The sequence below is a fragment of the Catharus ustulatus genome, chromosome 3 (assembly GCF_009819885.2).
Source record: "Catharus ustulatus isolate bCatUst1 chromosome 3, bCatUst1.pri.v2, whole genome shotgun sequence".
NCBI lineage: Eukaryota > Metazoa > Chordata > Aves > Passeriformes > Turdidae > Catharus > Catharus ustulatus.
This window is the reverse complement of record NC_046223.1, coordinates 81,136,262-81,271,034: the sequence shown is the minus strand read 5'-3', so window position 1 is coordinate 81,271,034 and position 134,773 is coordinate 81,136,262. Positions and strand designations below refer to the sequence as shown.

General features: G+C 41.8%; 4 protein-coding genes across 5 annotated transcripts; 1 reads left to right on the top strand and 3 right to left on the bottom strand.

Moving 5' to 3' along the window:
* Nucleotides 1-1,232: 1,232 nt before the first annotated feature.
* Nucleotides 1,233-19,009, top strand: PM20D2 (peptidase M20 domain containing 2). 2 transcript variants are annotated; one of them, XR_004417389.2, is made up of 7 exons: nt 1,233-1,761; nt 1,837-1,985; nt 5,297-5,439; nt 8,433-8,587; nt 10,932-11,067; nt 13,497-13,632; nt 16,022-16,105. XR_004417389.2 is itself a non-coding variant. In XM_033055043.2 (7 exons), exons 1-7 carry the CDS (start codon nt 1,330-1,332, stop codon nt 17,115-17,117), a joined length of 1,326 nt encoding a protein of 441 aa, XP_032910934.1. In that variant the 5' UTR covers nt 1,238-1,329; the 3' UTR covers nt 17,118-19,009. The 2 variants fall into 2 exon arrangements, 1 of the variants encoding a protein (XP_032910934.1); XM_033055043.2 differs by lacking the exon at nt 13,497-13,632 and adding an exon at nt 16,915-19,009 and having other exon boundaries at nt 1,238-1,761; nt 16,022-16,129.
* Nucleotides 19,010-20,113: 1,104 nt separating this feature from the next.
* LOC116994491 (gamma-aminobutyric acid receptor subunit rho-1) lies at nt 20,114-50,998 on the bottom strand. The gene is made up of 11 exons (XM_033056236.2): nt 50,805-50,998; nt 50,275-50,410; nt 37,425-37,478; nt 35,626-35,732; nt 34,210-34,277; nt 32,257-32,480; nt 28,813-28,895; nt 27,501-27,641; nt 26,913-27,065; nt 24,102-24,298; nt 20,114-23,268 (listed from the first exon to the last, which is right to left on the bottom strand). Exons 2-11 carry the CDS (start codon nt 50,394-50,396, stop codon nt 22,978-22,980), a joined length of 1,440 nt encoding a protein of 479 aa, XP_032912127.1. The 5' UTR covers nt 50,397-50,410; nt 50,805-50,998; the 3' UTR covers nt 20,114-22,977.
* Nucleotides 50,999-69,944: 18,946 nt separating this feature from the next.
* LOC116994676 (gamma-aminobutyric acid receptor subunit rho-2) lies at nt 69,945-103,289 on the bottom strand. The gene is made up of 9 exons (XM_033056563.1): nt 102,782-103,289; nt 94,571-94,677; nt 87,288-87,355; nt 83,130-83,353; nt 79,741-79,823; nt 78,363-78,503; nt 77,998-78,150; nt 77,188-77,384; nt 69,945-73,663 (listed from the first exon to the last, which is right to left on the bottom strand). The coding sequence occupies exons 1-9, from the start codon at nt 102,967-102,969 to the stop codon at nt 73,355-73,357; spliced, it is 1,470 nt and encodes a 489-aa protein (XP_032912454.1). The 5' UTR covers nt 102,970-103,289; the 3' UTR covers nt 69,945-73,354.
* A 1,606-nt stretch (nt 103,290-104,895) lies between these two features.
* LOC116994561 (ubiquitin-conjugating enzyme E2 J1-like) lies at nt 104,896-132,848 on the bottom strand. The gene is made up of 8 exons (XM_033056369.2): nt 132,680-132,848; nt 123,625-123,698; nt 121,827-121,958; nt 121,183-121,267; nt 119,701-119,806; nt 117,798-117,927; nt 114,188-114,319; nt 104,896-106,116 (listed from the first exon to the last, which is right to left on the bottom strand). Exons 1-8 carry the CDS (start codon nt 132,708-132,710, stop codon nt 105,844-105,846), a joined length of 963 nt encoding a protein of 320 aa, XP_032912260.1. The 5' UTR covers nt 132,711-132,848; the 3' UTR covers nt 104,896-105,843.
* Nucleotides 132,849-134,773: the final 1,925 nt, after the last annotated feature.

Sequence of the window (134,773 nt, the reverse complement as noted above, 5' to 3'; positions counted from 1 at the left end):
ACACTCAGAGTCAGGTATTTGGTTTATTAAAGTTCTGCTCAGAAAAGCGGTGCTGGGTGGCAAATCCACTATTAAAACTCTTCACTGCTTACACATATTAGCAAAGGCCTGATTGTTCCTTGGCTACAAGTTCTCCTATTAATGTTCTATTTTTCACTGGTTGAGCGAGTCCCTCTCTTCTTGTGCTAATTAGTCCATGTACTCAGTCTTTGCCTTGTTTTGAGTAAGGGGGCCATGAGTTGGTGGTTACTGTCCCCCTCTGCCAGAATGACATTTCACCCAGTTGGAGCTGATTTCAGCACAGTTGCTGAATTGGCTTTGTTAGTTTCCTGCTTATTGTGGGAGTTCTGCCAAATGTCCTTGTAGCCTGTAAATTCTGCATTCTTTTTACCCGCTATCAGTGGGACATTATTCTTCCTAAGCTTTTTTACCATCACCCTCTCCCCAGCAGGAGGTCTGAGATCACTGAAGCACACCAAGCCCTTAAGTTTAACAAGGCAATTCTTCCAACACGCAATTTATCTTTCCAATAAAAGATATTATCTTTTGCTGGTTTTGGCTGGTGTGGAGTTACATTTTCTTCACAGTGGCTGGTACGGGGCTGTGTTTTGGATTTGTGCTGAACACAGGGCTGATGATATAGAGATGTTTCTGTCACTGCTGAGCAGGGCTCACACAGAGCCAAGGCCTTTCCTGATTTTTGTTCTGCCAGGCTGGTGGGGAGGCTGGGAGGAGACACAGCAGGGACAGGTGACCCAAAGTGACCTAAGGGACATTCCAGACCATGGAACATGATGCTCAGTTTATAAGGCAGTGGAAGGAGGAGGAAGGGGAGGACGTTTGCAGTGATGGTGTTTGTCTGCCCCAATCACCGCCAGCTGTGGGGCCCTGCTGTCCTGGGGATGGCTGAACACCCGCCTGCCCATGGGAAGCAGGGAATTCATCCCTTGCTTTGCTTTGTGTCCGGCTTCTGCTTTCCCTACGGAACTGCCTTTATCTCAGCTCGCGAGTTCTCTACCTTACAGTAGGCTGTGCTTTTCCACACTTGTAAAACTCTTGATTTCCCCTTCTCCCCACGATCCCGGAGAGATCCCAGCGGGCCCGCGACACTCCGCTGGCCGGCCGGGGGCGCCGCGCTAGGCACGCTGGGGCGGGGAGTTCCGGCTGGGCGCCGCCTGTAGGCCAGGCCGTGATTACGAACTACATTTCCCAGCGTTCCCCGCGACGTGACAGAGGCAATAAAAGGGGACGGCGGGGCAGGTGTCGCGCCGGAGGGCAGGTGCGGGCGGCAGGTTCGGATCCGCTGGGTATCGACTCTCCCGAGGCCTCATGAAGCCGCAGGAGCCGCCGGAGAGCGGCCCTGCCGCCGCACTGGAGGCGCTGAAGCAGCGGGCGTGCGAGAGCGTGGATCTGAACGCTGCGCGTCTGGGCGCGCTGAGCCGCGACATCTGGAGCCGTCCCGAGCTGGCGTACGCGGAGCACCAGGCGCACGACGCCCTGACCCGCTTCTTCTCCGGCGGGGACCTGCCCGGCGCCGCCTGGGCCGTGCAGCCGCGCTACAAGCTGGGCACAGCCTTCCGCGCCGACTGGGGCACGGCGGCCCCGCAGGACCCGCTCCGCCTCGCCTTCCTCTGCGAGTACGACGCGCTGCCCGGGCTCGGTCACGCCTGCGGCCACAACCTCATCGCCGAGGTGGGAGCCGCCGCCGCGCTGGCGCTGAAGGCCGCCCTGGAGAGCCTGGCGGAGCCCGTGGCCGTGCAGGTGGGAGCCCTCCGGGGGAGCGGTGCTGAGCGCTCCCTGACAGCCCCTGACTCTCTCTGTGCGTTTGTGCTGCAGATCACGGTGCTGGGGACGCCCGCGGAGGAGCAAGGAGGAGGCAAAATAGACCTGATCAAGGCTGGGGCGTTCGATGGCCTGGATGTGGTTTTCATGGCGCACCCCTCGCAAGAAAACGCTGCTTACCTGCCCGACGTGGCCGAGCATGAGTGAGTGGGTGGGTTCAGGTGGAAAGAGATGGTTTGTTATTAGCCTTTTGTCCCCTTCCTGAGAAGGGAACCTGCTTTAGCAGTGGCTGAACCTGGAGCCTCGCCCTTCAGGTAAAGGTGTTTGCACTCAGCTAAGGAGCCGGGTTAGTGTTAGGGAACGGCACTGTGAGCCCTTCTTCCATAGGGCTGTGTTCAGCCTAGTGCTCAAATCCCTGGCTGATCTGAGATAATCTTCCACGTATCCCAAAAATCCATTTTTTGTTCTGATGTTTCTAGGCGTTTCTTTTAAACATTCATGTGATTATGCCATCTGTTGAAGTAGAATTTAAAGATGCAACTGCAGAGTTGTAGTTCTGTGCTTTCCTGGATGCCAGTCATGTGGTCGTCTATGCATTTTAATCCATTTGGAAGATGTTTAGGTTTTACCTTCCTCCTTTTGAAAAGAACTGGCCAGCTAAGCCTGACTGAAGTTTGGATCTGTAGTAACTTCCACACTAAATTTAGTCATGGCCGTGTTGTGTGTGTTAACTCTCACATCAACTTTTTGGTTTTGATCCAAAGTAGTACCTGGCTTTCCTTCACGTTTGCCCCCAGTATAAGGATGGACAGTACCCGTACACACCTGCCTTCTTTTTATCAGCTATATAAGTCTTTGAAAATTGCACCTTGTCTTCTTGTGATTAGCCCTTATGTTCAGAGGAAGCACTGGCTCACTTGTGTTTCGAGTCATTTGACTTGTCTTAAAGTACAGCTTGCTGGATGTGCATCCCCAGAATTGTACACAGTACATGAGGTGCAATTGCCTTAGATCTTACTCAGCTGCCGCAGGGACCATAGTGTTTCCTTACAGTTTTGGAGACAGCTGGCCTGTTTGGGACTGCTTCAGTCATTTTCAAGGAATTAACTTTTAGGCAAATGCTTGATCTTTACATGCTTTTTATAAAATATTTTGGAGCTTCATTCTTTTCTTGCTCTGCCAGGCCATGCTGTTCTTCCTATGGCGTTATAAATGTCTGTTTCCACAGTGTTCCAGCAGGTTTTGTTCCTACATTTTAAGTCACATTCTATTGTGTTATGTGATTCCTGATCCCAGGGTCTTACCTTGCAGAGACCCCACTAGTAAACTCCGTCCAGTGCAACAGTTTTATCAAGGATTGCTTTTGACTGTCTCAGACTAAATTTTGAATTATTTAAATAACTAATTTTCCAATCCTTGACGTTCTGGGAACAGTTTTCAGCTTGGCTGTGCTATTGTCCAGCTCTGGTATGCTTGATTTTACTGACCACTTTGCTTTTACCAAGGCTGTTTTCAGCGGATAATTTGCTTCTGTTACTGCCAAGTTTCATGGTAAGCCAGACAGAGTTGGTAGGATGCCAATCCTAGATAGCCTTTAAACCTTTGAACGTGGAGGAGGGATGGAGTTGAAATGCTGAGTGAAACAACTTATTACCTCCAAAAGTTTGAAATACTGAGTTTGTCATGTTTTATGTAATTAGGAGGTTTCAAAGGTAGGAAGACAGTTTTTCCAATTCGTAATTGATCTTTGGTTGTTTGCAGGGAATTTAAGGATTGGTGATCACTAAGTTGCTAGTATTGCTGTGTCTGCTGCACATATAACTGCAATTCTGAAAGCTGTGTTGTGCCTGAAGTAAGATTAACGTTTTGGGATAACTGGTGAATACATGCCAAAGTTTGCTGATTCTTATTCACTCACCCTTCACTTAATCAGCTTATTTATTGTTGGTCAAATAGGATCCACATTCTTCTGCTGGTATTCTTAAACTGGCTTAGGGTGTTATTATTCTGCAAAATCTGTTGGGTTTTTCTGAGCGCCTGTGACATGTTTGTAGCAAAAGTAGTACAAGCAAAGGAATGCTGAAAGAACATTTTTTTTAATAAGAAACACATGTTTCTTGTGGAAAATAATACTGCAGCATGACTTTTTGCTGTACTTCAACTTCTTTCTATTTTTTTGAGAATGTCCAGGAATCTTTGTGAGTTGATTTGAGGCGTTTGTAAGGGTCGGTTGCAGTCTAATACTTGGGATATTAATTGACAAGTTTTTGACATTTCTTAATGATAATAAATTTTGAATAAAACTCATAGTCTAGAGAATGGGTTCTATGATTGCCTTGGAAGGTTAGTGGGGATAGAAAAAGGCGTGCTTAATTTGGATTGCAGCAGTAGTAAGAGATGTTTCCTGTTGCAACAGTACACTGCATTGTTTCCCTCTTTGCCATCCAGAATTCAAGTGCTGGCGTTAACTTGCAGCTGTGGCATGCTTCTGAGCACAAGGGGTCACTTCAGGATAGCTGGTTAAGTTGGCATTTGTGCAAGACAGAGGGACGTTTGGTCATGGCTGGATAGGAGACAGGTGGTGTGTCTTGGGGTGGGAGGAGTGCTTAAGATTGAGTTTTTTCTGTAAAGGAGTGGGTATGGAGTACAAACAGATTAAGTTTTGTGTATTTTATAAATAGTCAGACCTTATATGTAGATGTTAGTATTTAAGATTTTCCTCTTGTGTAAAGAGTTCTCTCATATAGTCTGAAATACTAAGTTATTTTACAAACCTAATATTAATGGCCCTCAGATGAAGCAAAGCATGAATTTTTACTGGACATGTTAAGGTGCAATATTTTATGACTTCTGTGAAGTTGGAGGATAGCCTTAGCATTAGATTTCCTCCTTGTTGCAAGCCTTTCTACCACGTTCTTTGAAGGGTGCAAGGAGAGAACATCCTTGCTGTAGCATAATAATTTGTACTTTACAGTAGGCTGTGCTTTTCCATACTTGTAAAACTTGACTTTTGTTATTTAGACACGGGTTATATGTGATCTTGTGTGCTTTTGCTATCTTACATACTGTACACATTTTATTTGACAAGAATTAGGACACTGAACTTCTAATTTTGCATCAGAGAGAAATATTTGTTATCCTCTGAGAAGAGTGTTAGTAACTTTAAGTCTCAGAAAAGTCAGGCAGTATAAAAAAAGCGGTGGAGAAATTTAATTAATGTGTGAAACATGTACTCTTCAGGAAAAGGCTATATAATGGTATGTTACCAGTAACTCTCTTGCCTGACTGGCTCTCGGTATCATTCCATTCTATTGGTTTTCTAGAAATCTTTCAGTGTTTATCGCTCTCAAAGATAGTTTAACTGTGCAATAGTCTAATGCCAGGTAAATTATTTGGTGTTATGCTGCAGAAAATTTCAATAACATGTATTTGTGGGAACAAAAGGACCTTTTTCATTTCAAAGATTTTTTTTCAGTGAATGAGAAACAAATAAGCAATGCCTTTTATTTCCTAGTGTGACTGTGAAATACTATGGAAAAGCTTCTCATGCTGCTGCTTATCCTTGGGAAGGAGTTAATGCATTAGATGCTGCTGTTCTTGCGTACAACAATCTGTCTGTTTTAAGACAGCAAATGAAACCGACCTGGAGAGTTCATGGTGAGATCTTCATTAAACCTAATGTCCAGCAAGTAAGAGTTTAGGCTGTTGAAGTACTAACATAGAATATCACACATTCCTAAGTGTTGCACTAAAGCACTAAATTAGTATAGTCACTTAAAATATTATGAAATAGCACCATTTCATTTCAATGGTGTGTCTGCAATCTTTAAAATCATGTCAGTTGAGAACTTGGAGAACTAACTGCTCAAAATAGGGTGAGAAGTGAGATTTGAAAGGGGACATTGATGCCCCAATAAAGGCTAGACCAGTTTTAAGTCTTGAAGTTGCAGTTCAGAAAAAGAGAAAAAAGTGCAAAGTTTATTTTGGTACATGGCCTTGAATTCAATATATGTGGATTTGCAAAGGTGTAAGTTTAATACTTCACTTTTTCGAAGCATTTACTTACTGCATCACTTTTTTAGTAGATATTCTATTAATTAGATGACATTTATTGGAAGGGTCTAGTGGTCCGGGATGAAATTTATTTGGTGAAGTACAAAAAACAAGTGATGGCAAAAGATTATTTTCCTGGTTAGTAGCCCAATCAACTAGATGTTCACTGGATTGTAATATTTAATATCTAGTAGGTTTTAGATTAGAAAGGCCATTTTGCAGTAAGAAGTTAACCATTAAGCTTGAATTGTCCTCCTTCAACATCATGCATTTCTACCTGTAAAGTGATAAAGGTTCAAAGGGTGGGGTGAAGCTGCCCTTTGGCTATAAACCCAGGGTTCCTTATTGCAATTAACACAACTTTTTCCAGGTTGAAGTTAAGAAACTTTGCCAATTCTACAGGACTTTTGAATGTAGAGCTGTTTATTTGGAATATTTGTTATGAGCTAAAAATCCTTTCAGAAGTTTCGAGCTGATCATTAAGTGTCTTGGCTGCTTATGCTGTATATAATACAAACATGCATTTCTCTCCAGGATATCTGGATGGAGTCCTAATAATTTTGACTCTAGATAAAGCTGTTTGCAGTTTTGCTGTGCAGCATGCCCAAATGAATTTCAGCTAGCAGGCACAGCCCCTCTGTTCTATTTCTGTGTAGAAAACAAGGCACATAATTAAGAGTTTTGGTGTCTGCAACCCATGTGTTGCAGGTTTAAGGCTGAAGATGCCTAAGTCTTCTGTTGAGTCTAAGCCTAAATCCCTAAATACTGCTTTTTTTGTCGTTTCTAAAGGCAATATGGGTAATGTTAGTGTAAAATATAAGTAGCTAAACGAACCTTCTAAAGGTAATGCTTCCTGAACAGCAACAAAACTGAAATTACTGTTTTGATAAAACTGCTGTCATAAACCTGTTTCTTCAAAGTGGAAATATTTCAATTACTTCTGGAAAAGGGCAAGTAGCCAGAGTGAGATTGAATTTTAGGAATGCTTTCTTTACAACTTTGTGTAGGCTTTCAGTATAATCAGAATTAAGTGATCCTAAAAATAATAGTGTTAACCCACTAATAAAAGCTGAAATAATTTCCATTGCTTGAAGTCTAGAATTCCTAACCAATGTTTCATGTACTGAAATACTGTTGTCTTGAGTTCATCTGAGATTTTAGTGTTATCTTTCTTCCCAGCTTATGAATGGTGTATATGTTGCCCCCTTAAAAACAGAAATGTAGGGGTTTTTTTTTCTGACAAGAAGTTGGATTAAACAGGTTGTAAAAAAATCTTTCCATCCAGAAAGGCAAATTGGGTGCTACTAGTAGTGTGCAGGCAGCCTGCCTATAATTCAGGTCTACTGTGCAGTCCATACTGCAGTTATATTGAAATATAACTGTAAACCTACTTGGGCTCTATCCAGTTCCATTTACAATTGTGCTGGACAAGACAAGTGAAAGCTGTTTACTCATTAAGCTGCTTGTTCTGAGAAAGCTTGTTATGGGTATGTGTCGTGCAAATTTGCGTGAATACTTGCTGCTTCCTTTCCTGTGATGTCTGTCCCTCTCATCTGAACTGTGTGTGTTGTTATGGACAAATACTGATACTGGATTAATTCAACACTGTTTTTTATTATGACTATTTGAGAATAGAGGTGAAATTCATAATCTTAATGGGTTTTCTGCACTAAAGATATGGTTTTTTGCCTGTTGCAACAAATTAGTGCTGTCTCTTCAGGCCTGAGACTGAGACACACATCAGTAACTTCTACAATATTTCCATTTAAGGTAGAAGTTTCTCAGATTCTACAGAAAACAAATCTAATTCCACATACAAGAAATTGGGGGTAGAAGGCCAGGGAAACACCTTGTTGGAAGCAGCTAGCTGTTAGTGCAATGACATCTAATGTGGAACTGGGACCTACAATGTGTTCTAACCAAAATATCTAAATATTAGTGTCTTTTATGGTAATGCCTTTGATGCCATAATGGTAAAAGATGTAGTTAGTCACACATTTCCTCGAGGGAGCACTTTCAACTCAAACTGCACTTGTGACTAAAAAGCTAAATGTATTATAGATTCCAGTATTTCTGAAAAATTAATATGAGCAATCTAAATGAACTTTCTGTGCACTGCAATACACGTTATTCCAGTATTGCTGAGAAATGCAGCTTACTCATTTTTTCTTCAAGCTCACAAAGTAAGTTGGAAACATTATAATTGAGGAAACATTTAAAAGTTGGAAACCAAGTTGGCCCTTACAGTAATTTTTTTTCTTGTTGGCAGACAGATTGCTTTATGACTCCAATGCATTGAATTTTAGGGGATTAGTTAGAAATGCTAGCTTGGCTTGACTCTGGAATGTAAAACAGATGTCTAACCAAAGAATGCTGTGAAATTATGCTGAAGGACATGTACATGTTCCACATAATCTGACATGATGAAGAAACTTTGTCCACATACTGCATTTTTTTACATTCTTTGTATTTCATGCTCAGATGATGTTTTGTTGTTTTTGTTTATATATTTATAGTTCTTGACCCAGGAACTTCATGACAGGGCTGAAGATCAAGCAATTGCGTGTAACACTGACAACACTTTTCCCTTTCTGCAGGTGTAATAAAAAATGGTGGTGTGAAACCTAACATCATTCCTTCTTACACTGAACTAGAATTTTACTTGCGTGCTCCTTCAAGGAAGGAGCTTTCTGTTCTGACAGAGAAGGTTGAAAACTGCTTCAAATCTGCAGCAGTGGCCACAGGATGTAAGGTAAGAATATATTCATTGTCATGTGTTTCTGTTATGCAGAACAGGAAATCGAAGTTTACTTTGTCTGCATAGTGTTTAGCCAAAGTCGATCTAAATTATTGTTACACTTTCTGCTGTTCTGTTGCTTTGTGTCCTGAAAGAAAGCTTTGGTTTATAAATAGCATGCCACAGAATCCTAGAAGAATCTGTGTTGGGAGAGACCTCTGGAGGTCATCTGGTCTAATTCTCTGTTCAGAACAGGACCATTTAGAGCAGGTTGCTGAGTGCCATGTGGACTTTTGAGTATTTCCAAGGATGAAATTACCGCCTCTCAGCAAGTGCTCTACCCATTTCATGGTGTGCAAGGGTTTTCCTAGTGTTGCTACTGCAATGACTTGAGCACTGGAACAGGTTTCCTGCAGATATTGCAGTTTCCATATTTGGAGATATTCAAAAGATGCCTCAATGTGGTTCTGGGCGACCAGCTCTAGGTGACTGTGACTGGACAAGATGACCTCCGTAGGTACTTTCTCACATCAACCCTCTGTGATTCTGTTGTATCCAATGGGAACTTCCTTTGTTACTTCTTGTTGCATCACTTTGATATCTGAGAAGTCTGGTTCTGCTTTCTCTGTAGCCTTCCCATCTGGTAACTCTAGACAGCAGTGAGATACCCCACTAACCTTCTGCTCTGTGAAGGCTCAGCAGATCAAGTTCTTTCAGCCTGTCCCTGTACATCGTGTTCTCCACCTAATCATCTTGGTGGCCTTCCCCTGGCCTAGCTCCAGTCTTGATTTGATGAGAAACCAAACAAACACAGCACCAGATGTGGTCTCACAGGGGTTGTCTACATCAGTAACAAAACCATGGAAACACTAATGGCACCAGTCTCAGTTGCAGATGAGCGCTACAAGTAACAGGCAGCAATGTGGTATTATGTGCCACTGATTATAAAACACTTGGAGCTTACATGTCTTGTGTCATCTGAGCTGGACATGTTGTCATGCAAAGCTAGGCTTGGTCATGCACTATCTGCCCTTAAATGAGTTCCATCTTGTGTGCTGGATGTTCACAATCGCCTTGTGATTCATGAACCTGGACATGAGTCCTAGGAGGATTTATTTGCTCTGTAATCCATCTGGGAATTTGTGATAGGATGGTCTGAGGAAGTGTGTAGTTTTCAAGGACCTCCTCTTGACTCTTCAAGAGAATGTGACCTTTAGCTCTTGTTCAGTGAGCTGGAACATCCCTCTGTTTCAGTGACACTTAAAAAATGATAGCCCCCAGACTGCATTTCTGCTTCTCTTACTCTGCATCCTTGGATGCATCCTGCCTGCTCCAATGTACATTCAATTTCTTTAAGTGCCCTGTAATTTATTTTTGTTTTGCTGTGGGTGATGCTTCTATCCTACAGATAGTGCTGCTAGGCTCAGAGACCTGGGAGGCTTGATGGCAAACCTCACCTGTAGAAACAAGCAAAACAGGTATTGGGTCTTCTGTCTGTTTTTTTCCCTGTACTGGTCATTAGGTCCATTGCCCCGTTAAACAGCAGGCTCATGTAGCAACTGAGTGATTTTTCAATTAGCATTCTCATTTCTTTTGCTTTTAGTAAATGGAAGTGTGTCTAATCTGGCTGGTTCAAGCAATAAGAATACTTTTTTTGTGTTGCTAAGATAGATGGTTCTGCTTGCTCTGTTAATTACAAGCTTATGACTAATTCAACTGTAAAAAGAATGTATGTGATTATCAAAACAAATAGGTATGGGGTATGTGAATGTTAGCAAGTCACATTAATAGTCTGTTTGAAGCATTAGATGTTGTTTTCCCACAGTGTCCCCTTCACTGTATCTAGAAAAGAGTTTCAGAAAGTGCACTTTATGCAGAATGAAGATCTCTTGAAATTCACCATTGATAGGTTTTTTCCATTTGTTTTCAAATTTCTTACATGTGTGAAGCCATTTCATGAATGGGACTCTAGTTATTGGAAGCATTTAAAAAAAAAAAGTTAACATACAGTTTAATAAAAACATGTGTTTAATTCTGTGAAGTTTAGTACTACCTGCAGGTGAAATCATTAGACACTGTTACAGGATATATTTGTTTCCTATTTTTGGAGAAAATTTTGAAATCCTTACTTTTGGAATTTGGCTGTCTAGTGCAAACTGAACAGAGCACTAACTGTGTTTTGATTGAGGGCAATATTTGGCAGAATGTTGTATTTTTGAAAGAAACTTAGTACTTATGTCTGTTTTGCCTTGGGCTTGAAGTCTGGGTATGTAGGGGCGTTTTTGGCCTTCAGATTGTTTACGTTGAACTGGCACTTACACTGGAGAAAAACTTACAATAATTTGGGGTTTTTGTCTAGGTGGAAATAAAAGGTGGTGAAAATGATTACTACAACGTGCTTCCAAATAAGAGCCTGCAGAAAATTTACAAGGAGAATGGAAAGAAGCTTGGAATAGATTTTATAGCAGAAGATGCTATCTTGAATGGTTTGTCAGGTAACTCCACCTGCATTTTTCATTGCGACTTAAGCTTAGGTTGATCAGCCTTGAAGTGTATGAAATAAAACAGAGCTAAGTTAAACACAATTTGGTCAAAAGAAAGAGCCAAATTGCAAAGCTGAAGCTCTGTAGAAGGTTTATATCTCTGGTCTATGTTTCTGTGTTTGTTGTAGAAGCTAAGAACAGGTAAGAAAAGCAGCAAACACCTGATAATAGTCCTGAAAGTATTTCAAGTAATAAACAGTTTCGTTGGGGAAAGGATGGAAAACTAAGAGCAGTGTTTCTGAGAACGTGAGGATGTGTAATGAATTGTGTCTCAGTCTGTGGCTTTAAAATACAGAATCCTGGTTTGCTATAAATGGGATGAGACTTTGTTTTTGGGAGCCTTATTCAATGATATTTTCCAAGCTTGCATATAAACAGATCTACTAGAATCTAATTATTTTAGAGGGCGTTTTTGGGGAGATTTATAAATGGAACTCTAAGTATCTCACTAACTTTAATTTAATCTTTTCATTAATAGGTAATTACATGCCTCTGATTTTAGTTCATGAGTTCAACAGATAAGTTTTCCAAAGGGTGCTCTTCAAGTAGGTTCACTTTTGGGTCTTGACTGTGTCTAAAACGATTTAACTTTTTTGGTTTCCAAGCTATAACAGAAATGGGATTTCTTGTTATCCTTCACACTTTTCTTTTTTTTTTCAGAATCTTCCTATAGGACCTCTGTTTAAGTCTCAACTTCTGCTCATACTTTTAGCCTTCACTACTCATCTTAGTTGTATTTATGAACATTTTTACTCCATTCACACTAAAGGTTTCGCTCTTAAAAAGCAAACACTGTTCTCAGTAAAAAGTTTTTTTAATTAGTTTGTGATACTTGCTTTCTCTATATTAAATGCAGATTATCTTTGGAGTTTGGACGAATTTGGTGTTTTGGGACAGCTCTCCAAACTTTTTTTGTGGATAGGGTAGATGTATCTAATTATATTCTTAGTATCTGATGGTAATGGGTTTTTTTTTCTCTTTCTTACTTCCCTTCCAAATTAAACACTGGTTCATTGTCTTGTGTTTGTCTTGGTTTGAAAAGACAGATGTCTGCTAAGGAAGGCAGGAGCCTCTCTTGAAATGGAAAATGTAAATCCCCTTGTTCCAAGTTATTATAATTTTGAGATTACAGGGCTCTCAGGCAAAGATACAGGAACAGGAGTAACAGTTCTTTACTAAGAAAATTAAAATAAAAATGCAGTAATTAAAAAAAAAACACTGACAGAGTCAGAATAAAACCTGACACCCACTTGGTCGGGGTGTTGGTTGCAGTCTGATTAAATGGTGGCTGCAGTCTTCTTGGAGTGACAGATTTGGTTTGGTTGAAGCAATGCTCTTGTAGAAGGGTGTCGTTTTCCTCTGAAGGTCCAGTGGTGATGAAGATGGGCCTGGTCTTCCTCTGGGATCCCAGTGGAAAAAGGCTGCTCTAATGTTCCAAATCTCAGATTTTATCTAGGTAGGAAATGTTTGTCTCTTCCTTCTTGTGGCATCTCGGCATGGGATGATGTAATTTTATCATGCAGTGAGACTCAATGGCCCATTTACAGAAGATGCCTCCCTGGAGGAAGGGTGGGTCATGGAAGAGATAAAGAACACTGCTCCGCCTGGTTTTAACAGATGACCCATTAACAAAGGATATCCCCCTAGAGTTATGAAGGATGGGTCATGGAAGAGATAAAGAACTCCTCCACTTGGTTTTAACAAAATGTGATAGAATACATACTTATGGTTACATCTTGCATTGCAACCTAAGACAGTATCTAAAAATATAACTTAAGGTAGATTTCTTTCTTCTTTCTTCAAATACAAATAAGTAATACAAATAAGACTTACTACTTTGCTTGTTCAGCCAAAGAAAGCAACTGAGGAACCTTAAAATGTTTACTGTAGTGCAGCTTTCTGGAGCTCTGCTAGTTGGTTCCTCCAAACCATAGTAGTAAGGATGACCATGAATATTTGTGATCTTGCTTTTGTTCAGAGGTCTTGAGGTAAACTTTTCACAGGCACCCAGCTGCAATAGGGCTTTCATATGTAAGTTATATGATATGCTCAATGTCAACCAATAACTTGTTTAAACCAAAACTCCCTGTATGGCTATCCTCTCCTTGAACTACATGTCAGATGTAAAAATGTGCTTGAGCAATTGCTTTTTTATCTCACACTGCAGTAGGGTTTACTGAATTTTCTTTCCACAGCTTCTCCTCTGAATTTTTGCAGTGGGAATTCAGGAGAGATAACAAAGCACAGTCTCCAGAGCCATAGGAATTGAACTTTGTATGCTACCCTTTTCTGGGGGGGTGGGGTTTGAGTATTTTGCGTCGTCTTTTTCAAGGCCTCTGTTTCTGTTTAGTTTTCATGTGGTTTTTAATGTTTTCTTTTAGGATATCAGTTTCTTCTGTTGAAAGGGAAGGAAGATAGCTCAGTTGCTTCTCCATGTCTGTGCAGCAGAACAGTCGTTAAGAGCTGAGCGTACTCGCTGCCACCTCTGCATGGGTATTAGTGTCGCTCTGCTCCCAGGTATCGCTCTAGGCAGATAAGCCTCACCAAGGCTTCCTTGAGTACCTCAAGTCATAGACTCCAGGTGTGCCCCGTGCAGCTCTGCTCACTGGGCACACAGCCAGGGGGATGTGACATAATGTGAGAACTGAGATAGCTTGGACCAGGTCCTGGGACCTGTTTCTCCTTCTACTGGCTGTAGGGTAGCTTTACTACAGGGTATCCATAACCTCCTAAAGCAACTGGTATAGTTAAACGTGTCTTAGTTGAGGCACCCGTGCCTGTGATAACTTAATCTGATCAAAATGTAGTATTCATGGGGTTCATTGGCTTCCTGTGCACAAAACTGATAAAGAAAATCTATAGAAAGTCTAGTCTATTTGAAAATTCCGCTTTTGAAGCTCGGGACTGTATATAAATGTTTCCTGGAATCTTTTGTGTTTTCCCCTCTGTTCATGGTAATATTGACTCCATTAAATATGCAATGACTTGAAGGTGTTTCAGGATATATTTTTGAGAGGCTGGAACTCCAATATCTCTCTGAAGATAGCACAGGATTATGAATGTTGCATTGACTACTGCAATTACTTATGCTTCCAGAAGGAATTCCAGTCTGTATGTGTCTAGCAAGCATACAGTTTCAGATGTCTATATGGAAACTATGGGAGCACCTGGTGTTCTAAACATACCTCTGTGTTATTGTCATAAAGGGTGTAACATTTTGTCTGACAGCGGGGACAATTTAACTGTCACGTTTTTTTAAAAAGTTGCCTGGACTTTGCCTCTCCATATTACTAGAAAATACCCAATTTCATTCTCTTCTGCTCAGCAAAAATGACATGTCAACTGGTAGTACATTGAATATGGATATAAATTTAGGAGGAATGACATGACTGAGAGCTGTGATGCATGAAATTTTTAATATTTCATTTGCTAAGTGGGAGTAGGGAAAAGGGCAGCCGAGTCTTTGCAGCAGTTTGTGTATTGGGACTTAGGAAGGCAGTCTAGAACCCTTGGTTTAGTCTGGAGTGTGCTGGAGAACTTCTGGTTTATCTGTACAGATTGACCAAAGAATGAATCACTAGTGCAGACTATTGGAAATTAAAATAACTTATTGCGGTGCCAAGAGTTGGATTTTCTTCAAATGCATCCTGAATTTATGGGAAGAGATGTTTTGGAACAAGCTTTGCTGTTTACATTATCTTAAGCAGAGTAAATAGCAAACTCTTGTGTTCATAATGTACGCTCTGTGAACTCACTTTTAATAACTTTAGGCTTCCAAGTAAAATTCTTCAGTCATTTAATTACTAATCTTAAGGCATTAGCAATATCTTCTTTTCATAAAGTATCATGATATAGAGGCTACCTGATGTGTTAAAATTAAATTTTATACACCATCTCTAAAAAACCACGTTCTTGTGTCTCTGGCCCCCAAAAAGTTAATTGAGATCTTAGTGAGTCATCCCTGTTTTTCCCTGCTGCAAAACAATGTTTCCTCTGGTACCTGGATTTCACAATAACTGGTAATGTTGATTTCTTCAGCTTTGAAATGTCATTTAGCAAATAATGAGTGGATTACTTGTTTGGGTAAAAAAAACCAAAAAAACCCCAAAAGGACTTGGGATGTAGTTGTAGAATTTTGTAGATTTACTATGAAGAATCTTCTACTTTGGGATGATATCATTCAGTAGAAAAGGCTGTGAGATAGGTGCTAGATAACATACTGAGAGTGATAGATATGAAAGAATCATCATTAAAATCTGCAAGCATTGCTATCTGATGTTTGTCCACAAAGTCGTGGCATTGTGTCTGGAGTACAGTTCTGATTTTATTTCAAGCGTGCTTGTGCCATTGAGATTTCCATAATTGAGAATAATCAAAACAGGTGGGGGAGAAACAGCTATCTTCGATCTGTTTTTGTTTAAAGAGAAATAGTTTCTACTTTAGTCCCCTAAAGAATGCTGAATATTTGCATATTGGTGACAAGCAGGAATTGCTGGGCCTAGTTCTAAAGGGCTCTAACAGGGAAATAGCTGCAATTCCTGACACTCCCAAGGTTTGCAGCTTTCCTGTTTCTGAATTAGCAGCTTACTATCATGAGATGCTTGATAAAAAGCAGTAAAAGGAATAGAAACATGCTGATAAATCTTCCTTGAGTTCAGTAACTGATCATTGTTCAGAAGAGCACTGCAGAGCAGCACCTGAAGATGGCTAGCTAGGGAAAACACCTTGATGACAGGAGATATTTGTATGGATAATGACTCATTAGAAATGTTTGTATTTTAGTACTTAGGACAAAGGATATTCTATTTTCGATATGGGCTGGAGAGAATGTCTTTCATGCATTTTCTTACAGCATTCAAAACTGCCCAACACTTTTTCATTAAGAAAATCTCTTCACTGCTTCTAGGTTCCACGGACTTTGGAAATGTTACATTTGTGGTCCCTGGAATTCATCCTTATTTTTATATTGGCTCTGATGCATTGAATCATACTGAGCAGTACACAGAAGCTGCAGGTGAGTGGAAGTGAATTGGATTAGGTTATATTTGGAATCCTTAAGCATTATATAGTCTGCTTGCTGACTGCTTACTACAGCAGATCTAGAAATTACAAATATTTCAAATTACCAGAATTAAGGCTTTCTCATGTTTCACTGACATTCAGAGCTACTGTGTAGTAAATATTTAAAAGTGTAGTACTAGATCTGAAATTGGCTGCATGTTAATACCTATAGAACCAGGGTTGCTTTTGTCCAGCATAATGTGGTCTGAGCTGAATAAGGATCCTGAAACAATTAACATTAATAGAGTTGCAGAAAAAGCTGACAAATGTAGAATTTCTTGGTTTGTATTTGAGGTTATATCTACATGGGTAGGATAACCACTCCTCATACTAAAAGCCTGATTTCATAATCTAGACAAAAGAAATTAGAAGGGTTATCCGTAACAGCATATTCAGAAGAATTTCTAAACATGACCCAAAAGATAAATTTTACTTGTGAAACATAGTACTTAGGAAACATAACAGTGCTAGCATTTTCTGAAGAGCATAATGTAAACACTTGCTTTCCTGTTCTCAGTCTTAGTTGTTTATACCAGTAGCAGAAAGTAAAGTACTTTCAAAACAAAAAAAAATGTTTTGAGGCATGGGAAAATAGGTTTTTTTCATGCGAGTAGATTTTTAAGGAAATGGTCTTGCAGCTGAAACTTATGATCTTAGTTTATAAAACATCCCTTATGCAGTAAGCAAGTGGTTTAATATTGGTAATCTAACCTAAAAGTCCTCTTTTTTTTCCTGCAGGGTCACAGACTGCTCAGTTCTATGCCTTGCGCACAGCAAAAGCTTTGGCAATGACAGCACTGGATGTCATTTTCAAGCCAGGTCTGTTAGAAGAAGTCAGGCGAGACTTCAGAGAAGTGAAACTGAAAGAAGAGGAGCAAACAAATCCAGTAGAACCTAAAAAAGAATCTGGTGTTGGTGTAGGAGCATGTGCATCACACTAAACTTGATTAAACTATTCTCAGTAGGATTGACTTAATGGAGATGCTGTATTTAAATCCCAGGAGGCTGGTTAAATACATAGCTGAAGAAATGATTATTTGATTTATTTGGACTTTAGGAGAAGTAAATAGTATTATTGCTTTCAAAAATGTGAAATTTCATCTTGCTGCAATGTTTGTGTTCACTATGGGATAATTTTCCTACAGCGATCTCAAATATGTTCTCTTTAATTTGCAGTGTTGAATAAATTATAGTGTTCAGATCCCTTGTCAGTGATTTTCTGTGTAGTGCTGTGGTAATATTCCTTATAAAGGAGGTATGGCAGTTTTCTGTTCTAAAAATAAGCACTTTTCATTCAGTGATCATATGCTGAATCTGATCTGTGAAGCTTTTACGAAATTTCTGGTCAGTCAGTTTTCTTGGGACAAGACAGAGACTTAAAACATGAGCTGGTTTTACTGAAGAGAAGGGGCTATAATTGGAAATATACCTGGTTTTGATAATAGTAGCTTCTAGCAATGGCAGAAGACTGTATGGGAACACAATCTGTAAATCTTGATTGTCCTGAAATGCATTGATTTTCCTCCTAATTAATTTTGGAGGTGTTGTGGAGAAGTCATGGATCACAAAATTGGAAAGCAACTAAATGTTTATTTGATTAAATTAATACATTTAAACTACTACAGGAAAAATTCTGCTCTGAGGTAATACAGGTGTCCACACAAGGTGTGGCATTTGCTTAACTGATCTGAAGGTGGTGTATAAATTTAGCTAAACCAATCTTTGTCACAAAGCTACAAGTGTGGTGCCATGAAGCAATAAATGGTTGTGTGCAAGGCCCCGTAGTAGGCTCAGAGGAGCTTGCAGTGAGGACTGCTGGTGCAGTAACTGCCTTCTTTAACCTGTGTGTTCCCATATCCTAAGCAGCAGATCCGTTAAGTCTGCCAGTCCTTTCTATATGTGTTGTGTAGTTATTTCATTTAATCCTTATTTTGCTTCCCAGAGACACTAATAAAACTGTAGTTTTATTTAGGTGGTGTTCTGTGTGCCCAAACATTTTAGGATGTCTTTTAATTCACTGGTTGAAGAATCTCATCAGTACGCAGAAGATAAGTCAGTGGACAAATGGAGTGAGAAAGCTGCTTTACTCATTAATGTTTTCCTAAGCACAGGTACTACTGTAAGCTTCAGAAAGGAAGGCAGGCAAGCTGTATTCCTCAGGAAGTCAGAATAACTGACTTCCAGAAGTTTATTTTTTTTTTAACAGTCTCTAAATGGTAAACTCTAAAATTCTGTTCAGCATTTTTAGTTTATTGATTTCTAGATTCACTATAATTTTACATCAGTATACTTGCTTTCATTATCAAATGGTTTTCACAGATGGATGTGTGAAACAGAGGAAGGTGGGACTCAGAGCTATAGATGTGTTTGGGATAGTGAGTTGAATACTAAATCCGACTGAAATTTGTTTTGAGGTTTGTTGAAGGAACTTTGTCCTTAACTTTTAATTTGCAGTCTGCCTTGCCAATTCTTGGACACAGTTGTAATTCATTAAGATCTATTAGGTTAACAGGCTTGTGCATTGATTTCCTTAGCACATGTGACTTTTTATTTCCTCCTGCAAGAACTGCTTAACTCATTGCTTTGCTGTTTTTAAGATGGAGTGTTTGGATCCCATGTAGCACATGCTGTGTTGTGTTTCGTACAAGCTGATAATCATTAAAGCCTTCTCCGTTCTCTTTGTCCAGACTTGGCTGCATCATATCCAAGATCAGTTAATTAAACTCTGAACTAAAAACATGTCTTCATTTTGTTGTAATCATTGCTGAAATTAAAATGGAATTGAAGTACTGATTAAAGATGAGTTGATATTAATAAAGCAATTTAATTGTGATTGAATTTTCTCATCCTTTGCTTATGATTGGGATGATGCCTGATTTTGAGTAGCATGCTTGATTTTTTTTTTTTTTTTTTTCTTCCCTCATAGTTTATGATTATGTAAGATTGAGGGTGTTTTAAATGTTCCATTTTGGTCTGTATTTGTGGGGGCTAATTCTTTTCAAATACAGTATTTAATGTTAGTCTTTATAATCTTACGGCTGTTTTAACTCTTAAAACATGTTGGAATTGATAGAATAAGTAATGTGAGCTGAAGGATCTCTGTTAGGCTAAAGTTGGTCTAGCCTCCAGTTTGAAGTGGGATTATCACCAACGCTAGGTCTGGTGATGTTGGCTTCATTTGCCAACTCCTTGAATCCTCATTTGGCCTCTGTTCTCAGCTCCCCGTGTGAGCTAATTCTGGTTTGTCGCAGAATGTCCTAATGAGGTCCACATGATTGAGGATAGTGTAAAAACACAGTGCTGTTGTTTATGATAGCTCTAGATTTTTGGAGAAACAGAGAATGATTTGGGTTGGAAGGGAGATTAAAAGACCATGTAGTTCTTCATGCCTTCTTACTAGTCCTAGAATCATACAATTTCTTTTCCTACTCCAGCCTGGCCTTGAAAACTCCCAGGGATGGGATATCTGCAGCTTCTCAGTTGCAGACTGAAGTTTGCCTGCTTGCTGCTTCACCCTATCAGTAATTATCATCATCCTTAAAGGTTACCAAAGGTTTCAGCCTTCAAAGCTAGAGCCAAGTTAGATGTGCTCACATGCAGAACCTGTGTCTATCCACAATACACACAGACCTGCCTTCTGTACATAACTTCATTCCAGGCCAGGCTTTGGGTTAATCTCAAAGAAATTGCGGATTGGCACCCAAAGCAAGAAGAACAAGGACTGTAAGGCACACAGGAAAGCTGAGTGTCATCTTCATGCCGCTCTAGAGTTTGCGTGCAGGCTTCTTATCAGAGCCCTGCCTGCGGAACCCTGGGCCTCCCCAGCCCTACCAGCATAACCAGATTTAAGGATGCACTTGGTGTTCATCTGGATCAGGTCCTGAGCTCTGTGTATAAACTCATGGAGTTCATGCTTTTGAAGGTAGAAAACACACGATGCTGTACAAATTTGAAGTTTTATTGTGATTTCGAGTGTTTCTAGAAACAAACAAAAGCAAGCAAACCTCTCATTTATTGCAGAAGTGGAAACGACCAAACTGTTAATGATTGGATATAAAACCTATACAATGAAAGGTTAAAAGCAAAAAAAGTGCATATGTAAATATGTATAATGAGTACAGTTGCTGATAGCAAACACTGACTGTATATGACATATCCTGTAGTAAGAGAATACATGTATATACACATTTATATAAGACTGAAAAGGCACTAGAGTTTCCCAAATAAAACACAAGTAAATTAACTGTAAATCCAAACACTGAGGTTGGGGAATCAGTTTAGGGAGTTGTGCTGGAAGGGAAATTTTGAAAAATCACATGGGAAGTTAGGAACTAGTTTCCCACTGAAAGCCAGGGGGTTCAAAAGTCCAGCTCCCATTTGTATCTTCAAAATCTCCTCTAATGTACTGATCAGATGCCAAATAATGTATGTAGTATAAGATTAATGAGTCTATACAGGACTGTACTGTACTGCAGCAAACTACAGAACATTAAGCTTCTTATGGAGCTGAAGAGCTTACTATAAAATCTGGCACTCATGCTATTCTTAAATTGTAGAAATAAATGGGTACTTGCAATACTGAGAATCTAAATACATTCCTGTGTAAGTTTGCCCAGGAAATCTTGGAGCTATTTGTGAGAGAAGGTGCCATCAGAATAAGGAATAAGGTAGGGTGGGCAAACCTGGAAGTCAGCCTTTTGTCTGCTTACACCAGAGTGACCTTTATATTTTTATTTAACCAAAGTGTTTTCAGGTTTGAAAAAAAAAAGGCATTTTTATAACCTCTTGAAAAAACTTACAGGAGAATAATATGATATGAGGGGGACTTGACAAAACAAAGTTTAATAGTATATGTGCATGTGGAAAAAAAAAAACTGTAGAAATAAGTAGTAGAACTATCTTATGAGTAGGTGTGTTTTTTAATGATTTTTAGCTTTGTGATTTTACTGCCTTACCTATGGACTGTAGGCTGTGTGAGATGAGTTCTTCAGGTCACAATTTTAGCAGTTTTAAGAAATGCTGAGTATATAACATTTATTTATTAGAAAATAAAAACAACAACCAGCAGTGTTCAAACAACTGCAGTGACTGTGTCACACACCTGATGGTAGAGTGACAGAACAGGCAGGCCAGGGCAGATGTCACATAAGAACATTCACTCTCCTTTTGGAGTCACATCTGCTTTGGTCTGATGCTCAGAGCAGCTCCACCTGCAAAACACAAGAGTATCTGCTGTGCAGGCAGTAATGAGTTCTGCAATTGTGTGCAAAAGAGTGTGTGTGTTTAAATTCCTGTGAATGCAAACCCTCACGTAGCTTTGTGAACACAGGTGTGTATCATGTAGCAGCAGAACAACTGAATGATCACAATTCTGAGACACCTTTGGTGCTGCTGGTGTTGTAAAGGCCCCTGATTCCTTTCACTGTTTTTCTGAACTATTTTATCACTTCTGTATTACAGATTCTTCCTTTTCCCCATGAAGGGTATTCAGACTGACTGGCTGCTCTGCAGACACTGTGTTGGAGAGTTGGGACTTAAGCTCCAGCTGTGTCCCCTTGCTCTGCCTTGGAAGGTGCTGAGCCTTCTCTGAGGGCAGGGTGGGTTGCAGGATGCTGGGAGCAATGCTGCATGAAAGCGGATTCTGTTCTGCCTGTGTCTGCAGTGGAGCTGCTGTCTTATGGTGGAAGCAGTTTTCTTACTTCTTTCCAAAGGTTTTGGCATGGTATCTCTTGTACAGTTCTTACTGCTGCTTTGTCAGCTGTTGAGCACCTTTCTATTATGCTTTTACTACAAAGAGATGAACTCAGATTTTCCTGGAAGTGAGTACAAGTACTGCTGGCATTGCAGGCTGCAACAGTTTTTCAGGCTTATACAGGCTGGTAGTGCCCAAATTATATCAGAGGAAAGAGGCTTCTGAAGTGGTTTGGGTTTTTTTTCATAGACAACAGATTGTCTTCACTGCATCATTTTGTAGAGAAACCCATTCCCAGGAAACCCAAGAGCAAAAGTACCAGTGACCCAAATAGGCAGATCCAAGTGTTTCCCAGAGGATTTGGTCAGCATTACAGGAAGTCTGGCTTTGTTCATTCCTTGTTAAATGTACATTGCGACTCATATTTTAAAAACTTAGTCGAGACAGTTTGGAAATATTTCCATGTTTTAAATGCTTTTATGTCAAAGCACAAGTCTGAAAGTACTGCTACATGGACCTGTCAGTGTAGTACTGCTAATGAATCGTGCATTAAGCTGTGAAAGATGTAGCCATCAATAACCTTGCCAAAGTCGTTCCCAGTACTGGATATTTTGTGTTTGTAATTACCAATTACCAATTCTCATCTCACCCTGCAAACATGCAAGTATTTGCATATTCTTGTATTTATTGGTATTGAATGTGGTCAGTCTGCTGAGCTGACAGATCTATGCATGCACTCAGGTACTCAGAGAATTAGGATTTCAGGGGCACAAAATGGAGGATGCACCATATATAAGCAACTGGCAATTATAGTCACTTGTTAAAATAGTTTACAGTGGCCTGTGAGGCACAAGAAGGAACATAGCACATCTTTAAATAAGTATAAAATTTTAGATTGTATAGCCTATATTTTGCTGACATGTGAAACTTCCACAATTATTTATTCCACAGATGAGTTGCCTCTAATAAAAAAAAAATAATTAAATCCTGGAAAAAAAAATCAGTCTTCCTTCCCAATAAAACAAATCTCTATTTTCTTTCTGTTAGCCTATGAGACTGTACTTTCATTTAATGTCACAGCACTCTGTGACTACAGAAGTTAGGAATCTCTATGAAAAAATGGACCAGTATATCAAATTAAATAGAATGTACGCCCCAGGGAATATTATCCTGGAGTACTTGTCGATGGCGTGGGTGTCGATGCGCATGCTGACGTATCTCTGGTTTTTCCTCCTGGCTGAGCCCCTCTCCGAGCCCAGCGCCAGCTGCACCATCATGCGGTCCTGCTTGTCCCCGTCCTCGTGGGACATGAAGTGCCCCATGTCGTTCACGTCCCCGTCGTTGTAGCTGCCGTCCACCATCATGGCCCGGGGCTGAGGTAGGCTGCAGGCACAGGCAGGCTGTGGGCACAGACAAGGGCAGCAAGGTTTGAGCTGTGCCCACACAGTCACATCCCTGTCCAACCTCCGTCCTGCAGAGGTGGGGAAAAGCCTGGGGCATTCAGGCTGCTGGGATGCAAAAGGGAGGACAAAATGGTGGAACTGGGAAGGAGCTTTTTCCATCTCTGCTTCCCTGTCTGCAAGGCACAGGTGCAGTCAAGGAGAGAGCAGGGATGTCTGTGGAAAAGCTCCTTTGGCTTAGGCAGAGGTATCAGGGTGTAAATAAAGGTTGGACCCGCACCTTGCAACTGTGAAAATCAGAGGAAGACAGAGGGAAACTACAAGAAGGAATGTATGAGGCCTGCCTCGTTTAGAGAGATCTTAGGCTGAAATTTCAGTTAAAATTTAATGTAAAAAGGGCAGAATGGGAAAATTGGGACCATTGTATAAGTTTAGACTGTGCATAGACAAAAGTGGGGAATATCTGTCATGTCATCTGAAACCCAAAATGCAGAATCCAACTGATTCTATCCATACATGTTAATCTACAGTATAAAAAATATTTAAAGGTAGAATCCTAGGACCCATCCCATCTACGCAGGCACTGGAGGACTATATCCAGAGGGAGTTAGCCTGCTCAGACTCCAAAGAAAGAGGAGTGAGCTTGGCCATGGGTTGTGTGTGGCAAATCTTTACAACATGCCATGCCTCACTGCTGGTGTGTTTTTGCACGCACTGCATTTTCCCCAGGCAGCTGAGGGCAGCACATTGCAGTTGCAAAGCTTTGAACATTTCCATTTTGCCTCACCTTTTCCCAGGGGCAATAAAATGACATTGGAGATAGAAAACCTCACCCTCTCCCGCAGTTTCCTCTCCTTCCGCTCTTGCACCGTTGTCAGGTAATTCACAGCTGCATATTCCAACACGGAGAGGAAGACAAACACAAAACTGACCCACAGGTAAATGTCCACTGCCTTGATGTAGGAAACGCGAGGCATGGAGGCATTCACCCCAGTGATGATCGTGGACATGGTCAGCACGGTGGTTATCCCTGGGAATACACCAGCAGAAGAGACCATAAGATGCTTTCAAACCAAATCCTTCATCACAAGTACAACAGTTGCTACAATTTCCTGCCATCTGAATTTACCTTGCAATATTTTTTTTTTTCACTTTTGGATAATGAGTTTCACTGCCTGAGGAGGGTCCAGGCAGCCCTGATTTGTAGCTGGGGTTTTCTGGTCTATTTGGTGAGCACAGCTCTAATTCAGGTCTCAGGTGTTGCCAGTCTGGCTCCTCACCACACCATCAGCCTCCCAGCCTATAGCCAGGCAGTGGCACTTTGACCCTGTGCTGGCTGCACTCCATTCCAGGCTCAGGACAGTCCCTGGAGGGTGCTTGTAACCGCACTGAGTATAAGCCGCACTTCCAGGTGTCGGCAACTTTTCATTCTTTGTCCATATATAAGCTGTACCTGATTATAAGCAGCAAGTTACAATACAGAGTGTGATAAAAGGTATCTATTCTATCACCATCTGTTGAGGGTGGGGGCAGTGATCCTTATCTCCATGGGAGATATTCTGTTAATGGGCCATCCATTGAAACCAGACAGGGCATTGTTCTTTATCTTTTCACAACCCATCCTTCCTCCAGAGAGTCATTTTCTGCTAATGGCCATTGAGTCCCACTGTGGGACTGATAAAATTACTTCATCCCCTTGGAAGTTGCTCCAGCCAGGGGGAAGAGCCCAACATTTCTTACCAAGATGAAAACAGAGATTTTGGGACACTAAGGGAGCCCCTTTCTCCACTGGACTCCAGAGGAAAACTGGATTTCTCCACATCACCACTGGACCTCCGGAGGGAAACTGCATCTTCTACAGGAGCACTGCTCCAACTGAATCACATCTGTCACTGCAGGAGGATGCAGCCACCATTTAATGGGACTGCTACCAACACCCTGCCTGACGGGGTGTCAGGTTGTACTCTGACTTTGTCAGGGTTTGGAGTTTGTTTCTTTGTAGTACTGTGTTTCTATTTTAATTTCCCTAGAAAAGAACTGTTATTCCTAATTCCCATATTTTTGCCTGAAAGCCCCTTGATTTCAAAATTATAGTAATTTGGAGGGAGGGGGTTTACATTCTCCATTTCAAAGAGAAGCTCCTGCCTTTCTCAGCAGACACCTGTCCTTCAAACTAAACCAGCAACTTTTTGTTCTTTGTCCGTATATAAGCCGCACCTGATTATAAGCCGCACTTTGGGTTCGGACCAAAATTTTAGTCAAAATGGTGCGGCTTATAATAGTGAAATTACATGGATTTGAGCTCAATGATCCTTATGGGTCCCTTCCAACTCAAGATACTCTATGACTCTACAATTCTGTGTATCTCAGCTTCTAGTTCAACTCCTCCACAGCATGGACACAAGCAAAACCGCTGCTTTTACCTGTTTGTCCTGTGTTTTCTGTATGCTAGACTTCTGGGAAGTTCTGCTTCATGAGAAATCACAGAAGTCCCCAGCTGACTCCCGCACCTGGTCTGTGCCTTCACTGGAGCAGAAGCAGGGAATATAGTGCCCCACAAGGCAGTGTTGCCCCACATTACACTCTGGGTGAGCACAATGAGCACCAGCAGGAGCCACTGCATTTCAGTGTTACCCTGGCTGTGAGAAAGCCTCTTCATGGCCCTCTCATTTCAGAGACTAATTATGTCACACTAGTGATTACTTTGGAAGTTGAAATTATGTACATAAGCACAAAGGACTGAATTCACAGGAGTGTCTAGGTGCTAAAAATACTGCTAAGGCAGTGCCTACATCTTCTGCAAAACCATGGTCCATACACTTAGGCTTTTTTAAATGATGTCTTGAGGCAATGGGTGCTGTTTCTAAATTCAGACATGAAAAACTACCCTATTGCCATCGCTGTTTTGTCTCTCTATATTTTCTCCACTGAGGAATATGATTTTAAGAATAAATAAAATCCTGAGGCCATGTTGCCTGGAATAAGAAGAAGCAAGCTACAGTTCACAATCTGCAAAAAAACAAGCACCACTTTGCTGAGGGCAAAGCATCCACTTAAGAAGAAGATTTATGTCCATATCACAGTTCTGTTCCTACAGTGACTCCTGTGACACATGGCCTCATCTCTCAGAAAAATGCTGCAAAAGGGGAAGCTGAATCCCTCACACTGCAGTGCAAACTTATTTAACACATTAAACTGCACAGCGCAGTTCAGCTGAGTTCAGTTACCTCCTACTTCCCTCCCCTAGCAAAACTCAATAAACTGAAATTTTGTCAGGGCTGTTGATACTGATTTTCACCTTCTTGCTCACTGAAGTCTCTGAAGGATACTGACACCTGGGCTGTACACATGCCCTGTCTCTGTTTAGAGCAATAGAAGCAGTGAGGTCTTTGCTCTCAGAATCACCCCAGGTGCATCTTGTGCAAACAGGGAAAGCAACTTGCTTGGCACTGCAGGCATGAGAAGAGCTGGCAGCTTGAGGGGACACACACCCTGTCCCTGGGGCACATGTGTATGGCACAGCTGATTTCTGTGCCTCAAGCTAACATGGAGGCAGTGCATGGCACTGGGGATTTCACCCTGATGGTCAAGGCTGTGGTTGCAGCCTCTGTCTCTTAGCTCTGCTGACCACAACATAGTTTTACCTAGCGGGACTCTGGCAGGAACTGCTCGCCGGTCGATCCAGAAGGACACCCAGGACAACATGACCATGAGAGTGGCAGGGAAGTAGGTTTGGAGCAGGAAGAAGAAGATGTGCCGGCGTAAAGTGAAGTTTATATAGAGGCGATTGTACCACCCTGTGAAACAGAGAGAATGAAAAAGAGAAGTTACACCAACATCAGACTGTTTTCAGATAGGGTGATGCTGCACCAGGGGGAAAGTGCCTAACTTTCTTTTATCAAAACACAGTTAATGGCTGCAGATCATTGCAATTTACAAAGAAACTCGTTGCTGAACCAACTATCAAAGTCAAAGCATCTCTCGGGCTGATATCTTCCAGAAAATATAACCTATGCAATCAGAGAGTTTAATTTAACTTAAGATTTGAAGAGGTATTATCTTTCCAGATTGCACGACCATTAAGATGGCAATGTGTGGCAGGGACAGCCAGCTTGGCAGAGAAGAGTGGCAGATCTGGTGGGACACAGAGAGAACCCCCAGGGGAAAATCCTCCATATGGCCAAGGTCAAGAGAGACAGTTTTCACCCCTTCTTCCCCCAGCTCTTGCCCACCTGTGCTGCTGTAAAAGGCAAGCTTTGTGGTGGTGTGAAACTCCTGAATCAGGAACTGGGACAATGATATCCTCTCATCTGTTTTTAGGGAATCATTCCCATTCTTCCAGTAGAGCATAAGGTCATCTTCAGTGTAGGCATCTAGGGAAGCAGAACAACCTCAGGATAGTGCACTGAGACAGCTGCTACCACCCCCAAACCCCAGGGTGGGCTCACACAGCCCTCCTGGCTCCCTCAGAGCTCCCAGCTGAAAAGCTCAAATTCCCAAATGCCACCACCTAGGTCGTGGGTATGGCTGTGGCAAGGAGCAGACTAGCTCATTGTCACAGCCCTCAGGCCTGATGTCTGGTATGTTTTGTTAACCCTCCTGTTTCTCTAATCATAGTTGCACACACATAATGTGTGTGTCAAGTAACCCACTGCAGCCGAACTTGAAAAATTCTTTCTTGTAAACCTCCTAAAATCAAGAGCAAAGAAAGGGAGCCTGAGCAGAAAGAACCTGCTTGGGGTGATCAGAGGAACAATCCATCAATGGTCTGAGGCATGAAGGAGAAAAAACTCTTGGGTAAACTTTCTGCCTATATGTACACATGAATATTACTTTGTTTTTAGTACTTATGGAAGTAACAGAAATGTTAATCCTTTCAGATGGGTTTAGTAGCAGCTCTTTTCACACAGGGAGAAAAAAATCACATGTAAATGTATTAAAGCAGAATTAAGATTGTAATTTCTTATTGCAAGCTTAAGAAGGAGAAGAAATAACTCAAAAACCCCAGAAGTTTAAAAAGTTGCTATAGGAAATCTAGCCAGTTCATATGTGCACCATACTTGGGACAAAGGGCATAAGTTGGGTTTGTCTGAAATAGGACTGAGAAGCATAAGAGGAAGGCAATAAATGTCACTACCCTGTCGTGGTTTGTACACCGTGGATGACCAGATGGTGCCATGAAGGTCATTTGGCCATTTATCCGCGTGTTTGAGGGCACCTGGGCAAACAGGGGCTCTTGGAGACTGCTGACCTGCAGGCAAGTGGCCCAGGGCCCCAGGGGTGGGGTGGCAATGGGGCAGCCTGGCTGGCATTCAGGGCCACTAGCAAGGCAGTGCTTGCAGCTGGTTTTTAAAAACACTTGTTGCAAACACCATCTAATTATTGTGACAAAATACAGGCAGGGAGATTTTCTTAGTGTTGAAGTCTGATGGCTTTGGTTAGAGCTCCCCTGAATGTAGCAGCAGTTTAATTGTTGGTATAATTAATTATTGGTATAACACAGTTTGGGTGCCCTTGGCTCCCCTAAACCTCCACTTTACTTACAGCTTTCAATCTCCAGGGAACATGTCTGTGTGTCCAGGGGAAAGCGACTAAAATCCATGTTGCACATCGCAGTTACTGTAACTCTAGGAATAATAAAAATCACTCCATTAAAAACTTGTCTCCTTATGTGACTGAAAAATAGCAAAGCTGTGAGTTTGGTCTTTTATTAAACAACTACAGCCAGCACCACGCAACTGAAAATAAATTCCTTCCATTCAGCTAATTCCATTCCACTTTAGTTAAAGCCATTTCTTCCTCTCAGCAAGCTACTGTTTAAAAAGGTGACTAGAAAATTATGCCATTACAAATTGCAATTAGATGATAAAAGTATTGGAGAAGAAAATGAGAACGGGCAAAAAGGACAACCCCCCCAACCCAACCATCAGCAAAAATATCTGAAAAACGTCTGTCCTTTAAACAGATGCTTTGTATAATAAAACAATTTGCATTTATCAAAGCCATCGTAGTACCATGAGGGATGCAGGTAATTTCCTTGCATGCAGTGAATTTCCAGCTGCTCAGTGGGAACCCAGTGATCACACAAGAGAATCAGCCACCAGAGGGCACAGGGCTGGAGCTGTGAGAATGCAACAGCGATCACTGAAATGCTCTGGCCCATCAGTCAAAATCTCTGCCTTGCCATAGTCTGATTATCACATTTTTAATAGCATAATTTGATGTTTGAAGGTAAACAACCATAAATCTTGACTCAACTGATTTGGACTCTAGAGAAGTAAATGAAAATAAAAGTACAAATCATATTGGGGAAAGAATAAGTTATAGAAGGGTTAGTGGTAGAGAGAGGTCTGTCACACAGTGATGAAAACACAATGCAATCCCTTGTGTTAGCAGTCCTTCTGCACGAGTGGGTTCTGTCTGATGTGCTCTCCTGTCTGGATTTAGTGTTTGAGTGAAAGTGCTTGGCTCAAATGCAAGTTTAGGTGCCAGTGAGGTCTATGCTGGTTTCCAAGATGAGAAAAAAATGTCTGGAAAAGAACCCTAAAATGGCAGACACCAAGGAAAAATACAATCTGCAGGCAAAGGCATTCAGCAAGGCAGAGAGCAGTAAGGACCTGTTTGTTCTTACAGGGAGCCTTTGTCCTTCCCCAGCATTCATGAAGCATTGCAACCTGCATTCACTGCTGAATAAAATACTGAAACTCTGCCTATTTTCTGTTGAAGGCATTTGCAAACAGTTTGTACCAGGCAATTGTTTAAGCACAAGGCTGTGGAGGATCTGAGTAGTTTGATGTCCTCCTGTTCCCAGCTTCAGATAACCCTAAATGCTTGCAATGCAGAGGATTGGCAGCTGAGTGAGTGTGTAGGCATGCATGGCATAGCTGAATATAATGTCATATTCTTGTCCTTTTTTATTGTACTCAGGACCTGGCTACATTTTGCAAAGGCCTAAAGAATGCTTAAACCTTGTCTAATCTGCTAGGTGAAGAAAATATTAGATATTGAGAAGTTAGATAATGTTCAGGCTATGAATTCAAATGAACTGTAAGATAAAAATATCACAGAACAAAAGAATTCTTGTCAAACTGATGCCCCCTAGGGAATCAAGAATTTCTTTGCTGACTTTTTTTGTAGAATCATAGAACACCTTGGCAGGCTGAGAAGTTTCCCCTCACCTTATGGCAGGCTCAGCTTCATCTCTGCCACTGCCATTCCCTAAAGGTCTCCACAGCCTTCTCAAACAGTGTATTCTGCAACTTTCTCACTAGTTAAATCTGAGTCTTGTTGATACTGACCTCCTTTCAGTCAGGTTTTCCTTCTTTTTGTCCTTCAGAGTGTATTATCTATCATCTGATGCTTAGTTTATTTACCAGGTATTTTGTTATTTCATTGCTGTGGAGGCGATGTTGACATTCTTGCATGAGAATATAGTACAGAAATTTCCTTTCTAATAGGTTTTTATGGGTCCTTTGGCAATACTTGTTTTCTAACTGGATGGAGCTGCAGTCAAGTAAAACAGAAACACAGATTTTATTTTCTTTTAAAAATTGACAAATTGATTGTCTGGGATAGAGTTAATTTCTTATCACAGTAGCTAGTGTGGGAATACATCTTGGATTTGTCCAGAAAACAGTGTTAATAACACAGGGATATTTTCATCAATGCTGAGCAGGGCTTCCACAGCATCAAAGTCTTTTCTGCTTCTCACCCCACCCCAAAAGGGGGGAGGCTGAGGGTGCACAGGGAGCTGGGGGGTGGACAGCTGATCCCAGCTGACCTAAAGGACATTCCACAGCATGTGGCATCATGCTCAGCATACGAAGTGGGGGGAAGAAGAAGGAAGGGGTGGAAGTTTGGAATAAAGGCATTTATGTTCCCAAGTGATGGTTATGTGTGGTGGAGCCCTGTTTTTCTGGGGGTGCCTGCACACCTGCCTGCCCTTGGGAAGTGGTGAATTAATTTCTTGATTTGCCTTGCCTGTGCATGGGGCTTTTGTTTACCTAATTATCTGCCTTTATCTCAACCCACGAGGTTTTTTTTTTGCTTTTTACTGTTCCAGTTCTCTTCTCCCTCCCACCAGGAGGGAGTGAGCCAGCAGCTACATGGGGCTTAGTTGCCAGCTGGGGTTAAATCTTGACACAAATGCTCCTCACTTAGCATCTCCAAGCATGAAAGTGTTACTTATGACTATCAAATTTTAAAATCCCAGTTTAATAACATTCAGACTTATGTTAATTGTTGAACAATTTGGAAAATAAGGGAGAAAACCAGGGACGGGACCACCCCTCAAGCCAGAGGACAAAGCAATGTTTACCAAAAATGTGTCCTGCAAGGAACTTTTATGGATTTCACATGAAAAGTGAGCAAAAAGCAGGAAGACACAAACCAAGTGTTTGGGTTGCTCTAACCATACATGGGAGTCACCAGGAGCTATATACCCTTGCTCTGAAGCTTGTCACGGCACATGCTGAAGAATGTCCCCTGTGTCTTTTTGCTTATCATAAAGTGGCACTTGGTGTAATTTATACTTCTTCATTATTGCTTTCAAGAATAGAAACTGCACATTTTGCTAAGCCCAGAGACTTTGCTGTGTTGTGAGGTGGATAATTATAGCTTCCCTGGGCTTCCTTTTATTACCAGACACTGCCCTTTTATTTAGAATGTGCCATGCCTCTTCAGCAGTGCCCCATGGGGATTGCAGCCCAAGGCACTGCCACATCTGAGTTCCCAACAGGAACAGGGGCTAGCCATGCCCACAAGGTGAAGGGACAGTGATGGAACCAACAATGCTGGCACAGAAACTGGTTTCTACAACAGGCACTTAAATGTACTCAGACAGGCACTCAAATGCCTGTGGATAGCCAGCACATCCATTCTTTTTTATGCCCTTTTTTTGCATGAAGTCATGCAAAAACACAATAGAGGAATCAATTAAGCCTCTTTCTCTTTCCACTAAAAGCTTGCATTGACTGAATGCAGTTTTACCTGAGGCTATAAAGCACCTTCCCATCTGGCTGGACCCGCAGCATGACATTGTCTGTGGTGGTGTCATGGATGAAGGAACGCTTGGAGTGCACGAAGAACATGTCAGGGACCCAGATCTTCTTCACCAGCCTGCCATCAAAGGTCATGCTCTGGTTGTTGGTGCTGGGGAAGGACAGCCTCTCGTCTTTCCAGTAGTGCCTCAGATAAAGTGTCATGGTGAAGTCCTGCAGCAAACAGTCACAACTTACACTTGGTCAGCACAGGAGTGATTGCTCCTCTCTGGGACAAACCATGAAGTGTAAAGCACCTTCTGCAGCTTGTTTGTTCTTCAGAGAGATTTACTGGGCTCAGACACAACTCACTTCTCAAGCTTAAACTTAGTACAGAGTGAGTAACTCTGTCACTGATGTGTTTTCATTTTTAAAAAACAAGTCATGATCTTGCTAAGCACCCTGGCATTTTTCTATAAGGCTGCACAAGTCAAAAAGTATTGATTCTGAAAATATAAAATCTTCTCCATTATTATTTCGCTAACAGCCAAAATCGACCCTCATATTTATTTTTTTTTTTTAACCCAAGGCTATCTAGTGGTTTTCCCATGTTGATGAGCACTGCAACATGACATACATTAGAGGAGGATCAGGGGCAGTATTCAAAAGCCATGGGAACTAATTCAAAATCATAATGTTTGATGAGAAATAAAAAAGAACGGGTTTGTTGTTTGGGTTTTGTTTGGTTTGGGGGTTGTTTTGGGGGTTTGGGTTTTTTCCTTAACTTCCAAGTCTTCAATGTTAGTTCTTCCACTTTGGTTTCAAGTTCCAAAGCTTTTAAGGGCCCTCTGGCCTGTTTCACAAACTTTCTGCTCAACCAGAAGAGGTGAAAGCTCAGGATACCCATGGCTAGCTGTCAGGGTGCCAAGAGCACTGGGGTCAGTCAGCTGGAGGGGTCCCCAGTTCTGGGGGAAATGCTCACCCCTGGGGTCAGATGACTGCAGATATCCCAGCCCACACAGGGAGCTGAAATAGCTGCAGAGAGAAGAGCCACCAGTGTGTCTGCCAGCCACCAGCTGTGCTGCCACACAGCCCTGCTCCTGGCCCAGGCACAGGAGGAGGTTCAGTGCAGGCTCTTTAACCCTCTGTTAATAGGAACACAGAGAATCTGGGGCTTTCTGTGAAACCTTCACAGCTCTGTGATAATTTTGTTGAAAAGACAAAACATTTTGAAAAATATTCAGTATTGGGGAGTGGTATTTTCTCTTCCAAAGCAAAACCTGAGTTACTGAGAGACTTTGTGAGTTGTAGAATGTTTGGACTGGAAAAGTGCACTTAAAGACCATCTTGTTCCAACCCCTTGACATTGGCAGGCTATCTTCTGCTAAACAAAGATGTTCAAAGCCCTCTCCAGCCTGACCTTGAATGGGATGGGGCATCCACAACTTCTCTGGGCAATCTGTTCCAGTGCCTTAGCATGCTCCAAATAATGAATTTCTTCCTTACACCTGATCAAAACCTATCCTCTTTCAGTTTAAAGCCATTCCCCCTTTTCCTTGGGAGCTCTCTGGCCCCTGGCTGTCTCAAACTTGTCCAAAGTGACACTATGTCTGCAGCACATAAGTGCCTTAAAACAAACTCATTCTATGGTCTCCTCTGAGCTTTTAAGAGTGTTATCACTATTTAAGAAAATATAGAAACCCAAATCCTTTGAGACAGTCTCGGCAATGTTTTATCATTTTGTCCTAGGGAAAAGAAAATGTCAGATTTCTTCCTTCTGCTTCAAGGGCCATGAAATGGTAGCATGAGGTTAATAGAAGTAGTAGTTGGCAGATTCTCATCAAACCTGAATCTGCACCTGGAGGCTGTGGAGTGTTTGTCCTTGGCAGTGTTCAAACCCCATGGACACAAACCCAGGTAGCCTGCAGAGTTTTAGTCTCCAGAGGTCCCATCTGTGACTTACCATGTCCACCTCAGAAATGCTGTCCAGACTTTCAACTTGGACATCCACCCCAACAGGAATTGCAGGGCCTAGGGAAAAAAACCATAAAATTAGGAGTTCACAAAGTACAAACTTAGTGAGACAAAGCAATCATCTGACTTTACAATCTTACAGATAGAAATAGATGCTCAGTCTAAAATAGAAACAACAGTAAACCTATAGAAAGTATAAATTATTGGAATTCACAACAAAAGTCTACTAAAACCAATTAAAGTCAGTAATGAGACTGACCCACTAATAACTTTCTCCTTTTGTTGTGTCATCCTACATGTGTCCCTTCAAAACTTAAAAGCAATTTTAATTGTTTTTAGCTCTAGTGCTTGGGACCAGGACTGGCAAGACAGATTACTGGAAGAGGATCATTCACAGAGAGATCAGTAGCGGCCCAGCTAAGGGAATGTGGGAGATTTTCCCTCACTTTTGCTCCCCTTGTAGGCTAATAGCGCCCATGAGAGCTACTATGTGTATTTGGCTTTCACAAGACTCAGTGCTCAGCTGTGAAAAGAAAGGGTGACACGAGGGGATACACTGCAGAACACAGGCATGTGCCACTGAGCCTGAGCCTCCTGAGGGGAAGAATCTAACTGTGACCCCATGTAATAGGGATTCTGAAATTTTTCCCTTCTCCAGGCTTCAGCTAGTCCCTCGTATACCTCTGGCAATTACAGTCCAGGAGAGCTGTCAAGTAAAATAATGCTCACATTTGTGAACTGCTGCAAAACTGAAATGTTTTTAAATTAATTGAACATGCTGGTATTTGGTATATTGAGCATTTAGCGATAAAATCTTCTTTCATCAGAGTATATAATGGTATCCTGGATTTGAATGACCATCTGTCAGCCAGAAAGGGTAGATAAATTACAACATTCTATAATCCGATGGGCTGAAAGAAAGCATGTTCTCCTTTGTCCATTTCCCTGAAAGCTTAGGTTGCTCTAGAACACAGCCACAAAACTGTGAGCAAGCATTAACAAAGGCAGCTAAAATATTTCCTTTTGGGTTACAAATGAATTAAATGCAGTATGCCATTCAATTATGCACATGTATGACCATACTAAGACAAAAACTTATATTTTCCCAGTCATCCAGGAGCAAACATAAGGTGTATGTGCAGATTTTTATCAGAGGAAAATATCACTGAGCACCAGGAATAAATTTATTGCCAGTTAATCACACTTTCATGCCTTGGACTATGCTTTTTACTCATCCAGAAGGCTATTTCACACAACCTCTCTTCCCGAGAGTGCCATGAGTCGACAACTCAAAAGAAGGAAATTAGACAGAAAAGCCAATCTGCTTCTTCACCACTGGACATGTTACAGTATAAAGAAGTGACAGTGTAAAACAGGAGCAGTGACAAATGTGTGTGTTTCATACCTCCAAAACCTGGTCGCATGCTGAAGTCGTGGTCATCTATTCGCAGCAGCTGCTCTGACTTCGTCAGGGGAGATTTGGTGATGTCAGGGCTTCGTTTTAAGATTGGGCTACCAGGAGGAGAGAAGCAGAGCTGTGAGCCCTGAGCAGTGACTGCGAGAAGTTTGCGCTTGTTTCACTCCTTTTACTCCTGAGAACATCCACCCCTGTGACTGTGGCAGTGGCCAGCAGCATGTCATTAAAAACTGATTCCTACACTGAGCATACAGTTTGGGCACCTGTGATAATTTCAGCACTGGGAAGGCATTTGTTTGGTGGCTTTTTGTCCCTGCAAAATTCTCTCTGCATGCAGCAGTTTGGGGACAGTCATTAAAGCGTGTGGGCTGGAGGAATAGCATGTGTGGATGAGTGGAGAGGGGGAGGCATTCCTGACATTGAGTTATGATGGAGTGTGAGGCCAGGAATTAGGGAAACAATATATCAAATAAGCTACTGGCTCTTGCCCAGGAACAAAATGGAGACAGTCTGGGAACCAGGCCAGGAGGCAGGCCATTCTCTAACTTGGGACAAAACGATTAGCTTCTGCCCCAGATTTCCATCAAGGATAAAAAGCAGCATTAGAGACCCAGGAGCTCTCTGAGCATTAGAGAGCCTGGGAGGGTAATTCCAGAAGCTGTTGGAGTTGCACTGAATGCTGGACAGAGGAGGCTCTGATCCCCTTCCACATCCAAAATACAAACTGCTGCTCAGTGCCCCAGTGCTGTGGCTGGGATGGGGATGGCAGCAGCTCCTTGGGTGCTCCCTCGTGTAGGGGAAGCCTTTGCTGCCCTCAGGGCTAGGTGCACACCAGCCACTTGGGTGGCAGGAGGGCTCAAAAAAAGGAGGAAAGGTTTTGCTGGTTCTTGATTTCAGAAAACACAGCACACTCCGAGAGGCACTCATCTGGATATACACAAGAGAAGTGAGAAAGAGATCAAAGGAAAACAGGTGGACAAAGAAACTGGGTGATGAATATGCTCCTGAGATAATGCTTCTCTTAAATGCTTAGCCATGCTGTACTTCTCAAAAGACTTGTTGAAAGCTGTACAACAAGAAGCCAACACAGCAATCTCCTAACAGAGGCCAGTGGTGGTGTCAGCGACTCCTCTCTCTCAAATCCTTTATCTGCACTTTAAAGTATCTTAGAAAGATGCTTAGGCTAATTTCAATAATTGCTAAGAGGTTTGAGTTGTCTACTTCCATCAGTGAGTTCTAGCCATGAATTATCCCTCAGGCACTTTAAAAGGTGGTCCCTGCTTCTGCATGAGGTTCAGTTCAGCCTCTGAAAGAGCTGGGAGTGTACACTAGGGAAGGTTTGTGCCTGTCCAAGGCAGAGGAACAAAATTAGCAGGCCAGTGGCAAAGCAAACATTCGAGAGCAGGTCTGACTGATGGATGCCTTATCCCTGCCACTGGCTGTGGGAAGGACAAGTGGCATGGTGGAGAGCCCATGGAAGGGGCTCAGCTCTGCAGAAGGGATTCTTGGAGGGAAGGCACCCACTGGCACAGCGCAGGCAGCACAACCTGTGCGTCAGCGCCACACAAAGCCTGAGGGGACATGGCAATGGCCGTGTCACCTGTCACCCCCAGGAGGTGTCAGGCCGTGGGGCTTCCTCTGGGACCTGCTGGATCCCGCTGATGGCACAGCTAATAGCCAAAGACAATGGCACGTCCGAGTGGTGCCCCCTTCCCCTGCCCAGCCCAGCCATGGGCATGTGGCTGACAGCCCTGGGCCAGCAGCAGCCTCCTGCAGGTTTTGCTCACCTGCCTTGCTTGTGCACCTCGCCGTGGGCTTCCCGTCTCTGCCGCTGCGGTCGGCTGCAGGGAAACAAGGCAAAAGGGGGAGCTGAGACAGGTGGACACGGGCTGAGGATGTCAGAGAGAGGCACCAGATCCCTGCAGCTTTACCTTCTGTCACATGCGAGAAATGGTGCTTACCTTTTTTTTTACCCTTTCACCAAAGGCTGGTGCCAGGCTGGGCATGGTAGAGGGTGGGGAGGCAGGGATGCTCGGGCTCACTACGGGGACAGGGCAAAAGGAGGGGAGCCATGCTTTTTGTAAGGTGGGATGCCTCTGTTTTTGGCTGTCTGCCAAAGTACCCAGGCAGGCAGCTCAGGTGCCACCTGCCCAGCTTTGGCTGGCAACACCAGGGGCTTTGGAGACAGGAGCTGCCATGGGGCCCCTGGTGGTGGGGGCACAGCCCTTACACCTACAGACCAGAGTCAGGTATGTTCATGAGAAGAAAATATTTTAAATTATTTCAGGGTGGGGGAGGAAGAAAAAAACTGTGAAAATTGTTTCTGGCTTTGTACCATCTCCCAGCTGGCTGTCAAGAAAGATCTTCTGAGGTCTTTGGCCAATATTTTATTTGATCATTAAAGGCAAGAATATTGCTTTTGGAGATGTAAGTGCTAGCTTGAGCAAAAGTAACATTTTAAACATTTAACAAGTAATCTTTAACTAAAAGTAAAAATATTAGCTTCTCGCTGTAATAAATGCTAACTCCAACTCTACCATTGAGGCTTTTTGCCCATTAGCATACGTTTCAAATCCCTCTGTAGGGATTTACAGCGGCAAAATTCCTTTTGCAGTAATGGTTGTCAGCTCCTGAGCACCATCATCCCTTCAGTGTGCAGTGGAGGAACCCCAGACCTTGCGGGACAGCTCCTTTCTGGGCTGGGAATATTCCAAATGCCAGTAGTAGGGAAGGGAAATTCATCTTGCTGCTGTCATAGAGAAGCAGACAACCAGGCCAGGATTGGACACGTGGGGCTGTAGCATTGACTCAACCTGAAGTGAAGCACTGGATGAGTAGGATTTTTTTCCAGAATCTACTCTGTGCTTCCCAGAGGAATTTTAGGAATAAGGGCACAGGCAGACCAGTGTTTGGGGTGTCTTTGGGCCATGCAGCACTATTGCCATTACAAGAAGCAGCTTCTGTGGCACTACTTGGACCTGGGCATCACACAGCAAAACACTTGCCAATGCAAAATGCAGTTTCTGGATCCTTCTGTCTTGTTCCATACCCTTTCTGATATGTCTCACTGCTGCCTGCTTCTCATCTGCTGGCTGTCAGGAAGTAATTTCTCATGTTTTGGGGATAAGCAGATTCTGGCAACAAGCTGACCGATTTACATGACTTTAAGTGCCCTAGTAAACTCTTGGCTGTTCAGGAATAATGCTGGTATTTGGACAGGGATGAAGCAGGCTATGTTCTTGCAATCTCTAATTTTCATTTCCTTTGTAGGTCTTATCTAATGCTTCATGGTGGCTCTGAAACTATTCTGCCTGTCAAGGGAAACTTCAAGGCATGGCCATCGAAGACGCGTGGCCAATTCATCTGCACTCAGCAACCCTGGGTTCTTCCTTTTGTTTCCTCAAGGTGTTTCTCTCTCTCCTCTAAAATTAACTTTATTTCCCTGTCACAAACAAGCATAAAATGTCCCCCATGCTCCATCCACTGCAGGGTACTGTGTTCATTTGAGCTTTGGTTTGGGTATTTTGCTTCTTTTTGCTAGCCCTGTTCTCCTTGTCACAGTTCTGTGGCAGCAAAACGTTTTTACCTGTTACTTCAATTTGAAGCCCCATTTCTTCCTACTCAATAAATATCTTTTCTGCTCTGGTTCCTGGGGAGTCCTGTGCTGGCTCAGTGATCAATGGCAGCTCCATCATGGGACCCCATTACCCTGCCTGTCTGGGCTATGAATCGATGGAAAGCTGCTGTGGCTTCTGCTGTTTCTGTGTGTTTGCAGTTGACAGCCTCACCCAGGAGATTCAGACACTGTGCACAGATTGCTCAGCACAACTGGCTGTGAGTGTCCCTCCTGCTTCACAGGGGTGACAGGCTCCTTAAAACTAAACAACCATTCCTGAGGTAAAATATATTGAATAACGAACAACCCTTTTTTCTCCCCACACAGTATTTATCTCCTAGCAGTTATAATGCCTAAAGGCATTTCATGTCTGATGAAGCTCACAGAGATGCTTTGTGAAAAAGCAACAGCTGGGGCAGAGTGGCATTTATTCACAGTGCACAGTCTCCCTGTGCGTTGCTAGAGTATCTCTTGGATCCCTGATGGCAGCTGGGGTGATGCAAGCTCTCCAAAGTCATTGTTTTTGCCCCAGACCTGCTTCAAGATATCTTGAGATGCCTCTGCCTCAAAGTCTGAGGCTTGCTGGGGCTGGGAGGCAGTGATGTGGATGAAATGTAGGATAGCTGGGGAAGAAAATCAGCCAACCCAAATTTTGAACACCACTGCTACAGACACAAGGCAAAAAGAATTACTCTTTTTGTATTTTAAAGCATGATATTTCCATGGCTCTTACAGTCACTCCAACACAGAAAAAAGGGTTGCAGGGTTAGGATTAACAGTGTCTGAGTTTCAGAAGAAACAGTCCAACCGTGACATCTGAAGGTCTCAGCAGACATTTCCAAATGCCCAGCTTCATAGGACACGTGCCAGAGCAATGTCAGGTTCACACTTACAATGTGCACCAGAAATCCCACAGTACTCTTCATCTTGGAAATAAGAGCTTTTGGAAGCAACCAAAACAAATGCGCGAGGGGTCATTGCTCATCGTAGCATTTTAATTTGCAATTACTTCTGCAACATACATTTCCCACCTGTATTCTCACAGATCTTTATAGTACCAATATTCCTTTGTCAATCCCATGTCCATCCTGCCAGGACTTCGTTTCCTGTAGGGACTTGTGCTGCCTCCACTGCCCTCTCCTGCCTTGCCCGGATGTAATTTGATGGGAAGACCAAGCAGAACGTGGGTGCTGGCATTCCTCTGCCCTTCCTGGCACAAGGTCTGTGCAGCACAGCAAGTGCTGGATGGGAGGCACAGCACAAGCTGTCCACCCCTGCTCACACAGGGATGGGGGGCCCAGAGCTGAGTGAATGAGAGACTTCCATCACTTCTTTACTTTCCAATCAGAAGTCCTGCTTAGACTGGCGCAACAAACTCCATATCCCCCGTTGCCTTCCATCAGCGGTGAGCAAGTCTGTGGATCAGCCTCACTGCAGAGCAGCATGTGCTGAGCTCATCTCTGACAAAATTAAGCAGGAGAGGGCAGCGGAGGCAGCACAAGTCCCCGCAGGGAAAAAAGTCTTGCAGGATGGACATGGGATTGGAAAAGGTATATTGGTACTATAGAGATCTGTGGGAAGTGTAAAAATCTTATTAAATACCTATTAAATGCCTACATATTTGACTAGGTTTTGCTTCTCCCTGTTTTATGACCAGTTTGTGACTGGGATTTATACCACGTCAGCATCCTGTTAAAGGCGAAAACCAGACAGAGGAATAGTGGATTAGGGAATGGAGGAGAAGTAAATAGAAACTGGGAATTGTATGCACAGAAATACAGGAAGTTTCTGCAGAGAAAAAGGAGGGCAGAGACAAAGGGAGCTGGCATCTGCAACAACCCCTGTGCTTTGGGTGAGACTGAAGGGAAAAGAGGCTGGATGGGCAGAGGTGGGGAGGGAAGGGAAGTATTGTGTAATGACAGAAGATTATCAGAAGGAGCAGGGAGGAGAGGAGACATCAGACTCAAAGAGTGCCTCATCATTTTGTGTGATGGCTCCCGGGGCACAAAGAGCCTGGACAGTCCTTCATGAGTAGTGGTGTCCCCTCACCACAGAGTGGTGCTGGACAGAGATAATGTCCAGCTCCTAGAGACATGTGAGTCTTGCTGGGCTAAAGAACTTCCCAGCTTGTGTCCCAAAGGAAGAAAACAGTGTTTGGAGTGGGGAGTTCACAGAAAGATCCACCTTTGACTTGCAAATGAGTTGGGAAAGCTGTCTCAGTAAGCAGGAGATACTGGTGGATAGGTGGTGCAGCGGGTGAAGACTGAGGAGTGGTCCAGAGCCCAGAGAAGAGCTTTGCAGGGGGAGGAGAAGTAAGGTAGCTAAATGGGAAGAAAATCCATCCAGCACCTGAGGGAGGAAAGACCAAACCTGAAATGGGATGAAGCTGCTTTTACCTGGTGACATGATCCAGACATGACCCACTGTGTAACATTAATTCCCCAGGGATAATGTAGGATAGAAACTCACTAATTTGTACTCATATTGAGAGACTTGCAAAGCCATGAGCTGTAAACAAGACTGACAACTGAGGAAAAATTATCATGAAACGTTTTGGAGTCTTTTTTTGCATCTGTCAAGCCCTTATTTGTTTGTAATTATTTTGGACCATGTGTCTTTATGATTAATACGTTTAAAGACTGTGAAGAAAGGTGATACATTGCCATTATAACATATATTGTTAAATATATTAAAAGAAAGGGGGAAATAGCACTATTCTTGATGTTTACATCATGAAGTTTGAGAAACTGTAGTATTCAGAGCTCTTCAACAATCCTTTTTCTTTTTTTATATAGAAAATTCAAGGAGAAGCCCACTTTAATCCATTATTGCTTGAATACAGGTCAGTCTCAGAATGCAAAATATGCAGGAGACACCCTCTAAAAATTGCACGTCTTTTGCTCTTTGCCTGGACATAAAAACTAACTAAAGAAGAAAAGGGAGCATACATACACACATTGATTACTCACAGAAAAGTCATGCCACCTGAGGTCTTGACACTGTACCTGACATTGCAAAAATGGAAGAGCCCCTGTGTTAAAGGAATTGCATCCAGTGCACAGGTGTTCATTGTGTTTCATGTTAGATATGTTGAAAGGAAGAGTTTGAAGGAAGTAGAAGGTCCATCCTGCCAGCTAGGAGGAGGCAGGCATGGTACCAGGACTCAGCCAACTAAAAAAGAGAAACAGATGAAGGGAAGGGGAGAACTAATGGGGCAATGCAGAACGTGCTGAAAGGCTTCATGTCTGACCCAGTCTCAGAAGAAAAGTTGACTTACAAGCAGACATCAGCACAATGTAGATCAAGGAAGGGCATTTTAAGGAGTATGTAGATAGTTGGAATGTTTAAGTCAACAGAGGCTGATGGCATTTCCCCAGGAGCACTGGGAGTACCAGCTGCCACAGACTGAGCTGTGAGCCATCACCTCCAAGGACTCCTTAGAGATGGGTGATGCCCCTGTGAGAGTGTGAGGGTGAAAACAATACTTGGCTTTAAGAAGGGTACAAAAGAAGGAAGCTGGAGTTTTGAGATCTGAAAATAAAATTGTGACAAACTCAAGTGATCCATTGGTCTGCCCCTCCCCCAGGGAATAATGAGATTATAAAGATCAGTCAACATGAATCTTTGCAATAATTGACGTCAAACCAGTCTGATGTCCTGTCTGACGGTGTAATTGACTGCCTTAGTGTAAGCAGGAGGAAAAGTAGATTTGAGTGAGGTTTTTAATATTTCATTACTAAACAAGGGAAATAGGGTTGAGATAGGTTGAAACTGTGACTTTGAACATGGTTGAGGTACCACAGTTAACGAAGTGCCATTAATCTGTTGCTGAGATACACTAAATAACACTTCACAGACTTCATCCTGGAAATAGCTGGTCAATATTTTCAATAATAAGACAGATGACAGAGCTATAAAACTCAGGCATGAGGGCATGCTTGGAAGAGAAACAGGCATTGGGGATCTAGGGTCACAATTCAAAGCAGCCACAATGTGTTGGAAAAGAGGTCTGATGTCAATATGACAAATTGCAATAAAAAATAATACTAATAACTGCATAGAATATGGAGAAATAATTGTATAAATGATGAATGGGAAATAACTAGCTAAAAAAAAATAGAATTGCAATAGAATAGAACAGAAAAAGCAGAATTTTAACAATTCTGCTGTTGGGGCAGTGTTAAAAAATATTCATATTGGCACAGGAACAGAGACAGATTTAAAGTAAAAGGATTGAACAGTAACAAGTCAAGAGGCTTTTACCCAAATGAAAGCCAAATAAGAAACGGTTGAATCACTTGTCATTGGTGACACAGGACTGGAAGGTGGCAGCTTTCCCCTTCTTTGGAACTCTAAAAAGCCTATTTCACTGGGCTAATTGTCTACAAAGGTAGTAAAAACCACCAAAAGTAGATACCAGATAAATATAGTACGTATTGAAGAAAAGCAAGAGGCAGTTTGACTTTTCTTGAAGGATATTATGCCCTTTGGAATTATGGAAACATTAAGTTTGGAAAAGACCTTTAAAATCATCAAGTCCAACTATCAGTTTGGGGTCATCACCATGTTCACCATTAAACCATGTCCTCAAATATGATATCCACGTTTTTTTTAACATTTCCAGGGGTGGTGACTCCACCACCTCCCTGGGAAGCCTGTTTCAATGCTTCACAACCCTTCCCAGGATAATATTTTTCATAACATCTAATCTAAACCTCTCCTGGTGCGACTTGAGGCCATTTCCTCTTGTCCTGTCACTTGCTACCTAAGAGAAGAGACTGGCACACACCTCACTACAACCTTCTTTCAGGCAGTTGTTGTAAAATAATGGCCTTTTCTAAAAAGTTAGTGACAACCTTGTAGACAAGAGTCATCAAGATGACACTGTACCTCAGATTCCAAAAAAGTGTTTCTTCTCCTAAAGAAATCAGTCAGAAAGAAGCTCCCCACGTGTGAATGGTTAACAAAACAAGAAACAGAGGAATTATGGACAGATTTACAACGAAGAGTTTCTCAGTGTAGTCTCATGACACGTATGATAGGATCACTGCTGTTCAATAGCATTATAAATTATTTTGGATAGAAGAGTAATTACTGAAAACAGTATTTACTGAGGGTATGTAAATGCTCAAGTTAGTTAAAATCAGAACTACGGGTGGAGAATTGCAGCAGAGTCTCATGACTTCAGAAAAATTCAGTGCTAGCAAATTCAGGAAAGCGTACATTGATTTCTACATTCATTTTTAATTTTTTCCATTTTGCTTTCAGAAAATATGCTAGGATGGTGATGGCCTCCAAACCAACTGCTAAGGAAGTGTCACTGTGGTATTTCTTGGTAAACATCAGCCTAATGATGCCCAGTGCTCAAGAGGACAAACAATGGTTCAGCATTATTGGGAACAGAGCAGCAAACCAGACGGAAGGCATTTCAGAGCTGTTGCAACACCAAGGCGTGTCCACATCTCACATATCCAATGTCTGTAGCTAGAAAAAATAGCAGAGTAAGAGAAGCCTTGGAGGTGGAGAAGCCTTCCAAGCAGTCTGAGCAGGGCTCTCAGAGTGGGAAAGAAGTTGGCCAAGTGACACAGTGCAAGCGTATGAATTCAGGAGTAGCTTGGTGGGCAGGAATCTGTCACTCAAGACTTTCACAACGCATAGCAAGAAGAAATTTGAAAGAAAGTGCATAAACATGGTATGTCATCACACTATGAAATTCACTCTGAAATCTCTGAGTGCTTTCACACAAGTGAGTTTGGAAGGTGACTGGGCAATTTCAAGAGGAAAACTATCACCATTTCAGATGTGAACTCAACTCTGCAATGAGAAAATCAATTTATATGCACTCAGGAGGGAAGAAATTATCTTGCAGCATCTTTCAATTGGTTTGGGGTTGTTTTTTATTTGGCTAGGCTGCACACAGCCTGTTATGTCCCCTCACAACAGCTCATAGAATACATTGCAGTAATGGTGAGCCAGAAGAAAACACAAAGCTGCTGATCCTGAGCAAGTTGTAGTGGGTGTATGAGCATAGCTACAGAAGTGCCAGTAGAGACTGTTCTACCACAAATGAAACCAATAAAATTAGGAAGATCTGTGGCACATAGACCAGAAGTAAATTCTAGAAGGGATGAAAAGAGGCTGGTTATAGTGATGAAAGTAGAAAATAGAGTTTTCAAAGCATTATCACTTGCTATGAGAAGCAGAGGGGGACACTTATGGCTGATCCAAGAAAAGGTGCTATGCATGGTTGAAATTTCTTGAAAGAATGACAGGGTGAAAAGGCAAACGAGAGAAATAGCAAAGTGATAACAAAAAATAAGGTAATGTATAACAAGATAAAGAAGAGGAGCACTGTTGGAGGGAAGAAAAGAGTTTGAAGCAAGCCACAAAAGCAACAGGGTAAATCTTGGCAGATCTTGGCAGTGTGACAAGGGCAAGGGATGTGGTTGGGACAAAAAAAAATTAAGCAGGTGAAGCAGAGGGTAGAAAAACAGACAAAAACAAAAATAAAAGAGGAATTGCTTATTGAAGAAGAGGAGAAACCTTGAATGAGGGAAAGAAAAAGAGTGAAGGAGATGAAGACAAAAGGAGGAAAGGGAAAGGCAAGTTCCTAACTGGGGAAATGGAGAGATACAACTTGCACTGGCTTGAAGTCCACACTGGGCTTCTTGCTTTCCTGAGACCCAGCCCTGCTGGAGCAAATGGTGTCCAGACACAACTCCAACTGATCCTGGAAAGCAATGTCTTGGGAGCTGCAGGCTCACTGGATCTAGATCACCACTGATAATATGACAATGCCTTCAACAGGCATTTTACAGCCTTACCATGCACTCCAGAAGTCTGGTCTAAAGACAGCTTGGTTAGCAAGATTTGTTTATGCAGATGGGTTACTATTTGGAGATAAGAATGAGACAAAATTATTACAACATGGTCAGGGAATGGTAGGGACATGCCTAACAACACAAAGTGAGTTTTAGGTAAGATCAAACAAACATGATCTGTAGATCTTTTACAGTGAAGTCTCTTCTGTTACAAGCTGAAAGGTGGTTTAAATGCTGTCCGGGGAGATTTTAGTGTTAAAAGAGGTTTTTTCCCCCAGCAGTTAGCTCGGGCAGAACAACGTGGCTCAGCTCCAGGACAGTTATTTTCCTATCGCTCATCCTCTCTAGTAGATTCTGCAAGTCTAATTAGCAACACAGGCTTTGGCCCTTTTGTTGGCACAATGATGTTGTGACTTTTAGTGAGCCTTTGCATCATTCTAGTGAACCCCCCTGAAGCTTGGTGGCTTTCCAAGAGCCTCAGCAGTTGGGAAAACAGCAGGCAGCTCTCTTGCCAGTGCTCCGGAACTCAACTCCTTCCTGTAGGAGTTTGGCACTCTGAATCCAGCAGGCATAAAAAGCCTTGCAATCCCTGCAGGTTTTGCACACGGCTGACTGCAAACTGTGAACAGGTCTGCAAGGTGAGAAAGCTTTTATTTTTATATTGCTGCCCTTTGAAGTGAAATTCCTTTGAGGTGATTTGTCCTGGAGATTAGCAAAAATAAGTAGTTGAGTCTTTGACTGGCACACAGACATTTTTACAGTGAATTACAATATTTGAGGGCTCTGTAGTAAGTCCCATGCAATAAAGCTATCTACTATGCTGCTTTCACTGTGACTGTCTGCATACTTTAACCCAGACAGATTTGCCATTTTCTTGTCACAGCAGCCTTAGCAGCTTTATTTAAGGAATTCTTTGGGACCTTTTTCAAAATTCCTGTCATGCAAACCCAGTCCTCACAATACTGCAGTGCATGTATGAATTCTTGTGGGCAAAACCTTAACTGTCTTCTCACTCTTCTTCACAGCTCTTGTGTCTAGAATGGGGTACCTGCTGTGACAAAAATTGTGACAGAGAAGGTGTCTGAACCTGCAGCTGCCCCTATACTCCATTCACCATATCTCTAGAATGTGAAGGCTGTGGATGGGAGCTCAGCTGGATCTGGGCAGGTGAAAAGACAAGCCCTGGAGCTGAAATCTGCAGATCCAGCAGTGAGCTTTAATTTGAAAGCAGAGTTCAGAGCAAGTGAACCTCCTTGGAAGAAACAAACACACCATCCAAAGAAACAAGTTAAAAGCCTATGTATTCCTCCATCAGCTGCACCATGAGAATCAGGAGCAGAGCAGGACATGTCTGCCAGGGACAGCAGGATGCTGGCAGCCCTCCCAATGTGGCAGGTCTTTACAGCAGGTGCCTCTGCCATGTGCCAACACCGGTGCCGTGGCTGGCGCTGAGCGCTGGCACTAGGGCAAGAAGATGATCTTGTAGGGATTCTGGGGGCTAGAGAGGCCATGGGTGCAAATCAAGCCATCCTGAGCATTCTGTGATGGTGTGGAGACAGCCTTTTCCACTTCAAAGAGGTTTTCCCATCAATCTCCACTGAGGCTTGTGTCTTTCTTCATAAGGAAAAGGCTACAGTGAAGGGATTTCCATCCTGGTCCTACCAGAAGCCTTATGGAGCAAGAGATAAGAGTGCTCAGAGATGAGTAAAGAGGCCAATTACTATAACTTCTGCATAAAGGCTGTTCAGAGCTGGGTGTTGAAGGGAGGGGGAAATAAAATCAAATCCAAAATGTTCAGGAGCAATGCTCTCTGCAAGTTTTTCTGATGTAATGTAGCCTCCTCCATTGCTCTGTTTTGAATCCAGGATCTAACTGATGGACTTTGATTGAAGTGCTAAGGAATCACACCTACTTCAAAACTGTTTCATATAACCAGCATCTTAATGTATAAGAGACCACCTCAAGAGAGCAAAGAGGGCTGGCTGTGCCTCTGAGATGAGGTGCTCTGCCATACAGATACCTGAAAGTGTTGGGCAGGCATGATTTCCCACTGGGAGATCCTGACTGCAGTCCCAGAAGGTCAGGGGGATTACCTCTGCATGCAGCACCTGTACAGATACTGCTCCTAGTCCTGATGTCAATCCTGAAAAAGCAGTGAAGGAACAGAGGAAAACAAGCAAATGGCTAGGTCAAAGCTTGGGAAACATCCCACACTGAGAAATGTAAGAAGCTTAACCTCCTGAATGTATGTAAAGCAGAGATGAATGGAAGCTTGATCCACCTGCAAATACCTTGATGGAAGGCAGACAAGGTAGCATAAAATATGACCAAATGGATGGAAGCCAGAGTTAAAAATACTTGCAGTCCTGTTCTGAGCCTGACATTGAAGGTTAGGGATTTGGTACAGAAGGGTTTGTTGTTTGTGCTTAGGAGGAAATCCTAAGGTCCTATGGTCATCCTATGGATGGCCATAATCATCTTTTTTACCTTACATGGGTGTCTCACAGGGCAAGGTGTGCAACCCTACAGCCATAAGCCAGTTTTGTTCCTCTCTCCCATCAGTTCTCCTCAACATTATTGTGCCCTACTGATGAAGAGATAGTCCAGAAATGACTTCCCAGGCCAGCTGGGCATTCTGGGAGGGCAGTGGAGCCAATTCTCCAGAGCCACACCATCTCAGGGTTTTCTGATGGGCTTACCCTGGAACAATTGCACCTCTTATGAATAGGTATTTCTTTTCCATTTTCACACATTTTTAATACTTTTCTGCTTTGATTTGTTACATCTATTTGTTATTGTCACTTCATTGCTCTGCATTTAGTGCAGTGTGGAGCTTTCCTTAAAGATGATAAATAAGAAAACGGCTGTGCACACACATTCCTCTCCTCCGGCTGCTTCTCAGCTCACACAGCGGTACCTTGCTTCTCACCACTTTAATATGCCACAGCCAACACAGCACCTCTGCTGTCACTGTCATGAAGCTTCAACAAAAAAAAGGGATTTTGTGCCTGTCTTGCACCCATACAGCCTCTGGTAATGCATGCCCTGGGGGCTGGTCACGAAGAGAACACTGCATCCATTTGGCCAGTTATACCTCCATGGAGGTGGTGTCACTGCTAAAGCCACTTCCTAGGTATAAAATGGTTCATGGATCCCCAGGTACCAACCAGGACACTGCAGTCACTCTGTAAGGAGCCCCTCACCTGCTACAAGGGGTTGTAGGAAAATAAAAAGGCACAGCACTTTCCATCCCTTCCAACTTTTCATTGTTTTTTCTGAAGGCTAATAGGAGTGGTTTGAATTCTCAGGACTGTGGCGTTCCTGCATTTCCATCCCTATTCACTTTAGAGTACTGATGATGAGACTCAGTCTTTACAGAACAGCACTATAGTAAAGCAGAGATAACACAGGTTCAAGCAGAAGTACCGGGCATTTAAACAAAATTAAATGTGTCAGCTGCATTCTTATAGTAAAAAAAAAATTCCTCCAGGTGTAACGTGTTTTGTGCCTGAGCATAAAAATCTTCACACAAACTTCCAAATACTTCCCAAATAGAATATAAATAATCAGAACTCAGTTGTAGCATAAACTCTTCTTCAACTCGAATCCTAAAATGGCTGTCTACAAGATAGTGAGAGCAAAATATCACATAGTCTTTTTGTCAGAGAGATACAAAGAGTAGTCAACATTTAAAATAATTTTAGCATATTAATACACTACAGTGAATGCTCTTTCTGTTTCTTCTGATAACACACCATTGCCTTGCTGAGAGTCTTTATTTTTTCCTTTTAAAAGGTCTAAAAAATAATACATGGTAACAATAAAACAAATTTGGAATGTTTTCATCTGAGATCTCAAGTCCATCTAATCTTCAGTGAACGCAATAATTCTCATGGATCTAAATTTCATTTTCACTTTCACCTAAATAGTCTTACCACATTTTAACTACCATAAATATAAATTCTTCCTTTTTTTCAGCCTTTCAAACTTTGAGGCACTTCAGAAACCTATTTTTTGAACGAAGCAGTGATTTTCACTGTAGAAAATGCATTAAACTTACTCATTGGCAAAAGAAACAACAGAAAATATTTTTGCCGGAGAGATCACAGTCTGCAAATGCAAGCTTATTTTATCATCACCCAAAACATTACATTTATCCAAACTGTAACTACTTGAATGTAAAAAACAAATGAGACTTACCTGCCTTTTTTGTATACCTCATGTATTTCTTTTCCTTGTCGGTGGGTTCTGCATTCAGTGGATAAAATCCATCCCCACAGCAGGAGAAAGATGCTAAAATGCATTTTATGGACAGTCAACATGTTACCTGAAGGTCCTGTATCCAGAAATAGTCCATACAAGAAAAAGAAAAGCTAAATGTAGATCCTGTTTCTCTTTTTAAGACATTATCAGTCTGATCATTATTGGGAGGATGTTTACTCATACAAAAAATCATCCTGCAGTATTTAATCTGGACAGTGGGGAAAGCAATTTCCACTAAACCTATAAATCCTTCTACGTCAGATGGCAGGGATTTTCTAGCAGTGTTGAATTCACGTATTCTCAGAAAACAATTATTTTTAGTCCAAACAGGCTATTTTATTAATTGGTTTAAATTGAAACCTATTCAAATACCTGTGGCACATACATACAGATTTCTGCCTTGTTAAGGGAAGTAGTGCATTTGGTCAAGTAAGTGTCATTGGTAACTCTTTAATCACCAAACTTACCTGTGTAGCCGTAATGTTTCTTACAAGCATTGCAATAAATTGAAAAGCATTAATAAACATGTATCAGTTTACAGAAAAAAATTATTTAGCTCTACAAGCAGCATTTGATCCTGTTTGTTCTTCTGCATTCCTTTATTATCCAGTGGTGCTCTGGCCAGTGTTTTCATGACTTGTGCTCTGCTGGGCACCGTGTGTGGAAAGGATCCAGTGCTCAGAGGAGCAGGGAAGGACAGAATGGGGGAGATGGCTTTGTGCTCTACACAGGGATGTTTGGAGACATCCAGCCAAAATAGAGCAGCAAACACCCACCAGAGCTGCAGGAGAACTTGGGGACCTGATGTGTCAGGTCCCGTGTGGCTGGCAAGATCCTCATCTGCGGTGTAGAAAACAGAACGGCATGGGCAGAAATGGGACTGATTAAGCCAGCCACACTGCCCATCAGCTTGGAGCTCACACCCTCCACAGTTCCATGGTCACTCTCCTTCTCCTCTGTGCCTGCCCCCAAGCCCTCACAGCTCTGGCTCCTACTCATGCCTTCTCCTGTTCCTGCTGACACAACTGCCCCTTTGCTGACCACACTCTTCTTCCTCTGCCTGTCACCCGTGGATTTCTATTTCAGAGCACTTGGTCAGGTCACCCATCTCCTCCTACAAACCCTGGGGAGCAGATCTCTACCTGGCCTAAGCTGCTGTGGCTTTACTGACTTTGCTGAGCATTTACACTGCCTTGGGAATGGCACACTGAATGGCGCTAACATTTCATCCAATCAACAAAGATTCAACTTCACAATCTGTGGGGGTAAAACATTTCCTACACAAACTCACACAGGCTTCTAGAGATGGGCAATCAGCCACCAGCAGTTTGTTGAGATGGCTGATCAGTGCTACTGTTCAAAGAAGTTGTACCCACTTAACTTTGAAAATCACCTCCATTCCATTTACACTGATTCACGTAACCTTCTCAAGGAGAATAAAAATAATAACTGTTATTTTCACCGGTGGGGATATTAGATATACTCTTCTCAGTCTCAATAACCTACATAAATATATTTTTGATTTCTACATATTTAAAAATACTGGTCCCTTTTTTGTGCACCAGAGGAGCAATGGAGATTGACAAAGAGTGGATAGCTACGAATTCACTTAGCTGCCCTAAAACAGCTGGAGGTGCCTTGGTACCCATGAATGGAGGGAAACAATTACCCTCCCACTAACAGAGGGAATTTGCCAAAGGAATAAATCAAGAAGGCCAAAAACTGTGGTCAATTTCCCTTTTTTTTGGGTTGTTGTTCATAGAAAAGTTCAAACATGAGCAATTCATAGGAAAAATCCTGGAACAAATCATCACACAACTTCCAAACTACCATTGCAGAAAATGTCCAGATGAAGAATAGACGTGGAAGAATAAAGATGTGGAAGAATCTTCTTTCCCTGACAGGCCAACAGGCTTCAGAGCTGGGGAGAAGCAGGAGATTTAGATAAGCTTTCAACACCATCTCACACAGCACTTCTCACAGAGAAGCGTGGTCTTGTTGAAATGTCTGTCGGACTGGTGCAAGACATGGCAAGCTTTAGCTCAGTTTATCTTGCTGTACCTACTTGAGAACAGCCACCCATGACTCGCTCCCAGCCTGCAAGGTGTAGCACCTTGTGCAAATGACCTGCAGGGAAGCTGCAAACCACCTGGGTGGTAACCCAAAGGCAGGGCTGGAAAGGGTGGGAACCCCACAGTGTGTCCCCAGGTAGGTAAAGTCACTTCAAACAGAAAAATACTCTGCTCCAAAAGGCCATGAGATACAGAACAAAAAGGTAACTGAGACATTAGTAATGGGAAAATGAGATAAAAATGAGGTTAGATACTAGATTAGATACTAGGAATATTTTCTGATGATAGGGACAGGGAAGCATTGAAGCAGATTCCATGGAGAGAGTTTGCAATTGCTGTCATTAGAAATAATTAAGATAGGTATAGCAGATCTTGTCATAGGACCAAAGGTTAGACTGCATTACTTCCCAAGGTCACCTCCAGCAGTATTTCTTTCTGGTTTTCCCAGAGGAAAAATGATGGAAACTTTCCGTATCAGAATTTTTAAAAATGCAAAAATTCAAACTTCAGGAACAAGAGGACAGATAGCCAGGTGCTTTGTATAGGAAAAATAAAACAGAAAAATTGAATAAAACAACTTTCAAAAAGTTTGTCCTCCAGTTTTGCTCAATATTGGTCTTGAGCAGACGGACAATTAATTTTGCCCGCTTTCTCCATGAGAATGTCTAGGGATTAAAGATATAGCACTATTTTCATCCAGTAGGTAAAACCTTCTGGATACCAAATATGGAAAGAATTAATAATTTGCAGTGAATAGTACTTTTAACAAGTTTGTCTGTTTTCACATTTTGTGGGCTAGCTGTGAGCTGACTGCAGTCTCCTCAAATGACTTTACTGTTTATCTTATTAGCTGTTAGATTTGGCAGGAATATCCTGGAGATACATGTCAAAATATTTGCATTTTGATTTATTATTTGGTTTTATTTGATTATGTAATCCTTTGGCATTTTTTTCTTGTTGACCAATCAAATGAGTGTTCACAAATATAAAACTTAACATAAACTCTGCTTTCCAGGTACCCATCAAGTAAGTAGTTGGATACTACTGAGTTTTCTCTTGCATCTGATGCTCACCAGATCTCAGAGCAAATTTTAAAATGGAAAAGCTACAATACTGTTGACTTTCTTAATTTTAACAGCAGTTCTATGGATAGGAGACAGCCATTTGAATGTGAAATGATTGCATCAAATCCCTCAAAGCCAACCAGCAGCTGATCCAGGAATAGACCAGGAAGTGGGGATGGACTGTAGCCATGAAGTCAACTGAGCATTGTTGAGTTTTGCAGTAGGAAAGGCCAGCTTTTTCCTTTTTATAGCAGAAGCCATCTTGCCTGGAATGCTTTTGTGCTTGAAGCCAGATACCAGGTTTATTTGGGTTAGAGCAGGAGCTGAATGCAATTGATAATCCACAAGAAAAATATAAAAGCATCTCAGACAATTGTAACAAATTATCTCAAACTGGACAGGTAAAAGAAATTGGAGTTCTTGAGTAAGCAACAATGAATAAGATTTGAAGTTGTGTTGGAGGGCAGTCCCCAGCAGCTGCCCTCACTTCTAGCAGCTCAATCTCCCTTCAGGAATTCCACCCCCAGCTGCTGCTCAGCTCAGAGCCCACTCAGCTCCTGCCAGCTGGTGATGCTTCCCTGGCTCGAGGATTTTATCACTTTGATCGCTGTGTTCCTCAGAGGAGTTCAACAAGGTCTTGGGCTTTTACTTAATTACTGAGGCATAGAAATGCAGGTCTCCCAGACTGTTCAGGACTTTAATCCTGGATTTCCTGGGTTTTCATTAACAAAGCATGGTAAGAAATACCACAAAAATAAACTTTTCATTCAATTTGGCATCAACCAAATCATTATAATTTGCTAAATATGCACTTTTTCCATTTGATTCCAGAAGAGTAAACTATTTATCCAGTTCTATTTATAACCTATCCATCTCCAAAAATAAGAACATAGAAGAACAAATTGAGACTTGTATTTTTGCCTTTGAGTCTACAATATACTGAGATACTGAACTTACCAGGAGCAGGAACCCAGTCTGGGGAATAGTTACACAAGCCATCAGACACCACAGGAACCCAGGAATATTTTCAGTGCCTTCAGGGCAAGGCACAATGTAGTGAAAGCATCTGACACAACAATAACTGCAGTCAAATCACAACCCAGCCTTTTCTTGTTTAACTAACTACCCAAAGCTTCAAAAAGTGCAGCAATACACAGCATGCTCCATGGAAACACTCTTGGAGCTATAATCAAGCTTTAGCAGACACACATAAAAGAGCATTTTGATGTTGTAACCTCTGGTGTCTACCTTTAAAAGCTGTTGATGCAAGCATGGGCAGCTGTGTCACTGTATCTCTGCTGTGATTTACATTTGTGGGAGCAGGAGGAGCACAAGAGTTCCTACCTAACAGGTTGGATGTTGCTTGACTTCTGGAAAGTTATTTCCCCTTTGCAGCTCTGTTTCTTTCAGAAATGGTACTCTGTGCTCCAGGACACAATGGTGAGAAAATAGTTTTTTACTTTAGTGTCTTCTATCATAGGTATTGTCAGAGACTTTGAAAATTTGGCTTAATATGAAGTTAGTGGGGTTTCTGCACCTCTTACTTGTGTCTTTTTTAAGAAAAATACTTCAGTTCTTTGGGATATGCACAGGAGATCCATGCTCACCTTGTGTAAGGTGAAATATGTCAGCAGGATCCTTCATGTTTGTTGGATTACAGGACCACATCCAAGGAGGATGTTAGTACAGATGAGGAATAGAATTTGATCAAGCTGGGGATGAGTGGCATTTCCACTGAGTTTCACGATGGTGGTGTCAGCAGAGCTGGTGGCTATCCCTAGCATCCCTAGCTCTCATAGCTCTGCTCTTCATATGACTCGAAATCAAACTCCCCAGGAAGCTGAGAGGATGAGAGAAGTGTGAAGATATGTATCTACACAATGGTTAAGACTAAAGAAGCCCACCCAGAAAGGGTAAGAAGACAGTATTTCCTCTGCAGGCACAAGAGGCAAATATACCCTTTCCCAGGCTGTAGATAGATGTGCTGTGATTGTGGAGAGCAGAGGTTGGGAGCTACTGGCCAGAGAAAATGTCCAAACAGGAGGATTTTGGTTTTCAGTGTTAAAGATCATTTTATGACCTGGCATAGGTATGCACCAGGATGGGAATCACATCACTTTATACTGGCCAAGGTTTTTACCAGAAATAGCCTTTGCACTTTGTTATCACATTTGTTTTCATGCCCCTGCCCCTCTCTGGTGTCTTTTGCACCCCTTGCTTACAACGTCACATCGGAGCAGGTTCACATGTTTCTTGTGGCAAGCCCTGGAACCTCTCAAGCAGTGATGAGGACACTGGTGGACCTCAAGAAATCATAAACACTAATAAATAGTTAGATTTCCATGCAACTCGAATGGCAAGGAGGAGCAAGTGCCATTGAACCCGTGACCCTGAGCCTTCTTATCACAGAATAAAAATCAGACAGAGACAAGGCAGTGCACATGGGCTCTAAGCCGCTATAAATCCCTAAATGGATTGTGCACTGCATGAAAGAAAAGGGAAGTAGGCCAAGCCCACACTGAGCAGAAACCTGAATGGCTACAGCAAGCAATGAGTGAATTGCACCGCTTGGGGACTAACGCAGCTCCTCACTGCCAAATATAACAATGCCCCATCTCCCCAGCGAGGCAGTCTTTAATACCGCTCTCCTTCCATCAGAGCCCTTCCCTCAGGGATGTATTTCTGCACCCAATGTGTCTTTGCTGCCCACATGATGTGTCTCTGTGCCCGTGGAAGCACATTTGAGTTTGCCAAGTGCCTCTCCATGTGCCTGCAGCCTGCCTGGGAGATGATGCTCCTTGCGTGCTGAGCTGTGTCCTTTCGCTCCAGCCCCTCCTGCAATTCCCGCAGCTGCCTTGGCTGGATTAGGCAGCTTTGTGTGTGCTTGGCCTTGGGGCACCTGACCTTTTGCGTGGAGATTCTGCTACTAAAACTGAAGAAAAGATACGGAAAAAAAGAGTAAAAGGTAAATAAGAGATTAAAAGACACTTCTAGAAGTATACTTTGCTGTCAGCAGTTTAATGGGGTTGAATTAAAATATTGAAACTACATATCTGCACCTAGTGGAAAGGATTTTTGTCTGCTACAGGCAGATGTACTATGGAACTCAGACTTGGGATACTATCGATGTCAGGGTTTCCCCTGATGCTCCCCAGTATGTCCTAATCCCCACAGTACACTCATTTACTAGGAGGGACTGCTCCCTTAAAGGGAGTTCTGTTGGAAGACTAGAACTAAAAGATTTGGAAGCATTCAGACTGGATTAAAGTTATACCCTGGCCGTTGTAGACAGGGACTAATTTCACTCCAGCTACTAGATTCTGGTCCTTAGTTCCCCCTATCCAGCCCATGCCATTCTGCTTTTTTTTGCAGTAAGTACACTTCCTACAATACAACCCTAGCTTAAAAACTATTGTTTCCACTAATGCTCTTACAGTTCATCTGCAGCACCCCACGGGGAATTTCACCAGCAATATGCTAAGGGCCTCTGCCTATCAACCAAGAAATTGTTCCAAATGTTTTTCAAAAAACGTCAACAAAATGGAAAAAAAAGAAAGGTGATGAGGCTGAAATTCTTACACACAAACACTGAGATTCCAGCAGGGCCATCTCAAGGCAAAAGCTGACACGGGTATGAGTAACATCTACAGAACTGTCAATAGCGATTCAGTGAAGGCAGCAGTGCTTAATAACAGAGTTGTTCTGCCAATATTCAGAGGGGATTAAAGGAACAACTGGACTAATTACAGCCCTCAGCCTGACAAAATATTGGAAAGGCTGATATGGCACTCAATAAATGAAGAGTTAGTGAGTAATTTGATTAATGTCAATTAGCATGGCTTTAAAGAAAAATAGATCTTTCCAAGTTAATCCTTTTTTGATTAATTTAGAATGTGTTTGCCAGAGGAAATGTAGCTATGTGATGTGCTTCTGTAAGGCATTTAGTGTTGCACCACATGGCATTTTTATTAAGGAACTGCTACAAAACAGTACCAAGATTTACAAAAAGAAAAGTATTAAAATATTTTAAAACCAGATAAACTCCCCCATATTGAATATGACTGTAAATGGCAAATCTTCATCAGGTAATGGAATTATCTCCCCAAAGAGATTGGTTCTTTATCCTATGCTGTTCTTGACAAAAAGCAGGAATAAAGCACAGACTGCTTCCTGAGGCATGCAATAGCATGAAGCAGACCAGAAAAACTGAAGGATCACTGACAAGGAGTAAATGGAAAATCATAGGGGAAGGTCCAGAAACTACTAGTGTCATTTGACCACATCTTACTACAAAACTGTCTTCTTTGTAGATACTAGACTATATCTAACATTCAAGAATGTGGCTCATAATTTTAGGATAAGGAGGAGAAAAATCTGGGCATCAATGGACAGTTAAAAAAAAAAAGCATAGACAAAATTTACTAGCTTTTATGCTTAAAAAAGGAATACTGCAAGAGTATGATGCATGAAGGTTATATTTCCTCTTTATGTTTTGGTGCAAACTGGACAAATCTTGAAAGTGAGTTGTCTTCTATCCATCAAGCTAAAGATTTATTGAAACAGCTTTATTACTTTATTAATTTTGTTACAAGACCCAAGTGCCTGGAAGATCACGAAACATAAATTTGAAATAGATTTTTTTTTTTTTACAATAGCAAGGAAATTTGTTTCACTATGCATGTATTTATTGACTGAAGAGAGTATGATTTTCTGAAGGATTTGGACTAGTTCTTGGACAGGGATGAATCTGGAGAAGTCCAATATTAGGGCTGTGACAAACAGATGATTAGATGATCAAATACTCAGTGAGCCAGGCTGAGAACCATCAGCTATTGGCACCAGATAAGTGATAAATCAGAACAATGCTTTTGCAATTCTAATTTGTTTGGATGTGACAAACTTCACTGAATTTGGCAGTGAATTAACTTCAGAGGGCAGGATGTTATAACAGTTAACTTTTATGTAATGATTGGCCAAAAAGAGTTTCCTAAACAAATAACAAACCATAACAGTTTGCATTTTTAAAAATAAAGACAAAAAAGTCAGACATTCTCCCTCCATAGGCTAATCTGAGGCACACATTGGTTGTCTTTCAGCTCCTTCTTGGAGTCACCCCCAGGATCTCAATTTAGCAAAATATTGATTTGCTCAGTTTGTCTTACTGCTGTTGCCAGTGTCTTTATAGAAATAGTGGGCTGAATACAGCAAAATGCTTTGTGTTTCTTCACCAGATTAGCTCCTGCTTGCTGTCTGCAGATACCATATGGTGTAATAAGGGAAGAGACAAGACTGCAATTAGCAGACCATTAGTCTGATTGCAATATTTAACTGAAATGAAATGCTAATAAGGGGTCTTGTTCTGTAGACATTGACTGCAAGTGTACGGGAATCAACAGATGATTGTGTAGCATAGCAATCACTGCCATTGGCAAGTGCCCAAACTTAGTATGTAAAGATTCTTTAGTGTCAGAGCATCCTGCTCATCCCTCTGAAGAAAAAGGGAGTTCATGGCTTTTAAACTGTCATTTCTCAGACTGCATGGTCAGTAACAACTATTATTTGTCAAGTCTTAGTGGCATAATAGATCTATGTTTGGAATATATCATTTATTAATTTTGGTCTTCATATAATTTAAAATCTTTTATTGGCATCATTTTGATGTTCCTTTTCACAGCACAAATTATCATTGATCTCTTGAGATGTAATTGAAGGTTTCAATAGGTTCTTTTCACATCAAAGTTGTAAAGCAATTTTGGTTCATTGGATGTGAAACTAACAGCCTTGGTTTCTGGTTTCTTGCTATAGCAAGAAATTTATTATTAACTTATTATTAATACAACCACTGCCTGGAGATGATGTATTTATCCCATGCCATGGGTTTAATTTTTCCTTTCGGCTTGCAAGAATATTTGAATTTAGTATTTATTGTTCAGTATGAACTGAGCCTTAAGAGGAAGTCCTGATGTTAGTGTTTCTTTTCTGATGACCGTATGCTAGTGAACAGGTCTGTTTTCCTATACAATGTACCGAAAAGTTTTGGTGGTACTTTCTGGTCTTCAACCTGAGAGTTCCAGTCAGACTGGGCTTCTCAGAACTCGGTCTAATTTTTCATGCCTCCAAACAGGATGTTTCCACAGCGTCCCTAAACATCTTTCTCCTTGTATCTTGCTGCAGCTTATCACTATTGACACTGCTTGCCTTCTGTCAAGAACTGCTGAGAATAGTTCTACACCTTACAGGATCTAGATCAGCCAGGTCAGCCCTCAGCCTGTGCCTGTGCTCAGGGTTATCCTTCCCTAGGTGTGGGACCCTGCATTTACCTTGGGTGAATTTCAGAAGGTTCCTCTCTGCTCATCCCTCCAAACAGCTAAGGTCCTTCCGAAGGGCTGCACAGCCCTTTGGGGTTTGGGCCACTCCTCCAGCTTTGTGCCATCAGTGAACTTGCTGAGGAAGCATCTGCACCTCCATCCAAGCCATTGATGAACAAGCTAACTCAGCAGGGTCAGAGATGCCTTGACCTGCTGTGAAGCAGAAGTTGCATAGGGAAAACAGAGTGTCAGACATTGCAAATGAAAGTGTGCAGTGTTGGGCTTGTAACATATTAGGTGAGCTGTGTTACAGAAAAAGTCAGCCCTTTCACTTTTAAACCTTTTCCACGTCATTTCACTATGGTTTCTTTTTTCCCCCATCCAAACCAGGTCAGTTCCAATTATATGAATCCATGCATGTACCACTGGAACCATCACGTGTGGAAGCCACTGAAAAGAATCACTGAAGTATATGAGCAAGCACAAGGCGCATCGCCAGGGGGACTGAGGCACAAAAGATCTGTCAGACAGGTCTCAGCAGCTCACTGGGGTGGAATAGATAGAACCTTACATGGTTTCATTTTCAGATAAAATAGAGAAAATTGGATGTACATTTTGTTGCAAGCACACTAGCAGATGGCAGACTTTAAAAAGTATTCAATAGACCATAGGAGAGGAAAGCCTTGTCAAAAACACAAACATAATTAATACAGTTTTTGCTATAACCATTTTGGTTTCTCATATAATTGATTTCTGCACATATCTATTCTTCCACAGATTTATCCTCTTTAGCCTCTCATAGCCAGCACATCCCCTTTCTAGTTCAACCTCTTGCTCTCATTCCATGGCACATCCAAACCAGGGTAAGCAGAAGTGAAAAAGCTGCAGCAGTGACAGGGCAGAACAGCCCTGAGCAGCTTCCTGTCCCCAGGATTTGTGTCCACATCAGGACTGCCCCACTTCTGCCACCAGTGCCATTTGCTTGTGTCCCACCTGGGGACAGATCTCGGGGATGAGACAGGATGGAAGTGTGCCTTATGCCCAGCACTGCGCAGACAGATCAAGTCCTGTAATGGCAGAATGGAATGACAGATTTTTCTTTCCATTGGAGTACAGAGATGTGAAGGTTAAGGATAAGAAAGGAGGAATTTTTGCTGTCATTCACTCTATTTTCCCATCTGGAATACCAACTTTGTGTTTTTCCTTTGCCAGAGTCTCAAACACTGCAGTAGGCAGCTGCATTAGGAAGTGACGCTGGCCAAGGCTGGGTCTCTGCCTCTTGGAGCATAGCGGGGGCAGTGGGACTGGCAGGGACATGGGAAGCAGTGGGGACAGGGTGACAGGCAGGCAGGCAGTGGTGAGGCCGTGGTGCTGAGTGCTGGAGGCAGCCACCCAGGCAGCAGCAGTGCAAAGCCAGGCAGCATCGGTGCAGGCAGGCTCCCACCTGCTGGCCACAAGCAGTTCCACAGCTCCTTTTCCGAGCTGCCTGATCCCATCCCAGTGCATGAGGGACTCGCAGGAAAGACCAAACTGTGAAGCCCAGGGGCCAGGGTGGGTCAGCAAGGAGTTCTTTGTCATGAGTTTGGTGTATCAGGGGAGTTTACCCCAGCATGAAAGAGACTATAAACGGATTTGTATTTGTATCTGGAAGGAAATGACACCTTCCCGATAGCCTCTGGGGAAGGCACAGGGTTGGAAAGGATGCTCACTGCCCAGGGTAGAAGAATTATGAAATAAAATATATCTATCCCTCCTTCCTCACTCCCTCTTCCGAAAGCATCACTCTCCAGCTATGGAAAGATGCCTGGCATTAGTAGGTTTGTTTATGGCTTTAGTTTGAATGACAGTTTTTCTTTCCTTCATTGAACTCTCAGGCACCAGAAAATGGGCTCTGATTTCCTAGGCTAAATCCTTCCTACTCCCTCTCTGGCAATAGTAAATTTGTTGTCAGAGGTTTGATACTAATAGCATTTGAATGGTTTATGGTTAAAAGAAAATAATGTTATTACTTTACAGAGAAATCCAGAGCTAATAGAAGGGGAGATAGTGGTTTGAGATGCTCTGGGCAAGGACCCAAAAAGCAGACCATTAGCATGTGTAGTAGCAAGTTTATGGCTTTGCAGAACAGCTTGATGATGTCAGCCCAGAAACAGTCCAGGAAAATCAGAAATCTTCTCCAGAAGTTCAGTCTGTGGTATGTAGGAACACAATGGATGAGATTTGTGCTGAACGTGCAAGGCATAACATGTGTGGGAACACATCATGCCCTTGCCATGATTGTCATCAGTGGTCAGTGCAGGGTGTCCTATGCTACCACCCAGAGCTGAGCTCTGAGAATGCTGCTTCTCCAACACTAAAAAAACCAAACCAAAAAAAAAAACCCAAGCAAAAACCAAAAACAAAAACAAAAAAACCAGAGAAACAATGGAAACAATGTTCCCCTCTACAATTAAATATTTCTTTTCAAGCTTTTTCCTTCTGTTGACCTTCATAATTTCCCCAGCTTCTGAGCAAAGGTTGAGCAAAGAAACTAAATAAACCCCCAAAATTACAGAGCAGACGTATCTAAAGTAGTATGTTTTGAGACAGAAAATGTTGGTAAATTTTCTTTAAGATTTCTTTCTTTTAAAATTGCAAAACTCAAGATTATATTGAGATTTCTTTAAAAAATGGTTGTCTAGTTTTTTGGTCTTTTTATAGTGTTGGAGGTTGTTATTAATCTGTGCATGCTTTTTGCACATGGTTTCTGTAGCTCCTTATGAGAGCTTATCTCTCCGTTTGACATTAAAGACATTGTGCAGGGTGCCAGAGCCAAAAAAGCCATTAACAATCTTCAGACTGGCATCCCTTTAACAGTAACTTCTTTCATAGCCCAGACAAAGTATTAGAAAACATCCAGCATTTTTGGGAGATGATTAAGATGATCTAGAGGGGCCGTTTCATCTCAGATGTCAATAATTGGATGTTTTCATCTCGTTGCTCACTTTGTATTGGTGTCACAAATTTTCTCTTGGCTATAAATGCAGCCTGTGATTTCCATCACAGCGTATGCAGAATTGTCCATGAGTAAAACATAGTTGGATTTTGCTTTGTGATGAGAAGAATAAAGCTGCTCAGGGACTTTACTGGTAAAAAACAGTGTGTGAAAAAGGCTCAGAGAGGGGCTGTTGACCATTTTATCTGCTCACATTAGTGCCCAGCCTGCATTGCTTGCATGGCAACCTGCTGGGAAGACTCTTTTGCATGCCCAGGTACTATCAGTTGACAGACCTTTGGTTGTTAGGGATTGTTAGGGACTTCTGGACATGTATTCCCTGGGCAGCAGCCCCGTGGTGTTTCTCCCCACCCCTCTCATGCACCACAGTGTGCAGTTTAAGCTGCAGAGCAGTTTGGGGGTGCTGCTGGTCAGGCTGTTGCATTGGAAGTACAGTCCCTCAGTGGTGGTGCCCCTGTCCTCCCATCCTCAGGAGCTGGGGAGATGGCCTCTGGGGCAACACCATGAACCCAGACAGGAGAACAGGGCTCTTCCAGATCCCCTTAACACCAGTGTACATAAATAGCAAAAACTCTAAGGAAACCTTTTCTTTTTAAACAGAAATCTGCAGAGTTCAGTCTTGCTCATGTGTATCTCACCCTGGCCACGCTGATCAGCTGCAAATTCAGTCACCTGCTGTGCCTCTTTTGAAGTCTCTGCCTATGACAGTATCTCTGCCATGAGCCTTTCTGCCTGTTTGAAGTCCTTTGCCTGCACAGAACTTACTTTGTTCTCACACTTCTTACAGATTTAATCTGCTTTCCGCAGCTTGGCATCACTGCAGAAACGCAAGGTGAAACGGAAAAGAGATGAAAGAAACCCCAGGATCTGAGAGATCCCATTTTACCTGCTGATCGTCTGTGCTGCTCAGGAGATACAGGTCTCCTTTGCCTTCTCCTTTTCATGTGCCACTAGTTGTGGAGAATCTCCTGCTTTATGTACATTTATTTTGTGTAAGTCAGTGTTCTGTAAAAGATAAGATACTCAAGTAAAATGGCATAATTCTTGCTTTAAGACATTGTAAAATTCTTCAAATCATCAGTAAATTAGTAGGAAGATTCTTATCAGATAATTTATAAACTAGATGTAGCAAAAAAAAATCTAAAAGGTACAAATTACCTTCCTGTATGTGAAGCAGTTTTATTGGATCCGTATCCTTAGGTCACAGGGTAAATGATGGTGATTTTGGTTTTTAACTGGTAATTATTGACACTGTTTATCGGTATTCCAGGAGATTTAGCTTTTCAGTGAGTTCAGCTTATCTCAGACCCCTGCTGGGGTGGGTGCAAGCATCTCTGCAAGTTCCCTCTGCAAGGGTGACACTGGCACAGCCTGGAGAGAAGGTGGCACCTGCAGAATAGCCCAGGAGCCAGCACCTAAGGCCTCATCTCAGGGAATATCTTAAGGGAGGGAGAGGAAAATCAGTGAGTCAATGGAATGCCTTGCTTCCTTGCAAGTGGAATTAAAGGTCCCGGGAGCCTCCTGATGGCTGCGAGGGTGAAAGTCTCTGTGTGTGCATCCAGCTCAGCATCGGCTGCCTGGATCTGGGCAGCTGCACAGTCCCCTGCCAAAACTCCTGCTGCTAAAGCTGCCTTTGACCTCCTGCTTTACACAGCCCATCTCAGAGCCTGGCACAGCTGCATCCCTGCTCCTTGCACCTTCCCAGGGGGACTCTTTTGACACAAACACCCATCAGACAGCCCCAAACCCCGTGGCTGAGTGGCACCACCTGTCCAGTGTGAGAGCCCTGGTGTGCTCTGTTCTGCACCCCTGGGGCACAGGGTCCACACAGTGCCCTTCTCCTGCCTCTCACCACCTCCTCTGCCACATCTGCATCACCAGGCCACGGTGTAACATATTGTACTCTTTAGGAAACAAGCTCAGCACTCCTGGAATTAGAATCTGAGTGACGCTGGTTGAATCATAACCTTTAAAAAATAGCAGGGTTTGGGGTTTTTTGTCTGTTTTTCCCACAGAGGAACAAAGCCGGATTTAAAGGTCTGCTGTGGGTGGATGATTGCAACCCTTGATCCCCAGCCAGAAGCATTACATTACATAAAGAGTTTTTTTCTTCATTAGGAATTAATCTGTGCTAACCAACTGTCAGCTGCTGGTAACAACCCTTTATTAACATGCTGCCCTCCCCGGACTAGGGGCATTTAAATGATTTATTACATTAGATGTAATATGAAAATGCACTTATCCATATCCCAGGCATTCACATGGCCCAGCTTTCTGTCTGTCTGCCCTGTGTGTGCAGGTGCAGGGGAGCGAGGGCAGCTGGGCTGGGCAGAGCCTCAGCCGTCCTCCTGCCTCCCCACTGCAGGGTGTAACCTCAGTTCACCAGCACTCCAGCTGACAAAAGAGACCTGTCTGTAAAAAGTCCTGATTTGGATTATACTGAGGGGCATTATTTGCCTCCATGGCAGGAACCAAAGTTTGCAGCAATGCTGTAGGTATGGAAGAGCCCTTCTATGCATTTATGGAATACATGAGTTCATTGATCGGCTTATTCTGCCTGGTGGGAGTTTTTTAGATGTGAAAAATTAGTCATTTCTGGGCTACCATGTAATCTAACAGAAAAACTGGGGCTGTTGTTCATGAAAGAGTTACCACCTCTGTGCAGTATAATGAAACATTTAACGAAGTGGGTGAAAAATATATGCACGAAAAACCCAACCAAACAAACAAAACAAAAAAACAAAAAAAACCCCACCAAAAAAAACCAAAAAAAAAATACACCAAGCAAGAAAACAATCAAATTCCAATCTCAAATCATGCCATTTCTTCTGCAGAAGGAAACGGTGGATGCAAGCCAGGCTGTATAGCTTGACAGCAATTGGACAAGGGGCAACAGTTTTAAACTGAGAGATGATAGGTTTAGATTAGACATTAGGAAGAAATTCTTTACTGTGAGGGTTGTGAGGCACTGGAGCAGATTGCCCAGAGAGGCTGTGGATGCCCCAACCCTGTAGATGCTCAAAGCCAGTTTGGATGGGACTTTGAGCAACCTGGTCTAGTGGAAGGTGTCCCTGCCCTTGGCAGGGGAGTTGGAATGAGATGGTCTTTAAGGTCCCTTCCAGCCCAAAGAATTCTGTGATTGAAGTAAGGCTGTTGTGAGATTTTTCTGTAAACAAACTGGGGAACTCTGAGGAGGATCTCAGACAAAGTATAGGTCACTTATTCCAGGGAAGTGAAGAGTAGAGAAAACATGAGATATATCTGCCCAAATTTAAGTACATGAACTGCACATAAACTTGGGTTTATGGGTGAGGTGCTTGAGGTGTTGAGGGACTTCCAGGTGGAGGGAGGCAGCTGGGAAGTGACACCAGGGGCATTTAACACCACAGTGCTGAGCCTGGAGGTTCACAAGGAATTAACATTGAGGCATTCTGCTCCATTACAAGCTGAGCCAGAGCCCAGAGACATGCCTTGGAGTGGACATGAAGCTTTGGGACAGCCTTTGTACTGGAAATGGATGTGCCTGTGAGCATTTTCTAGTTTAGGTAGCAACTTAGCAGCATGGGATAGAGTGATTGAGGAATGAAACTCTGGGTCTGAGGTTCATCCTGGGTGGCTGCTCCAGTCCTGGGTGCGCTGGTGTTCCTCTTTGGGCTGCTTCCTGGACCTACACCCACCATCCAGCCAGGCCACGACTTCTCTCACCACTTTGTGTTGTGCATCCACAAAGCCTTGATTAAGACCTGAAGTCTAGGACTTCTGTCTGAGTCTGCTTTCTCCTCTGTGAAATCAAACAAATTTTAATTTTTATTATTTTTACAAGGCTGTTTTACCTCTTCCCAATGAAATTGCTCTAACTAATTGGATTCACATAGTAAGGAAACCTTACAGAGTTTGTATTTGTGAAGCAGCCTCTCTTCTCATGCCAGAGCACCAGCACAAAGGTTTTTTCACTGGAGCTGTTAGTCACTTATTTTCATGGCTTTTGTCACCAGCTGAGACGTGGGAAGAATAATGACATTCTGTAATATTTACGTCAGCTGCCAGAGAACAGAGGAGGAGAAAGCACAAACATTACAGCTGTGATTAAAGAAAAGCTGGAGAACCAAGGAGCAGCTAATGGCTTGGCAAAATACTGCCTTTGGCACAGTCACAAAAATACTTTCATTTGGTGGGAAGGACTTTTTTCCTCTTCCTGCCTCTTTCCCTACTTTTTCTTCTGCTTAAAGGAAGCCATGTCTTGCTAAGCACTGCACAGCTGCACCTGCAGGAGAGTGGGTAAGAGATGGGGACAGCCCTTCTGTGGGAGGCTGAGCACGGGGAAGGGGGAGCTGATGGGCAGCATTGTTCCTGGGCAGCATCACTGCTGGGTACCATCACCACCAGAGAGCTCTAGGCGTTCTTGTACAGGTTAATGGGGTACAGAACCACACACACAGAGCTCCAGAGCCCCAGCCTTACTCTGTGTGAGTGGCAGTGAAGGCTTATGGCAGCTCAGCAAGTGCCGTTTCCATTTAGCAGCTCAATTCAAAATTGAATTGCATTTCCTCTGTCATTTAAGTCACAGGGTGCCCAAGAGCCTGAGACAGATCATTCGACTCCACATAATCAGCAGGACCTCCCATACACTAACCCTTCTCCAAAGAAAGGAGCCCTTCAAAGCAAGAACTCCTCCTCCTCTTCGTCTCCTAGGTCACCTCTGGGATGAAAGGAAGGACTGATGCAGCAGGAATCTGATGGAAAGATCCTGCCAACAGACACCAGACTGAGCACCAACCTCGCCCATGGATGGAACACAGAGGGAGACCCCCCACCTCAGCCTCAGAATAAAAGAAACACTTCTTTCAGCGTTTCAGCCACCCTGGGAGCACACAGAGACCTTTGGGGCAAGGGAACACTGACCCCATAAAGAAAGTATCTCACAGAGGCACAGAACATGGACCAAGCCCTGAGGAAACCTTCCTCCTTTGTCACCTTCCCCAGGGTGGCAGGGGGCTGTGGTTAGGGTGATGACCACCTAGGTGGTTAGTGTCTCCAGGTCTGGCCAAGCAGGAGTTTCCTTTTCTCTTCACAGAGTCTTACAAAGTCCCCCCCCAGTGCCACACCTGAGTGTAAATGATAGGATCTTTCTCCTGTGCAGCTCCTTGGAGAGCATCTTGTGTCCCTGCCCAACAGTGAATAACTCTGCCTTTCCTGTTTTATGGAATGGCAGTTCTCCTGAAACTCTAGATGCAAAATGAGCAGTATTTTTACTTGGAGACTGCCTCAATTACAATCTGCAAAGCATTGAAGGTCTCCTTCCATCTGTACCAATAAAAGTGTGGTCATTATGCACCTTAATAAGAAAGGTTTAAAATTTCATGGTTGAAATTAATTTGGACCCTAATAAAAATCCAGATAAGATGGAAAGAGCCAGGAGGCCAGAGTTTTACAGCTCTAATGTTCTGTCCCGTTTCCCAAAATATATTTGTTCATGTAATTCAAACTGTCATTACAATTAACTTCTCCTTTCATTTCCCACTCTGAATTCCCTCTAAGCTAAACACACAATTTTCTTCTATAAATCTGCATGACAAGTAGAGCAGTAAAATCTTTCCTTCTTTTTTCCACATCATTTATGTGCATTTTGCACGGGTTGAGTTGCCAGGCACTTCTCCTAAGCTAATTTCTATGGTTGCAAGTGCACATATACATGCTCAGAGACCCCTAAAAGACTTGTGGAAGAAGTCCAGTTAGGACAACTGGCCAAAAGGAGTCTTCAGCGTTTTCTCAAAGGGAGGAAATACTAAAAATCAGGTGTCAAATTATCAGCTAAGGGCTTTGCTGCTTGCTCTGAGGAGTGGGCAATGCAGGATGTCCTGATCCTTGGCTGCCTTGCAGAAGGAAGGCTGGGGCACACATTCTGTGCCATGCCCATGATGTAGTCCCCATCTTTTCAGTGCTGCAGGATGAGCCAAGAGGTGGGAGCATGCCTGGGAGCTGTGCATGTCTCTCTGTGTTGGTATGGAGCCTCCTGTGTGGAACCCTGACCAGGGACCAGCTAAAGACACACACGGCCAGAACTGAGCCCAGACCTCTGGCCAGAATGGCTCCACCACTTGCACCCCACCAGCTCTCATGACTGCCCCGTGGTTGGTGGGGATTCCACCCCTCCTGGCAGAGGATAACCACTTCTTGCCGAAATCAAGGAGTGCCACATGGTGATATGTGATTCCCAGGCACCGAGTACCTTGGGAAAGTTGGTTCCCCTCACACTTGCCTCCACAGCAGACCCTGCTCAGCCTGGTGATTGCTCCTGTCCTTCCAGAAGAGCTGGATGCCAAGAGCGGCACCTTTTCCGTGCTTGTGCGCAAATTCCCTTCTCTCTTCATCTGAAATGATAATTCCTCTGACCAGGAAAGTAATGACCCTGATACATTATTTCAAATGTCATTTGTGGAAAGTAATTAATCAGCTTAATGTGAGACTGGATTACATTTTAATTTTAATAGTGCTAAATTCTCACTGTTTTTAAAATAAATTTTCCTACTCTTTACATTTCAGCAGGGCAGTATCTCACTTAGTTAGGCTGTACCTTGCTGTAATCTCTCCACTGTGGAAATTTGACTGACAAAAACCATTATTGAGTAGTTCAGGCATCAGCCTCACCCATGCACATTTATTTTAATTCCATAAGTCTGCATTAGGGATAATAGCTGAGATCTGGCAGCTGGGACCTTGGAGCAGTTTTATCTTCCATTGGGAAGTGTGGAGACAGTGTTTTCAAAGGCACAGAGCAGGAATTAAATGACAAGTTCTCATTTGAAGTCAGAGGGAGATTGAGATACCTGCCACTTGATCTTTTGAAAATGTGCCATTAACTGTAAAGCAATTATTAAACTTTCTTCAGTTGTGGGCTGCAGTTTTCACAAAAGGTCTCCATAGCTTATAACTGTAATTAACAGCTCCCTTTTCCCAAAGAGCTTTGCATACTTCAAAGTACTTGCATGCTTCCACTACATTTCTTCCACCTTTTGAAATGTTTTTTTCTAAACTTGAAATCAATTACAAATGAGGTGTTCATTCAAATACTTTGCCCCTGGGTATCAGCTTATAGGTAACAGATTTCTAAACACAATCAAAATCACATTTTAAAGGTCACATAATGAAATTGACTCTTTTCCACCCTTTCCATCCGTTATTTTATTACCAGGTTTGATTACAGCAATCAGCACAGTGAATTGTACCCACTGCACAAGTTTAGCATCAGCATTGCTTGTAACCTTCTCAACACCTCCTTTTTCAGGGAAAAAAAAGTGAGAGAACCCATATTTTTGCCAATACCTGATTTCTTGGCTCTTGACTGACAATAAGAGCCTTTTTCCTTTCCAACATAGTAAGTTTTCTGGGCATAATAAATGGTAATTTACATACAATATGTTACAATTTCACATATGGACACTATTTAACATAGGCACACATTCCAGTGTGTTCCTTTGTTATACATTATACTTGCATACACATTATACATATGTGCACATATCTATATAGTTATTTTTTATCGAAGACATGATTTGGTTAGAAGTAAAATTATGATGGAGCCAGACCTAGAATGAGCAGAGCTGACATTTTCTCTCTTCACAATTGGACCAGGTTGTCCAGAGAAGGCATTTTCATCAGCGACCTCAATTTGCCTAAATCTCCTGTGCTCTTCTGAAAACCCTCTCCTTCTCGTTCTCTGTCCACAGAAAATGCAATTCTGCTTCACAGAATTGGGTTGTATCCATCAAACAGCATTCAGAGCCCAGCTTCAGGCACTCTTTCTCAAAACACTGGTTTTGGCATCTGGCAACTGGAAGTTACACAATGCTCATGGAGTTTCTTGTAATCCAGGAGAAATCAAAGGTGAAATACATTGTCAATACCACACTTCAATTATTTCTTCTAGCTTCATGCTTAGCCACTCTCCTCTGAATAAACAGAAAAGTATGATTCATAATGCTGACTGAAGGAGAAGTCTTGGCTTTATTTGCACCTATATTTTTAATTTACTGTTTCAATTAATAATGAGCTTAAGTAATGCCTAAGGTAGAGGAGGGATTTTTTTTTTTTGCTTTAGCAGAAAAATACCCTCTTGATGGTTTTATAGGCTGACAAAAGCAGGCAGCAATTTCTATAAATTATGTACACATGCAAATAAAATAACAGTATGGTATCTTCTCCAAAAGATGCCTATTAGACATTAAGATTACTGGGAATAGTACTGCTGGGAATACTACTCTAGTAGTATTCTAGTACAGAGATGATAGGACCTGAAGGACATCTTTGCCATCATGTAACTTCTAAGGGAACAGGAGATGTAATAAAAAGAAATGCCAAAGTAAAGCACTAGGACTTCCTGGGGTTTGTATTATTAATCAAAAGTGCTCACTTTTTGGCTGTTTGTCTACATTTATCCCTGGTTTAATATCACTGTAATGCAGGGGAGTTGTAATAGCACATAAGGCAGGAGAGATACCTGCTTTCCTCCAGCTGGACTGGTTCAGAGGATGCATTTGAAGAACTCACTGGTAACTAGTACAGAATTGGATTCCCCCTGGGTGACCTGCTCAGAAATCACAAGCATGCCCCACACACGAACTGTCTAAGCCTGTTGAGCCCTCGGCACCTTATGAGGTAGGCAAATCCTAGTGCTCCTCACTTTGCAGATGGAGGAGCTGAGGCACTGCGAGGTTAAATGGCATGTGCCATGGGTAATGCCGAAAGACTGGCTAAACAGGGGTGCACAGGAACCAAGTTGCTCACTCCCTGAGCACTCTGGTGGCTTCATGGTATAGTTCTGCTGCCTTTCCCCACCAAAAGTCCCTTTGCTGCAACTGTCCTGCTGCCAGCTGGGACACTGGCTCCTGTTTTACACTCAAAACTGCTAATACTGAAGAATGCACTGTTATGCCCAGGCTTTAACCTCTCAAAAGATGAGTGGTCTATTTCTTTAAAAATTTTTGTGTCTTTCTTGTAGTGATCTCCACCTGTCAGTGTGAGAAGTATCCAGGTTTCAGCTCCATGAGCAATGAATGGTAAATACACTGAGCTGGGGGCTCAGGAGACAAGTGGCAGCCTGGGCAATCCTGCCTCTTCTTGACAGCAATTTCAGGGCTGTGGTTCCTTACTTTTATAACCAGACAGAACTCCATTCATGCCAGTTATTAACATGACTGATTAAAGGGAACATAGTTGTTAATTTTAGCTTCTCTCATAAATTTTGTTTCCACTAAATCAGTGCCATCATCAGCTTGACTTAGGCAGTAATATTTGAGGCACAAGGGAAAACCTGGGTATTGTTAACAGCCAAGAGCTGACATTTCTCTGCTACTTTCTACATCCCCTGAGATTTAGGATGTAAGAATTCCTGCTGTGGTAAGCATAAGATTTAGTGTGCTGACAAATAATTATGGTTACATCACTATTTTTGTTTGCTTTTTCTTTATTCTAACCTTAGTCCTGGCTCTTCACACTTCAAGTTCTGCCCCCACTGCTCAGGTTCAGCTTGGTAAACAAATGTTTTGATGTACATAATCTCCATGACAGCCAAAAAGTCATGGTGTTCTCTTAAAATAAGGAGCACAGAAACCTGAGCATCACCATCTTGTTGCTATCATGTTTCTACATTTGGGCTTTGCTGTCAGTGTTCTTAGCAAAGGAAAGGGAGATATCACGGGATAGGAAAAGAGCTGCCAAGCACATAAGCTTGTTACAATGCTGTGCAGCAGCTTCAAAGGACTTACATCGACCTTAGACCCACAGTATTATTCTTGGCCATTTAATCTCTGACATGCCTCTGTTTCTGCAGAGAGGCTCTGGCAGACACGTATCCCTTTTGATCCCAAATGCCTGAACAGAAGGGCATTGTGTTGATTGGGAGAGGCACATTGGGATGTACAGTTTGTCTGTGGGCTGCACTTTGTAGTTTAGGAAAGAACCCCTCTGACTCAAACATACCACCTGTGCTCTGCAACCAGCCCAGCTGATCCTGGCCAGCCCGCTGTCCTAATGGTACTGATGAAGGTCCTATCCAGACAGAAAGCAGAATTTCTAACCTTAAAGGAGGTGTTCTTCACAAAACAATGGAAAAAGTTATGTTTCTATGCCAAAGAAAAAACAAAAGAATGTTCTCAACAGGAGAAGCACTGTCCAGACCTCCCCACACAAGTTGCATTTATTTAATTCCTTACAGCTCACATGAGCACTGTCTTTGGTTGTCCATTGCACAGCAGGCACCACTAGCGTGGCCAGCCCCAAATAAGCATCCAGCACCTTTTGGGTATATGGTGGACACATATTTTCAAGTATGAGAAATGGCATGTGTCATAAAGCACACAGGAGCAAGGGGGTGGGCTGGAAACCAACCAGCACAGCAAGTCCCTCCATGAGGCCTGCACATGGAATTGCCTCCTGGAGGATGTGTCCTCCCATTTATCCTTCAAAAAAGCAATAAAATTATCAGATTTTAGCTCAGTGTCCAGATTAGACAAAAAAGTACCAACTCTTCTAAGTGTTTCATAGATGTCTTCTGATTCAGTCACTGCTGTGCCAGCATGCCTAGCTAAAGACAGACCAATATATCAAATTAAAAAATATATAGGTGCCTGGGAATATTAATCTTGAATATTTATCAATTGCGTGAGTGTTCTGGATGATGCGCAAGCCCACGTGGCCCTTCAGACCTCTCTTCCTTGATGAATTAGATTCATTGCTCATAGCTAAATGCACAACCATCTTCTCTGGTTTTTCTTCTTCTGGTACCATCTGGTTTCTTGTGTACCCTGCCAGGCTGTTGGCATCAGATTCACTGTAGTTTCCATCCAGCATCATAGTTTTTGAGTGAGGTATTCCACATGAACACGGAAACTAGGGACATAAACAAGAAATATAGCTGAATATTGGAAAAACATGTGAGCAACAGAAATTATGCTTTTGTATTAACAGACAGCTTGTAAACAGTCGAGTTCAAAATTTTGATTGAGACATTACAGGTTTCTCTTTGAACAAAAAGGTCTCTGATTTTTTTTTTTTGCTTGTTTTTAAAAAGGAAGAAATGAGGTTTATCTCCACTGCTTGGACAAGCAGCTTCAGAAAAGATTAGAAAAATGTTGTAGCAGATATATAGTCTAAGCAAAAGGTTTTTCTTAGCTTGCTGTTGTTCAGTCTTGCTGTCTTGAGATTCTTTATTATTCATTCTTTGTGTTTATAAATATTCATGGATAAGATGCAGTTTAATCTGTGGAAATGGCTTATCCAGTACATGTTATGGAAAGAAAAGGGCCAAGTTCTGGTTTTACAGATACCGATGTTTTCTTCCCAAATCTGATTTTAAACCGAGCAGAAGGCCAGTTAAAAGCATAATGTAAAATCCCAGCTCTGTTGAAGATAATAGCAAAACTTGTATTGACTTCATCTGCACCAGCATGTATCCCACAAGGCTAAAATATCCAAGGCATACAAATAGAATTTTGAATAGGGAATGTAGTCTTCAACCACTCAAACCCTTCAGTTTTCTTGTCCCAGCAATATGGATCATGTGTTTGCATGCAATGACCTCCAAAATGTCCTTTCTGCTAGGAGCTCCTGTCTCAGACTTCCCACAGACCAACCTCCTTACCCAATTATGCTCCACCAATGTGGAGTATTTGATGTGTGGGTTTTCCAAGAACTTGTTTTCATATGTTCAGCTAAAACAAATGTATCTATCTGAATACATATATATGTAAAAATGTGTATAGCATCAATATGCAATATTCATTATGCCCTTGGAAAACCCTGCAGTCAAGGTTTTCCTTCAAACTATTTAAGCAACAAACTACATTGCTCATTGAAAACCTTAAAATCAACTTAAGGATTTTTTGGCATAATCAAAAGATTTGGTATCAGCAGGTTATGTCCAGAAAAACATGACAAGTTAATAGTCTGTTTACTTTACTTTTTTTGAGCATTTCATGAGTACAACTGAAAATCAATTGCATTTTAAGACATATTTTATTCTAAGCGGGCACACTTAAAAAACCAACCAACCAACCAAAAAAAAAAAAACAAACAAAAAATACAGGAGAGAATTACACATCAGGCACTTTATCATGGACTGACAGGTTCAGGAGATGGTGGCTGGGTGTGAGGGGCAGCAGTTCCAATAACAAGCTAATTGCTGCAGGACTCAGCAGAGAAAGCGATTCTGCAGATTTACTGTCAGCCCCAGGTCAGACTACAGTTCCCACGGCTTCATGCACGTATGATGACAGCCACCTCTGTGGACAAGAGTGCCTGACGTGCTAGAAACCAGCTCCACAGAACCTAAAATGACACTCATCCTCACTGAGGCACGTACACACAGAGGTGCACTGCATAATTTCACCCTGCAGGACTTCTACCCTGTGTCTACAATAATATTTCAAAGACTGTCAAAGAGCTTCCTTAGACATGGGAATGCAGCTATCATATAAATACTATTAAAGTGTCAGAAAGGCCTCTGGCCTCTCTCAACCCAGCCAGCACTGAAAAGTTCCCAGGTATGGGCTGGGAATAAGCATGGGGCCACAGGCCTTTTGCCACAGGCATTTCACAGCAGCGCCTGTGATCTTGGAGAGAAGGTTTTAGATACTGCATGTCTTTGTTCCTGGCACATTTAATTTCTTAATGTAGACATAACATAGAACTCTCTTCTGGGCAGTCTTGTATGCTCATACTAGAACTTTTGGGGTCTTTCACAGGGGAGCAGCACTGGCTGACAAGGTCTACATTTATTGTGAGAAATTTCTCTTCTGCTTGTTCAAAAGCTTCTTCCTCAAATAATGCTATTTATTGTCTCTGTTCTCATTTCCCCTACTGAAGAACAACATTGTCACACATTGACTGGGTACAATATTTTCCTTTGGGTAGTAAAAAAGCATTTGCTGAATATAGAATTCAATGTACAAAACTCAATAAAGGGCAGATTTATGATATAAATAACAAGCTACACCATCACTGGGGGTGTCAAAACATTCCAGAAAACTTAGCAGAAAATTAACAAATCCTCTTAAGTTCATTTCATCTCCCCAGTACTGTTAAAAATAAAGGAGAAGAGCTTTCAACTAAAAAAAAATAAAATACAGGTTTGTTCTAGGCAAGTCAAACTTAGCATGGATGTCTCTTGTTATTTCCCATGACCTGCCAAGACTCCATATTCTTTGGACATGGGATACCTGGGCAGGGCTGGCTAAAATGCCACAGTCCACTGATCACAGGCAGCAAAAACAGACACATCACTCTGGCACAGAGCATCTCTGCCTTGAGTTACAAAGAGCTGCTGGGTCCCAGGTGGGGACGAGGAGGGGCATAGATAAACTAAGGACCTGTTCAAGCAGCTTTCCAGAATCATAATACTGTTGAGAAGGCCTTGAAGAAAGGTAAAACTTAATCACAGAAGTCTGGTAAATTTATCCAATTGTTTTTTTAAATATATCTAATTATATCTTTCTACAGTATGCCAACTGAGAAAGGTGCTGGGCTGTTTTGGGGCATGTGCTGTTCTTCAAGAATGTCACAGGGAGAAAAGAAAGGGAAAGAGTAGGAATGCAAAACCAAAGGAGTAGTTCATAGAGGGAAATAGCATGCTTAGATTGTATGAAAGATGATGTCTGCATTGGCATTTCCAACAAGCTTATACAAATTTTTCCAAGAGTCAAAGACAGTAGTTACCAGTATTACCAGCAGACAAATGTGGTCAGTTCCTTCTGGGAAGAAAGAAACTGTAAAACATGGTGATGCCCTGGGTCTATGGGGACTGAAAAAATTGGATCCCAAGCCTTAATCACAAAGAAGGGCCTAGAGGTCTGTAGGACTTCAGGGCATCTCTAGTCCTATGTGCTGCTCATAGCAGGGCCAAGATGCTCAGGATGTATCAGATCTTGAAACACTCCAGGGAAGCAGGGTAAGACCTTTCATAACACATTAAGAAGTACAAACATAAACTTGGCTGACTGTTGTTTGTGCTTGGTAATGGGGAGCACCTCCGCTATCACATCCATTAAATCCAGTTTCCAGAGTAAAGTTGCTATAGAGGGAGGAAACTAATTTGCACCAAATAACGCCTTTAGCTTGCTAAATGAGAACTGTGGCAGCTGCAGCAAAGTATCAGTATTATACTTTCCCACCTTGCCATTCCCTCACATTTCCACGTTGCACTCTTTCCCAGTTCAGATCACACTCTCTTCTCTGATGTTCTTATGAAGATCCATAAGATCAAATCCTATTTATCTGTGTTAGCAATTCAGCCTGAGGTGGAGCAGTCTAAACAGACCCAATTACACAAATGGTTGTCAATGTTTTCCCATTAACAGACAGTCAATATAAAGACCAGATAAAAAGAGGAATAAGTGGATAACAAAAGTGTTTCTCACCCTCTCACGCAATTTCCTCTCCTTTCGCTCTTGCACTGTTGTCAGGTAATTCACAGCTGCATATTCCAACACGGAGAGGAAGACAAACACAAAACTGACCCACAGGTAAATGTCCACTGCCTTGATGTAGGAAACACGAGGCATGGAGGCATTCACCCCAGTGATGATCGTGGACATGGTCAGCACGGTGGTTATCCCTGGAAAGAACCAAGAGAAAGAAATGTTATTGACTGATACAGTCCACAAGGTTTTTGTCTCTAGAAAAACAGAAATTATGGTCTACATGATGCTATAAAAGATGTTCAGTATGAAATAAATGTGTGTAAAGTATCACTTCTGCTAATGTAGAATTGTTCCCCTGCCTACATTTTTGTGTTCATGCTGGGTTGAGTTTTGAGGAGCAATGGAGCAGTCCACATTTTGCATTTAACAAACAGCACTTAATTCCCTCCTTAAACTCCAGGGTTTAAACACAAATGCTGTTAAAACGTATTTTTACACACCTTATCCTAAGATCAGGTCTGCTAAGACCAGTAGTGACAAGGACTCCTGTTTCCTAGCTGTACCATTCTGTGTTACAGTTTCATTCTTAAGACCATAGCACTTTCTGTCCTGAGCGACATATAAGTGAGGAAGATTGCTAAATGATGAAGGACTTAAGATAGAGTGCAAATCATATTAATCGTCAGATAAAACTACCATTTGCTTGCACAGTATCTTTAACCATTCAAAGGAACAGTTCCCTTTCCTACCAAAACCTTCCCATTCTAAGCTTTTCACACAGCCATGCCTTGTCGCAGTTGTTCTCACCCAAAGAGACTCTGGCAGGAACTGCTCGCCGGTCTATCCAGAAGGACACCCAGGACAACATGACCATGAGAGTGGCCGGGAAGTAGGTTTGGAGCAGGAAGAAAAAGATGTGTCGCCGTAAAGTGAAATTTATGTAGAGTCGATTGTACCACCCTTTGAGAGAGAAGGAAAGCCAGAACCAGTGAGAACAGCAGGTACAGAGAGACAAGATCTTTCTTTGGTTCTCTTATTTCTAAGACCAGTAAAACAAGAATCTGAGCTTTCAGACTGTGGAGACCGCACCTCAGAGCCCCCAAGAGCCCCCTCAAAAGCAGTTCATGCAGTATTAAGTTTAGCAGTAGTATGGCATCAGAAAAGGTCAATACCTGTGCTACTGTAGAAAGCCAGTCTTGATGTAGTGTGGAACTTTTGTATCAAAAATTGAGACAAAGAAATTTTTTCATCAGTTTTCAGAGATTCATTCCCATTTTTCCAATACAGCATCAGATCTTCATCAGTGTAAGCATCTTAGGGAAAGAAGAAATACAGTGTGATGTGACTTCAGCTTAGAGGTTCAACAAAAGTCAATACATCCAGTCCTTGGCATGAACTAATGCCACAAGTAAATTTGCCAACAGCAAGGTGAGTTCAAAAGATCTTGTCATACAATATGGTGCGACAACAACAAAAATCCAGATTCAAGATTCAAGAAAACAAATCCTCTTTTTACTTCACATTGAAATGACAGTTAGAATGGCATTCTTCTGAACATCACAGACTAAAAATAGATAATAGCTCAGGAAATAATAATGGGTAAAACACCTTAATTTAGAGGAAGGAGGAAGCATGGACACATAAACTATCTCAGAATGATAAAAGCAAAAGGGACAGGTGAGAAGCAAAAGCCTAAAAATATATTAAAAGTGTAAATGAAAAACTTAGAGTTTGTGCACTACGTAAACACATGAACAGGGAATGGGAAGAGGGTTATCAAGATCATCAGGGACAGGAGCACCAGGCTTAGGGACAACAGGCTGAGGGAACACAGCTTGTTCAGCTGGGTCTGTGGTGGGGTCCAGCTGCTGCCCTGCTGACCCTCATGGAGAAGCAGCCTTCTCCCAGGCACTTTGACAAGACAGAGAATAAAAGGACAAGAAGGCAAGGGATGCAAGTCTCAGCAAAGGATTGTTCCCAAGCAGGTAAAAGGAAATATTTTCAGGAGCAGGGCTGTCAAATATTTAAATGTGTTGCAGAGAAAAGTTGTGGAGCCTGAATTACCTTGCTCAAAACCCAACTGGACACAGCCCCAAGTAACTCATCATGAAGAACTCCCTGCTCTCAGCAGGGTACTGGAGCAGCTGACCTCAAGGCCAGTGAAAATTATCCTCTCATTCTGATTCTGGTTTTTGCAGAGGAACATTCAGTTAAATAGCTGTGAGGACCTCAAAATAACCAGATTCTAGTCTTGCCATACACTGGAGAAAGTCTATAAAAAAAATCTTGTTGTTCATGTTACTCTCTCCACTAAAGAAGCTGAGCCCAGATCACAGTGTCTGCAGAATCAGGATTATGTCATAGGATGTTTTCCTTGCAAATTCTGGTCTTGCAGCACAAGGACTAGATACACAATATTGCTGAGTCAATAGGACTCCTAGAAACTCTGATGAACTGTTTTTTCAGGGTCTAAAGCAGTGCTCTGAAATGTGAAATGTTTGTGCAGCCAGCCATACAGCACATCTAGCTAGAAACAGGGATACAACATACAGCTTTCCAGCTCCAGAGAACATGTCTGAGAGTCCAGGGGGAAGTGGCTGAAGTCCATGTTGCACATCGCTGTCACTGTCACCCTAGAAACCAAAAATGAGAAAAGCTGGTTTCTATGAGGAGCAATCAAGAGACAATGTTATCTCAGATAATTATTCTGCATCTTCTAGACCAGAAATATCGCATGATGTTAGCAAAAAATCCACAGGAAAATGCCTAGCAATTCTCCATGTTAAAGCTAGATGGATTATACACAGAAACTCCAAAGAAAAATGTAATTTCAATATCGATCAAGGAACTAAAGCACTACCTTGGATGTTACTCTTATAGTAATGTCAGTACAGATATTTCCACTGTGTTTTATATCCAACTATTTGCCTAGAAGAATACAATGTAAAGTAACTTCACCATTTACATTTGAATAATCCCTTATGTGTCATTTAATTAAGGTTTCCACATTTTCCCCATTGCTCTGTTCCCTCCATAGTCACCCCCAGAATAATCTGAGTCTGAGGAGTATGACCATCCTTATTGCAAGCCACAAAACTAATTCAGTACATATATTACGAAGGCAAAAGCAGTTTCTTATAGCTCTCAATAAACCCTTTTATTCTGAGGGGTGTATTTCTGGGACAGGGGTTGTAAAACGGGTGCAGCTTGTTTTCAGCAAGTGAGATTTGCTTCTGTTAAGTTTTTGTCTTAGCTAAAAAGCTGCAGCAATCACAGCTCCAGTTTTTAAACGAGTCCAGTTGTGCACAACATTACATAAGAAATTTTCCAGTGGGTCAGTGAACTTCCTCTTGCAGACGGATTTGCAGTGGAACTCCTGATTTAGGGGGGCAAATCAGCTGTGACTCATCGTTTCAGAGTCCAGTTTACGTTGGCTGTGACCATTTTCCAGATTTATTGCAGATGTTGATAAAGAACTTTTCCCCTATTCCAGGGATTGTGATCCAAATCCTACCCTGACCTACACAGTCATCACTCCTGAAAGGCACATGCTGTTCATTCTGACTATAAACTAGAGCAAAATTTTGACATTTGAGCAAAGTTTAAGGAATTGTTTCAGGGATATGCTCCAGACAGCACTCTGCAACAATGACCTCCCCTAACTGTGTGCAGCATTTAAGCCCTGTATAACTCAGTCTCATTGAAGTGTGTTATTCTCAAAATTTCCTTGGCATCACCTGAACTGTGGCACAACCTGTGCCACAAGTAACAGTGTGTTAGTCAGGGGCAGAACAGAAACTCAACTCCTCAATATAATATTCCTCAATATCATATTGTTCAGTGTCCAGGGCCCAAAACAGGAATGAAATGTTCTCCAGTCCAGTGTCAATCCCATGCAGACATCTCAAGATATCTGAGGGCATTCCCAGCGCCACTGGATACCCATGCTCTTTCAGCTGGATATTGCTCTGAGTGTTCTAAACTCCATCAGGCCCAAATGCCATGGAGATTTTCTTTCTCCTTGGATTTTACGTATGAATTTATCAATTTAACTCTTGTGCAATCCGCTGTGGTTAACACACAGACTTCTCTCTTGTGGGTAACATTCAAAAGTCACATCACCTCCTCAACAGATCATAGAAATAAACTTAATAGAAAACCTTTCCAAGTTTTTGAAAATCATTTTACCATAGTTGAAGTGAATAAGTTCCAGAAAGATCCTAGAACAGAAATCCTTGTCTACAAAATATTCGAAGGTCACTGTAAACTGAGAGCATGTTTTCTGTCCTGGGGAAATATCCATTTTTTGGGCTCTTGAGCTTTTCTCCTCTGGCAGAATGTTTTTCTCTGCTTCTCTTTTTTCATTCTTCTGAAGGAAATTAAATCTGCTGGGATGCTGATGTGAGCAGCCATAAAGGTGGCCTGGTTAGAAGGGGAAACTGCTGAGCAAAAAGCCTGCCTGATGGAAAATATGGGCAGAGAAAGGGTTCCCAGCCTGGGAACAAGGCGAATCCTTGAGAAGCATGGCTGGCCTCTTTGACATGCAGATAGGGTACCTAGAAGCTGGAGACCTCCTGAAATACCATCAATAACTGACAAAAAAAAAGTGATTTAACAGGCATTTTATTGTCAGAAAAGGCAGGAAATAGTCTTGAAAATCAAAAAGGGTCTGAGAGAACAGAAAACATCATTATCTATTGGCTGTAACAGGTGAAAAATAAAAATTACCAGCATTTATTGCCTGTTCGAAGTGGTGGAATCCCACAGCATCTTAGCTCCCTGGCTATAAGGAGGCCATAGTTTTTATCCAAAATGAAGCCTTCCTCTGAGACCTTTCCCTGCTGCACTTACTTTTCTGTTCCTTAGAAGTGCACGAACTTTCCATCAGCTCTTGGACACCCAGCAAGGACACCTGGCTGACTCCACACCCTATGACTCAGAACCTCTCTGAAGTGAGACTCTGCTGTCTCACTGGTCCACTCTGAGAGCACTTTGGAGGTTGTTTCAGTTTGTGTTCCCATCCTTTGGATGATTTGGATTGCTTGAGGGTGGCATCACTTGATACCAGTATTCTGCACCCACACAAGCAACCTGTCCTAAGTGTACCTGAGGGTATGTTGTGGATGAGTTGCTGCACCAATGTAAAGTAACCTGTAACAGTAAATACTCTGGTTAGTTATTGGCTGTTGCCACATGATTGATGGATGGTAAATTATTGATTGCTGATAGTAATTTGCAATAGTGTAATATGGATATATAGTCACTTTATTAATCAGGGGTATAGTTGCCAGTGGTGATTTTAGCAAGTAGTTTACTTGCTAGTGGTGATTTTTGTGGTATTATTGATAATCTGTAGTAAGGTAGAGAAGTTTAGAGGATTAAGCCTCCATGTCCTTGTGTATTACACACCCACAGGATGGATAACCCTCCAGGTCATGACAGGCATCTCTCAGGATTCTTCCAGCCAACAAATCTACTAGAAAACCAGCATGTCTTTAATACTGCCATTTCAGCTTCAATAAACTTAAACATTTACATCAACAGGAAAGCACTACAACTAAAAAAAAAATTCTAGACAAACAAGAAGGAAAATAGGATAATTATAGAGGTCACCATCTGGTATATCAGCAGCTTCCAGTTTAATCACACACTGACCCTGGGATGAACATTCCCGCTTGACTAAGCCTTCCACTGACTGCAAAGAGTTGAGGGCATGTTTCCCCCAGCAGGAGATTATCCTGTTACTGCCCACAGCATGGTTTCTCAGAGTTCCCTGCAAAGCATTTTGTACTGGACGTTCTGGAATCAGGGCTCTGCCGCAGCAGTGGGGGTAGCAGGATTGGCAGTAGCAATCCTGGTGATCACCAAAGTCAAACCTAGAGCAAAGTTGGCAGCAAAGCCGCAGGGGATGCTCAGGGGGAGCAGGGCTGCTCCGTTACCTCATGCTGTAGAGGACGTGCCCATCAGGGAACACTCGCAGCATGATGTTGTCCGTGGTGGTGTCGTGGATGAAGGACCTCTTGGAATGCACGAAGAAGACATCAGGGACCCAGATCTTCTTCACCAGTCTGCCATCAAAGGTCATGCTCTTGTTGTTGGTGCTGGGAAACGAGAGGCGCTCGTCCTTCCAGTAGTGCCTTAAGTACAGGGTCATAGTGAAATCCTTAAAAAAAGCGAAGAGAACCAAAAAAAGGAAGAGAGGTCTGTCAGTGCTGCACTCTACAACTAGGACACACCAGAAAGAAAACTCACCCACCAGAAAGATGAGATTTCTCCACCCTCAACTCCTGATTCTTTCCTAGGTCAATGCTGTCTGTCAGTAGATTTTCCTGACAAAATAATTTCAGCCAAAACAAGCATAGCTGACTAGTGAATTTATTACAGTACACAGCAAGAGAAGCAATGCCCTGCAGAAATGGTTCTTCAATTCTGGCAAAATTATCTTACAGGACTATGGTGGCAACAGAATGATCAAGAGGAAAAATTGAAAGTTAGCTTTCAGTCTACGCTAAATGGTCAGGGTAAACACTAAACAGTTTATCCCCAAAAGGACTAAATTGTTGCAAACAGCAACCAAGTGAGGGAACTGTGTTTCCTACCATATAAGCATGTAAATAAAGTTCCCTTTTAGGCTTGTTGATGGGGCAGGAGCTTCAGTCACACAAAGGAAAACATCTATTTATTGACCCCAACCTGGCAGCTGCTGCTTTTAGGGCTGAATCTACTCTCACTCTGAGAGATTAAATACACTTATTTTCTTTATATTCCCAATTAAGCAAGCAATTACGGGAGCTGCTGCTGCCAAGCCGGAGCAGGCAGCAACAAAGGCCAGGGTCTCTCCTTAACCACTTTCTCAAACCACAGCCAATCAGTTTGGTGACAGTGACAACCAGTTATCCTGACTCTCTGCTTCAAAGGGCTGCCTCACAACAGCCTTACATTGTCAGTAGATTTCTCATTACTTTGTCAAAGAAAGCTCTAGTGCCAGTCCTCACCTTGCTGCCTGGCTCAGTTCAGAGCTGGCCAGACAGCTACCTCTCTGACCATGGCAGAGACTGGTCAGGGTGACCCTTCTGCTCACCCACCTGCAGGTCCCCACCTCATCAAATTGGTCCCAGCTTCCTTCATTGCTCATCCCAGGGATGCTGCCAGCTCCTGTTCCCTACTGGACACCTTCCCCTCACATCTATAGTCCCAAACACTTCCAGCAACTACTGCCACTAGCAGAGCCTAGGTTACAACCTAGTTAGAAGAGTCAGGCTCAGGGGCCAGACATCAAGCTCATCAGTTTGACTAGAGCTGGGAAAAAGGAAACCGAAGAAGAGGCACAGTTGCCGCTTTCTTAGGGCCAGGGCAAGTTATGGTAGAAGTCAAAAAAGGAGTAAAGAAGAGCCTGGTTATCAGGGTTAGCAGTTGCCTGGTCATGACATGAGATAGAGGGACACGGGGCTCCAGGAGAGGAGAACCATTCTCGTGGTTTAACTCCAGCCAGAAGCTCAGTACAACACAGACACCTGCTCACTCCTCTCTCCCCCCACCTCCAGCCAATGGGATGGGGAGGAGACTCAGAAGAAGTTGGGTTGAGATAAAAACAGTTTAGTAAATGAAATAAATAGTAATAAGGACAGTAATGAAAACGAAGATGAAAAGAGAGAGAGGGGCAAAACTCCAGAAAAACAAGTGATGCACAATACAGTTGCTGACAGATGCCCAGCATATCCTCCAGCAATGATCAGTCCCTCCCAGCCAACTCCCCCCAGTTTATACACTGGACATAATGTCCTGTAGTGTGGAATATCCCTTTGGTCAGTTCAGGTCAGCTGTCCTGGCCATGCTCCCTCCTATCTTCTTGTGCCCCATCTCACTGTCAAAGCATGAGACACTGAAAAGTCCTTGACTCAGGGTAAGCACTGCTGAGCCAAAACACTGTGTTATCAGTATCATTCTCATACTAAATCCAAAAACAGTACTGTACCAGCTACTAAGAAGAAAATTAGCTCTATCCCAGCCAAAACCAGGACAGCCAGGCAGCCTGAGGCTGTGGTTGCAAAATGCCTCTGGGCTGCTCCATCATCAGAGCATGGGGGAACAGGAACCACCAGCCAGGTACCTTCTGCATTGCTTACAGCCACCATAGAGGGGGGAAAGAGACTGTCTGAAGGCACAGCACAGGAAAGAACTCACTGCTTTCCAGGTCACCCCTTTCCCTGTCCTACCAAACAGGAGCTTCTCATCTTTCCCTTTCTCATCTTCTCCCTTTCCCTCTGCAAACAACCAACACAGTGGCCTCTGCAGTGGCCAACTCTCTGCTCTATGCAATGGCCATCACCAAATGCTGCAAACACAAAGTGGCAGCCGACAGCAGCTTCTAAGTATAAAATCCAACTTAAGGAGGCTTTTTCATGGCATGATTCAAAAGAGACAGAGTGCTGACTGTTCCTTTCTGACCAGCACATACACTATTTACAAGCAAGAAAAGGGTTTTTTTTCAGCACTCACTAATAGGAAAGTCCCTTGGAAAACAAGGTTTTACAGCAAACTGGGAGAATGATAGTACTTGCCAGAGGCACAGCTAATGAATCTACACAAATACCTCAATTTTGGTAGCATATTTCATATTTGCTCCATGCTCCAGGCAGCCTCAAGAGCGTGTCCTGCCCCTACACACAACAGCAGCCCATCCACATCAACCAGACAGGCACCAGTTTTAAACCTACAAGCATTAAACAGCCCCTGGCTGCTCTCACTGTCATGCACAGTGGCTGATAGTGCTTCAGTCTGGTCCTTCTTTGGGACACCAGGCACCTGCTCAAGCAGTGATAGGTAAGGACTGCCCAGCCCAGGGTAACTGATTTTCAGGGCCACTTCAGAGCAGTTTGACACAAGCCCTGCCTGCAGTGGGGAGACGAGGAGGGCACCCTGCTGCAGGCACAGCCAGCCCTGGTCCCCTGGCCATGCAGAGAGCTTACTGCCCACTCTCCTCCCTGCAAATACCCATGCTGGGACAGTCTGTTGGAAAAACACACCAACATAACTGAGACTGACCTGGGAGAATGTTCTTCCCCCCAAATATATGTCAGCAACTGCTGTAGAAAGTACTTCTCATGAGCTGGGAAAACAGGAACTACCAACAGCTGAGGGAGAGAACAGACCTCAAAGACCTCTGACAGGCAATGTTTTTGTTGAATCCTGACAGAAAGCACTGTGAGTTATTTACCTGCACTAATTAGGCCTCTTTGCTGCTCTGACATTATCCTAATCTATCAGAGCCCCAGTCTCCTCCTGGCAGCCTTTTCCTGTGCTGACAGCTCCCTCCCACACACCCACTGCATGCATACCCCAAACCCTCTCTTTCAATATCCAGGCAGGCAAGCTGCCTGGTTTTGATCACAGAACATAGAATAGCTTGGGTTGGAAAGGACCTTCAAAGGTCATCTAAACCAACCCCTCCGAAATGGGATGAAGATGTAATCACACCATATTAAAAAACAAAACCTAAAGCTCTTCCTTTGTCTTACATTTTGTCTAGACCACAAAAGGTGCACAAGAACAGGGAGGAAAAGGCAGAAAGAGGAAGGAGCCCAGAAGCTTCCTCTTTTCCTCTATGTTCCCCTTTCCACTTCTCTTTCAAGAGTTTTTATTCCATTTACTACAATTAAAAATAAAAAAAACCACCATGAAACAACCCCAAACCAAACAGTAAAGCATGTGTGAGCACTCATGTGAATTGAATGGTTCCCTAAGGAAGAAAATTCCTGCAGCAAGTATAGCTTATGTGAATTTTACCATATAGCTTCAAACCTTCATATGCAGCTGCTTATTCTTATTTTTAGTTGTGATAGATCTTTCACAGCACTGATTATTCTCCCATTCAAGGTCCCTTTTCCCTTCATGCTTTTAATCTTTCTCTGGAGGTAGAGAGGTAAGACTTTGATCATATGGTTTTATCAAGTCTTTGGTTCTGATTATCAGCCTCTTTGAATTTCAGAGATGCTGCTATTACTTTCATCTGACCAATGATTACAAACCCACAGGTTTTAAGTCAGAAGGTCTTTTTATGACTAGAAATAACTGAGGCTTAGAAGGGGATTACATACCATGTCAACCTCAGAAATACTGTCCAAGCTTTCAACTTGCACATCCACCCCAACAGGAATTGCAGGGCCTGAAAGAGAATGAGATTTAGATATGTAAATAAATGTTCTTTCATATCATCTGCATTTAATTAGCACTTCTAAGGTGACATGCAAACATTTCTGAGCTTATGTTGTACATTTCTGTCAATGGTTCTTTAGCAGGGGGTTGGGGAAAGAGTTAGTGAATAACCATGTAAGGGCCCTTTTGAAAATTTGAATTATCTTCCCCTTGGCATATGCTGCAATGCTGACACTTTGCCAGTTAATCCAGAGCTTGGATGAAACATTTGCCTATATTTTTAAAACTTGAGCCATCCCATCTGAAGTTTTAGGCCTTTATGAACCAATTTAGTCCCAAGGACAGGAGACTGAGATGAAGACATGGCAAGCAGTGAGCTCTTCCTTGGAGGTTTCTCATTTTTCACCAACAAGGCAAGACACATTCATCTCTCAAGAGCTCATCACTGTTTTGATTCATACTCACTGATGATATTGATAGTTTTCCACAGTAGTTTTAAAATTAGCAGCCAGAGAGTTCACAAAGAATAAATAAGCAGAAAACATGAGAGCAGAAATGCTGCTGAGAGAGCAGCACACTTGTGCAAGCTGCTGTCCATCCTGCTCCTGTACCTGCAGCAGCAAGTACAGACCTGCACACATCTTCAGGGCTTTTGAACACAGCCTTATGATTGCCTCTGCTGGAGAAGAAAGAAGCACCAAGTCAGCCTCAGTAGGGAAAGGCTGATCCCCATGCCCACGAGACAAGCTGTGACCAGCCCCAGTGCCGGTTTGCCTGGACTTTGAAAAGCCAGCCTCACCTGATTACAGCGGAGCACACCCACAGTGACACTGTCCCCTTCCCACATCCACAGCTCCAGCCTGTTGTGCCCACAATGTCCACCAGCAGCTGTGCTGGGAACAGGCACCTTGAACAAGCCCTGTGGAGCAGGACAGGTTCCTCAGAACTACCAAATCCAGTTTAAGTGAGCGTTGCCCCCAGCAATGAAGCTCTAACAGGGCTAACCCAGCATTCTGAGATGACTCTCAGATGCTTACAAACACCTACATGTACATTCAGACACACAGCTGTGCACTGCATACTTTGAAAAAATTGCCAGCAACCATTTGCAACTGAGAGTAAGAATTTTTCTATGACATTTCTCTTGCTCGGTAAAACATGCTTTGGTTTGTTGGGGTTTTTTAAAACCTTTTTTATAAAAGGTAGCAAAAAGCGCTCTATCTGTGGTGACAAGAGACACTTTGATGTGCAGAACAATCATCAGAGAAACAGCACAAGCTAAGGGCTGTGTGCCCAACACATGCTGGGTAGTTCCCCACAACTTCCAGACTGCAAGAGAGACTCTCTGTCTACGAATTTAGCCTCAATTCAGGAAATCAACACCCGCGCGAAGTCTATTTACTGCTGTGATTTCTATGCTTCTCTGAACACTAATCACAGATTAAAAAATCCCAAAAAACAACAACAAACAACTAAAAACCAATCCCATAAACATAAGAACACTGCCAAGTGGTATCTGTCTCCCTCTTTCCTATTCCTCCCCTACCTGCCCTTGAAGATAAAATACCATGTTCTTTTCTTTGTTCCTGCATCAAACGCTCAAAACCCAGCAGCTATCTCATTGCAAGGACAAAGCCTAAGGTTCAGTCTGGAGTTGACACAAAGCTTTATTAAATCCAAAATAAAGGGTGTTCCATGTTAAGCTGGATGGTCTGGAAAGCCCTTGAGAGAAAAGGTCCAAGGCTGGATTAGGTGTCTTTTCTCCAGTTAATCACAAATGTGGGAGATGATAAAACAGTGATCGTAATAGAGAGAGGGAGAAATTATTTGAACACTGTACTCAAATGTTTATTGCTTAATACAGAAACGTAAAGATGAGTCTGTAAAAACAATCTATCAGCAGAAATATTTCCCTTTTTTGGGAAAACTCCTAGTACCATCAGCAGGAGTAATCACTGTTTTTCCTTCTCCCTGCTCCTCACTCAGCACCTGGGGCTGAGGCAATGAGAGAGCACACAAATGCAAATGAGAATGCATTGAGACACCAAGACCCTTTGGAGGAGGTTTAGACAAGAAGCTGGAGTGAGCAGGGAAGGCTGAGTGAAGGGCCAGCAGGGACAGTGCAAATGTTGCTGCCTGTGAGATAGAGACAGGAATCAAATGATCACCAAGTCCTGCTCTCAGCAATGAGCATAAGTGATAATGATAATTGCATATTCACTCTGCCCATCACTCTAAAAACTTCAAGTAAGATGCAGTTTTGCAGAGGTGCTTGATGGAAGCAACATTGAAAGTGCGTGCAGCTTCTGAAGCAAAGCAGAAGCCCTGTCTAGAAATGACCTCTTCAAACCACAGAAACAAACCCCGAGTTTCCTTGAAGGTCATGTTGGCTAGAGCACATCCCACTGAATTAAATGGCTGTTGATCACTCAGAGAGAAATGTCAGGAGATCTTGGAACTCACTAGCCCATGGAGTCAATTAGGAACTGCTAACTTTTTAATCCTGTCCCTCTGGAAACTGAACAGTTGAACCACAGAGGCTCAGGGTGTTTTGCCAAATTCCTCATCAAATGCCACTAGGGATGAGCAAAAAGAAAAAAATCCTCTGTATTGAGAGGGAGCAGAGAATGATGAGGGTGTGAACGTGAAAGAACACGAACAGCTCAGATGGTATATGAGAAACTGAACTGGTAGACAGAACAATTAACTTTGATTACAGTATTAGATTGCATGCAAAAAAGCCCTCATCAACCAGTTTTTCTTTGTCATAAACAGTATTTTATCAATAGTCACCTTTTCTTCAGAAAGAGGAAATATAGAAGGATCATCCTGGACAATTATAAGCAACAAAAGACTTGAACACGTTAACACAGGATAGATCTCAAAGCTCAGGCTCTTCTCTAGGATGTTTACCGCTGGACAAGAAGCTAAATGGATCCATGTGAAAGCTGGGGATATGGCAGATAAAAGGGAGCAGTGCTGCTTTGCTCAAAGCCTGCAGTCCAGCAGAGATTTTCAGAGTACAGTTTAGAGTCTCTGAAAAGTATCAGTCAAATTCATGAAATTTTGGGTTGGTTCTGACACAAAGAAGACTTTGTGGCTTGTTTCATATTACAAAAGCTCCAGTTTGAGCATCAGATTGAATGGGATGTCTGGCCTTGGGCTAACCTCACCAGGAACCCAGGAGGTTTCCACAAGTCCTGTGCAGGAAGGACTTCAGAAAGAGCCTAGCGTTAAAGCCTGTTACATCCCAGTGTGTCTCCACACCTAAAAACAACAACCAGTGAGCAGCATGAATGCTTCGAAGTGTGAGTCAGTTCCCAGCTGGAACTGGGCACAAACATCATTTTTATCTCTGAACACTGGAACAGGCTTTGGAAGATCGGGAAGAGCATGCTATCATGAAGATGCCTGGACTCAGTTGTCATTCCAGCTCTGAGACTAAAGCTGTGTGACATCTCTAATTTTTCTCTTTGGCAGTGCTTTCAAAGGCTCGTTGTCTCTCTCTGAGACAGCATCCACCCATCTATCTTTGAAGAAGGGAGGCATATGAAGGCCCTGAGAAAAAAATACATATATGGGAAATGAGTCGGTTTGAGATTTCTTTACTGGCAGGTATCTCATGCACACCCAGAGAGACTGCAAAAGTCTGTAAGAGATCCCATGTCTGCAAGATGCAAATCACCATTCCGTGCATTTTTTTTTCTATGTGTGTGTGTGTATGTATATATACTTTTTAATGAATGTATATCTGATTGGGACCTCTTAGGTGTGGGCAGATCCCAGGCAGCCAGCACCAGGACATGCTCATCACCTGCCTCGTGACTTCAAGGCTTTGTCCCTCTGCATGGACGGCTGCTCATCAGCAGAGAGGCAAATTCTATCTATTCCAGCCCTTGTCACTAGCACTCAGTGAACTCCTCGTGCTTTATTCACCCGCTGTTCATCCATCCTGGCAAAAGCACTGCCCAGAAAGGGCAGCAAGGACCAGCTGACATTAGGCTACTCGGCTATGAGCAAATATAATAAAAGTATAGCATTAGGCTGGTCCTCAATAAAGAAGATACAGCTATTTTAAGTATCAACTAAAGCTGCTTATTCACAGGCTCCCTGTAAAATTCGAGATGTCATAAATGAAATGCTTAAAATGGGTGTTTAAGGAAGGCAGCAGAACAAACATTTACATAATCTTTAAATATTAATAATAGTAAATAATACCTGAACATCTGCTAGCTAGAACAAGGTCACTGTCATGGAGATAACTCCCTAAGGGTCAAAAACCCTGCAGTCTCATTTAGCTTATGGAGGCTCTTTGACCATCAGCAAAGCAAAAAAACTTTGTCATTGCCTCTGTATGCAATTGCCTGTCTCTAATGGGCTGAGGGCAGGCAAGACAGCCGTGCTTATTGGGCTGTTAATAACGCAACTTACACAACATTTGTTTGCTCACTTGCTCTTTGCAAAGATACTTTCTCTTGAAACACCCTTCACCTTTTTCTAGTGCTGTTGGGTTTTTTTTCATTTCACCTTGCATAACCCCAGCCTGCTCTGCCCAGTGGTCACAGCTGTGTTGGTCGGGCTGGTTGTGTTACTGACTGTCCTCTGCAGACCAGCAAGGGTCTGTGGCCACCATAGAGCAACTCATATCCTGTCCCCATTTTAGCTTGAGATGGAGTTGCAGGCTGGCCCACCAAACTTGGGGACCATCAACAGTACTGGATTTTTTTTAGTCTTAATGCCACTCACAATTTACTTACAGTATTATTTTAGTTTTCCAGAAGTGAGGTGCCTTTCCCACCTGCAAGGTAACATGACAGGCCCAATGCAATGCCACAGAGCAGGAACCACAATTAGACCAGAGAGGGTCTTAGGGCAGTGACCAGTTACAGCCACGTGTATCCCACAGGCTCCCCTTCTCCACTTCTGCAGTGCAAGAGCCTTTCTATCCTCCAAGGTCAGACCACATGTTTGACTGACATTGCCACAGCAAGAAGCTGGAAGCATCACGGTGCACAGCAAATCACTGTGACTACCTGATGAATAACATTACAGAAAAAATATGAGGAGCACCTCCTACCAGACTTTTGTTCCCTTCCCTTTTTTCTTTTTTTCCATCGGGCTAAAAACACACTGTGCAATTCTGCAGCTGACCAAGAACCTGTAGCACCCGCTATCTCTGTGTGTCTGAGTCAGGCTTTCCAAGCCTGGAGGCTCAACAAAGCTGTTTCCATGCTTTGCTCCTCATCACAATCAACTTTGCTAATACCACGCCTTTGTCCCAAGAATCTCTGCAAGTTAAGGAGGTTTTAAGCAAAAATTTAATAAAAAACATCATGCTTTTCCTTTATTAAAAAAAAGGAGCCTTCTCAGCAAAGGCTCTTAGGGCATTTCTCAGTTATATAAATGTTATTCCAAATTTTGGTTCTAGAAGAATCTTGATGTCATGATGGGAGGTAGCATGGGAAAAAAGGAAAAAGAGAGATTAAAACGCAGTTCTATTAAGACTAGAAGAGTGAATGATGTGTGTCTGGTGTGACCTGTGCTCAAATGCATTCTTCAAGGACCCTGTGACACTGATGAAAATAGTTAAATTCAGACCTGTTTCCAGAAATACAGTGCAGTGGTGCCACTGGGCACCAAACCATCAGCACAACAGAACAAAACCCCACAGCTACCCCCAAAACAGGCATGATGCCCTGACATATATGCAGCTGGGGGGGGGGGGGGGGGGAGGAAGTTAAAAAATCACTGTGGCTCCTCAGCTGTCTCCCAAGGCAGAGAGGACAAATACCCTCCCAGAGAGGCCCTATCATCCCACCCATCAGATCAGCAGGTCTTTTGTCCCGAGGACAGATCAGCTGCAGAGAGGTCAGATCAGCACCTTCAATCTGTCCTCACCAGGAGCAAGCCCCAAGTATTGAGGTTGGCTTAAAAATAAATTTAAAAATCGTAAAACCTAAGACAGCATGCCCTGAACTTATAGCATGGGAGGGCATACCTGGGATTTAGGGAGGCAGGTGCACTTCAGTGAATTCACACTTTTATAGCTGATTCATAAAGAAGCCCAGTGCCTCCAGGGCCAGCTCCCAAACCTCATCCCTGAGCCTCAGCTGCACCCAGAGCTCAGTGTGCTCCCACCAGCCCCTGGAGATCTGCCTATGCTCCACCCAGAGGGCAACTTAAGGCAAACTCTCCAACCCTAGAAGCAGCAGATGAGGTTTATCACTGATTAGGTAAAAAGTTCCCTCCAGTGTTTAGGCTGGACTATAGCTTGCTGGTAAATAACGTTACAGGGGCAGGAAACACTGGTGATGACAGGTTCAAACTCTGGATTTTGAAAATATATATATATAAATTGTGAGCAGGGGTCAGCACTGTGCTCTCAGAACAGCACACCTGCACTGAGGAGACATCTTTTCAGCCACACTAGGAATGGGCAGGTCTGAGCAGCTCTGTTCTATGGACCAGGTGCAAAGGGCACAACACTCGTGTGTCCCACTGAGAGAGGTAGCACTTCAACCTAGATGGCCAATTGACAAAGGATGCAGCATTAGACATTCAGTGAAAACCACAGAAAACTCTGCCCTTAGCTCTGGAAGGATTTGGTTATTGATGTAATCAGAAGAGGGATTGCCATACTGGTATGCCAGCAGGTTCTGTTCAGGTACCCTCTTATCTCTGCAGCAGTGAGTCTAGAAAGGTCAGACAAGCACATTCCTGTAACTGGGAGTGACCAAAGGCAGAGTGAAGTTGGCTGAGGTCTTCCCTCCCATTCTTTAATTCCCGTATGAGAGTTTGAGACTTTCTGCACAAAAGTATTCCATTTTCTCCTAGTAATGATGGGCTGTGATCCACCCAGTGAGTTCTTCACTTTGCAATTTAGTCACATCAGCTGAAAAGCTTATTGCAACTTCTCAACCACAAATGAATATTAAAACCTGCAGGTTGTTCCTCTTTCAATAGAGTGAAATACTTATTGAGAGGGTCCATCCTGAGGTCTGAGGAATGCCAGCCAAAAACAGAGCCAACAGCAACAGGGAGGAATGTAGGAAATGTACAGAACACAGAGCATGAGGCCTCTCTGAATTGGCACCAAGTCTTGTCCCTTCGCAGATGCATCTGGACAGACGTTTGTTTGCTTGTTTTTTAATTATATCGTTAATTGGATAATTAGATTATTCTCAATTAGATTAGCATGAAATCAAGAGAACCATCTTATTCTCACCTCCGAAGGCTGGCCGCATGGTGAAGTCATGTTCGTTGACTCTGAGAAGCTGCTCTGTCTTTCCTTTCCAAGCCTTGGTCAAGTCACGATTCCTCTTCAAGATATGACTGCAAGAGACAGCAATAGCGTTGTTCTGATGCCTCTGTGCCCAAGTGCGACCACTGCCAGCCCGATTTCAGAGCCACAGGAGCAGCAGCTTTGCAGGCACAACCCCAGGGACTGTGGGGAGACTGCCAGCACCCAAACATAGGCACAGCTCCGCCTTTCCACAGCGTTAACTCAGACCTTTGTGCCCCACAGCAGCCCTGCTTCCTCTGCCCCCTCCAAGGACGTGGTGCTCCCTCTGTCCCAGACACCCCAGCTCCCAGCAGAGCACAGCATCCCACAGGGGAGCTAGATGCAGCAAATGCTGCAGCTGAGGGCAAGCAGCAGTAGAAGCAGCTGGCTGCCCCACGTTACCTGGCCAGGATTTGGCCAGGTACCAAGGCAACACTGTCACGAAAAAGCTCTTTTCAGTGCTGGTCACGCAATGCCATACACTTCTTGGAAACTGCCCCATGAACTTCACCAATTCAGTGCTGGCAGTTTGTGTGGACAGAGGGTCTTCTGGCTTTCAGTAACAACAAAACCACCCATTCCTCCCCACAACAGCAGGAAGAGAGGAGTTCTATCTAAAGAAGCCTTCAGTCCCTCACTTTTCTGAACATTAAGGTAGGAAAAATTCTAACTTTTTATTTGAGATATTGTATGATAACAGTGGAACAAGGATGACAACAAATCCCTGAGAAAAGTGCAGGATAGTCACTGAAATCACATAAGGGGATAACTAACCAGCAGACAAACAAACTGCATGCCCTTCTGGAAGAAAATCCAGATCAGCATCCCTGACTGTTCTCCAATAGTGGGAACGAAGACTTGGACCATCCCTTAAGGCTCCTCAATTCCTTTGATCTGGACATAAGAGCAGCCGACGTTAAAAGTACTGCTGCAATTAGCTGGTTTCCAGTAACTTACTAAAAATAATTATGATAAATAGAAAGAACTTTATACAAAAGGTTCAGATTCCTTTTCCTGTATGGAAGAAATATTACTGAAAATAAAGAACAAAAAAATCTTGGAGGAAAAATAAAGAGACTACTTAGACTTAAAGGCTTGGTCAAGAATTCAGAACTTACAAAACAATCACCCCACTCATAAGTGTGGGTATGGAAAGGGATGTTCTCAGCTTCATAAAAATATGAAGCACGATAGATATGAGCCAAAGGGAGCATAAATCACAAATCAGAAGAAAAGTTTCCCATCAGGGCACTCATTTCAAGAAAGAAATTATGAAGCCTAAAGGATGTTGATAGCTGCTGCTGACATCAATAACCCGTTTCCTTACAATAAGGAGATGAAGGAACAGAATTTAAAAATATTTATATCATGTAGATGTTTTGAAGGAATATAACCCCTTGTACCCCAGGGCACATGCTACATAGGAAAATTTGGATCTCCCTCAGGTTATTTTGGGCTCCTCTTTCACTTGGGATGTCAGAGCTTCTCTGTCTGCCAGTTGTAAGGAAGACCCAGATGGAGCAAGCACCCTCCCGAAAAGGCTGCATCAATGGTTACTTAAAAGCAGGGATGCAAAACCAAGCACAACCATTAATGGGAATAGTTGGAGGCAGAAGTTTAGCTTTTAACTGCTTGCTGCAGGGGGAAGCTTTGTTTTGCTGCAAAGTTAGGGCTGCTGCCAAAGCTCTCCCCTTCACCATCCGCTGCACGGCCTCTGTGCCCAAAAAGCTGGAAGTCCAGAAAAGGATCTTCCCATGTATGCTTGACTTTAATCAGCAGGGAAAAGCCAAAGTACCAGTGGATGTTCAATCAAGTCTCTCTCCTCAAAGAAGGGGGTAAAAAAAGTCTAATTAAAGGTCCAATAAGACATGGGATTACACATTGTACAGTAAATTAGCGTGGAAAACCCTGTCAGTATTATCTTGTAAATCAATTGCTCAGCCTCCCTGAAACGCTACATTTTGATCAATTCTTTAAAAATCATCAAACAGCAAAGAGCACACAGGAGAACTGCTGAAAACCTTCTGTGGCTGCAGAGGCTTCAGAGGGCTGGCTGGGAACACTGTCTTAGGAAGAAAACAGGTTTTCAGGCACATCCTGAGCCAGGAGTTGCATTTAACAACCATCCTTTAATTACCAGTTCGTGCCCAATCCTTCAGGTATTATGATGGCCAATTCAGATTTTACAGAAAGAGCTCTGACAGTTCCTTTTAAATCAAATTAATCCATTTTAAAAGTTTTTGTATTGAGATATTTTTAATGACAGGAAGTCTACATAGCCTTTAAAATTTATTACTACTTTTGTCTATTTAATCCAATTCAAGACCAAGTTGTTTGAGAAAAGAGATTTCTTTATAATAGTGTTTGACATCAGCTGTGCTTTATCTTCTGCCCTGCTCTGGCAGGTACCCATGCCAGCCCCACTGCTGTTTGGCATAGGGAGCACCTCACTACCTGCAGCAAAGGTGACACCAGCTGCCAGTGCTCCTGGGGAGCTGAAGGGTGCTCTGAACACTGCTGCCCGCAGGGTGCCTTTACTGACAATCTGATCACCAGTATCTCATAAATCCTCCCTGATGTACTTATGTCCTGTAGCATTTCTGATTAGAGATTTGTCAGGGTTTCTTCCAGCTTTATGCACGCTTTCTAACTCACCCCTATTCATTTGAATCCACCCTCTCCCTTTATCTTTTTTTTGGCCACTTTTTTAATCTATAATTTTATTGTTGTTTAGATTTCATTCAAGGGGCATGAATTTGATAAATCTGACTTCTGTGAAGAATTGTTTCTGTTTAAAAAGAAGAAAAGGTAACGGATAGCTCATTGAGCTTCTGTAAAGGTTTTACTATTATTACCCTAATTTTTTTTTAATGTCTTTTCCTTTCCAGTCACTTTTATTTAGAATTGTCTCAATTGCATAAAATAGATGCTTTTGCTATTGCCAAATATATAAAAGAAAATTAATTCTTGATGGCATGAGAAATTACAGATAAGAGCTCAGCAGGATTCAAAAAAGAGCAGGTGTCTATGCAGATAATTCAGACCTTTCCAGAGCAAGATACAGAACTTTCTAATTGGAACCTGTCCTCGTGCTGTCAGGCACAAGGCAATGGTCAAGTGGTGAGCCTGAAAGGAAACATGGTCTCCATCCTGCGTGTGGCACAGCTGTTGGCAGACAGAGTCTGGCAGGTTTCTGCACCTTCCCCTGGAGAACTCAGGATGGATTTTGGTTGCAAGATGGGGCCTTGGTTCCAATTACATATTGGGATGCAGAGAAGCATTTCTACAGTTCCAGTGAAAATTTTATCACTCTTCAGTATATTCTTTGAGGGGAAAAAAATCCCAAAATGCATCAGGTGAAGGCATCATTTACTTTGTGTAGCAGCCACAGCAAGCTGGAGGAGATGTACACCGTGTAAATGCAGCAGCAAGGAAGGGACAAGACCTGTTTTTCTAACCACCAAAGCACGTGACTGCTGCAACACAAAGCTCTAGAAGCTGAATTAAAAAGAGAAGGTACAAAAACTGTTTATGACTGTCATAACAAGGAGCTCACTCCTAAATGAGAATTCAAAATTTATTATCACCATTGTGTTACAAGGGTGTCTTTAATCCTAATATGCATGGATCATATGGGATCAGATATGGTTGAGAAATTTCTGACAAACTGGGAACATCGAGATCTTAGATTTTGGTGAAGTTTCTTTCCAATGCCTGTCAGGGCCAATAATTCAAGTGCTTTAGGAGCCCAGCTGGCCAGGAAGGCCTGGCATCTCCACAAGATAGGTCTGTCTTGGGCTGGGTGGCCACACCAGTCTCTATTGCTTCCAGAGCCTCAGGGAAGAGGTACTCTGTTGCCCTACCTCTGGATGTAACATGCTTCACATTTACTCAGTTGTGGGTTTATGTTGGGAGCAGGAAGGAAAGGAAAGTGACTTTCCTTGCCAGATTTCTAGAAAAACTAAATCCAACTCTGGAACTCAAAGGGTGTGCACAGTCACTGCTATCATACACATTCTCTCCCTGCTTTTGTTTCACATTGCTCTTTGGCTGATGCTGCAGTGTTGGGGAAAAAGCTTCAGGAGACATCAAACCCTGCACTAGAGGTTCAGCAGTGCCCTGGACTTGAGCCTCAGGCTAGCCAGAACCTGTAAAAAATAGCTATCTCATTTTAATCACTGAAGCACAAACAAACTCCAAATTTTATTAGAAACCTCCATAGAGCAAAGGGGATCTGTGAGGGCTGGGAGGTACCACAGGTTAGAGGATGTGTCTCCAGTATCCAGTTGAAAAACAGGGAAAAAAACGCAGCTCCACAAGGCAACGGAGGGAAGTGGCTGCTGGCACGAGCAGTTTCAGCAAGGATCACCAGAAGACTTGCTCCAGTGGAATGTTGTTTGGAAAAACAGTTTGTGTGCTGAGCCTTGTGCTACTGTGTCCTAGTGGTTGCCTTCTGCTTCTGGGTCCCAATCTAAGGCTGGCATGTAGCATGCCCTAAAAATGGCATTTCTAATGGGATTCTCCAAAGGACTGACCACTTCCATAAACCTTGGCAGGAAGTCTTTAGCTAAGAAGAGCCCAAAGGCATTTCTATATCAAAGGCAGTTTTTGTGCTGTTGAAGCATGAGGCTTCACACAGCTGGTAGGAGAGAGGAACAGGCAGACTCGGAGTCAGGTGGGCACAGGTCACTGGAAACATGGCATTCACTGGCACAACAGAGATGGCAAATGTCTCCTGAGTTCTCAATTTATGCAGAGCAATAAACATTGCCAGAAGCATTATGAGCAATTTTTATAGAGCAGTAAACATTAAGAAAAACACTAATTTTTAGAGTTTCTTTCTGTCTTTTGGAAATCCTGTCTTTTGGAATTGGTTTACTATTTCTGAGAGGCAGCCACTGCTGAGCTACTGAAGAGTACCCAAAACTGTTTCAAAAACTCAGTGCTGGACATTCCAGCAGCACTTGCTTGGCACTTGGGGTAAAGCCGATGCTCTGAGGAAGATCCAAGCACAGCTACACACACTGTACAGCCATACTATGCTTAGCAAGTCTGACCTGGCATCATGAGCACAAACTGTGTGCACAGCTCTCTGGAAAATCCCAGCTGTCAACACAGCAGCACAGACCATCTGACACACACACCTGCACCCTTCCACATTTACACTTTTTCCAGGCACTTCTTCCTCTGTGTAAATTTATCCTCTGGTGAGCAGGTAAGACTGGAGCAAACATGCCCTGCCCAGCAGTCACCCAGGCAACTCTGACAAAAGTTTTTACTTTGCAATTCATTCATCACTTGAATTCTTCAAACAAAATGAAATGCAAAAGTTTTAACCAACAATGCCGCTACAGTTCTAGAGCCCTTGGTTTCATGCACCATTTATACATCTTGCACATCAGCAAGAACATCCTCAACTTCATAGAAACAAGTATCACTTCAGTTTTTCAGTATAAGTGGCACGGACTGCATACCACGGAAAATGTGAAAAACTACTATTGAAGTATAAAGTCAGGAGGTGCTACTTGGTGAGCATGCACCAACTTCCTACGCAAAGCCTGGGTTCTCCAGAGCATAACCAGAGGCAGTCTTGGGCAACAGTGAGGGCAGCGTTGCACACAAGCAGTTGTTTCTTTATGTTATACCTCAATCTGTAGGAGGATCAATGTGTTATCAGTGAGGAGGGGATGCAGGAGCAAGAGAAAATTAAATGCAAGGCAGTTTCTAATCAAGCAAGGATTATCCATTCAGCATGCTGAGCAGGCACTGCTCATCGAAAAAAATAATGTGTTACAACGTATTAACACAAGCAACCGGGAATAATTAACGATGCACAGGCAACCCTTAAGATGGCAATTCTTAATTTGGCTTCCTAACCTGACTGTCCCCATGTCCCTTTCCCACTTAGGCACAGGCTCAACAACTTCTCCAAGGAATGTGGCAGAGAGCTGTCCCAGAACCTGCAGGAGCAGCCACCCCAAGCACCCAGAGCTCCAGGAACCTCTGTGCAATGTCCAAGTAAAAAATCACAACCCTGAAGGAGTTCTGCACCTGCACAACCCAAGCTATATTCTTGAAGTCTATATAAAACTGAGCTTTAGATCAGGCTGATTTTGTGTCACCTTAGTAGACACAAAATAGCAAACCTACCGACTGTAGATTCCCTAATACTGGAATACATTTTCTTGAATAAGAAAAGTCTACTGTAAAATTTACTCCGTTTCGTACAGTAAGTCAGCAAGAGAAATACTAAGCAAAAAATATGATGAAATTATTTAAAAGATCATTTTTTTAACTTCTCTTACATGATTAGGAAACCAGCCTAGGAATTAGTTTCGGTTTCCTTTTACTAGAATAGTCTCCTATTCATTGTTGTTTTAGGGACAACTGAATTTTTTCAGTGACGCAATTGATAATGACTACAAAATTTAAAATAAATACAATTAAATATTGAAATATAAAATTTGAAATATAATTGAATACAAAAATTAAAATCTTAACAACAGTGTTCCATACACTGCTTTTTGTTGCAACATTGCAGAATTCTCTGTATTCCAAATGTCATTCTCATTTGACAATCCCTAAAACCTGATTTTATAAAATTTTAAATAACTACATTGCATAGGAATTGTATGTGAGAGTGTGTGTGTATATATGTGTCATATAGTTCCTCAGAACCTACCTAGATGGAAAATTCTTCATTTAGATCATTACACCACAGAATACTAAATAGCATTGTTATTCTTTATAGTGTTATTTATAAAAATAATTTTAGCAGTGCTTTGACTTCTACTCTTAAAACTCATGAAAATATCAGCTCTGTAGAAACTGTAAATTATTTTATCTAAGTTCAAATAAAGTACAAAACTTTTAAAGCAGGGAATAGCCCTACTTCAGGGCAAATTGATATTTAAAGAAGGATTTACACTATTTTATTACTTCAAAGCACATGACCTTTACTATGCAGAAAGGTTTGCAAGGAAGTGCTACTGCTCAATCCCGCACATTCCTCAGAATACAGACTACAGAATATTTTCAGAATTCAGTGAAAGATCTCATTCAATAATTGAGATTCTGTGAACATCAGTGGTAAAACTTGAGTTGACTTTAGGATTTCAGGATCAGGCCCTATCGTTTCAGCTTTTTAACATTTACGTCACTAAAAGCATATGCCACTATTCAATAAGTAGTGTAAATCTCACGGCCTATTATGTTTTCTTTGCTTCGAATTACATCATATTTCTTCTTAAAACATTCAAGGAACAACACTTTCCGTAAAATTGTTGAGTGATAAACCAAAAAGTCCACAAAAATATATGAAAATCTGAAAGTTTATAGCCATAGTGAAACCATTTAATAAGATGGATTAACCCAATTTTATTTTTGAGCCCTTCAAACAATGAATAGTCTTGTAAGATATAACTGCCACTGGATGACATAACCACAAAAAAGGATAACATACTTTGGACTGTCTGGCAGGTTTGGAAGATTATCTTTTCTAATGTAAACCTCTGGACAAATCTCAGCAGTGGTAAATCTAATAAACTTTACTAAGACCTTTAACTAATTCTTGTGCTTTCACTGAACTTGAAAATGCCTTTTTTTAAAGCTTCAATGTATTTCTTTAAAAAATATTGTAATTATTACAATCCCAGGCTAACTTCCACGGTTTAATTTGTTATCAGTTACCGCAATGTATGCTAACCAACATCACCATCTCAAATTGTCAGAGCACAATGGGCAATTCCAAGTGATCCTAAGTAACACAGACATTCTGCAAGCAGGTGAATAACCTGCTTCGAAACAGTGCTGAAATATTAAACACCATGCACATTTGAACATCTCTGTTAATTGCAACTCCTCTGAATTCCCTCAGAAATCTACATGTATGGCTAAGAACAATTTTACCACAAACCAGGCTGAAGTAGTCAACTTCTCAGCAAAACCTGCCTCACTCATTGTTAATCAAGGTTAGCAACAGAAGTGTCCAATTACACAAAAAAATGGTTATACCACCAGACACTGTTATAAAAACGTTATCTGTAAAGCTGTTTGCACACGATACACAGAAGACATTGACAGAGTAGGCTTTTATATCCCTGTAGTAATGTATTTGTAGCACTGCAGGAAAAGACATGGTTTAGTAACCCTTACCTTGCCCTCTGCACATCCAGATGGCTCGTCCACCTCCTCCTCCTGTGCTTTCTGCTTTCCACAAGAAGAACTAAGCAGAAGATTAATAAAAGGAGTTTTGCAAAATAAGGCATCTTGCTGGAAATGGGAGCCGGGCAGTCTGCGTTCCAGTGACCTCCTGCAGCACAAGTCCCCCCAGGTTTAAACATTGAATCGAGTCTAATTCTGGCGTGTCGCGTTGGTCGGCTATCAGCGGCAGAAACGCTGCGCTCCCGGCCTGATGCATTCGACAGCCTCTCAGGGGCTTCGCACTCAGCGCTTTTCCCTCATCACCGCTTAATGATTGGCCATTACTCACCAAGTTTGCCTCACTGAACATTTCCACTGGGTCCTAAAGGATACTTCCTAAAGCCATTATATAAAAACCCGCAATTCTGCACGCCGGCTTTTTGCTCAATCCCCTAATCTCAGTGCTATCCTCCTGCCAGACTGTAAAACCAGGCTGTCCCTTTTCATTAGGCTTTCTACGTTTTTTGATCCTCTGTATGGCATCTTTTTCAACTGGTAACTGCCTGTGCTGCGTTTCTGACATGTATCTCATTGTAAAATGTATGTATTTTAATGGATTTAGGGCAGTTGAGGTTTTATTTTCTGTCTGGCTCTTCTTGTTGTTGAAGACAGAATACGAGCTACTTCCTCTGAAAAAGCTGACTTTGGTTTCTGTTAACTTAAAAGGAAAATTAAAACAGTAACTCCCAATCTATACACACAATTACCTTTACATAAACCAAGTTACCATTAATTTTTTTTTTCCAAAAGGCATTTGCATAATCAGGCATTTTAACTTTTATCAAAGAAGATCAAAACTAAAATTAAAAGCAGCTATTTCTTTAATCACAATGAAGAAGCTGTTCCCAAAATCCATTCAAGGCTTATTTCCTCACAGCCTGGTCACAGGGCAATGCTGATTTGGCCTCTCTGTGCAACACTGGGTTGTGCTAACAACAGCCAGGTACTCCTATGCGGGCAGAAGTCTGCTTGGCACAGCAGGGATTCTGCAGGAAAAGAAAAAGCACATTCAGAGCAAAAACTCCAAAGGAGCAAGCAACCCATAACCCAGCAGAATGGTCTTGTGGGTCAGACCTATTTCAGAACTCTCCTCTGTTAGCCCAGGTTTGCAGTTACTTGAACAGAGATCCAAGCACCACACCAACAAAGAAACACAGTGTTTCTATTTTAGAGGCTACAGAATCTGAACAGGTTTTTAGGGTTTTGGTGTGGGCTTTTTTTTTATTTGGGGGGGGGGGAAATTGTGTATGGTTTTTGCTTGTTTTAATTTCTAATGAAACAGACAAATCAGATAAAAGATGCTAATTAATATATTGACATCAAACTGGTCTGCAGCAGAATGGCTAATGTTGACAAATATATACTTTTGTCTGAACTGCTTAGAAAAGTTTTTTTCCCCCACCTTTTTTCCATTATACCTGCAAACAAGATTATCAGCAACAGAGAAATGCTAAAAGACTCAGATTTTGGGGGGTTTCTTCATTTACACATCTCCCTTAGATACAAAATGGGTTTTTCCTTATTTTAGAAGTTGTTATAGCTACTTTAATGATGCAAAACAGTAATATATACTATAGTTGACAAAATTGAAAAAAGCTCTAGGTAGTTTGATAAATACTTGCTGAAAAACAGGTTGAGAATTTCACTTAAGTCAGTGCTATTATGTTTGACAGCAACAAAATGAAAGCTAGCTGAACTTCGTCTTTGAAATAAACATGCTGAACAATAATTTGAACAGCAATACAAGAGGAAAATTGTCCCACTTCCTTCTACTTCAGTATTAAAACAGTTAAAGACAAAACTTCTCAAAACTCAAACAAATGTAGGTCTACTGTTTGTATATGCCTTTTCACAGTATTCTTGAATATTATCAGGGACTTACTATAAGTAGATCTCTGAGTCCAAAATATTTATTTTAGGTTAAAAAAAAAAAAAAAAAGAACAAATTGAAACCCCTCAAAAAAGACCAAGGGAAAAAACCCAACCAACCAACTAACCAAAAGAAACTCCCTTACAAAAACCCAACCAACCAAAAAAACAAACAAGAAACAAAAACTGCCATGTGATACTTGAAACATATCCAAAGACTGGTTTGAATCTTTATTACTAGCAGGATTGTAATAAATACTTCTCTTAAGCATGTTCATATATATCTGAGAATTTAAGTATAATAAGGTTTAAATTTTCTTTAGTAAATAAAACCACATATGAAACATTCAGTTCAACACATTATGTATATTTCTGGTATAATTAAAAGACAACAGCTCTGGGTAAATAATTATATTACATATTTATAACTATTGCAAGAATAGACATGTTTTGCATAATTTTCAAATTTTAAAAACAAGATATACAGTTGAAAGTACTAGAAGAGGACATTCAAATCTTTCAAAAGATTACCCAATCTTTCTTCTGAAAAATAAAAATCGAAATAATGCAAGCAGTTTTGTGGCACCTACTTTCCTCCCACAATCCTTTTCCCACTTCCACACACACAAAGCAGCATCATAACCAATTTGTATGTGCTTTTCCTCAGGAAATGTGTCATGGCAAATAAAAGTGGTTATGAAACTGTATTCCCTCTAAATTAAGAGTTCACCAGACACAAACACATAGTAGTGTTTCATTTTATAATTTCTTCTCCAGAGACAAATCTTATACTAACTTAGATGGGGTACTTATAAGGGTATTCATGCCCCATAAAAATTTAACCAACCATTTTAAAAAAATCATCTTTTTCTAGTTTATAAATTACTCAAATTTAGTCCCATCCCACATGCCTTAACGTTACTATTCCACTGCACTGTTTCTCCAAGTATCTACTGGGCACTCAATTAAAACTCATAGTTTACACATCCAACTTTGCTTTTCTTACATGTATCTGTAGGTACATTAACATTCATAAGGATTTAAGCGTAAATACAAAAAGTAACCTTTGTAAACAGTTCTCATGTCTTAGCCAATACAGAATGTTCAGTGAAGCATTCAAGTCACTGCTGTTAGGACAAACAACCTTATAACTCAAATACATACTCATTAGCCAAACATATTCTGCGAAATATGAGAGCTGCCAGCGCAAAGGTCAGCAGGACAATGAGCACAGTTGAGCCCGTGTGGTTGGTGTTGACTCGCGGTTGCTGTGCCCGGTTGAAGTCGGCTGAAGTTGGGACCCGTCTCTGGCTCTGCTGCTGTGCACGGCGCTGCCGAGGACTCATCGAGGTGGTGGTGCTGGACACAGCTGGACTACGCTCCTGCCCAGCCACTGCACTGCTACTCTGAGTTTCAGGCTAAAAAAGAAACATTGAGGGAGTTGTCAGACAATACAGCACGTAGGATTAGCAAGATAAAAATCTTAAGGACTAAAATGTACCCTTCAGATAACTGTTAATACATGTCTTTAATATTAAAAGATTGTTATAGTTGGTTGTTTTTGTCCACATGCTATCCTAAGTAGAAGCATATTTAAAGCTGAAAATCAGCAGTTCTATAGACAAGACAAGGCTGAAGGAAGTCTGTCAAACTGTATTTGTGTTAGAGATTTCAAATATCTTTGTCTAGGATTTATTTTAACTCTTTGCTGCTCAAGTAATCTTTAATAATTCTCTGGATAGTTACATATCTGAGGATTTTCACCTATACTGAAAGGGAAACAAGATGGGCAAGCCAAAAGAAGAACGGAAAGAAGTCCAAGAACTGTAATTAAGCAATGTTGCAGTGTTTCCTGTGGACAGCTGGGTCCAAAAGTCTATTCTCATCATCATCACCACCACCACAAAAAAAAAAAAAAACCAACCAAAAATCCTAACCACAAACCACCTACCTACCTGATCCCAGCAGGAGTTCCCGAGCACAGCACGTGTGCAGGCACTTACCTATTGCCCTCTACTGGTCAAACTCCGTCTGACATTACAAGTACTAAAAAATAAACTTGAGCAAATGATGTTCTGCTCATGAGAATTTTATGCTGAAGAAAACAAGTTTCAATCTTATGAACTAGAAAATATGACATCTGATCTTCCACCAGATTAATCCTGCTTGCAATATTAAAAAGCTCAAACTTCCAACATTTAATATTAAAAATAGTGATAAAGCATGCTCATTAGAAATAAGCATTTCGACAAGTTTCAGTTTAAAAGTGTTTTTTAAAAAAAGAAGCTCTGAGAAAAAAAATTCAGGTTTTTAAATTTTTAAGCCTTGTTTTCAGTCCTGAGAAAATAAGGTTTTCTGGTATTCCTATTTAAAATAATTTGCAGCTGTTTTCCAGAGTCAGTTTTCTCCCCCCTTTCCTTCTAAAAGATTATCATTATATCAGGTAAAACTAGAACTCTGGACATTTTAGATTTGTTTCCAAAGCCTTTTAATGGACACAATATCTATAACCCTAAGCACCACTTCATCTACTATATCCATAAAAGATAACCTTTCCACATGACCACATAGGGAATGCCCTCAACTGCATATCAGGTTTGACAATCCATGAGACAGTGAACAGCACTTAGTCTTGTGACTCTTCTCTGTGTGGACAAAGAATGCAAAATTTTCACCTAGTCCGTGATTTGTCTCACTCCAGGAAGAGGCCTTCCATTCCTACCTCCTCATTGTTGGCATTTCCCACTGCTTATCACTGGCAAGGAAGTACTGATGCAATTACTTGCCACATTTGACAACTTGCCTGTTTACACAGGCGTCTTGCCTAAGTAAGCGAAGCAGCTTGGGTAGCTTCACAGAAAAATGTTTTTAAAAGATACATTTTATCAGCAGAGACAGCCAAGAACACCACAAGCAGCCTGTCATGATTTCCAGTACACTGCAGAAGACAGTAATTTTGCCTCTCACTTGAAAGCTCCTCATGCCAAGGAAAATAGAGCCTTGGGGAAGCCAAGTCTTTGAAAAATGAAGTTCCTAGATTCATCTACGTTCCCATCATCCAGAAGGTGAGAGGGAGAGAAGTGAGTTCAGGACACAAGAACTACCAATTCAGTAAGTAGTGTTTTCCTCTTCAAACAGTTTTTAAAGATTAAAAAAAAAAGTCTAGAAATAGTCCTAATCCTTCATCTTACTAACAAAACTAACTAGCACTGACTGTCACACAAATCTCAATACTGCAAAACTTAAATTTAAAGATAAACCAGAAAGATCCTGTTCTGAATAGAAGAAGCTGTCGTACACTGATATGAACAGATCTGTGATTCAAGAGAAAGCTCATCGACAACGACAAAGTTTTAAGTTATTTTTCTGAGGAAATTATAGATGGATTGTGACAGCAGCAGACCAATGGCTTCACCCAAAGCTCAGCCAATGCACCACCTTGGGATTCCCAACATACTCAATGGCCAACTATTACCAGACCTGCAGAAGAAAGCTAAGAAAGGAGTGTTCGTGACCCAATGTAAATTTGGATCCAGGTGCTACAGTATCTTAAATAAGATAGGTAGATTTTTTTATTTGTTTGAAGGCTTAATTGCTAAGAAACTCAAAAGTGGCAGATGGGCTGCACTATTTAAAAGAAAAAAAATCACCATCATCTTGTCTTCAACTTAATGGCAACTCCTTAAACTCTTTGTAAGCAAACATTACAAAATTTTTAGACTACCACAACACCTCACATGACACAATTTCCATTGTTTCTGACAAATAATGATTTCGGCCAAACCATATTGGAAATGCAGGTGAGAGTTTAACAAACTAAATATAGAAATTTCAATACAATATAGCTACCTTTAGCATCTGATCTTTACAGACATTTAATACACATGTGTTACATTATTATATACTATTTATATTACTACCTTTCATACTATTTCTGAAGCTTCTGAAACTGTTAGCACTGATAGAATATTTTGCTCCAAGGGCATCTCAACAATTATTTGATGACTACGCTATTTCAGTAAAATATACTTATATTAGAACTAACAAAAACTTATATAGTCTAACAAAATGCAAGTAAGGAAATTTATATCATCACATTCAGTCTACTGAAAAATGGTAGAATTCATTGCATCCTTTATATCCCCAGGTCATTGTTTTAAAAATTTTTATCATAATACTAGAAGGATCAAATAATCATCTTAGAAGGGATATTTTAAAAATATAGGAAACTCAGGAACTCAGAACCATATAAATCCTCTGGGTTACTGAAGCCTCTTTCACTTATATTAATGGTCTGGGGAGAGATGCAGAAATCAGAATAGGTGAAATACTTGTTTGTCTGTACAACTTACAGCTGAAAAAATCCCAAAGTTTGACACAGCATGGCTTAATGGCTAATATAAAAGATGTCCATTTTTTAACAAAACAAAGTTAGGTCAAGTACTCTAAATTGTCAAAGACATTTAAAATGGTTGCTATAGTATTATGAAACTAAGACATAACTTCACAGAGATAAAAGGAAACACTTTTTACCAATATATCATTCAGAACTTATGATTAAAGGTAAGGGCTTTTATAAAGTTCATTCATCAGAGCACAGTCTCATTCTTTGACAGAAACCTCCTTCATCAGCTCAAGAGCAGCTGGCTTCAATTACACCATTTATTTTATCACCCCTCATAATGCTTCATCCAGCTATTATTATCAGCAGGTCACTACTATAGGATATTGTTTAATAACAGGAGTACTGGGGCTTAATGTATTCTCAGATTATCAGAAAACAGCCTAACTACAGTTTTTACCTTGTTTCTTAATAAAACTCACCAAGCATCAACTTAATTCACTAGCTATAAGCCCCAAGGTGGGACATCATTCCACATCAATACATGAAATGTATTGCTACAGATTTGATGGGAGCTCAGATACCCATAATCGACATGGATTTAGTCAGTGCAGCTGCAGCTGGGGGGAAGACATAGAAATGCAGCTGACCAGTCTCTGCTGCTGAGTAAATTGCAGTGCTCTCCAGCCTCCAGTAATGAGTCCCACGGACTGTAATCAGAGCTTTGGTAGGAGACCACTGGACCCGAGTCCAACCAGAGTATTGTAATACATTCCTTCAAGAAGATTGTTTTGCTCAGATGTGGAAGGATCCCATCTTAATACTAAGGGCAATTACTTTTATCTAGCCAACTTTCAGGAGCAGTACCTTGCTTTCACTTTGAATGCTCAAACAAGAATTACTTCGCCCTGAGCAGACATCAACAGCTACTAAAATAATAAAAAAAAAATATAGTCTAGTTAGAGGTGTTCTCTGCCCTGGGTTCAGACTTCTCAGAAGTACTATGCTGCATAACACCTTTTGGTAGCCTATTGTTTTAGTTTTATTAATGCTAAAGACTCTTCTCTGCAGCTCTGTATCCCTTTACACAAGTTGCTGTGGCAGTATTTTCCAGAGCAGCGTTGCTCCTTTCCTTGTTCTCATGCTGTTGCCCTGCAGCTGGCAAACCTCAGTAATTTTGTGACAGGTCCTCTTGAGAAGCAGGTCTCACTGGCATGAGAATAAATCCCCTCCCTCCTTCTCACTTCAAAGATCAGCTGTTTAAAGGTTGGATAAATGTTGTCTAATAATATAGACACATAAATGTGCAACATCTGCACCAGTGTTGCACAATCCAGTCATTACTAACAGGACAGTGAATGGGAACAACCACTGCTGGCCTGGTAAAAAGACAAGAGAAGGTGGGGAGGAAGGGAAGTGACCTGGAAGATATCATGAAGAGAAAGCCCAAAAGTCAAGAGCTCCAAGTGCACCGTTTCCACAGCACAGACAAGAACATACATGCAGCAATTACACAAAGGGCAAGAATCTGTAAGACTGAAGTACTGAGTAATGCAATGACAGGCAAAACATAAACAACAGTTTCAAAGTGAGTTTTAATATCTGAGAAACATACGCTTAATGGAAATGCTGTAAGACTTGGGACCTTCTTTAGTCAGTGAGGCTATAATCCTTTCCCTAAGTGAAAGCTGACAGAAGGGAGAGCTAATTCAGCATTTACAGTAATTTCACGACCATAAGGCGCGCCGGACTATAAGGCGCACCCCCTGGGAGTCAGCAAACTTCGCAACTTTGTAGATCATATACAGCGCACCGGACTATAAGGCGCCCTTTTTTTTTGCCGTGAAGATCAGTGCCACGCACAACAAAGTAATGAATTAGTAACGGAAACCCGCGATTGTGGAGATTACTGGCAGGGGCTCAATTTGGAAACATTTTTCACAGATCGGCGTAAGCTTTCAAAGGCAGCCCCAGGCGCCCTCCCCGTGCAGTGGGCCCTGGCACTCCCGCCCGCCCTGGCACCGGTTTGTACGGCTCGGCGCAGCAGGGGGGCCGCCTCCCCCTTGCGGCTCCGTGCTACTGCGGTGCTGTCCCCCCTCGCAGCTCTGCGGAGCCGCCGTGCCATTCCCTCACTCGGCTTGGTGCTCCTGCCGTGCCGCCTGTCCCTCACTGGGCTCGGCGCCGCCACCATGCCGCCTGTCCCTTGCTCGGCTCAGTGCTCCTGCCATGCCGGTCCCCCTCGCGGTTCCATTGTGCCGCCATTCTGTTCCCCCTTGCGGCTCTGTAGAGCAGCCCTGCTGCCCACCCCTCGCTCAGCTCGGCGGCATGGCTGCCCTGCCGCTCGTCCCTCGCTTGGCTCGGTGCACCGCGGCCTATCAGCTGTGGCCCCGCTGGCCCACGTTGGCCGCAGCCCCGCTGGCCGTGCCTGCCCCTATCAGCTGTGGCCCCGCTGCCCCCAGCACTGTGGCTCCGCCAGCCCCTATTGACTGTGGCCCCACTGGCCACGGCACCGCAGCCCCGCCGACTCCTATTGGGCTGTGGCCCTGCTGGCCACAGCCCTACTGGCCCCTATCGGCTGTGGTCCCTCGGCTCAGGCCGCTGCGCACAACGAAGTAACGAAGTAGTAACGCCTCCCTGCTCATGCTTCTCCCGGTGCCTGGGGTCGTCCGGGCCGACCCCTGCCTTCCTGCCCGCGCTGCTCCCGGTGCCTGGGGCCACCCGGGGCTGTCCCCTGCCTTCCTGCCTGCACTGCTGCCGGTGCCTGGGGCCACCCCCTGCCTTCCTGCCTGCGCTGTTCCCTGTGCCTGGGGCTGCCCGCGGCTGCCTCCCCATTGCTACTCGGCGCTCCTGTGGCGCCGCCCCCCCTCGCGGCTCTCACTTCCGGGGTGGTAAATGTCGCAACTTTGTACATCATATAAGGTGCACCGGACTATAAGGCGCACTTCCGGGTTCGGGGAAAAATTTTAGTCAAAAGGGTGCGCCTTATAGTTGTGAAATTACTGTATTTTTTCCTGACGGAATGAAAGATTCTCTCTTCAGGAATAAGGCCCTGAGTGGAACAAAGAAAAGGTGACTAAATGATGCCATGCCAGAGACCCATTTCAGCGTGCTCTTCACACAAGAATTAAGTTAGCCCTGTCCCAGAAAGGACATTACTGTGCTCACATATATCTTGCCATTAACACATTCCAAAAATCTCTGCCCTTTCACGTAACTTAAAGGTAAAAAAATCATGGAATAGAGAAATGTTGCTGGAAAGAACAAACTTGACCATGAAGTAGTCCCATAGTAAAACATAGCCTACAGATTCCTTCACCTGGAGATGACCTTTTCCTTAGCACCTGTTTACCACTGTGTCTTTAACGAAGACTGGCTACAACCGTTCTAGGAGCAGAACAAAGGTAACACTCCATTTTTTTCTGCATCATTACTTGTAGTATTCACCCCTGTATTGTCAAAAAGATAAAAAGTCCCATGGCTTCAGAGTGAGACATATTAATCAACTATACGAGAAGGAATTACACAAGTTAATACAAGAATCCAGCATTGGCCCTACCTCTCCCCTTTTTACTCTCAAAGAGAGTAAACCCAGCAAATTTTTTACAACAGTTTTTAATTAAAGTACACATTTGCAGAGTAAGCGGCAAATATTTTATCCACAAAGAGAGAAAAATATGTTTTGGTGTTGTCCACATCTAATACAACTTAGTAAGGCAGAATTAGGTCTTTACACAACAAGAACTCGATAAATGGATTTTACACATGTAAGAAACCCAGCTGAGTAGAAAAGATCTGAGGTTTGCATGGGTACTCTTTCATACCTCTAAAGAGATCAAGGCCCAGAGTGCCCTACTTTGAAAGGATTTCTATTACCTTTCACATGAATAAGAATACAAAAATAGCAAGTTCCAATTCTTTAAAATAGTCTTTCCTGTTGCACATTTCTTTCTTCCACTGGGTGGCTATTTTCCACTACTGAATGGTTCCAGATAATTCCTAACACTCAAAATGTGACAGTTCAGAAACAGGTGTTGGTTCAAACTAAAACTAACAATCCTGAATATTATTTCAATTCCCTAAAACAGGAACCACTTACCATTTACAGTTAATCACACATACAAACATTTCTATGTACATTTATATGTTTATATGTTTAAAGGTCTCATTTCCCATGGAACTGATCTTCTGAAAATTAAATTAATCATTAATTACTTAATCAGTATAATTGGTAAAACCAGTTTTCTTAAAAATGTGATTTATTTTAAAAAGTCTCTCTGCTCAACAGAATGCCAGCAATGCCTTGTTGTGTCAGCTCTTTCTACTATATTAGCCAGGATCTGCAATAACAAGAATATAATAAAATGGTTTATTAAATCCTGAACAATCTGAACAATCCTTACTGTGGGGGGAAAAAGTATGCCATTAGCATGTTTATATTTCTACATAGCTTGAAAATACTTTGCCAACACAAAACAGATGTTACTGGACATGTTGTAGGTTTTCTAACCAATCTGCAGCCCCATCTTCTGCAAAAAAAGGCAGCTTAGCTGGGATTTGCCTGCAATTTATCAGTGAATTCAGATTGCATTTGCAACAGTTGTAACAGCAGCTGCCTTGGCCCATTACCAGACCTCAGTCACTTCCGAAACCTTTATGTAAGCCCTACACCTAGCAGTATTAAAACATAAGTGTCATACTTCAAATGGTAAGAATATTTTAGACTTACTTAAGAGGTTATAAAACCCAGGAAGATAGTATTGATGAATATTTAAAAGCTACAGGTTATCACTGAAACATTTTTTGCCTCTGGCTAAGAATTCTGTAGAAAACACCTTTGCTACATTACACAGACAGTAAACTGTAGTGCTTCAGACACCATAATGAACACTTAATGTAATTAAAGGAAACACTGGGAAGAACTACTGCTAAAATAACATCATTTATTGTTTTAAGAGAAGGAAGGGAAAGCAGAAGTTGCTATTTCTAAAAATGAGCCAGCATACTATTTGTCAATAGATTTTATGTAGAAGTATGCAGGAGTTCCAGAATAAATATGTGAACTACATACTTAAATCAGGACTCCAATCAGCTTAAGAGGACCAATTTCATGTTCAGACTGCCCAATTAAGCTCAAAGATGGACCATACCGTTGCACTTGCTGGATCTGGGAATGCTCTAGCTGCACCATCCTGCTGGGGCTCACGTGAAGCAGCAGAGTGGTTCAGTCCTGATGTGTTTGAGGGTCCAGCATCAGATCTCCTAGATGAATTGACCTCTGCCTACAAGAAGCACATATGTACACTTCACAGACCAGATCAAAAGTGCTCCAAAACAATTTGGCTTATTTTGGAACGCATATTTTATTGACGAGAATATGAGGTTTACCAAAATGTAATAATCAGGTGTGTCAGTTGCATTTCAATCACACATCAACAAGTTTAAGAAATTTTCATTCTTTAAAAATAATTTGCAAATGTGCAAATAATGGTTTAAAAAGCATTTTGTTCGTACATAAAAAATATAACGTTCAAAAAAAGCACAGATGTAGAGAGAAAAAACCCAAAATTCTTTAGAAGATCCAGGACATTATGCCAGAATAACATCATTTTTAAAACTTCTGTTTTGCATGTCGTTAAGACAATGCTGACCTACTATTGATACAAGTGAAGCAGCACAGCCTGCTTCCTCACAGCAGTAAGGAGCCTCTTATGACTGCCAATGTAATGTGGCTACACTGGTTTCAGCATCAAAGTTGCCACAGACAGAGTGGGCATACATGTATGACACTACACTGGGTAGCATACGCATACCACTGTCCAGTATTTAAATTTCAGCACAGAGTAAAAGAAAAAAATACAAGTCTTGTAATACTGCTTTCATACACATTTACAAAATGTCCACTGTGCAATATTTTCCATAATTTAGGTTTCATGTTTAGAAAATCTAAGACAAGAGATCACTAGGGACATGTAAAAGAACACAAACCCCAGTATATATGCCAGCAAAAATCTCTTGGGAATGGAAAAGGACGTATCATCATAGTGCTTAACTGAAATACTTTTAAAACTTACATGTCAAAAAAAAAAAAAGAAGCCATGACCAGATCAATTTTTATCAGTAAGCAAGTCACCTCCCAAGTCATGTATCTAGATCCCAATTTATTACAAAGATGACAACTTCAAATCTAGTGACTGTCTTCAAATGCAGATATAAGTAGTGGTGGTAGTAGTAGCAAGAAATACAAACAGTGTATTAGAAAACAACCAGTTATGGTGATAACAAACTGATAAGATCACAGTATAATAGTCTTTCATGATACTATTTAGTGTGAGGAAATAAAGTTCTCTGTTTCTTTATGTGCATTACCTCAAGAGAATCCAAAAAATATGGCACCAAAACAATCTGGAGATGGATTTCACATTTGAAAACTTAGAATCTGACAACACTGCTTTCCCTTTGCACTTTACTACTATGAACTTAGTATTAGACAGGGAAAGTTATAATTCAAATACGGATCATCAACAAAGCAAAAATTATGAAACATTTAGACTGGAATGGACCTCTAGATGTCCCTGGTTCAACTTTCTTTAGAGTCATGTCCAGACTATATTTACTTTAGTTTATGAAAGTACTAAGTCTAGCATCTAGACTGAAAGCAGACTAACATTCAAAGATGACCAACATATTTAAACATCATAATGAAGGTGAGGAGAGAATTAATTTTACTACAAAATATGCCTTGTGATGGTAACATGAAGGTAAACCATATTGTCTTACAGTGATACATATGCTATTAGTAATTTCTTTTTCCTTTTTTTTTTTAAACAAAATTGAATGTCTGCTATGTAACACCTAAAATGCAGAAAACTATTTGGAAGTCAATGTAAAACTGATACAAAATATAATTTACTACTAAAACATACAGGAACAAAGATGGATGTTCACAGAAGGAGTAAAACGGTAATGAGAAGATGTGTTGGGGTTTTTTTTGCCCTCCTGAATTTGATATTCCTCTCAATACCACACAGAGGGCTTTTAAAGAAGTTACCATCATGTTTGAAGCTTGTAAGAAACACAAGAACCCTGGGATCATCTACACATAGTTAGGAAATCTCTTAATTAAGAATGAAGCTAATGCAGAGGTTGCTAGTATGTCTGCTAGTAGAGAGACTCTCTCAAATTATACACTCATCAGCAATCTGATGTTAAATCTTCCCCCATAAATTGACATGAAATGTATCCAAATGATTAAATACTTCTTTATTTTCTGCTAGTAATTCATACTATTAGTTTATTACAAATACATCAATTGAATACCTACGTCTAACAACAAACAGGTAAGAAAGTCAAGCAAAGCAGAGAAGCAGGAAGCTTAAAAAACCCCAATCCCTAAAATTTGATTTGAGAAGGGAAGAAAGATGCAACCAAAGGACAGAAGTGATTCACCTTATAAAAAAAACTCAGTAAAATGGATGGTAAAAGGTTGCAGAAATAATACTTTTGTTCATTTTTTTCCCTGACAAGTGCTTGTTATTAGGAGGTGGTGTTAAGCATACAGACACACAGAAAACATCAGTATTATTTAAAGACTGATATCTCTAAGCCTTTAATTTTAAAAATGAAAAAGGTATGAAATGTAAGTTATGAGTTCTTTCTCAAAAAGAAACTCAAAACCAAACTCTCTAGAATTTATTTGATGAAGTTTAGTAGTTCTTAAGTAAAAATCAATCCTACAATTTTAAACCCTTATATATTGTAAAAAAGCTAGGAAAAGGCAATCCACTTTCTCCAAGTAGCTCAGCTTTAAAACTCTGTCCCTATTTTTCTTATTTTTGTAAAAATATTTGGAGATGTTTTTATCATAAGCCTTATGGCAAAGGAATAGGCATGTCCTGCAAAACTGGCAGGAATGCTCAGAAGACAATCTTCAATTTCATGGCACATACAAAAAAAGTAAAAGTAGCCTTTAGGACACTATTAGAGAAACATGGGTGATAAAAGGGGTCATACTGGCAGCCCTAACCTTAGTGAGGATGTGTTCTGCACTAATGCCACATTGTCATAATGTAGTTCCCTGCCCTCATGCACAGTAGTCTTCCTTAGTGGCTGATTTAAGTGTTTAGTGGAAAACCCAGTGAAAAACAACACTGTGCATGCAAGACATGCAATTCTCTAAGGAATGTATTGGTCTAAACAAACCTTGCTTTCACTGAAACACAAGCTAGAGAACACATTTTTCGGTCACAGCAACTTCCATACCAGAGTTCAACTTTCAGTATCTTCAGATAGTAGCAGAGTAGTTCAAAAGAATTTGCAACCATTTTTCAGTAGTAATATGTTTTATTCCTTCCATAAGCCAAAAGGAAAGAAAAATCACAAAGGTAAAAAATTTAGGTTAGCTTTGCCCAAACTTTCCTCACACTTCTATGATAAGACTAACTCTGGAGAATTTAACCAAGTTATTAGTATCTGAAAATGTGGAAGTAAAAGCAACATAGACAGTTTTTAATACAGTGGTCACCACTAAAATGAAAACAAATCAGTCAACACCTGAGATGCATAACTTATTAACTGGCAAGTTTCAAGAGATCCATTCTTATTCTTCTCTTTCAGACTATACTGAGAAAACAGGCTTCCACATAGTAACTGATGAAGGTTTTCTGAAATGATGCATGTTTCTGTGATTTCCAAGTTTTTCCTCAGTATTTTTTTTCTAATTCTATACAAGAGAGATGGAAGTTTACACAGTGACTTTACCTTGAAGCTAATTTGTCTGGCAAGTTCTTTAGCCTCCTTGTCCGCTTGGCTTGACACACTTCCAGATGTCAGTGGTAAGAGGGCTGTCTTCATAGATGTGCCACACATTTCACAACAGAAGTCTTGTGACCTGCCCACAAAGGACATAGCTCAGAATAGCATGTTTTCAGTGTTCCTATGTGCTTGTTTAAATAAACTATTTGCAGAACAATTCACAGAAAGACAAGTGGTGGCAAGGCCCATGTTGAGAATTATCTTTATTACTAACACAAATTCTCTCATGTCATTTAGGAAAGTATTAACTACTGACTTAAATAACACTATTATTTATACTTTGCTAATAATTTCTTACAATTAAAATACTTACATTTGAACAAATAAAAATTATAAATTATAAAGATTTAACTATTATTACAAGTGTTATATTGGACCCAGGAGCTTCCACCTCCAGTCCAGGAACTTCACCTTTTTGGAGAACATTACCTGCCCACATAATCTTTTTATAGGGCACACTGCAGGCGGCTCTCCAGGCCAGTGAGGAACCACAGAGACGTGACAGCACAATACCAAGACCAACCCACCCACTGACTCACACCTGTTACTGAATGCCACTGAAGAGAACTTGGCTCTACCTTTTTTAAAACTTCCTTTCAGATAATCATACACATAGATATGATCCCCTGAACCTCCTCTTTTCCAGGTTGAACACTCCCAGCTCTATTACTATTTCCATGTATGAAACATGTTCCAGCCTTTCAGTCACCTTTGTGGTACTGCAACGAATTTGCTCCAGGACATCCTTATCTTTCTTGTACTCTGACCTGGTCACAGCTCCACCTGAACCCAGCACTCCTGATGTCTCGGCAGCACTGAGTACTGAAGTAGGATCACTTCCCTTGACCTGCTGGCAATGCTCCTCCTCATGCAACCCAGGACACCATCAGCCTTCTTTGCTACAAGGGCACACCGCTGCCTCATTATCAGCTTAGTGATCACCAGAATCCTCCCTTCCAAGCTCCCTTCTAGTCAGCTGGTGCTATTCCTCTCTCTGACATTCCCCCAGCCCACTGAGGCTCCTCTGGATGGCAGTACAACCTTCTGGTCTATCAGCCACTCCTCCCAGTTTTGTATCACCAGCAGATTTGCTGAGGGTGCACCCTGTCCCATTATCCAGGTCATTAATGACACTGAATAGAACTGGCCCCAGTACTGACACAAGGAATACACCAACAGTGACCAGCCTGCAGCTGGATTTTGTGTTGCTTATCACAATCCTTTGAGCCAGGCAGCTCAGCCAGTTCTTAATCCACCTTACTGTCCCCACCTACCTAGGCTGTACTTCATGATTGAGGATAAGGGAAAGGACACCAAAAGCCTTGCTAAAGTCCCTATAAACAACACACACTGCCTTCCCCTTTGTCCACTAAACTCATAATTTCATCATAGTCACAAACCTAATCTTCAATCAATTTCCTAAAGACCATTTAGAAGAAGTTCCTTTAGAATTTTGAAATAATTTCATTATTACTATTTACTTAAAGACAATTATACTTTAGTATTTTGATTGTTTTCTCCTTCTCTTACTATCAATTCCATCATACCCACTTTCTCTCCATGCTGCAATTTCTACTGTATCACAATGATAATTACATCTCCAAATCTGAATTTCAGACAAACCTCTATGGCCACACAATGATGGAAGGAACAGAGTGCTCTCAAAACATTTCACTTGACTACAAGTTCCAAAGTTTGCACAATGTTCAGAGAAAAAAGCAACTATACATACAAGGCATTAAACTTGGCTGATTTGAAATAAATGAAAGAGAATAGACTGAAGTAGCTTATTATTACCCTAAAAGTGAGTGAATGTAAATGTACCTACAGTAACAAACCTAGCACTTACTTCTTTGCAAGAGCTCTTCTTTCCTCTGGTGTGTAATCTAGAGATCCTATTGCTCCTTCACCTTTGGTTGGCATAAATCCAATGATAGCTAGTAAAGCTGTTCTTACTAAAATGGGAAAACAGATATAAACAATGCAACAGAAACAACAGTTATGCAATCTCCTTCCACACTTAGAAAAGTTGCATTTTTGACTGCAAAACTTAATTATGCCAAGTCTAAATTTTCTACAGGCAGCACTGCTTTGGGGGATTTTTTGGTACACTGCAAGGCTTTCTTCATTTTGTTTTACCATCATGTTGTAAACAAAGAAAAGGCCACCAGCCAACAAAGAAGAAAAAATCAATTGTCACAAAAATGTTGCATTAAGGTGAGTGGTTTCAAAATTATGAAAAAAGGTAAAGCAGAACTACCATATAAAAAGGTGGGGGGGAGAGGAAAAAGATAAGAAGGTTCACAGGGAATTCTTCTTTTTGTGTCTGCTTTCTATTAGACATGAATTCAGCAATTTAGTGTACACATGCTCAGTTTCTCTTTTTCGCAAAGCATGGCAGAATTTGTTCCTTTTATGTCATCATAATAGGGGAAGGGGCTCACTTTAAATATTAATTACTCCTTGTAACAGAATTGTCATCTGAAGCATCTCTACCATCTGTACTTGGACTTTGTTTTACAGAAGAAATGAAATTTAAGAATTCAAGACATTTTGCTAATAGATTTGGTAAATAAATATCACATAAAAACAAGTACCACAGAAAAGAAACAGGTTATTTACAAGTACTTAGAAACATAGTATTTTCTACTCTTTAAAAAAACGTAAGAGACTCAACAAAAGTTGAAGAGTGGTCTGCTACAAAATTCCTAAGATCTTAGCAATATATTTTAAAAGTGAAACTGATATAGAAATAATTGAGGTACTGTACTCAGCAAAACTAAAACTACTTGAACATAAGCATATTGCCTTGGATGAACTGTGTCAGCTCTCAATTTCTGTGATAAAAGTATTTTTAAAAATAAAGATACAGACAATTTAGTTATACTGAACCCAGACCAAAATATCTTTCCTCTTGACTGCTCAGAGCCACAGCATTAGAACTGAAAACTTCCCTCTATTAATATTCAAGCTGGCTTAGTGATCATGCAAAAACAGGGTAAAGTAACAGGATTTATTTTCGTAAGAACATTTTTAAACAAAATACACCAAGAATATTCTAACTAGTCTGAGAATTTTTAATGCTTATGTATCCAAGAAGAGCTTACCATTACCCCTCAGTTTCTCAGCCCTAGCATTTCTCAGCCTAGTATCATTTCCAAATAGTTCAATTTTACTCTTTTTTAACCTTACACTTGACAAATTTTCCCATAATTTTACACCCCAAAATCTGTCTCCTTTCCCACCATAAACATTCCCCATGAGATTTTTTTTTACTTTCAAGAACAAGTTGTTTGACCAGGGTAACATTTTTCACGGAATTGTTACTTACTACTCCACGAAGGCTGCCATGTTTCAGGATGATGCCCTGAGATGCTTAAACAAATTTTCTTCCCCACTTCAAACCTGCCATTTGCCTTCAAAGAAAGGAGGAGGAACAATAAAACACGCTAGAAGTTAACTCTTGAGTTTTGGTAAAAGTCATAAAAATCACAATCAAAAGAATTCCATATGCAATCAATATGTGACAACTGAACTACTGCCAACCTCAGAACACTGGCATTCAGCTTGCTGAACACAGAACTCTGTCATCTGACTCTATTAATGCATGAAGAAAATCTTCTACAAAACTATGCACAAAGGAAGTTCTTTGACCCAAACTACATGTCTGCCTTCCTACATCTGAGCAATGTTTTCAACAAAAACCAAGAGGGTCCATGGGGAGAATGGAAGGTTAGACAATCATATCAGCAATGTGATTTCTCCTGAAGGAAAAAACTTCCATTTATTAGGCATAAAGGTTCATGCAATTAGAGATTACCAAAATAATCTTGGAAGACTTTGGATCTTCAGTTATACTATAATGCGCCACCTTACAAAAAATAACTTCATGTTAAATGCCAAGAATCTCTCGCTCTCTACCCATGATAAAATTGGTAACATGAAAACGAAAAACTAGTAAGGATGCTTACTTACCGTCAGCAAAATAATGCTGGGTGGTTTCATGGGATATTCAGGTGGTAGCACTATTCGTCCATGATAAATCCCTCCATCAAAATCTGAATCTGGAGGGCCTCTAACAGTGAAATGCCATTCAAAAAGGTTATCCTAGAATGCCCCCATCAATGGAAGAAGAGGGGAAAAAAAAGAAAGAAACAAAAGGAAGCATTAATTACAGAAATAGACAACTCAATGCCATTTTCTTGAACAAGGACAGGCTGAAGAAAAAGTATACAGGGAGAAGTTTTAAGAAGTCAAAATCAAATGGAGAGTTAAGAGAACACAGCACTAAGGATAAAACATTGAAGGTTTCTAGTAATTTCCTTACACAATAATTCACCAAAACCCTCAAATTCATTATCCGAATTCTTTATGCTAGCTGTACACATTATGACAAGAGTTTTATTACCCAACAGATGGGAAACTGAGTAAATTAAGAGGAAACTGGATCTTTGCCTCAGTGAATAATAACTTTTGTAGAACCAAGGGGAGACCTACACCAAGAAAGAACACTAATGACAACCTTCTTCCCTGCTCATGTCAACACAGGGATTTGACTCACACCCCAGAGAATTCCTATTCTCCCTCCTCCATGAGCAATTTTGAAACTGTGCCTTACTGCACAATTTTGAAAGGTACACTTTGAAATCTAGAGGTTTATCATCATTGGACATATAAATGACTTCTCTTTAAACATTATTCCTTTGGGGGTTTTGAGCTAGGATTTGTAGATCAGAACTTGTGCTGCCAACAACTTCCTAAATATTTGCAAGCAGAACAACTCCTACTGTTAGGACAGGAGCCCAAATGAGGCTTGCTGTCAGTGAATGAGATCCCTCAGCTAATGCTAAACACTGGCATTACAGCATTGGGACAGCCCACCTAGTTACAGTTTTTCAAAAACAGGAGATAACTGTCAAGATTTTCAGCATTTCCTTTCATCTGTCACTGTTCTCTTCCCAGTGAGACACTGTTCTAATCCAGAAATAAGATCTTCACGTAGGTTACAAAAGACAGCAAGAATGAAACCTCTCATTTCACCATGGGAAGGAGAAACAAGCTACAGACAAAAACTAGTAGACAATAAGGAATATTTTACAGCACCTAGGAACATGCATTATTATGTGAGCACGTTAAGTGTGTTACACATTTCTGCAAACAGCTGAAATCAAATCTCCCAACTGAATACCACAGAGTACTGCCTTTTTAAATCAACCCAGTAAAATCAGAAGGGATTCCTGTTTAAGCTTCTAACCACCAGAACTTCATTGTCCTCTCAGCCCAAAAAAGTAACCAGTTATTTAGACAAGAAGCTACTTCTTCAGTTAAATCCCTCAGAATCGCACACATTTATGTTTTTCACAGGTTTTTTCTGAAGTGCAAAACAGCAATCCTCAGAGATCAACTCATGTTAAGTGTTTCAGTGAGCAACTCAGCAACTGAGGCAGATGTCACGTTTGGATATAAAAAGCTTGACTTAAATATTAGTATTTCCATAGTCTTTGGAAGGAGATGGGGCAATAAACACACCCATGCTATAAAACTACGTAGGTGCAACGTAAAACCGTTGTTAAGTACTTTCACCAATAACCTGGAACTACAAGACCATTGAAGTTGAATTCTGCTGATTTCCATCAAAGGGAAAAAATCAGTTTGCTATTATTTCAATGTGTACATTTTAAATGTATATGCATTTTAGAGAAGTATATATTAAGAGTATATATGAATAAAACTGCCTAATTACAAGCTCTTGCAAAAACATAAAGAAACCAACCTCCAAAGGTTGTGCATGATAATGATCTGTAGGATCCTTCAGTTCTGCAGCCTCTTTCATCAAACGTTTGACAGCTGGAAAAAAAAAAAGCATAAGATATGAAAATGAAGAAAATAACTTAATATGCATTACATAGAAAAATACATAAAACATTTCTTGAAGAACTCTTTTCAGCTAACTAATCTTCTCCAGCATATTCCAGTTTCTTCACTGCAGTTCATAATTCAAGATACTATATAATTACTTACAATGAATAACCCTTAAATGAGTTTTACAAGCATAAAGTTATGAAAAATATGTGCATGGTCACAGAGTTTCTCAACACTGAACACTGGGACTAAAGCAGTTTTATATTAGTAATTGCACCAGATAGGAGGAAAACCATATGTATCATCAACGGTTTCAGACTACAAGATTTACATAGCTAATAACCTCAGTATTTCATGATACAGGACATCGTGTGCATCTTCAACAACTGCTGAAAAGCTTTGACAATTACATGACTACTCCCTTAGTTGACCCCAACGGAGGTCACAGTAGTACTTGAGAGAAATCAACGTATCAACAGTACGAGGAGATGAAGTTTTATATTATACTTGAAAACACGTACGCCCAGTCAGAAAAATTTACCCAGGGCCTCTGCAGTTGGAACCTGCCACTCAGTGTGAAGACCCAGCTATTTTTCTATCGTAACTTCAGAACAGTCATTAGCAACCCTCTCCAACCTCCCATTTCAGAAACACCAGCATCATCTGTATTTTCTGCATCTCCTTCCTGTGGCCACTTTTGCAAGCTCTGTTACATCATTTATACTTCAAGTGCCCTCATATGCACCACAAATTAATGCCTAATAAAAAAACTCTAACCTTCCTGCAGAGGAATTTTCCTTCCCATCTACTGTAAGAAGTTCTTTTCCTTCTTCACACTTTTGGACAGCTATAAACAGTAGCTCAAAGTGTGAGAATTCCACTTTTTACAACCCAAATAGAAAACCAATTACGTGGAAATTTGCTGCTGCCACAGGGAGGTGTCAATTAAACACCCTACAGATCCCACCAGGTCACATGCCAGCTAGCAGCATTCAGGCTCTGCTGAGTAACAATTTGTCTCTTTCCTTTCCATTAAGGTTTACCAGTTCATTAGAGAGGAATAATAAGAAAACCAGTCTCGACCAGAAAAAGGGTTGGACCCAGCATTGCTTCACAGCCAACAAGGCTGGACACTTGCCCTTAGAAGAGTGGATGCAGCAGGATGAGCTAATTCAGGAGTGAATACCCCATGAAGCAGAACAGTGACCATGGGAAGACTGAGAAACAACAAAATCTAATAAAGACAGAGCAGTCATGGACATGACAGACAACTGTTACTGAGATTTCCCAGTTGAAGGACCAAGACAGAAAAGAAATACTTTCTCCTATAACAGCATCATGTGCAGTCACCAATGTGAAAGGGAAAGCTATTAGAGCACAGTACCTTCCACTCTTGGGGCATGAAACATAGCAAAATCTAATTTATCTCTCATATATCATAGAGATAATTTGCTTATAAGTTTTCAGTATTAAGCAACCCAGGGCATGTTAAAAATCTATCAGGTAACCTAACTTCAGCCTTCCAATACCTGAAGAGAGCCTACAATAAAGATGGAGAGGGACTTTTATAAGAGCATATAGCAACAAGCCAGGGGGGATAGTTTCAAACTGAAAGAAAGTAGATTTAGATTAGATACTAGGAAGAATTTCTTTCAAGTGAGGATGGTGAGGTACTGGAACAAGCTATCCAGTAAAATTTTGGATGCCCCATCCCTGGAAGCATTCCAGGTCAGGTTGGACGAAGCTCTGAGCAACTTGGTCTAGTGAAAGGTGTCCCTGTCCACGGCATGGGGGTTGGATGTAGGTGATCTTTAAGGTGCCTTCCAACCCAAGCCTTTCTATTATTCCCTGCTTCTAAGCAGCACATGTGTATGCAGAAAGGCTGAGAGCTGGGCTTGTTCAGCCTGAAGAAGATGCTCTGGGGAGACTTTACTGTGACCCTTCAATACCTAGAAGATGTTTCTCAGAAAGAAGTAACTTTTTACCACAGCCTCTAGTGACGACACAGGAGTAAATGGCTTTAAACTCAAAGAGAGTAGACTTAGATTGGACACATGGAAGGAACTCTCTACAGTGAGGGCAATGAGACACTGGAACAAGTTGCCCTGGGAAGTTGTGGATGCCTCACCCCTGGAAGCACGGAAGGTCACATCGGACAGAGCTTTGAGCTGTGATCTAGCACAAGGTGTCCCTGCCTGAGGCAGGGAGGCTGAACTAGATGACCTTTAAAGGCCCCTGCCAACCAAACCATTTCATGTTTCTCTTCCCACACTGCTGAAAAATACCAACTGAGAGGTTGCACAGAAAAGCCTGGAGCAGTAAAGGTTCATTCTGAGAATGTGTGATCCAGTGAGAAAGCATGAAATTTGTTTCTTCTTGAAGCACAGCAGTGGAAGAAACAAGCATAATTCACAAAGTCTGGTATTTCTGCAACAAGTCATGGTATTTCAATCTACTTAAGTCACACTGAGTCACTGAGTAAACATTTGGCAGTGGCAAGTCTGAAAAATCAGAATGGTTTGGGCCCATCTGAAATAAAGAACAGCAGACTGTCAATAAAGTCAAAGAGTACAATTAATTCAGCCAAAAAAAGGGAAGTCAAGACATCGAATCTGGCTAAGACAGGTTTTAGAGACAAAACAACCAAGTTATTTTTAATGTGACATAACCATCAGTGTGAAAAATAATCACACTTTCACAGATACACTCAGAAATACTCAATCAACGCTCATCAAAATTAAATCCTGAGGAAATTAAGTTTCTGGACTACGGATTACAGGAGAGCTCCCACCAAGCAGAAGGTGTGGGAGCTCTCCACTGCTCTGTGGAGGAAAGACAGAATACCACAGGTCAGAGGCTCTGCCTGACAGTCTGCCTCTTGTGTTACACTGAACTTATGAAAATTTTCTGAATTTAAAGCCACCAGTTTGCTTTAGGACTGAGTGGTAGTGGAATAACAATTAATGAGCAAAATGTGTACAATATATGCATATGCGATTTGTAGATTTATTTCTGCCAAAAAAATAATGTCCAGTCAAATTCCACTTGCATCATAATTTACTTCAAGCTACCTGAAACTTCAGCTCACACAATTGCTTCTTTTGAATATATTTGCAGGTCACATTCAAGCACTCCTGCTATGTGTCCAACCAGACAAGTCTGCACCTAGTGGCTGGGGAAACCTTCCGGACACAGAAAATGCAAGTGATCAGTCTTTGTAAACACCAGTGTGACTGTTTAAAGGGATGACAGGATGTGAACACTGGGGGTGTCTTCATAGTAAATCTTTACACCTTTTCTTTAAAAAAAAAAAAGAAAAGAAAAAGAAGGTTGTTGTGCATGACAGTATCTTCCTCAAATGTACAGCAACCTTTTCATTCTGAAATGAATTCTCAAACTTCAGTTTGAAATTTCAGTGCTACTGTTTGAAAAAGAAAATACATAATGAACAGATAAATAATGGAATCCAGAATAGTTGCCATAAAGCTAGAAATCTCTCCATCTTTCAAGTTGACTTATCTAAGCTGAGAAAAGAACAATAAAACAACCTGACAGGTTTTACTGCTTTGGCAAACGTTTTCTACCTTTTTATTTATGGCTGCTATTATTATTTTTTTTTCACTTTAAGCAAGATTTAGAGGTCTATTCAGGAGAGATACAGAAGAACTAGTAACTTTTTCCCAATGGCTCCACTGACCAAAACAGCACAAGTAAGGATGCAATTTATTTATTGAACACAGGTTTTCCAATGAAAGTAAAACTCTCATAAAACCCTTCACCTCAGAGAAACTTTTATAACTACTCCATCCAATTAAGCAACTAGTAAAACACAAGTCATCTTTGTTATGTGTTCATCTATTAATGAGGCTACTACCTACAATTAGGAAAAAGACAATAACAGAAATGTTTTTAAAATTAAATCACATGAACCCTTTGAGACAACCATCAAGTTCCTCCAATTATGTGCATGCGTCATGGATGACATTTTGGGCGGGTGTCTTCTTAAATCCAGCTGGTTTTGCTTTCTTCCCCCCTCCACTCTATACCTGACTGTTGAGCCAAGAGTGCCTGACCCACGGCTGGTGTAACCATCAAGTAACTTCAGAGGTTACAGTGCAGTCACCTGCTGAATCACCAGTCTCCACAGCAGCCCAAAGCACCTGGGAACCCAAACTGCATTGGCATTTAAAAGAAAATCTCATTTACTAAAGGTAATGTTTAAATTTCTTGTAAGGGAGAAAATAACAGAGAATTACACTGTCAGTAGTTCCATTGCATAAATAATGGATCACATCATTAAGAAAAAAAAAATCAGGATTAAGTTTATGTGTAAAGTACCTAGGATTTCTTGTAAAAGGACAACACTTGATGAGCTTTGACATTTTAAGTAAAAAGAAAAACCCCACTTTAAGTCATGTGGTCACTGAGACATGTAAGAAAACATATTTAAAGAAAAAAGTCACAGTAGCTCTTTGATATGGAAAATGGTATTTTTCAATTTTTTTTTTTTTTTTGCTGTAGTCTCTAGAGAATGTTTATTAAATCTAAACACACAGTAACTCTAACAGGTTCACAGCAAGCTGCATAGTGTCACTAGGACCCGTGTGTCACCTTGTGGATGTGATTCTCCTGGACAGCTTAAAACCTGTGAATGATGTGTGATCATTTGTAAAGTAAAAATAGCAGAAATAAATCCAAAGCACAGCACTGAACCAGCTACTAGGAAGAAAATTAACTCCATCCCAGCCAAGACCAGGACATTCCTCTGGCAGTTCCTTTTTCTGCTACAAAACAAATGGAAACATCATTTGCCAAGAAACAGGCCAGCTGTTTTCCATCCTCGGGGTCTCAATACATCCTTTCTCAAGACCCATAAGCCTCCTGAATAGCTGCTTTACATCTTCATAGCCTCATACACATTCTTTCACATTACTAACAAGCCTCCTCTAGTCATATAAAGTATTAACAACTATTAAGAAAAAAACAAAAAACTTCTAATTAGTCTTGTCTCACTTTTCTCTGACCCTCAGAAACAGCCAATCTTTAGTCCTCATTTCCCTCAGGGCAGCAGGAAGTACAGTACTCCTCTTGTAGTTGCAATTGAAAACAACTGTTCAGTCAACACAAAGGGGGGCAAAACTTTCAAAATGCAAGGTGCTTGTTGAACACACTAGATCTAACAATGTCTTCAGCCTTAATAAATTTTAAACATTAGTTCAACTTTTTATTTTTAAACAATCTATCCTTATTTCATACAGGGAAGGTACTAGGCAGCACAACAGCTACTGGCTATTTCCTATTACCTCTGTTTTGTTAACAAAGAACTGACGCATACTTGTTGGCACAGAACACTTACTTGTACAAAATATGCAGTGGAGAAAGAAGTATAGTCTGCAGGAAAAGCAGCAGTCGTATTGAAGATGACAGCTAAGAGGATCACAATCTCAGCACTATTATGTTCCCTACGCCTCCAGGATCCCAAAGCAGTGCCCCTGAGCAACAAATGCCTCCCTCCACGTGCTCTCCCTAGGCCTGCAGTTCCCTCACTAATCAAATGCTCCATGAGACAGTCTGCTGAAAGCAAAACAAACTCTGCCCCCCAAAAAACTAAAAAGCACGGTTGTTTTGGGGCTCTGTGCGAGGCACCGTAAGTAGCTGTTCATAATTCTTCAAGTGTCTGTGCTAATACCCACTCAGCCTACACAAAAACACAGTCACTACAAGAGGAGTAACTACAAGATTTTTTTTGTCCTTAGCAAGCTAAGGGTCACAGATCTTTGGGGAAAAAAAAGAAGTTAAGAGATTATTCCAAATAGCTGTCTTATAAATTTCAGAAAAAAGGGATGTTCCTGAGGCACGAAGAGGATGAAGTCTGTACTTTAGTCAGCTGAGCTTTAATATCGATGGGAGAGGTTTATCAGCCACGTGGTAGTAGGCTGATATACATTGACTAATCCATTTTGAAATCCTACAACAGAAAACAGCTTGTCCTTTTACAACTGCCAGAAATACACATAAAAATATGAAGTTTACAAGATTTCGCCTTATTGAAGCAATACAAAGAAGCCTGAAGTGTACAATATGAAATTTCATCCCTCCCAAAATTAACGGTCTTTTTGGGAAGAAATAAAAAATAAACTCAAGTTCATAGGCAGCGTAAAAAGACAGCACCAGGTGAATGCCCCCATGGCTCCTTGCTCTTACAGAGGGCAACAGGAGCTGCTTGGCCAGCCCAGACCTGCACTGGCCATGGCCTGTACCTATAGCAAACCAAGACAGCCCAGAGCTGTGCTGCCCCTCACTGACAGATGTGGTGTGCAGGGGGAACAACTTCCTTTTGTTGTGGAGACTTACCATCTTTCAAATATGTTGGGATGAGCTACTTAGGGGAAGAAGATGAACACATTGCCTAGCAGCAATCAGTAGCAGGACAAAGATGTATAGCAATATTGCTCTTTTGTGGTCTGCTTGAAAGCACACAGAGAGTACAGCAATAGAGAGCCTAACTGATGCCCACTCATCCATCTGGTCTAGCACACTCACAGGTGAGGGACCCAGGTATTAACTACAGATAAAGTACAGCTCCTTCATAACGCTGTAGCAGAATTTGGCTGAAAATAAAGGCACATGTTTCTTTTAACAATATGTTCCTATTCAAAATGTGTTTTCATCTGCAATATTACATTAAAGCAACTTATACTAAAAGGAGGACTTGCCCTTTTAAAAACTACTGAGCAGACGAAGTCACCATTCGCAGTTTGCTCAAGTCCAAAAGCAGATTTCAACAGTAGAAGCCTCTTGTACAGGTACAAAACGATTGCTCCTTCACTCAGGCTCAAGATAGCACATTCCAAATCCCTAAAGCTGACATAAAGGTTAGCTTGGTTCTTCCTCTATTAAAGGCAAGGCAACAACAAGAGGCACAAGGACAGCTACTCATCCTAAAGCCCTAGAGGGCTCAGTTACCAAAGTAATCCCTTCAGTCCACAGACGACACAACCCCTTGAAATAGAAAATACGGTAGACTTACTTTTACATATTTTAGTGCATTTACATTAATTGAAACCACCTTAATATTAAGAATATTCTACAGTTCCATCATAAATCTTCAGTTGAATGGCAAGAGTAAGATAATACCACTAAACTGAACATGAAACTGGAACAAGATAGGAATTTGTACAACATTCACCAAAATATTAAGTAATTGCATATGCTTATCTACCTGTTCAGCAAGTAAAGTGCCAGACCAAAGCAGTGGCTATACATAATTACCATCAACTCATTTTAATGGATAACTGTTAAAGAAACAATATTTATTTTAAATATTTTTGTTTATATTTATTCAATACATTTTTGCCCATCTGGTCAGCAGATGATTTCACACATCTTGACTATTTAAATCAATGTTTTAAAACATTATAAGAAATTTTAATAAGTTTTTTACATACTTTACAAACTTTTATTATCTATATGGAAAGAAATAGTTTAATATATTAATATGTGACTGAACATGTTTAACTTGGAGAAATAATATTAAGCCATTGTATGGATTATTTATCTTTGTCACATAAAGTTAATTTTGCTATGGAACAGCTGGTTCCAGCTGGTTTTCAGCACCAACAGGTGCTGAAAAACAATTCCAGTAAATGTGATTTACTCTTGAATATAGGGAGACAGGTAACAACAAAGAGGAAGAATATTTCTAAATTAAGCCACAAATATTTGCCCTCTCCACCCAGATCCCAGGTGCTTGTCATACAGCACACCACCACTGTTTCCCATGACGTGGCAAACCACAACCAGTGAGCATGTTTGTGTGGCCTTGTAAATTCACTTAAGCCACACATCCTGCACATCCCCCTAAAAAATGTATTCCTTCCTGATATTTAAAATGACAACAAATTAATAATTTGCTTAGTGATCCTTCTTATCTTTCAGTTATGCAACTTGGGTGTGAGGCTAAGCGACACAATTTAGTAACAGACACATCATCTGCATGAGATATGTTTGTAAACAAGCGTGTCACTGACATTTGCAAGGTACAAGTCATCACAACATTCAGTTTCTCCCCACCTCTCGTGCTGGTAACGTGATTAAAAAATAAAGCCACTATTCATCACAATAACACGAAGCTGAAAATGCCTGTTTCTCAACAGCCGGTTAGGGGAAAGCAGGGGCAGGACAGCAACTCACACACAGCCCTACCAAGCCCTTACAAGCTGCGGGAGAGGTTTTGCCTCGGCAGCGTCAGGCCTCTGGCTGTGCAAGCAGCTCCCAGGAGCTGAGACCCTGGCACAGCCGGTCAGAGGCCACTGCTCCGACACAGCCACACGGGGGGACATGGCCTGGCCACTACTTGCTTCCTAGGAATCAAAACTTTCTCTCTCACTTCAAGGATTCAAAAGAAAACCCAGGAGTTACAGGCATGAATTTTAACATGCAAACGTGTCAAACCAAACATGCGAAGAAACACAGACACGCAAATAAATAAAGCCTGTACAGCAGCACTTCTGCAAAACAAACTGACGCCACACAGGCCAAGTTACCCTTGGCAAGCCGTCCGCTCACACGCACCCATTCAGGGAGAAGGCGATGCCCGGGGAAACGGGGCACGGCCACCTGACTGAGCGTTCAAAGGTACGTTTACACAACCCACCAAAAACGCGTGGACACACAGACACACACACAGACCTGGCGCTCAGCGTGTTTTGAACCGAATTACAGCTCAGAGGAAGGTTTCACCGCCATCGCACTGCAAAGGCGAACCGAACCCGGCCGGCCTCCGCCTGAACGCCGCCGCCCCGGCACGGGGAACCCAGCGCCGCGGCCCCCGGCCCTCCCCTCCTCCCGGCCCCGGCCCCGGCCCCCGAGATCAGGGGCAGACCCAAGGCGGTTCGCTCGCTCCCAGCGGCCCGGGCAGCCCGTACAGATGCGGGCAGCCACCTCCACCCGGCCCCGCCGCCTACCCGGGCTCTTGAGGTTGTACCGGGCCTCCATGGCAGCGGGCACCGCTCGCTCCCTCCTCAGCAGCTCCGGCAGCGGGGGCAGAGGCGGAGGAGGAAGCCCGGCCCCGGCCCAGCCCGCCTGGCCTCGGGACACTCCCCTGACGTGGCAGCGGCGGCGACAGCCCCGCCGTGACCGCGGGGGGAGGCACCTGCGGCGGCGGCACCGCCCCGGGCCCGGCCCCGGAACCGCAGCCGGGCGGGGACGCGGTGCTGCGGCGGCCGGGCCGCGGTGGCTGCGCGAGTGAAAATTAAATGGCTCTTCTGCGTGCTCGGCTCGGCTCCGCCCCGACCGCAGAGGGGGTGGGTGGGAGAGGTGCCTCCGGTCCTCGGTGGGTTTGAAAAGTGCGGCTTGGAAAAGCGGCTTCCAGGACCCCGCAGACCCAGCGCACTCCCCGCCCAACAGACTTCACTGAAAGACTTTGTAGCATCTTGTTTGTGGGTTTTCAGGATCATGAAAGACTGAAATGGAGTCATATGTCAATGATTATTATTTTAAGCAAGAATTATCATCAAGAGCTTGACTTGATTGCCACCTTTTCCGTACCGCAGTGATAGATACCTACATCTACAACTGTTTCTCTTCCATCTGATTATAGGTGTAATACACTTGGGATAAAACTTTTAAGAATATACAGCTAAGAGAATACCTAAGTTAAAGTCAGAATTTTAGCAGTCTCCATTTCTTTTTGTTTCAGTACAAGCTGTAAATAAGAAACAACCTCTTATGTGCTTGTCTTCAACGTTAGTTTGAAGCTTGTATCTGGCTGATACTGATTTAATTTTCTATTACTTTTATATTCTTCATATTCATATTTTTAATTAATTTTTTATTAATGTTTTGATGTCTTAGTTCTGTTTTTCCCACTCTGATTGAACAGTAATGGCAAAGAGTTGTAAATAAAAACGTTTGAATAGGTACATATTTTTCACCTCATCATGTTCTCAAGTGTGTTGTCTTTTCTTTCCTGTTCTGTTGCACAGTGAGGTGGTAACAGCATTAAGTAAAGAAAGTAATTTTACTCCTCCTGAACAACTAGCAGAATTTTCAAAGGGGCAAAGTGATTGTCCTTTTTACAGGGCAAAGCACTATGATAATATAAAGTATCATTAATGTATAGAGATGTGAAAAGATGGTACATTAAATGGCCAACAACTCTTGATGACATTTCAGCATTTCTAGCTAAGAATGGTTGATCTGACCACCGAGATGCTGAGCTGCAGGCATTGGCTGTTAGATTTACAAACTATTTTGGTCATAAATATGCCTCATCTTTCCTTGTCTTCCAGAGCCACCTTGCTCTACAAATGGAGAAGGCTGTTGTGACAATGTGTCACTAAATTGTGCCCTTCCCCAAAGTAGGAGAGAGGTATTTTCCATTCAGAAATCTGGATTTCCATGTAGAAGGTTCTGGAATCTATTTTGGTTTAAGATAATTTTTGAAGTTGTATTATAACATGAATAGTATAAAGTGGTAGTTGTTATGAACTACTTAAGTGTAATTTGGAGTTCAGCTTTGCGTTCTGGGCTCTGGCCTTTGACCCTTGGATGCACTTACAGTATCATTTTACATAGTTCAAGGAGGAAATGCAGTTAATGTGAAACTTGGGCTTTCAGCTAAAAAAAGATAGATGGTCACTCTAACTGCATGACAGCTAAGCACTGTGAAAATGAGCTGAATAGACTTAAAGCAAGAGAAATACCCTGAAAGGAGGTGCACATTTTCCCCATTTAAGTAAGCTACAGAGTGGCCTTGCTGGGGGAATTGCCATGAGGTATTGTGCAGAGCTAGCAGTACAAGACTGCTTTAATATTCAGATGTACTGTTAGTTAAAAGTCAGAGCTGCAGGACCTGAATGCTACCAGATGAAACTGCTGATTCCTGTAGTCAGCATACAGTTAAGAGATCTGGGGATTAATTCCCAATCCCGCATCTCAGCAGCTGCTTGGGGCACATGAGGAGCTGGCACTGCAGAGCTCTCGCAGTCAGTGTTGCCAGTCCAGAAGCAGCAGCCTCCCTCCTCTTCCTGCCTCTGGTTAAAAATACCCTTTGGATT

Coding starts and splice junctions, on each gene's coding strand:
- LOC116994561 (XM_033056369.2), bottom strand. CDS start 132,710: ATGGAGGCCCGGTACAACCTCAAGAGCCCGG. Junction 121,959..123,624: donor ATCATGCACAACCTTTGGAG/GTTGGTTTCTTT, acceptor GGGGCATTCTAG/GATAACCTTTTTGAATGGCA. Junction 114,320..117,797: donor CCAGACAAATTAGCTTCAAG/GTAAAGTCACTG, acceptor TGCTTCTTGTAG/GCAGAGGTCAATTCATCTAG.
- LOC116994491 (XM_033056236.2), bottom strand. CDS start 50,396: ATGTTGACTGTCCATAAAATGCATTTTAGCATCTTTCTCCTGCTGTGG. Junction 34,278..35,625: donor CATGCGACCAGGTTTTGGAG/GTATGAAACACA, acceptor TTTTTTCCCTAG/GCCCTGCAATTCCTGTTGGG. Junction 27,642..28,812: donor TTCCCTGGAGATTGAAAGCT/GTAAGTAAAGTG, acceptor CTGCTTCCCTAG/ATGCCTACACTGAAGATGAC.
- LOC116994676 (XM_033056563.1), bottom strand. CDS start 102,969: ATGTTTAAACCTGGGGGGACTTGTGCTGCAGGAGGTCACTGGAACGCA. Junction 87,356..94,570: donor CATGCGGCCAGCCTTCGGAG/GTGAGAATAAGA, acceptor ATTCTCTTTCAG/GCCCTGCAATTCCTGTTGGG. Junction 83,354..87,287: donor GTATTTCTGAGGTTGACATG/GTATGTAATCCC, acceptor GCTTTTTTTAAG/GATTTCACTATGACCCTGTA.
- PM20D2 (XM_033055043.2), top strand. CDS start 1,330: ATGAAGCCGCAGGAGCCGCCGGAGAGCGGCCCTGCCGCCGCACTGGAG. Junction 8,588..10,931: donor CAGTGGCCACAGGATGTAAG/GTAAGAATATAT, acceptor GTTTTTGTCTAG/GTGGAAATAAAAGGTGGTGA. Junction 16,130..16,914: donor GCAGTACACAGAAGCTGCAG/GTGAGTGGAAGT, acceptor TTTTTCCTGCAG/GGTCACAGACTGCTCAGTTC.